This window comes from Anser anser (assembly GCF_964211835.1).
Source record: "Anser anser genome assembly, chromosome: 2".
NCBI lineage: Eukaryota > Metazoa > Chordata > Aves > Anseriformes > Anatidae > Anser > Anser anser.
Window position 1 is genome coordinate 93,411,128 of NC_139721.1, and position 144,179 is coordinate 93,555,306.

The 144,179-nt window shown below is 41.0% G+C and overlaps 1 protein-coding gene and 1 long non-coding RNA gene across 7 annotated transcripts; one reads left to right on the forward strand and one right to left on the reverse strand.

Moving 5' to 3' along the window:
* Window positions 1-4,118: 4,118 nt before the first annotated feature.
* On the forward strand, window positions 4,119-96,469 carry STAC (SH3 and cysteine rich domain). 6 transcript variants are annotated; one of them, XM_083827552.1, is made up of 15 exons: window positions 4,119-4,224; window positions 17,706-17,822; window positions 19,942-20,288; window positions 20,535-20,621; window positions 21,185-21,284; window positions 48,919-49,192; window positions 69,536-69,636; window positions 71,796-71,877; window positions 73,591-73,706; window positions 77,884-77,956; window positions 81,752-81,816; window positions 82,804-82,892; window positions 86,281-86,332; window positions 86,465-86,602; window positions 96,333-96,469. In XM_083827552.1, the coding sequence occupies exons 4-15, from the start codon at window positions 20,611-20,613 to the stop codon at window positions 96,429-96,431; spliced, it is 1,200 nt and encodes a 399-aa protein (XP_083683678.1). In that variant the 5' UTR covers window positions 4,119-4,224; window positions 17,706-17,822; window positions 19,942-20,288; window positions 20,535-20,610; the 3' UTR covers window positions 96,432-96,469. The 6 variants fall into 6 exon arrangements, with proteins under 6 accessions (XP_083683678.1, XP_083683679.1, XP_083683683.1 ...); XM_083827554.1 differs by lacking the exons at window positions 4,119-4,224; window positions 17,706-17,822; window positions 19,942-20,288; window positions 20,535-20,621; window positions 21,185-21,284 and adding exons at window positions 45,163-47,732; window positions 47,841-47,949; window positions 48,036-48,176; XM_083827555.1 differs by lacking the exons at window positions 4,119-4,224; window positions 17,706-17,822; window positions 19,942-20,288; window positions 20,535-20,621; window positions 21,185-21,284 and adding exons at window positions 45,163-47,372; window positions 47,841-47,949; window positions 48,036-48,176.
* On the reverse strand, window positions 49,199-73,590 carry LOC310895848. Its single transcript, XR_014580993.1, has 4 exons — window positions 73,474-73,590; window positions 60,231-60,373; window positions 54,052-54,197; window positions 49,199-53,204 (listed from the first exon to the last, which is right to left on the reverse strand). It is a non-coding gene; the product is annotated as an uncharacterized lncRNA (long non-coding RNA).
* Window positions 96,470-144,179: the final 47,710 nt, after the last annotated feature.

Here is a 144,179-nt window from a genome sequence, read left to right on the forward strand (position 1 = left end):
CAGGCACCTCTACTTCTGACTTCACCAAGGGAGAAACACATCCCAACCGCACACGTCACCTGAGCTTGCTTTGCATCTACCATCCATGAGTAAAGATCTACCCTAATGAGCTCACCACTTGCAATAGCAACTGGCAGCCCTCTGAAGGTCCTTTTTTTCTACAAATGTCTTCGCACCTTTGCCAGGGTTGCTCAGAGATCAAAATCTCATTGTATGACCCCAGGGTGGCAATGGCCATCACTGCATGCCTTTCTGCAAATGTGTTCACATGGTTTAGGTTGTCTTAGGCCTATGCAGCTTCTTTCCATGGCCATGACTGCTGCCATCTCAGCCTTGCATCCCTTCTCATCCTCATCAACAAGCCCCAATCCAGACAGTTTTACTAGTTTCAAATAGCTAAACTTTTACGCAGAAAAAAAAAGCAGAACTGGTACCTATTTGAAACTAGTAAAACCGTCTATTTTAGGGTTGGCGTCATTCTCATGCACTTCCCCTTCGTACAGAAGCAGAGTTGCGCTTGGCATCAGAGGCCAGTGGGGTTCTGGCTGCAGGATGAGGAACAAACTGTGCAAGTGTTGATGTTGGCTGGAAATGATGACTCACTTCTATCCAAACATGATGCACCAGTGTCCAGTACTATTGTGGAGGATTTCTTGAGAGTATCCTTGACTGCAGATTTCCTTGATAGACTTAACTCAGCCACTGCCCATACATCATTGCATGAGAATGACGCCAACCCTAAAATAGAAATAAACACACTTCAATTCAAATTACAGAAGGGAAAGGTTTCAATTTTGCATTGAGAAAATGCACTGTTTCTCCATCAAGCCACTGCTTCTGGCCACACAAATGTCCTGCATGCAGCTGTGGGAGGGAATGAGGACTTGGGAAAGAGGAAACAGGGAAAGTATGGAAAATTGAATCGGAAGACTATAAGACTAGAACCAAGTGCCATTTTGGTCTCTCTGATAATTTAAAGAGAAAAATCTGAAATTCCTTTTTTTTTTTTTTTTTTTCTCCTTTCTCTATTTCTCCTTAACAAGAATAATCAGTTCTCTCACATGCCCAGTTAGGGACTTTGTTCTGTTTCTTTGTAGGTCTTGAACATTCACGATCCTTGCCTTCAAGGATGCAGTACAGCAGCCTTGGAAAAAGTTTTCTAGCAAACCCTGTAGTACAAGGGGATTTGGACAAACAGTTGGTCCCTGTCCTTCAGGCTCTTTGAGATGAGGCAAAAAATATGGCTTTTCATACAGGTATTGTTGTTAAGAGGAAGAGCCAGAGACTAGAGCCCACTTACCTGGCAGGGTACCTGACAAGCTCACTCTGAATGCAAGGAGGGAGAACTGATTATCAAGAGTAGGGTGGCAGACACTTTCACAGTGATCTTGACATCACCAAGAGAGGTGTGTCAGCCCCTGAACTTCTCACTACTTGGTGATGAAAAGAACAAAAGTGCCAACAAATTTTGAAAGCATCCAGAACCTAAAGAAACACATTTTGTGTAGGTGTTTGCCCAAATGTGAGACATGTTGGGTGGGGTGTAATGGGATAGCACTGGGGTTCAAAAGAAATGTGTAAAATAAGGCTCCTCCTTTCCTAATGACTGATGCAGATGAGTTTCATTTTTCTTGAAGCAGACACTGCTTTCCATAATCCATGATGCTCTTTTAGGCTGCGGATTCTTAGGGCTGTTTCTTTCTCTTTCTACAACTTCTGCAGTCATCAGATGAAAAGCATAGCTGCTGTGAGCTTGAAAGTGAAGCTTCCCTTACCTTAAAAGTACTATTTCTCACTCCCCATAGCCTTGCTTTGAATCACTGTGACAAACAAAAAACTGTTAACCTTAACTTTCCTCTTTCTAATCAGGCAACAGCATTAAAACTCTTTATTAATGCCACCCCTCCCGGGTGGTTGCAGATATATATGTTTTCACAGAGTAATTGCTTCCTGGCCCTCATTTTCATTGCAGTCAGAGGGGGGTTGTGGAATTCCGCTGCCTTCATCTCCCACCGGCTTGTTGTGCTGTACTGGGTCTGGCTGGGATGTTAACTTTCCTTGCAGCAGCCCATACAATGCTGTGCTCTGCACTCGTAGCTAGAACATAAGTGGTATGACACCAGTGTTGTGTCTGCTGCTGAGCAGTGCTGGCACAGCATCAGGACTCTCTCTAACCCTCCTAGGGGGTGGGCAAAAAAGTGAGAAAGGAACATCACCAGGGCAGCTGACCTAAAACAACCAAAGAGATATTTCAGATATTCCATACCATATGATGTCACACTCAGCAATAAAAGGTAGGAAAAGGAAGAAGAGGGGAGGGATGGGCTCTTGTTGTGAAAATGTCTGTCCTCCCAAACACCGGCTACGTGTGTTGAGGCCCTGCTTCAAGGACGTGGTCAAGCATCACTCATTTGTGGGAAGTAGAGAGTAATTTCTTTCCTCTGCACATCCACACAGCCTTTACTTTTTTTTTTTTCCCTTTCCCCCTCCCTTTTCCCCTTTCCCTTTTTTCTCTTTAGTTGAATTGTTAAATTAATAACAATCTTTCCTTAATAATTATTTTTTTCCCTTTAATTAAATTATCCTTATCTCAACCCATGAGTTGTTCTTTCCTTTACTTCCCCTCTTCTAAGGAGGGGGAGTGAGAGCGCAGTTGTGGTGGAGTTCAGCTGCCTAGCACGGTAAAACCACCACATGTGCCTACGACAAAAATTCAGAAATGGGGAACTACTTTCCAGATCTGCATCTGAAAGAATGTGCAAGGGAGGAAAACAAACAAACAAATAAATAAAATAACCACCAAGATGTAACAGGAATTAGATTGAGAGAAAACAAAGTCTTTCACTTTGGCTCCTTCTTTCACTGTTTTCTGGCTTTTGTCTAATGTGGTACAGCTTTTAACTAGGTTAACCAGATCCTGAAGGAACTTAAAGACTGTTTGAGGGTAAGCTTAAATGTTAGTTAAGGTTATATCCATTTTGCAGGGATGACCCTCAGTTTTCTGGGTCCTTGGAGTCTCAGGCAAGGTGAGTAGGGAGAGGTAACATTGTGGCAGAAGGGAAATATACATGACTTTATAGACCCAAGAAAAAAGGAATTGCTTCTCCCAGTTGAGATTTTGGCAACTTTAGATTTAGAAAAATGTTTTCATTTTATTGAAGTTCATATTTCACTGGAAATGGATCCTTTTTTTTAGAAGAGGAAAGAAACCATTTGCCAGAAGAAAACATTTTTGTCAAAGAAACTCCAACAAACCAGCAGGTTGGATGGAGAATAGCTGGTCATACTGAATTACACAAAAGATAGTCAGGGTTTTTTGTCGCTTGAGAGAGAATGTAAGCCTCTGAGACATGTGCTTTAGCTATATATTTCAAATGAAATTAAGAGTAGTGAAATGGTAACAGTATTGTTATTATCAGTCTTCAGAGTTAATATATGTTAAGGTGAATGAAGTAATTCATACCCATCCAAGCTATTGTTTCAGACGGTGACTGCAGATACTTCTACTCTTTATAGTGTTCCCATTAATGTTTTCTAAATTACAGTCACAGTCATAAGGACTAGGAACTATAATTACTCAAAAAACTGTACAGATACAGCAGTATGGAAAGAAATTGTCTCTTATTTCAACATTTTAAAATAAGTTTTGTTCAGTTCTTTCTGTATTAAAGCAGAAATAACTTCATAAAGCTGCAGCAATATGATTGCCTTTTTTTAAAAACATTTCATAACTTTGACATTTTTTAATTAATTCTGCTAGAATGTACATCAATCCTTCAGTCTTCTTTATATCTTTTCTTGGAGAACCTAGCTACTAGAGCACAGTTTCATGAGAGGCTTAAAATTCCCCAGTACCATATACGCAGCTACACAACTCTCTGCACCTGGGTGTCATTCGGTGGTAATCACCGTGCTAATGCGTTGCTTCTTTCAGAGCTCTCTGATAAAGGGCTGATTATTGTTGCCAGCTCCATGCACAGTTGGGTGTTTCTAGAGAGGACAGTTGCTCCTCATCATGTCTGCCTAATTAGGCTGATCGGTTCACAGCACTAAGCCAACCTGATTGAGAAACATGTTTGGCTCAGTGTCCTGATTTCTGTTTTTGCCTTTCCTTAAAGGAACCTTTGCTGAGGTCCCTCATGAGCTGCTTTTCCAGACAGAATTGAGGCTGAATGGCCAACGTAATAGCAAAGAAGTAAAGCCTGTCCTGCTGACATGCTGTGGGTAAGCTATATCACAAATATACAGAGGTCATAATTTTAGGTTGGGGCTGTTTTGAGGGAAAAAGTGGCTGGAGAATTTGCAGGTTAAGGACTTGGAGAGACTCACAAAATATCAATCAGTACGTGGAGATTAGGGCATGCTGTTTAAACTGGCTTGTCGTTTAAAGGTAGCTGGGCCATCTCAAATTGCTTTAAATCTGCATATAAGGTATGCCTGTGTGGACTGTGTTTGTTTCAGAGACTGAGAGAGGCCATGTCAGATGCAGTTTTGGACCCCAGTTCTTGCAGATGTTTCATAATTCAGTGCTTCCATTCAACTCTATTCTAGTGACTGAGACACTTGCCTAAGACCACTGACCCTAGAAGTGCAGCTTCCAGTGTTGCATAAGATATAGAATTTGTAGTATCATCAATGTGAAAACATGTGAAGAGGCTACATTTGGTGAGTTGCACTGGAGCAGAGAGAAGGATGCGATAGGGTTGTGACTGAGATGAATTGTCTGATTAATGGGCTGCAAAATCAAATGGGAAGCAGAGGGGAGAAAGCTGCACTGTGTGAAGCACAATTTAGATGTATGTTTGTCTTTTTAAATTCCAAACTTTGAGATGTTTAGACTGGTGAGACTTATTCACTCTGTAGTTGTGATCCAGGAGCTAATTTTATGTTTGCTGTAATTCTTGTGATCAAAACAATTAGTACAGCACACCATGCCTTTGCAGCATTCATATGTATATATTTGAATGTTTAATGCTCTCCTAAATGTGGGAGTGCCCTACTAACAAAGAAAATGTAGGTCTTACAATGCAGCCTTTAAATTATTTGCTGACTATGACAAGCAGTTACACAGCATTCATGTGATAATATTAAATTTAGTATGGGCAAATGTTTTTTTTGTTGACCCTTATAAGGGAAATGGTTCTAAGAGTCTGGAAACCTAGATCTATCAGGTCCTCTACTGTGTTCAAGTTTTGTTAAGGCTAAGGCACTCCTAATATCAAGTACATCAAAGTTTGCTGAAGTCACTTTCCTTTGAAATAGATGAACCACCTGACAGATTGACATCAAAATCACAGACATATTTTGCAGTTTCATTTGATTGTATGTGAAAGTGTGTCATAATAAGATACTCTGCTGTGAAAGTTTCAAGTGCTGCCATCAGCTTTGAAAACACTGCAGTGAATTCCACCATTCACGTATCTGACCCAGCAAAACTAAACCCAAACCCTACATTCCAGCCAAGATAGGAATTCTTAAGGATAAGTAAGGGTAAAAGAGCAAGATTGTAAGGGATTTAAATATATATATATATATATATATCAAATTGTACAAATTTGGGACACAAGAAGCTCATACAGCCGCAGCACTCTGCTCCATTTGATGCATTTTCCATTTCAGGTATGCATCGGTATGTAGACCTCACATCCAGTAAGAATTTTGCATTCAGAATGAAAAGCTCATTTGAACGCAGTATACCCAGTGAATTCCCTCCTTTTATAGAAAGACCGTTGCTCATGAGTATTTGCCTAGAAAAAGGTTTATGTGAAGTACAACAGGTAAGCAAGCAAAGCATTTCTACAAGCACGCTTCGTGTTGTTCTTACGTGAGCTCACATAGTTTGATCGAGGTCTAATGACTCACAGATTTGAAAGGCTTTAGCCACGCCATAAATGATAAACGCTGTACAGATTTTTCTGAGGAGACAGGAGAAATTATGCACAGCTATTCCAACGAAAGGCTAAGGTATACTGTGGGTGGGAGAGAGTAGTTTACATTGGTCTAAGAGTGGGGGAATTAGGAGACATGTTTGGTGATTCAATAACTAGATATTATAGGTATTAGTCTTTAGAGTATATTGCCTAATGTCTTCATGCCAACATGACTGAAGCTTTACAATGGAAAAGGTGGGCTTAGAAAAGGCTTAATAGACATTGATATGATACTTAAGATACTTTTCATTGTTGATTTAGAAATTTAGGAGTAAACAAAAAAACATTCCTTTTCAGTTTAAACAACAGACCTTCATGCTAGCATCAAGACACAGTGACCAGTGAGTCTATGGTGGGTAGGCATTCATTTCTGATAAATAGTGGGCAGTTTTTCCTCTCAGCTCAGTAGAAAAATACATCCAAGGAGGCAGCAAATCAATGACCAAACCCTACCTTTCTCCCCAACGTGTTGTGAAACCTGCCTGCATCCCACTCCCAAGTCCACATGGTGTGAACACAGGCGCACAGATTTTGTGTAGACTAATCACTCTCTAACTCCACATTTTCCTTCCCCACCTGGGGAAGAATGGAAGATCCTCTGGCTGCAGCTCAAATGGGCATGCTCAGATACTTTCAGACCTGTCCCCCAGAAGCCTTACTGTTGGTGGCTCCCTACCAGGTCTGCAAGGGGACTTCAATAAATGTCAAGACACCAGAAGTGCTCTCACTGAGCAACAACTCACCTCCTTCATGTTGGGAAAACCTACCTAGCTGGTTACAACACCGCCTCATCTGACAAGCATTGCGTTTCTGCATCTGGCAATAAATCCTAATAGAGATTAGAATGTAGTGGTATTCTTAGAATAAAACAATAATATATTAAATTTGTTGGAGAGCCCTGACGATCTGTTTGTTAGATCAGTCCCCCAATATCAAAGCTAGCCCTGTAAGGAATATATAAATCATTTACTTGTCCAGGAATGATAATAGAATATGAGTTGATAATGAAGGTGACTAGTTAAAACAGAAAATCTCTGTTTCTTGAACTAACATGTAACATTTGTAAGGGATTAATAGGAGCCCTTGAGGCAGAAATAAGGACATGGCTTTTAAACTGTGCTGAAATTCACTGGGATAGTTACACATCTTTATGAGACAGATTAAAAGAAAATCTACAGAAAAACAGGAAAGGACAATTCCTAAAACCAGGAATTGTCCTTTTTGAGTATGGATGTCTGACACCTAAGACGAATTGGTTTGGTTTTGTCGTTTAAAATAGTAACTGATATTTTGTCAAGTTGCTCCCACATGGGTAGACTTACAAAATGAGAGCAATGATTCCATTAACACATGTCTCTTCTGTGGTCCTAGGAGATATAGTTTAATATAGTTTCTGTAATGCCAAGATAATACTTATTCTTCCTTTTGGTGTATTCTTCTGTAAATTTGCCTTCAGCTCATATTATACCCTCTGGCAGTAGTGAAGTTGAAGGTTGAGAATGAGGGTTTTAGGTTTGATCTAAAAACAAAGTTTAAGAGCTATCAAAATATAACTTCTAAATGTGTCTTCAGATGCAACTTGAGTTTCCAGCTTATCCTGTTTTCTGGTCTTTTATTTCATTTCTAATGCTACTTCATTTCTAGTGCTACTTATTTGTATAAATTAGCATAGATCCCTAAAGCCAGTTGAGCTATGTCTGTTTAAACCCATCTGAACACCAACCAATATCTGGCCACAACCAATACCAATACTTGAACTTTTCACAGAAATTTCGCTCTTGTTGCATTCAGGTTTGTATTCACTACCCCTGCCCGCCCGCCATCCCCTTTTTTTCCCTTGAGTGCTGTTTTTAAAGGAAAACACTATGAAGAGCATGGTCCCATAGCATCTTGATTCATAGGTATTTCAGTAGACATAAATGAAATCCCCTTTCCATAGATGGAAAGAGGTCTAGATATTGGCCATCAGATGATCTTTTTTTTAATCTTTTTTTTTTTTTTGAGCAGGGGTGTTATGTGAAATAGGCTACAAACTGTATATGTATTCAGAGAAAACTGTTACATTTTCAGGAAGGAATTTCACTCCATTAATTTCTGTTTTACATAATGATCACAACTGATGAGATTAAATAGTTAACAAAGTAGCTACTGGTATACTTCATGGCTCTAGGAATTTGTGACCAGTCTCCTCAAAGGTGAAATGAATACTGGTGTAAAACTGTATTTTCCAAAGTAAGTTTTTGTTTACAGGGATCCTTCTCTCTCAGTGACAGAAAAAGAGAAATAATCAGGGCAATTCAGTATAGTCAAGTGGTACAAGAAGTGCTGGAAGGCAGTAAATATTTGGAAGTTATATATACAGAACTTTTTTTTTTTCTTTTTTCATACTATTTGAAGGGAAAAAATAAAAAGGTTAAAGCGTAGTCAAAATTGATGCTGATCTCTGAGCTAAGATTGTCATGAGTGAAAACTTCAGGGATGTTTGGCTGTATTCCATTTTTTCAGTTCTCTGCTCTTTTAGGAATTTTAATTTTTTCTTGGATAATTAGATCTCTGATATTAGATGCATATAATTAACAGGGAAAATGGTTTGCCTGCTGACTATAATAGCACTGTCTGATCTGTTTGCCAGATAACTGTTATGGCCTGTTTTTTCAGAATCATTTTATTCCCACAGATATCTCGCCAGACATCCTTATCTGGAACCATCTGTATTTGGTTGCAGGGATGAAATCCTGGGACCATTTACTGATTTCAGTGGTCCCAGCATTTTGCATGCATCCTCAAAATTCCCCGTTAAGACAATTCTCTTTAAAAATATTTACTCTTTCAGAAGTTGAATGTGAATGTCTTCCCCTTGTCAGTAGTATAATATGACTGAAACTTCATGTGCAAAGCTATGTTGCTCAGGGATGGTGTTTTATCGAATTGGCACAGAAGCTTTTACTGTAATTCTCAAAGTGCCTCCCTGGGTGGGAAGGAGATATGTTCTCTTTATACTGAGAGAATTCTCTCTAAAAAGTTAGCTTTATCTGTCTTTGGTTAACCAAAGTTTGATGCCCTGGTGTCATTCATGTCTTTTGGAAAACTCTCCCCACGTCTTTTTTGATAGCCTATTTACCAGCTGCTAAGCAAATAACATCTGACAATAAAGGACTTGGAAAAAAATGGTTACAGCTGCATTGTTATCATGTATTTTATTCTACTTTCAACTTCCTTCTTACATTTAGATTAGATAAAATTCAGGTTCAGTGGAATAAAGCTTTCAATCATGACTTTTTTTAAAAAATACGGACATAAGGTGAGTGAATCCAGAACCAGATTATTTTTATTTTTTTTCCTGAGCATATGGTCCAGACATAATTTCTAGGTGACTAATAGTAAGAGAAATAGTAACAAGTAAAATATATCTAGACCTTTCTGTACAAACGTAGTGGTAGGGATTTCAGCTAACTGCTCAGTTATGGTCCAACTGTTTTGTCTGGGTCAAAGGAAGGCAGTTTTCACATCTCTGGAAGAAGATAAAGCCCCATGATGCATTTTTGAAAATCCCACCCATGGAGACTTGAGGACGGAGTATTTCAGTTAATGGAGAAACTGCTTTTAAGATGTATTGCAAGTATCCTTATAAATCCACTAGCTGCAACAGGATTAAAAATACACCTCTATAAAGTCAAAAGCTTTACCAACAATCTGCAGTTAAAACATGTCATTCACATTTCTGCACATTCTTTTCTTCTCTGTGTGGAAGACAGAAATAGATTTGCTACACAAAGCTCATATTAGGGGGTCACACAAATACACAGCAGCCATTTTGTTTCCAAATTGGATCTTTCTCTATACCGTTTCTTTTGATGTATGGAGTCCTTGCTGCAGTGATCTTTTCCCCACCTTTCCTGAGCATTACTGCCTAGTGTTGTCTATCACTCAATGTTTCTGCAATATGTGAAGCCATTATTGGGCTACGTATGCAGCATAAAAACATATATATAAAAATATCTAGTGTTTAGCTTCTACTTTCTTATTTTGATGTCTTTTTTTTTTTTAATGTTTTGGTCTTGAAAATATGACTGTGGGTTTTTTTTTCATTGCTAAAATGCTTGAATACCTTCTCCTCTAGTTTCTGATGGTCAGTGCATAAAAGCAGGATTTTGTTTATCACAGCAAATTGGGAGTGTGCGGGAGAAGGGAAAACAAAAGGAAAATTTTGATGATAAGGTCTTTGAACACAGCCAAATATTTCAGAAGTTAGATTTACAGTGCTCCTGGGATTGAGCAGACACGCATCCACTATTTTAAATGATTATTTGTTTGTTTTACTGTAATACCCAAGACAAGCCAGAAAGCAAGGAAGATCCTAGGTGCTGTACAAACTCAAAATAGCAGGACTGAAGAATAGAGCCTGAAGAGCTCACAGTTCAGGTATAAACTTTGTGTGTTCGTATGAGTTCATGTTTGAGGGCTGGTCACATTCACTTGGAAAGAGAATCTATTCTGTTGTATTGCAGCTTGGTTGATAGTACTTTCCTTTTCATATTATCTTATGAATCAAAATCCTTGTCTGACTGATGTTATATCTTCCTAGTGTCTGTGCCTCTTGAATGTTCTGATCATTTGGATTACCACATCCACGGGATTTCCTTCTCTCTGAGATCTCAGAAGAATGCCCCAGTTTGAAACAATCCCTTGCATTATGTGATGATGGCTGCTTCTTCTGCTATAAATGCCTTCTTTCTTTAGTTGTTAGTCCCCTGCATTTCTAAAAGTCAAACCACTTGCACCTTGCTGTTAGTTCTGCTTTTGGCTAACTTAAAGCATGCTAAATATTAGTCCTTCCTAGGAAACTGGATTAACTTGCTTTTCCTCTAGGTTTCAGCTATCCTCATGCTCTCTGCTTGTTAGTCTTTTCTTTCCTCATGGTCCAGTTAAAAAAAAAAAAAAAAAAAAGTAATAAGACCGTATATGGACTACAAAATGAAAATAGAATTTTAAAATGATACATAAACATATTAGCTAAATCATCACTTGTGTAATATAATTGGCTGAATAATCTTGCTAAAATCAATTTGACCAATCATACGAATAAATCTACAACATAATTCAGTATCCTGCATTCAGCTCTGGGGACTCCAGCACAAGAAGGACGTGGAAGTATTAGAATGAGTCCAAAGGAGGGCGACAAAGATCAAGGGGCTGAAGCACCTGTCCTATGCAGACAGGCTGAGGGAGTTGGGTTTGTTCAGCCTGAAGAAGAGACAGCTTCAAGAAGAGCTTATAGCTGCCTTCCAGTACCTAAAGGGGGCCTGCAGGAAAGCTGGGGAGGGACTCTTTGTCAGGGAATGTGGTGATAGGATTAGGGGTAATGGCTTTAAACTAAAAGAGAGGAGGCTGAGTTTAGGTATAAGGAAGAAATTCTTTACTCAGAGGGCAGTGAGACACTGGTACAGGTTGCCCAGAGAAGCTGTGGATGCCCCAGCCCCAGAGGTGTTCAAGGCCAGGCTGGATGGGGCTTTGGGCAACCTGGTCTGGTGGGAGGTGTCCATGCCCATGGCAGGGTGTTGGAACTGGGTGGTCGTTAAGGTCCCTTCCAGTCCAAATCATTCTGTGATCCTGCTTACTCAGTCTAAAACCACCGAGGTCAGTTATTGTGCATTTGAATTTGAGGTAACCCATTCTGTGGAAAGCTCTTCACTGGGTCTAGTGTGCAATCCTTTTCTGCCTGAACAGCCACTCTGAGACATTAGAATTATATGTATGGCATGATGTTACAGCAGGCAGTATAACTAACAAAATAAAACCTTAATTGTTTTTTTTTTTTGGCCTTTTTTTTTTTTTGCTTTTGTCTTTCTTTTATCCAAGAAAGAATAGAAATAATTAGAAATTTGGAAAGTAAAGTCATTCATACTTTTCCACTTTTTTATTTCTCTTCTTTTCTGATGTTTGTACTTCTAAAAATCTTGACTGCCTTTCCGCATGAAATTCTTTGCTGTTGCAGCTGGGCTTGACCTCTTTGGATAATGAGGCAATGATATGTACCTATAAAAGGAGCAGTGACTCCAAAAAGCTCTGTGTTGAGATTTCAAACGGCAACAAGTGATCATATTCTTTCCTGTTGCTTCAAGCAACAAAATACAACTATTGTATGAACTGGAGTGCTTCAAAAAATGATGGTATAACCATGGAGAGATCTGGTTGGAAAGGTTCTCAACTAAAATGCTTAGTGGTTTTTTAACTGCTTCTAGACATAATAGTGAGACCTGATTTTTTTTCCTCTGTAAATTGACCTTCTAAACTGACTTCACAGCCCTTCTAAAAAGGTACTGATTATATTTGATAGAATCATAGTGATCATATCTACCCTCCTACTATCATTTTGCACTGGATTATAAGAGTTTTTGTTACTTTAAAATAATACAAAATATTACAGATAACCTCTTGCAGTGTTTTTAAGATTTACCTTTTTTTTTTTTTGAAACTTAATTATTACATTTTACTTCACATTTTAATTTTCAACATTTTAATTTTGGTAACTATGTGGAGAAAGCACAGCCCATCTTCCATCAATATCTTTCAAGTTTTGCATCTTATCAAGATTCAAGAAACAAAAACAATATATTTGGGTTGTAAGATATTCACTTTCCAATTCAATATATAATAGGCTGAACACTTTATTTATTCTTGTTTAAGAACTGTAATAGATCATTATAATAACTTATATAACAGTGGGCAAAACTCATCATACATACTCCTATTCCATTTGACACATGCACTAATCAGATAGAGTGGGACGTTAATCTTGATGATGATAATTTCTGATATTTCTGTGAAACATTTCATCCTACCAGGTCCAAAGGCACTTAAAGATTTGCTGTGTGTAACTGAGTTCTGACACTCTGTAGAAAAGTCCTGCTTTTCTGACAGAGGTCATTGGCACGTTAAGAAATCCTGTTTTCTTTCAATGCAAAATATGATAGCACAACTGTTGCAGGTTTTCAGTAAACAGGGAGGTTTATTTTGCATTCAGCATACATGTTTGTGCCTAAATATTACAGTGATAGGCACGCTATAACTACCTAAGACAGGAAATTCTGTGCATGCACAGCCTTTTAAAAATTGGTGTGTAGCCATAAGATATCTGTAGGAGAAAAAAAAATGTGTGTGTGTGTATATATATATATCCTTGTGTTCACCACTAGCTATGCTGGGAATGTTTGGCAAATCTTGTTTTGGATTCTATTTACATTCTAAACAAAACTTTGCTGTAAGTGCATTTTCACTGGCATTAGTTAAGAACTAGCTCATTATAATACACTCTTCAATACCAGAGTGATGGAACAAGACAAATCCGGTAAAGCCCTGTGAGCTGTAATACTCAACTCATACCTGAAAAGGATGACAATTGGACAAGGAAATTTCAGTGAGAATTCAGGTTGGAGGAAATTTAGGAAAGAAAGATGACTGAAAGCTCCCTCCTACTGAAAGCTATTCAGAAAAGAAGAAAAAAAAAAAGGCCCAAGATCCAGGATGGTGACCCTGTTGGGGTTTCCTCCCACCCCACCCTGGAAACAGCTGAGAAGAAAATGAAGTAGGTAGAGCTGGCTGGGTTTATATAAGAGTCTTCCGAGTTGTACTGACAGTAATCAGGTAGAGTCTTACTTTCTATGAGGCTTTTCATCCTGGGGAACAGAAGTAAGGTTAAAGCAGAGTCCAGAAAAAGGGGGGGAGATAGTATTAATTATCATAACTTTGTTACCTCTTTAAATATTTGGAGCACAGATACCATGAAAGGATTTAGTACATTGTGCTTGCATAGCTGAATCACCACCACAGCAACCCTTTGAACTGGGTGAGGGCATTCCCGCTACAGTCATGTTGGACCGAGTCAGTAGATGGCTATTAAATGGCAGGAATTTCTACAAGTATCTGTGAGTTGCAGGAAGTGGTGCTACTGATTCCACAGGCCTCTTTTTATATCACATTCCTATAAAAAGAGAGAAGGAATCACACTGCTAGCAAAGATGTAAAATCAGGTTGGGATTGTTGCTAGTTATTTAAAGGTACCTCACTGCTTTTTGTAAGACTGAACATATTACATGCTGTATCTTGGCTAAATTCCATCTTTTATAATTACATCCTCTTCTCCCCTTCTCAAACATTTCTTGCTGTCACAAGAGGATGCAGCATTGTTCATTTTCTTGAACTAGATGATGGGGTAGCAGTATTTCAATCTCATCATAATTTCTCTGAAAGATAGGTTCAAGTTGCCCAAGCTGCATTGTGGTCTCTGCATCACTCCCTGTAGTATTACCATGGATGGAGAGAGAGATGGGTTTTGAAATTAATGGTCAGGCAGAGGTTCTATTTATCTCACGCTTAAGTACAAGCACAAATCTGTTGGTTTGGCTTCCTCTACCTTTACTCCCTTGTTACAGTATAAGCACTCCTGGAAGCAGTGGGAGGCTTACTACTTGAACTCCAAAAAGTACTTTGAGATTTTTACAGAATCACAGAATCGTCTAGGTTGGAAGAGACCTCCAAGATCATCTAGTCCAACCTCTGTCCTAACACCAACGAGATCTCCACTAAACCATATCACTAAGGGCTACATCTAAACGTATTTTAAAGACCTCCAGGGATGGCGACTCAACCACTTCCCTGGGCAGCCCATTCCAGTGCCTAACAACCCTTTCAGTAAAGAAGTTCTTCCTAACATCCAACCTAAACCTCCCCTGGTGCAACTTTAGCCCATTCCCCCTCATCCTGTCACCAGGCACATGGGAGAATAGACCAACCCCCACCTCTCTACAGCCTCCTTTAAGGTACCTATAGAGAGTGATGAGGTCTCCCCTGAGCCTCCTCTTCTCCAGGCTGAACAACCCCGGCTCCCCCAGCCGATCCTCGTAAGACTTGTTCTCCAGACCCCTCACCAGCTTCGCTGCCCTTCTCTGGACTCTCTCGAGTACCTCCATGTCCTTCTTGTAGCAACAGGTCCAAAAACTGAACACAGTACTCGAGGTGTGGCCTCACCAGAGTCGAGTACAGGGGGACAATCACCTCCCTAGACCTGCTGGCCACACTGCTTCTTATACAAGCCAGGATGCTGTTGGCCTTCTTGGCCACCTGAGCACACTGCTGGCTCATATTCAGCCGACTATCAACCAATACTCCCAGGTCCTTCTCTGCCAGGCAGCTTTCCAGCCACTCATCTCCCAGCCTGTAGCGCTGCCCCAGGCACAGGACCTGGCACTTGGCCTTGTTGAACCTCATACAGTTGGCCTCAGCCCATCGGTCCAGCCTATCCAGATCCTCCTGCAGAGCCTTCCTTCCCTCGAGCAGATTGACACACGCACCTAACTTGGTGTCATCTGCAAACTTACTGAGGGTGCACTCGATCCCCTCATCCAGGTCATGGATAAAGATATTAAAGAGAACTGGCCCCAGCACTGAGCCCTGGGGGACCCCACTAGTAACTGGCCTCCAACTGGATTTGGCTCCATTCACCACGACTCTTTGGGCTCGGCCATCCAGCCAGTTTTTAACCCAGCAAAGCATACGCCAGTCCAAGCCAAGAGCAGCCACTTTCTTGAGGAGAATGCTGTGGGAAACGGTGTCAAAAGCCTTACTGAAGTCAAGGTAGATCACATCCACAGCCTTTCCCTCATCCAGTAAGCGTGTCACTTTGTCATAGAAGGAGATCAGGTTTGTCAAGTAGGATCTGCCTTTCATAAACCCATGCTGACTGGGCCTGATCTCCTGCTTGCCCTGCACGTGCCACGTGATGGCACTCAAGATAATCTGCTCCATGAACTTCCCTGGCACTGAAGTCAAACTAACAGGCCTATAGTTCCCCAGGTCTACCCTCCAGCCCTTCTTGTAGATGGGCGTCACATTTGCTAGCCGCCAGTCGACTGGGACCTCCCCATAGCCAAGACAGCTGATAAATGATGGAAAGCGGCTTGGCCAGCTCCTCTGCCAGTTCGCTCAGTACCCTCGGGTGGATCCCATCTGGCCCCATCGACTTGCGTACATACAAGTGCTGTAGCAGGTCGCCAACCATTTCCTCATGGATAGTGAGGGCCACATCCTGTTCCCCATCCCCTTCCACCAGCTCAGGGTACCAGGTATCCAGAGAACAACCGGTCCTGCCGCTACAGACTGAGGCAAAGAAGGCATTGACCACCTCAGCCTTTTCCTCATCTTTTGTAACTAATTTTCCCCCCACATCCTGTAAAGGATGGAGATTCTCCTTAGTCCTCCTTTTTGTGTTGATGTATTTGTAAAAACGTTTTTTGTTATCTTTAACGGCAGTAGCCAGATTGAGTTCCAGATGAGCTTTGGCCTTTCTAATTTTGTCCCTGCACAGCCTCGCAACATCCTTATAGTCCTCCTGAGTGGCCCACCCTCTTTTCCAAAGATTATAAACACTCTTTTTTCTCCTAAGCTCGCACAACTCTCTGTTCAGCCAGGCCGGTCTAGTTGCATGCCGGCTCGTCTTTGGGCACGTGGGGACAGACCGCTCCTGAGCCATTAAGATTTCCTTCTTGAAGAGTGCCCAGCCTTCCTGGACTCCTCTGCCCTTCAGAACCTCCTCCCAAGGGACTCTGCCAACCAGTGTCCTGAACAGCTCAAAGTCTGCCCTCCGGAAGTCCAAGACAGCGGTTTTACTCGTCCCCTTCCTGACTTCGCCAAGAATAGAGAACTGAATTTTAGTTAACTGTATTTTAGTCAAAATACAAGTCACCATTATCCCACTAGTACTGTGAATGCTTTCAGAGCATTGACTGGCTTCTGCTTCCAGCTTGATGAGCTGGTGACTGTAGCCCTTGGATGCCATTTTGATAAGTGAAATCCTGGGGTGTGGGAAGGGTTGTTGCTATGTTAGCTGCTTGATGAACTGCCAAGATTCTACCGATAGCAAACAAGGGGTATGTGGCTACAAACAAAACAAAATAACAAGGAAAAAAAAAACAGCCACCTGATGCTATTTTAATACTGTTTTCTCTGCGGCTACAATGTTTTCTGGCGGAGAAGTGCCCACAAGCCTGTTACTTGGAAACACAGGCAAATTCTCTGCTAAAGCAATGGTCCGGTCTTTGCAGTCTAGTAGCCAGCTGTGGGCAATAGTGGATGTTTGAGAGTACAGCCTAGTGAACATGTCTGCTGATACGTCTGGCCAAATGCACTATGCCAAAAGTAAAATTCCCATCGCAAATGGTACTAGATGGGTATCCTGTTGCCTGTTTCCACAAAGACAAAATTGGATGGAGTAAGAAATGAAGCTACAACTTCTCACCTGGAACATTCCCAAATTGAACTGAGTGACTTAGAGAGAGGATGATAAAGTTGCACTGCAAGTACCAGAATGACATCCTTTTTCCATGTCTAATGGTTTACTGTAGCACTCAGTCTGCAACCACTTGGACTCTCAGTAGACTGCAATCCTCTTCCCTTTTAGGGCTGTGCTTTGGTGGCAGACATCCTGATTCCTCCCTGTTTTGTCTATTCCTAGAGGGCGGAACATAGTGGTTTAAAAGTGTTGTTCATCGGTATTGTCTCTATAAGCAACCTTATATCCATTTTGCTCAGGACTATGAGCTGGTTTATGCACCAGGCAGTAAATAATGATACCTGTAGCTCCCTCTCTCCTTTATACTTAGTATTTTTCTCTAGTAAATGCCTGGGGTGTCTAATCAGGTATAACATCTTTTGATAAGTGCTGACTTCCTAATTTTCCTCTTAGAGAAATCCAGCTGTGCTCATGTAACTCTTTTGCAGAAAGGTGCCTAAATATATCAGGGGAATGTCTGCACCAGAAGAAGAATGTGAAAGAACATGGCATGGGCCAAAACACCTACATCAACTTAATCTTGCCACTGTGGAGCTCTACAGCAGGTAGGACTTGGCAGTACAGCCGTGTGTATTAATAATCAGAGTATGTATTCCTGGTGCCAGGAGCCTTTTGGATGCTCTGATTGAGCGGGCTGCAGACAGTGCTCAAGAAGAACAGCTGGAGCCCCAGCACAGAGGAGAGCTCTGCATCATGCCCTGTCACCTTCATGTGTGTGGCCCGGAGACAGGAGGGAGGATGAAACATAGCATCTATGCACTCAGTTTTGCACCACCCAACAAGAGAGTGCTTGGTGGTGACTCCAGGCAGCATTCAAGTGCCTTTACACAGTGCAACAACTTCAGCTGGGGGCTGAGAATCCATTCTCATATTTTGTTCATCCAAATTTCCTTTCTCCACTTCAGAAATCTACACTCATCTCTTCACTAGAGAATCTGTTCAATTTCCTCTTGTTTAGCACTGTGCTGCAGTGCTTACATTTCCGCCGAGTACCTTCACTTAGAGACTGATTGGCACTAATCATAAGTCCAACTTCTCAAGAGTGAAGCATGGGAGAGAGTGGGAGTTGTAGGCTCATCTAATTTGATCAGTCTGTTTTGTTATACTGAATATTTGATTTTCAGTAGCCAGCTTATGTGGAAGGAAATAAAAATGTAAGAAATCCAGCTTCTTTCCCTTTTTGCTTTTTTGGTAAGATTTTAGGTTTGACTCATCTTTCCCAGGCTAATTGTCAAGAAACTGACAGATCAGTCGTGGTTGACAAGTGAGTAATTGGAAGAAGCGAGGGAGTGCAGCAGGTGTCAGTACTAATTTGGTAAAACAAAAAAAAAAGGGGGGGGGGTGAGTAGAGAGTGGTATGACGGTCACTTACATAGTCATGACGTTACAAGCTTTTCATACAAAATGTGTGCAGGATTTCATAACACTTAGAGCATTAACTATTAACCAGCCACTGCAGGCCTATTTCAGATGTGGCCTATAAGTTCACTATAAGAAGATGCTTTTGAGCATCTTGACAGAAAAGACTGTTTCTTGGCACTGCTGGGGGCATGAATGAAAAATAGTTTTGTGATTCTCACCTGTTCCACTGCTGGACACACAGAGCAAACCTTGCAGCAGGCAGACCCCACGCCCTTGCCCTGTCTGGGCTGGACCATCAGGGAAGGACACCACTGCCAGAGCTGGAGTGTTCATTTGCTGTCGCCCTGCCAAGATCTCTGTTGCCTGCAGCTACCCTAATTCTCCCAAATTGTAACTCTGCCCGGTCCCTCCTCATTGCTAGGAGGCTGAATGTACAGCAGCACCTAAATCTCACTTAGTGGGTGGAAGATGTGAGCTTTGTGCCTGGAGAATTCCTCTGGCTCTAAAGAGAACAGTCTAAGACTTTGCTGTATTTTAGAAATCAAACCCTTGGAAATAAATTCCTTCACTTACCTGCCAAATCTGCCCCTCCAAGCTCTGTGTTTCCTTGCTTCAATCTCAGTTGTCACTGAAGCTGCATCAACAGCAGCCTGTGTTCTCATTTTGATCCCTATAATGGTGTTAGCGACTACAGGCCAAATAATGGGTTTTGCTGGCAGACTCCTAAGATGAGCTTTTGCTCTGAAGTGGTGGTACAAATAGCATTGCGGTATTTCATGTTTATTGTCTACTAAAGATTTCAGTATCTTATATGTTCTATTTCAAAGAAAAAGGCTTTTTTCCTCATTTAACTGCCAGTCCTAAAAATTCACCAGAGCTTCAAAGAAAGTCTTTTTTGTCTTTTTTTTTTTCCCCCCTGGCTTCTGCATAGTTATAAAGAATACAGAGTCTGCAGGGCACTTTCTGCTCAGGCTTTCATCTGTACAATCCCTGTCTTGATAAACTGCTTCACTTTCACCCATGGATCATTTGGGGGCAGAGAAGGCCTGCAAGGCGGCCCCAGGTAGCAACTATATTTCTAAGGGATGGGACCAGAAGGGAATCTGGTACCCTCTCCCAGAGCTGACAAGGTCCTGAAACTCCTGTCTGGCTCAGATGTCAGCAAATCATCTCCAAACATGTTTACCTGTATCTCCAGGAAAAAATCTACTTAGCAAGATTTTTTTTTCCTTCTCACTTTAAGGGATATAAGCACTGCTTATTGAAAACATGTTTGGGTTGCTTTTTCTTTTTTCTTCAAAGGAAACATAAAGAGGCATCTCCAGCAGCCATACAGAGTGGCTCCTGCTCTGCAGAACATACATCTGGTGGGGAGCAAATCCATTTAACCTTTCACCACGCAGACCTTAAGTCAGCGGGGAAGAGAGCTGACAGGCATCTTTGCAGCTGATTCAAATCCAAGACAAGAGCTGAGCCAGCCAGCAAAGTCGTGCTGACCTTCTGCCAGCGCTACTGCAGCCCCCCGAGCGTGACTTTGGGCACCGCATCCTTGGGAAAGACGGCACTGGGGAATGCTGGCAGGCCCTTCCCGACAGCTGCCTCTGCTCCGTTGCAGCCCAATTGAGTGTTATCACTATGACAACCTACAGGTACAGGATTCGTGTGGTGGCAGGAGCTCGAGCTGACCATGGCTGCGTGTGTGTGGCTCAGAGTGGGGCTCCCCTGCCCCAGAGGGGAGCAAAAAGCACGTGGAGCCACAGGTGCCTTTCCCCTGCCCCTCTCCTGTCACTTGCTCAGGGTGTAAGGCAGGGTGGGTGTTTTAGAGACATCAGTGGTTAGGATTCTTAATAATCTTCTCTGGGACAAAGTAAAGGGAGGGTCATTTTTCTTCTCAGTTTCTAGAGCCCTTCTTGGGAAATCACCAGATTTATGAGAATATAAAGCTGCCCTTGAAACTCTGCCTTCTTCAGCATGATTAAAAGGTAAAATGTTGCCAAACCTCATGTACCCTGCCTGCCTGTGTGTGTGTATTGTGTGTGTGTGTGTGCATGCACGCATTACTTTCTTTCACTACTATGACAGCACATGCTCCCCAAAGCTATTCAAAGCATTAGAAATATAACTCCTCCCTCCGGTGCCCTGTGTATGTGCATGGCTGGGGCTTTCTGCTTTGCTTCACTCCCATCTGATCGCGGGGCTGATGGTCACGACTCTGCTCCACACCTCCAGGCTTCACACAGAGGAGAGGAGGATCGGGGAAAGGAGAGAAGCAGGCACACAACTGCCCTATGGAGCCATCGATAACTTACTCCCCTCGCTAGCAGAATTGCATAGAGGAGGGGAGGGAGGGGGAGGAGGATAAGGGAAAAAAGAAAATCCAGAGAATTCTGCTCTTGCAAATGTAGTGAAACTGAGTGGTTGGAGTTCATTTGCTCGAGAAGAGCAGAGAAGAAAGAGGACATTGAATGAAAAAAGCAAGAAAGGTCTGTAGCCCTTTTTCCCGATAGTCGCAGTGTTTTAGAGGCAAAATGATTCCTCCGAGCAGCATGACTGAAGTCAGCGTGGATAGTGTGGAGAAAGAGAATGAAGTGGAGAGAACAGAGCAGCCCCCTTCTCCAGCATCAACCACCAGCCAGGAATCAAAGGTACTTGAAGAATTAGATGTTTTCTTTTCCTTTTTATTTTTCTTAACTCTTCCTTTGTTTTGAAAAGAGATGTGTTGCTTTGATTTTTATTTGCAGCCCTGTGCCAGGATCAGCATTAGAGTGCTGTGAGCCACCTCTGATTGTGGTGCCTGCTCTGACACTCCTACTTCTGACTTCTGAATTCTCCCTGTTACATGGGATGCTCAGGGTTCTGAACTGGGAAACCATTTGCCTTTTGAGATGTTTGTGTCTGGGGAATTTGGTTTGTATTTTTCATCTTCTTATTACTCAAATGACCTGGGGGAGTGATGGGGGTCAGGGTGGGGATCGATGCCAACAGATGATTTTAGTTATTTTCACACTGAGCATCAGATCACTTAAAGGGTTTTGTTCATAGTTGGAAAGGTTGATTTTCTCACAGGTATGGAGAGGAGATTTTTTGGTGGGGGCTTGGGATGTTTCACCTGCCTCATCTAATCTGGCAGACCCATCAGTGAACTTTCACTGTTTAACAAGCCAGCAGTTGAAATGGGATATAAGTGACAGTTTTGGCACAAGAGTCCTTATGTACACTACCTGGAAAATGATTTTTTTCCCCCAGCCTTTTATTTATTGATTAATAAATGTGGTTCAATTTACCTTACTGAAAACCAACATCCAGCTCAAAAGGCATGACCTCTAAATTTTTAATTGACTTGCACATGAAAAGTTTTTCTGTCTGCCAGTATGTGATTTGGAAGATAGAGGGGTAAAGGGAGAAAAGTAGGAACCTTAGATAATGAATGTTCTCTGCAGCTTTTCTGGATAATGGGCTTTTACTTATCCTCTGCTACCTACTTATGATTGATACCATGATAGCACCTGCTAGATCTTCCTGTAGGCTTCCACAGTGATGCTGTGTGCTGGGTAAACATGTACAAATAGGGAGGTCCTTGTCACTAGGAGCTTACAGCTGATTAGAGCCTTAGGAAGCACCATATGAGCAAAACAGCTGCCTGACAGGGAAGGTTCGTGTTGGCCCGTGTTTGAAGGTACTGACTGCCTGGGTCTAATGTAGGAAGGCTGCTCCTACATCCACAGCCTTCTAATGTAGGAAGGCTGTGGAAGGTTATTCCACAGTTACAACTAGGTTTCCAGAGAGCGAGTCACAAGAGCCTCTGTGGGAAGAGTTCTGATGTGGGCTTCGGGATTTTTTTAAGATGCTATACTCCAAGGAGGATAGCTAAGGTATTCCCTATATAAAACAGCCTCTGTAAAAGAAAAGAGCTCTCCCAGCAACAATAGCATTCCCTATTCACACTGTTCACTATACACACTCAGCACTACTGGGACACTGCTGCAGTCTCTCTGGTTAGTGGGAAATGAAAAGTAAATGGATTATTGTTTCAACCCCAGGCTCTAAAAGGATCCATTTGATGGGTACCTAAATCCTTTGCAGAGAGCACTTCCCTAGAACTGCTGAGTTGTTATTTGTCTGGTGGGAAGCTCAGCCTGCCACTGAGGTCCCAGAAATAACAGGAGCCTTCACTGCACTGCCAGCACCAGCTCCTCACATGTGCTGGGCTGTGCCCAGGGCCTGGCAGGCTGCGTGCTCCTTCTGCTCCCAGCTAGAGTCTTCACTCAGTGCCAAGCAAGCGGATATGGAGCTCGAGGTGCTGCTCACATGAGGGACTTTCCCATCGGGTGACAGAGCACTGTGCCCAAAACGAAAGAACAGGCAGGAATCCTAAATCTACAGAAAGACAAGTGCTACATGTATGGATCCTTCTTGCTGCATGTGAATGCACTCTCAAGGATGACAAAAGGAGTTAGGCACGTCTGGCAAGAGAGCAAATAGACTACTAAATGGTTTATAATCAAACATTATCATCATCAGTTTTCCCAGTCTTGTGAGCATTTGAAGTGACACACTGCAATTGGCAAAATCTGTGGCTGTGTAGTTGATGCCATTACTTGCATACAGATATTTTAAGTAAATATATAAACTGTGTATTCACATTTTAGAACTACAAATAAGAAAATGTGTTGTATTATTTCAATAGATGGAGTCAAGAGAGCCCTCAGATCATTAGGAGAATTGCTTTGGTTTTTTGGTCCTAGTAAACAGGAGGATGGAAAAATTCTCAATGATTTCACGAAAACATTATTTTTTTATTATTATTTTATTTTTATTTTTTACCAAGGGAGTTGATATACTTCAGAAGCTAAAGTCTCTGACAAAAACATGTCAGTGTGTGCCAACAGCCTGTGCACAAGTTTTTATCCCATGGTGTCCCCTGCTGAGGGAACTATCCTGTCATTCACAGAGGCCTAAGCTTTCTTGAGTTTTCTCTGTTGCATAGGTTAACAAGTTCTTGTCTTCTGCAGTTACTGCAGAACAGTTTGTGCAGTATCTAATTACCCCACAATGACTTGTTTCTGTGGCAAAACACTATTATGATTCCAAATATAGAAACAGAAACAACACGGATAATACCAACCTTCAAAACGCATTTGAAAACATTTCAGCAGAAAGACAATTTTGAAAAACTAATGTTGAGCTAATGTAGAAAGCTTGCTTCCAGTCTTTTTAAAGTAGATAATGTTGGCAGATAGTCACTTACAGTACCAAAGTCCAATAAAAGGGTTTTATCTAGCATACTCCAGACTGTACTCAGAAGATGATACAGTGGAGATATTGCAATTCCTGACTAGCATGAGTTTGAGAGGCAGAACTTTAGGTTGTTACAAGTAGCTGAAACTGCGAGGAATGACTCTCATGCATTAGTCACACAGCCCTGCCACAGGAAAGCAGCTCACTCTTAATAAACACTGAAACTTCCCACTGCCTTTTCCTATGGATTAGGAGTATATTTACAGGTGAGCACACTCAGATGCTGAAAGCTGAAAGACCAGTGCATGTCCTCCTCGTCATGACCATCTTCACAGCTGAATTTCAGTGCAGCTGCTCAGAATGAGGAAATTCAACTGCACTTTCAGTACACCACATTGCCTGGGCCTTATTTACATGTTCAAAGTATATGTTTGCCTTGTGGTGTAGTAGATACATTGCTGTATTATGTGAATGTGTCTTTGGGATTGTGTGTCCTCAGCTGCGTTACATGTAACACCTCCAGTGTACTCTCTTATTTATATAACTTCAAGCAGATGTCCAAAGGCTAGCAAACACACTGTATCTGGGCCATCCTATAGAACTATATATATTGCTGCTGATCTAAAAACCCTAGAGCTTGAATGGTTAAGAATGCTGCAAAACTAGTAATTAACTTATTAATTTATTGGCTCTTGAAAATACTTGCTTCAGACCTAAGTATGACTTGAGTGGATACTTAAAATGTATTAAGAAAATAACTTTATGAGGTTACCATATAAATGTATATAATTGCTAATACGATTACACGTATGTGTTTGTAGTCATGTCTCCTACCTGTTTGGATCCTTCACATCTGGCTTCCAAGAAGGCAAATGGCCAGTTTGACAAACAATTTTGTAGAATTACAACTTAGTAAGGGAGGAAGTCATTAGCTAATGGATCCTAAGGAAAGATTTCTTCCTGTTGGTAGCAATTAAAGACACTGCACGCTGGTACAATCTCTAAGTTAGCAATAGAGGCAGAAATCTAGTGGCAGTGATCAGATATTTCTAACGTCTCTTACGTGCACAGGTACTTTGGAGTTTAGTAAAGAAAACTAAAATATAGGGACATATGAGTCAAAAGAAAAGATTCATACACCTGGCAATATTTCTATGTTTTGGCATAGTTGGCACACAACTGTTAGCTTTATCCTTTTTATACTTAACTGGCAGTTCTATATGAAGAGGAAAGAGACCATCTGCTGATTTCTCTCTAAGTGTGAGTCAAGGCATTATTGCTGTATTGTGAATAATGGTTGGGGGTATTCATAGACAACGGACTACATCTTAGAAAATGCCCTTCCCATTTTTAAATTTTAAGGGGACCTGAGCACCTGTGATGCTTAAGCTAGTAGCAGCAGGGTTGGTCAGTACTGGACTTCAAACTATTAGTGTTTCATTTAAAATATGTAAAATATCTGTCCAGTTCTTTCATACACCCCAGAAAGGGTATCAAGCCCTGATCCTTGATATTGGACGCATTCTGTCATGTAGAAGTTACTTACTTGTAGATAGCAGTGGATATCTGTGAAGGCCAAATATTCTTTCACAGCTTTGTCCATTTCCATCTAATTTTTATGAACTTCAGCTGCAATCGTGATGTGCTGCAGTAATACATCTTTGGTGTGAATGCTCCACACCATGATTTCATTGTCCTGACAAATTGCTTACACTTGGGTCAGTTAAGTAAGTTGAATAGCTGAAAAATGAAAAAAAAAAATAGAAACTACTCCTCCAACTAAATATGGCATTTGGACTATACGTTTCACAAAATAAATGAATCTATCAGTCTGACACTTCCATACATGGTCTATTCAGCAGCCACTATTCAGGGAAATGCAGGCTATCTTCAAATTCAGGAAAGACAATTCAGGAGATGTAGCACAATTGTACTTTCTAACATGATATATAATACATAAAATGGAAGTTTTTGAAAAGCAGTGAACCAAGTAAAGCCTACAGTGCTGAAGTTCAAGATGTAGACATAATTTATTTATATACCCAAATCAGTCAAGAAGGTTGAACTTACTCTGTCCTGTCCTACTGGTCTAGTGGAGCAGTATTGCTTATGTAAATTTTTAAAACCAGGTGTTAATATTAGATACTGAACTAACATAAACAACTGGAAACTCTTTGAATTTTAATAGGATTGTGTGGGATTTAAATCATGTAGGATTTGTTCTATGCAGTTACGCAGAGATCTTCCCTACTTAAATAGTTAATACTTTATGAGGCTCCATGGATGGTTACTTGACAATGAATATTTAAAAAAGGCAGGGAGTATGGTGTACAGTTAGTGCTTCACCCTCCATACTAGTGATGAATATTCAGTATGTAAACTACTGCTACAGTCTTCAAAGGAACACCAAACAGTTTCAAAAATCTTGTGGAAGCATAAGAAAAAAAGGGTTCTCCTTAATCTTACCCACATGCCTCTGCATAAAACGCTGAGTACATGCTGTGAAGGTAAGACTAAGGGAAAGAAATGAGCTTAAGTATTTTAATGTGTTATTTTTTCATGAAGTGTTAGAACAGATTATGTACAGGAGGATTTCCTTAAGAGAAAGAAAGTAATACTCTGTTCCTATCGATAATTTCTTGAGCAGAGTTCTTATATTTACATTTATTTTGGCCTTTCTCTCTTTCTTAATCTTTCCCTGATTAAAACACTCTGATATTGTTTTTGCTTTGATATATATATGTCAGATCATTTCTTAGGCAAAGACATATCTATCTATGGCAAAACAGAATTGTCATTTTACTCTCTTCTATCCACACTTTCTACTTTGCCAAAATGAAGAAAGTGTCTATTATCTTTCAACAACTACAGATGACTTGACTCAACTCTGAAATGGTTTAAAAAGTAAAAAAAAAAAAAGGATTTACTAAGAAGTGCAAATTTTCACTGAAACAAAACAAGTTGTTTTCAAAGCTGGAAGACAGTTCAGCCCTACCATCACAGCCTGTTACCCTGTACTCTTTTTCAGAAAGTAATGCTATTGAATTCAGGATTTACTGCCACTTCTTTTGAAAGGCTGTCTCAACACCTGGATGCTCTAATGGCTATGAGATGCCCTCTGCTCTCCTCTTCCTTCTAACTGCAGTCTAATTTCATTTCTGTCCAGCTTGTGCGGCACTGTATTTTTGATAATGTTACTTTAGTTCAAACAGTTTTTTCCTTTCTTGGAAAAAAATCTGTGCTTCCATCAATTAGGAGTAGACTTTTGTATCCCTTCTGAGCCTTTTATTTTCTAGACAAAAGAAGGCAGGCTGATATAACATTAACTCTCAATTCTTCATCTCATTCTAGTAGCAGATCTGTGCACCTGTTTCAGTTTTTGAATAATCTTTCTTGAAAAAGGGTGACTGAATTTGTGCACAGTGTTCTGTATATGACCTTGTACAATACTACTAATACTTCACCAACTTTCCCAGGAACCCTGCTTCTGTTGCCTTTTAGGTCTTTCCTGTACCTTGTTTATGTCTCCTAGTCACTCTTTGGTCAACCTGAGGTCACCATTCATTTTCTCCTCTATAATTTCCAGTGAATAGTGTAGATTTGTCCATTCTCATCTGGAGTGGTTTGGAACAGGTCTCAGGTGCCTTGCATTTGTGCTGTTGAGCTTTCATCATATTTCTGTGACTCCATCCCTCAAGCCCCAGGCCTTCTCAGTTTTGACGATGCCTCCAGCCTCATGTCAGAAGGAAATGGACTTATCTAATCTTTGCATCAAATTCAGTAATGAAAATACAGACAGCAAGGCTGGCGCTAAGACAGCCAGTGTTGTACTTTGAAGAACTCCACTAATGACCTTCCTTCAAGTTAGTACTGCTTTCAGCAGTTGCAATCTTCCACTGAACTCACTTTCCTTTCTATCTTACAATATCTCCACTATTTCCCTTCTTATAAAGCTTAGCTAATAGATTCCTATTTGCTAGCATACAGAAAAAATAACAAAATCTGAATAGATGGAATCTACCTCAACCTAACACATTTTCTTTGCCTGGAATATTATTCATCTTGTCCAAGACAACTGGTCTACAAGGGCTTAGGTTTTTTTGTTTGTTTATTTTTTCTGTATTCATTGAGAAGTGCTGAGGTTGGACCTACAAATAATTTGCTGGGATCCCTTTTCCCCTTTCTTGAAACAGGCTGTCGTACCATCTATTTCTGCAAACTCTTTCCTATTATACCTATTATTTTGCCTCAGGATCATTGTTCTGGGAAGAAAGTGAGATGAAGTGTTTTTTAAGTTCTGAGCCCACCTTTTATCCCATCTTTACTGTACCTCAGCCTATTTCTTCTTTACCTTTTCTCAGCTTGCATCAATCCTTTGACATTTCCTTAAATGCCTTTTGCAGGGACTCTCATCTTTTCTTGTCAATTAACATGCTTAAACCTAAGCAACTCAGCTTGAAAGATCTGACTTTATTTGCATAATATATTTGTTTGCAATTTTCTTTTTTTCTCTTTTTCTTTCTCTTGCTCCCCTCTCCACCATTATTTGTAGACTTTTCCTAATTTCCTTTTTGAGGTAACTATTTTTACGTAGTTTGCCGGGAACATACATCCACAGAATATTTTTATTTCCTTTCATTTCATGTTCCGATAGTATTAACATATTTGCTTTGAAGAAATCCTACACCTCTTACAAGTGCATCCAATATCTGACTGTTTCTCTTCAGTCTTCTCTACCAGTGAAGCACATCTCTAATCTGATACCTCATGGCTAGCAAAGGCCAAAGCTATTGCACAACCAATGGCCATGTAGGTTCATCAGCTCTTAGTACTTGCTGAAAGCCAGCACTCATTAGCAGAGATGCAGTGACTGCTTACATTGCTATGCTGCTTTCTAGTCCACTGCTAAGACCTTCATACATCTTTTGGTGGACGTTAGTTCAGACGTATTCTAGCTTGTATCCTTCTGTGTCACATTCCAGAGTGTTACGTGGTGTAAAATAAATCCCTAGGGAGTTGAAAGTAGTGAAGGCTTTGAATTTCTTCAAGGAAATGTAGCACATCAAAGGCTATCCTCCTGAACTACCAAACATTGCTTAGAGGTTCATTTTTTCCTTACAGTTTATTTGATTTAAATGGAAGTAAATCATTAAAACCTGATTCCAAACTGTTGTTTATATGTCCTTCCATGACAAGTATTTTTCCTTTTGCCTACCTGAGCCATTGATGTATACTCATGATGGGTAGAAGATTGTATCAGACTCATATTTGACAATTTTTCCCCATGTTTGTCAGGCAGAAGACTAATCTCTTAGTAGTGAATGCATGAATTGAATATTCTTGACTCTGTATTCAGTTCTGCATAACTTGCAGCTGCATAGGCAAGTGGCCAATCAATGTTAAATGCACTGCCTTTTCCAAGCGAGTATCTATATTCTAACTGAAGCTTAAGCAAACATTGTATGTTCATTAGTAAAGATGACCAGCTGTGAAAATTATAAATCTATGTGTGAATGACTGAAATAACTTGATCTTGTTTTCCTTTGACATGTGCTCCTTCTTCAAGAAACTCCCTTGCTTAGACAGACCATCTGATACACTACATGCTTCTTGACAGGGAAGCTTGCAAAACGTATCTACAATGGCAGTCTGAAAAGCAGACTTCTTAAGTCTTTGACATCACCAGTTAAATATGTTAAATGATTTGCATATCTTCTTATTTCTTTAAAAAATGTGTTGCATGTCTGTACTGACACGAATGTGCTAGGCACTCATAGAAGTTTCCTCATTGCCCAGTGCATTTCTTAGCTGACCTGTTTTCAACTGTTGAGAGTAGTTTGCTAAGCATTGTCCCATATAAGTGTTACAGTTTAAGGGCTGCAGTTATGAAGCTGTTACCCAGCACTACCCCAGCATTAATAATTATTAGAGTAGGGTGTTTCCCAGCAGTAGGAGGCTGCAAGTTCAATACAGAATTGCAGACAAGAGTCCTTTAGGTGAGTAACAGTGACAAATTCAATGCTTTTCTTTTCTTGAGACATAATATGCTCCATTTCTGAGTGCCATTTAAAAGCTTTATTAAAATGCCATACATGCACCGCTTTATTAATAAAGATCACTTTAGCAGTCTAGTGTTTTGAATGGAAAAGCAAAATGCACCTGACCTACAGTAACCGATGATTAGACTTAATTAGTAAGGAGAAAAATACTAGAAACTGCTATTCACAAAACTATTAAAATCATCATTTAGGATTTTTTTTCTTAGCTTATTTTTCAGAGTAAGACAAAGAAATATAGGCTACAGAGACACAGCTCAGGTGAGCGAGAAAATTCAACCTGACAGGTTGCTATAGTAAATGCCGTTAAATATGGTTTTAGAGCTGGACTCACATTTCCGTTACCCCAATATTTAACTTCATTTGAATTTTACAAAAATTACTCATGCATAGTGAAGGGAAGCACAGCTTTTGTAGGCCAAAAGTCAGATTTCTGACCTGATGCATATAAGTCAATTCCTCACATACCACACATATATGTGTACTATTCCCTATTGGTTTGCTAGTGTTTCTCCTGCCAGCTTAAACAGTGTGGTAATGATTCTGAAAACAAAAATATATTAGGACTGAACAGAGAGACTGACAATCCTGTCCTCTCCGCACTTGCCCCTGTGTATACACAGGTTGAGCAATAGCCTTGGACTGGGCACATCAGTCACAGAATGACCTAGGTTGGAAGAGACCTCCAAGATCACCTAGTCCAACCTCTGACCTAACACTAACAAGTCCTCCACTAAACCACTAAACCACACCACTAAGCTCTACATCTAAACGTCTTTTAAAGACCTCCAGGGATGGCGACTCAACCACTTCCCTAGGCAGCCCATTCCAATGCCTAACAACCCTTTCAGTAAAGAAGTTCTTCCTAATATCCAACCTAAACCTCCCCCAGTGCAACATTAGCCCATTCCCCCTCGTCCTGTCACCAGACACGTGGGAGAATAGACCAACCCCCACCTCGCTACAGCCTCCTTTAAGGTACCTGTAGAGTGCGATAAGGTCTCCCCTGAGCCTCCTCTTCTCCAGGCTGAACAACGCCAGCTGCCTCAGCTGCTCCTCGTAAGACTTGCTCTCCAGACCCCTCACCAGCTTCATTGCCCTTCTCTGGACTCTCTCGAGCACCTCCATGTCCTTCTCGTAGTGAGGGGCCCAAAACTGAACACAGTACTCAAGGTGCAGCCTCACCAGAGGGGGACAATCTCTTCCCTAGATCTGCTGGCCACACTGTTTCTTATACAAGCCAGGATGCTGTTGGCCTTCTTGGCCACCTGAGCACACTGCTGGCTCATATGCAGCCAACTATCAACCAATACTCCCAGGTCCTTCTCTGCCAGGCAGCTTTCCAACCACTCATCTCCCAGCCTGTAGCACTGCTTGGGGTTGTTGTGCCCCAGGCACAGGACCTGGCGCTTGGCCTTGTTGAACCTCATACAGTTGGCCTCAGCCCATCGGTCCAGCCTATCCAGATCCTCCTGCAGAGCCTTCCTACCCTCGAGTAGATCGACACACGCACCTAACTTGGTGTCCTCTGCAAACTTACTGAGGGTGCACTCGATCCCCTCATCCAGATCATTGATAAAGATATTAAAGAGAACTGGCCCCAGTACTGAGCCCTGGGGGACCCCACTAGTGACCAGCCTCCAACTGGATTTGGCTCCATTCACCATGACTCTTTGGGTTCAGCTATCCAGCCCGTTTCTAACCCAGCAAAGCATACGCCAGTCCAAGCCAAGAGCAGCCACTTTCTTGAGGAGAATGCTGTGGGAAACGGTGTCAAAAGCCTTACTGAAGTCAAGGTAGACCACATCCACAGCCTTTCCCTCATCCACCAAGCGCTTCGCTTTGTCATAGAAGGAGATCAGGTTCATCAAGTAGGACCTGCCTTTCATAAACCCATGCTGACTAGGCCTGATCACCTGCTTGCCCTGCACGTGCCACGTGATGGCACTCAAGATAATCTGCTCCGTGAGCTTCCCTGGCACTGAAGTCAAACTAACAGGCCTATAGTTTCTTGGGTCTACCTTCCAGCCCTTCTTGTAGATGGGCGTCACATTTGCTAGCCGCCAGTCGACTGGGACCTCCCCCAATAGCCAGGACTGTTGATAAATGATGGAAAGCGGTTTGGCCAGCTCCTCTGCCAGTTCGCTCAATACCCTCGGGTGGATCCCATCCGGCCCCATCAACTTGCGTACATCCAAGTGCTGTAGCAGGTCGCCAACCATTTCCTCATCTCTCATCACTAAGTTTCCCCCCGCATCCAGTAGAAGATGGAGATTCTCCTTAGTCCTCCTTTTCGTGTTAATGTATTTATAAAAATACTTTGTTATTTTTAACAGCAGTAACCAGATTGAGCTCCAGATGAGCTTTGGCCTTTCTAATTTTGTCCCTGCACAGCCTCGCAACATCCTTATAGTCCTCCTGAGTGGCCTGCCCTCTTTTCCAAAGATCATAAACACTCTTTTTTTTTCCTAAGCTCGAGCCACAACTCTCTGTTCAGCCAGGTCGGCCTTCTTCTGTGCCCACTTGTCTTTGGGCACATGGGGACAGACCGCTCCTGAGCCGTTAAGATTTCCTTCTTGAAGAGTGCCCAGCCTTCCTGGACTCCTCTGCCCTTCAGAACTGCCTCCCAAGGGACTCTGCCAACCAGTGTCCTGAACAGCTCAAAGTCTGCCCTCTGGAAGTCCAAGACAGCGGTTTTACTGAACCCCCTCCTTACTTTGCCAAGAATAGAGAACTCTACCATTTCCTGGTCACTCTGCCCAAGACAGCTCCCGACCACCACATCTCCCACCAGTCCTTCTCTGTTTGTGAACAGAAAGTCTAGCGGGGCACCTCCCCTGGTAGGCTCACTAACCAGCTGTGTCAGGACGCTTCTTCTTCCACGCTCTCCAGAAACCTCCTAGACTGCTTCCTCTGAGCTGTATTGCATGTCCAGGATATGTCTGGGAAGTTGAAGTCCCCCACAAGAACAAGTGCTGTTGATTTCGCAACTTCTGCCAGCTGCCTGTAGAGCTCCTCATCTGTCTCCTCATCCTGGTTTGGCGGTCCGTAAGAGACACCCCACCAGGATGCTTGCCTTGTTGGCCTTCCCACCGATCCTAACCCACAGGGACTTAACTTTATCGTTCCCAGTCTTGAGTTCCACAACATCAAAACACTCTCTAATATAGAGAGCCACACCACCACCCCTTCTGTGCTGCCTGTCCCTTCTGAAGAGCCTATAGCCAGTCATTGCAGCTCTGCAGTCATGGGAGTGGTCCCACTACGTTTCCATGATGGTGACCAAGTCATAGCTAGCCTGCTGCACGATGGCTTCCAGCTCCTCCTTTTTGTTGCCCATGCTGTGTGCATTAGTGTAGACACACTTCAGCTGGGCCATTGCTTTCTCCCCCAGCCCTGGCATTGTTCCCCCTGGTACACCTCTAATAAGCCTTATTGAATCCCTGTTTCCCTTCTTACTTAGTTTAAAGCCTTCTCAATGAGCCCTGCCAGCTCCTAGGCTAGTATCCACTTTCCCCTAAGAGACAGGTGGAACCCATCTGAAGTTATCAGGCTGGGAGCCGAGTAAAGTGCCCCATGGTCAAAAAAAAACCACAAAATTCCTGTGTTGGACCCAGCCTCTGAGCCATGAGTTTATCAGGTGGGCTTTCCGTGTCCTCCCTGCACCCCTCCCTGCCACTGTAGGGATGGTGGAAAACATGACCTGTACTCCCGCTCCATCTACTAATCATCCCTGTCCCCTAAAGTCCCGTTTCATAGCCTTCAGGGTTCTCTTCAATATCATCACTTCCAGCCTGGACTATCAAAAGAGGATAGTAGTCAGAGGGGTGAACCAGGTTAGGAAGTTTTCTGGCTATGGCCCTGACCCTGGCCCCAGGGAGGCAGCAGACTTCCCTACGGGTAGGGTTAGGTCGACATATAGTGCCCCCTGTTCCCCTGAGAAGGGAGTCACCTACAACGATTACCCTTCTGTCTTTCTTGGTGGAGGCAGTCTTGAGGCGTAGAGTCAACTTCCTCACCCTAGGCATCCTCCTGGGTAGACTTTTCACCTCATCCTCACCCACCGGTCTCTCAAGCTCCAGGACCTCAAACCTGTTGTGTAAGGGCACCTGGGAAGGCGGGGCCAGTAGGGAGGGGGGTTGCCTGCGACGCTGAGCAGGGACCTGCTTCCATTCCTCCTCATCTCCTAGGTTCCGTACCTCTACTCGACAGGGACAGGGCAGGGGGTCCACCACTGTTTGCAGTGTCTCACCCCAGTGCCTTTCCTTCAGGCCTTGCAGGGAGTTGCTCCACCAGTCTATCTCCCACTCGCACTTCCTGATGGCCCTGAACCTCTCCACCTCCTCCTTGAGCTCTGCCACCAGGCTGATCACATCTCACACACACGGTGTCTCTGCCGCCCTCAGATGGCAGCAACAGGCTCAGGCACTCTGTGCATCCAGAGACCTGAACTGCTGCATTTTTGAGCGGGCACTCAGTCTGGGTGGCCACAGACCTTCTAGAAAGAGCTTTCTGCCTACTGGAGACCATGGCGGTTTAGCTATAGGTAGACAGCCGGTAGATAAGTTGTTCTTTTGAGCGGGGAGGGACGCTCTGCCCTGCCTGAGCTAACTGCTGCCTCATGCCCTGTTTGCCCATCCTGTACACCGTGCTCCCTAGGGGCTGCTTTTGAACGTCAGGGGAGGGGGCGCTGCTGGCTCCGCCTACTCCTCGTCAGCCTCCCTCGCGAGGGCTGCCAAGTCCTGGTGGCTCGCACGGCTGCTTCGAGTGGCCTCGATGCTGAAAAAAAGCTCTGCCCGCCTCGATCCTCCGCTCCGCTGCAGAACGCGTCTGCCCCGGAGCCAATCCACACATGTAAACAAAATGCAGTAGGCAAAATTCATCAGGGCAAACTTGGAAGAGTGCCACTGATTTCTGTGCTGTTAAATTGAAGACCCAGTTGTTAAGACCTTCAGATCCATGTGGATTTTTAAAGTGCACCTACCATTACATTTTCAACCGGTATCAATCAACTTAAGGACCCAGTATATACAATTTTTCTGTTTTAAGAGCACCTCTTAGTATACTTAGCATATATTGTTCATAATTGCATGCAGCTTGTTTCTCACTTTTGTTCACACGTCCTCTGTTAATTCAACTCTCATTAAGGAATTATTTACAAATAAACATAATGTGACTTGTAATGGTATGCCAAACATTTCTAGTAATGAACATTTCAATCAAATACGTGCCTGTCAAGTGCTCTTTTTTTAAGGTCAAAACCTGTGCTTTTGTGGAAGTATTCATATTTCTTGATTGTGTAAACCATATTCAGAAAGCCTTCCCTCTTTACAGATGAAATTTCTAGTCAAAAAAGGAGAAGAAACATCGGTTAAGTGATACAGTCCCACCTGTAATTAGAGACCAACTTTAGGCTGTTAAGTTCAGTCTCTCTGTGTTACAGACACAGACTGAAATTGTTTCATCAAAGGTGATTTAGAGCAAATTCTGTGCTTATGTGCTCATGTGCTCTGAATTAGCCTCTTTGAGAGGAAATCACTTTCCATTGGCCATAGTAGACAGCTACAGCTGAATTAAGAGCTTGAATGTAAGTAAGGTGAACACCACTTTGAGTCTATCAGAGCAAGGTCTTAAACCTTGCAGACAAAAACCAACAGGTCATTTCCTCTCCTGGAAGTTTACTCTTCTGCCAATAGTACTCAAAGATGTTTTGGAAGGTTGCAGTTGTTTTTTATGTCAACATGGAATGAAATCATTCAAACTTTGAAAACTTTTGTTAAGTGGAATTGTTGTTTTCCAGCCAGGCCAATAATGGAATGTACCTATGACAAAAAGAGAGAAAAATGTGAGCCTATCCAGTCTTCAAGATGTGAAGTGCTGCTATTAAACTGTAGCTACAAGATGAATCATGTACCAGTTTCGTGAAGTATGGGCACAGAGAAGTCTTTGGCAGGTGCACAGCAGTTAGATCTATCTTCTCTAGTTAGTTGTAATGACAAATGGACTTCATTCTCATAGCCATCCAAAAGATCCAGATGAACGCTTAACTTCTTTTTTGCTAGCTTGCTTGCTCACTCTCTGCCTTTCAGTGCTTCTCTCTCTCTCTCTGTTCCTGTTCTCACCCAGATGCTTTAATCATGGGTCAAGCTCTCCAGTACAATAAGCCAATGCAAGATAAGTCTTTACAGGCAAAACTTCCAGGTTTCCAAGCTTAGCCAAGTTTAAAGATGCCTGTTAAGAAAATTAATGGAGGTTCTTCTGTTAGGAGGAGGGATTTTTTTTATAAACACTGTGTGGATACTGGCACTCATGTTGTAAGTACTCTTGGAAAAAAAGCAAACCTTACAGTTTGCACATTCTTTTGGATCTATATCCAGGCTGTGCTTGCTTTATTCACAAATAAATGTTGTAAGTTGCATTTTAGTTTCCTAGTATTGTGTGGCATTATACTGTCTGTTCCCTACATGTGAATGCCTATTTCTTTATCTTTTAATGTAACATCATGGGTTTTGGAAGTATTTGCAGGAAACTATACATAAATCTAGAACCCAAGCAATGAGGTAATAGAAAACATTCCTGATCTGGAAGATATGAAACCCTCTTAGTCTCTCTTTGTCTTAGTCTGTCCTAGTCTCCTCTCTGGGTAGGTAGGTGAAGAGTAATGTAACTAAGGATGATCCCTTTTCAATGTTGCTGCCCGTGAAGGGCTTTTGAGCTCCTGCTTCTCTAGTGATGTAGGTTCTACATACATCCTTGGATTTCTATGCTGCCCTTCAACAGCACTTTTTTTTAAGACATTCCTACGGGGCATCTAAGAGAAATGCTCTCAATAAATGATTCCCTGGATATTATCAAAGATAAGATGAATGTCAGCAGCTGTAGTAGACCTGCTTAAGTGTAGATAAATTAAAAGAATTTCACAAAGATTCAAAAAAATGACAGCCATGCCTAAAACAAAAATTTTAACAGCCTGATATGCCTCTGAGGAGAATTCAGCTGTGACTAGATGATGGCCACAAGAAGTAACCACTCAGTCAAGACAAGAAAAAGTCAGACCTTTTTTAAACAAGATGAGAAAACCAACCTAATTTTTCTGACACTGTAGGGAATGCACTGCAATAAATACAATATTCCTGAAGTAGCAAATGAGGTAACATCATTTCGTCTTTACTACCAGCTGTTGAAGTTCAGAAAAAATATCTGCTTTCCTTGAGTTATCATCCCTCCAGCACAGTCATAGTCATAGCCACCACTGAATATATATATATATATATATATGAAATCAGTCAGTAGGAGAAAACATAAATCTCAGAAATTAGCAACGTGCTTGCTTTTCAGTTCAACAGTGGTCAGTTGGTCCATACTCTGATTTCTGCGGTAATATGCTACACTCCTTATAAATCAGTGCCACTCTGCTGATACCAAGAATTTTAGCTACTCTGACAGTAGACTAGATGAAGTGAGATACTTCATGGAAATACCCAGTTTTACACACGATTCATGTTCATATTCTTCAAAATGCATTCTGTCCTACCTTGACTTTCCTTTCCTCTTCTTTCTTCTGTACCACTGTTCCCCTGCCTGCCTGAATCCCTCATGCAACCCCATGCCACATACTGCTCCCACTGAAGTCTTCCATTATTTCTGTCAGACAGGGCTTCACAGTGTTTTACTGGGTCAAGTTCCCTTGCTTTCCTGCAGAAAAGTTTTAACAGCAACTCCTGTTAAATATGTTGGCATCTTATGTCAATACCAACAACTCTTTTCTCTCTCAACACCAAAAATATGAAGTTTGAATATGCTTCATTTATTAGGTGAGTACAAACTCATGCAGCCTTACAAGTCTTTATTTATTTATTAATGCTTACTTCTTTGTGTGCAAGCTTTCAGTAGTAACAGGTTCACTTTAGAATATTCTGAGGGATTTAAAATAATCTCTTTTTACATTGAGTAAAAATTGCAGTATTTCAGAAAGTGTTATAGTCTTAAACTCTCTGTCTTTCTGTTTGTGGTACTCTGTACATAAGTTTTTACAAGAAGCTAGCTGTCTCATAAAAACACATTTTTGCAGCGCAGTCAGTCATTCTAATCTTGAAACTTTGATAGAGGTAATTTGAGGAGGAAAGTTGTGCAGCTGGTGAGGATAAAAATAAAATGTTTTTGTTTTGCAGGGTTGATCTTGAAACAATAGCTGGCTGAAGATGTTCAGATGTTCAGGTTTAGGAAAAAATGCAAAAGAAATGGATTAGCCTGAGGTAAAAGGAGTAAAAAATGTATGATAAATATTATGCATAACTTTTGCCAATTAACATCTCCAAATATATGTGTTTACGCTATCAACTTGATGCAGTGTTCAGGCCTTCAAACCTCTCCATAAAGTGCCAAGTAATTGTGTGTCATATATATGATGATATCATCAACAAATTATACTCCCTTCATGTGGAGAATTGACTTATTCTTTATGTAGGATACTAAATGCAGCTTTTGCTGGGCATTACTAACTTGTGATAATCATATGACAAAAGACAGACTTAAATGGAAACTTACTGTACTACTAACAGGTTCTTTGGAAACTGGGTACTGCAGGAGTAATTTTTCTTCAAATCATTTGTAAGTACTTTTTGAAAATTAGAAAATGAATGGAGTAGATGTGTTGAAAGGGATAGATGCATGCCATAAGATGCATTTGGAGAAGACCTGTAACCAGAAAAATGTGCCAGATCTGGACTGGATCTGGAAATAGATTTCTGCCATGGTGGGCAGTAAGATAATTGGATGCAGAGAAAACAAGGAAGATGTTACCAAGGTGGGAAAAGATTTTAATTGACACAGCATTTGTCTTCTATCTGGTAGCTGCTGTAGGATTTTAGAACCAGAAATATGAGATGAAAGAAACTCAATGGGCCCCCAGGTGGAACAAGGAGAAGCCCAGAGGAATCAAGCTCAACTAGTGCTGTGACACTCCCCACAAAACCACGGGTGCTGGTCAGAGTGGTGCCAGGGCAGTGACGTGGCTCCGCACCAGGACAGTGTGGGTCCTGCTGGGTGTCAGAATGGCATTGCCAAAGTGACCACATGTCCTGGCCTCCAGAGAAGCTGCAAGAAGCAGCTTTTATATGGTAGTGCAGTGTCAGTCTTTAGGAGAGAAACAAAGCAGATGGAAGGCAGAAAATTTGCTACCAAGTTGTAAAAATAAGCACATGAAGGGGACTGTGAAAAAGAAAACTGGAAGTGAGTCAGCAAACATTGCTAATATTTTGTTAAGGTAAAAGTTCCAACTCAATCTTTCCACTGAGAAGAGTTTGAAATCGAAAGATGGGAACAAGTTGTATAATCTGGATCTGAATCTCCATTTCTGGATTGACAGCAAGAAACAGGGAGCAGAAACCAGTGGGATCAAATAAGCCAAAAGCAAACCTGTGGATCAAATAAGCCATCTTTTTGTTTGTTTGTTTTTTAAACTAATAGGCCACAAAGCACACAAATTCTTGCATTGTAGTTCTGTTGTTTCTTTGATCAGAAAATGAGGTAACACCATGTCAGAGTAAAGGCATAGTAGTTAAGCAAGAAGTGTGGACAGAATTAAGTCACATTTGGTACAAATTTGAAACAAATATCTAGGAAAGACAAAAGAAGCAGGAGGCATATATGTCCCCTGGATTTTTTTACATTTGGTTGTAGAGAAGCAGTAATAGGGTTTAAAAAAGAGGGGAGAATTGAGAAGGGATGAAAAAAGTCACTCAGATAACAGGATCCCACATGTGGCCAGGTGGTTATTCATGCTGCATGCACAAATCCTTTGCTTTTAATGCACAGTCTAAAACAGTTTAAAAAAAAAAAAGTTTCATGTCAAAACAAACAAAATTATAGTCCAGCCAAACCCCAAGCCTTTACTCAGGAATCATTCTCACTGAAGTCAGCAGGAATTAGCAGCAAGCAAAGACCTTAGGATTTGGCCCAGTGACAACAACTTTGTTGTAGAGCTGAGCACTTACATGCTGTCATCATGAAGCAATTTTAACAGCCTAAGTTTGGAACCCCAGAAGGAGGAGTGGAAACACTGACAGAATATTAACTATAACAACTCCCTGTAGATCTCAGTCCTCCTTTTTCTTTTAAGACAATACAAATGTGATTATACTGTATGTGGGATCTGGTGCTGATGTTAATTTGCCCTCGGTTAGTATCAGCCTCCCTGCCAGATGTATTTCCATATTTGCTTCAAGAGACATAGTACCATTTAAAGTCTTATAAAACAGCTCTATTAAAAAAAAAAAAAAAGAGGAGCAAAATAAATTAATGGAAATTATTAGTAGAAGTAGAACAGCACTTCTTAGCAGAAGTCATGCTTTTTAAAAGGTCTGAGTGGTTCTTATTGAGCTTTAATTTCTCGTAAGAACAATAGTGGAAAATTATGACGTACACTTCATAGATGGACAGACAAAAGATACAATCAAGGATGATTAATCTTACATTTGCAATAATGTTCACCACAGATTATTTAGGAGAAGGGAAAGAAGCAAAACTCAGGCCCTATTATTTTTATTCTTGAAGACTCTCAGCAGGTATATACAGTGTAGCTTCACCTCAGCAGGGCTGCCTGGATTTACATTATTCTGAAATCCAGTCTTTTAATCTCCAAAATTTGTTGTGCCACTTCTACTGGAGCAAAGATTACTAAATGAGCACATCAGGAGTTACCAAAGGGAAATCACTGTTCCATTTAGAAGGTAAAATGGAAAAGAGATATCCAAATGGGGCAGCAAAATGCAGGATTCCCAGAAGGGACCTCAGAGATAACAGCCCAAAATTCCTTCTGTGTCAAGAGGCAGGAGATAACCACGAGTGTGCATCATTCTAATGGGCACAAAGTATGGAGATGACCAGCTGCTTAGCGACCAGATGCCTGAGGTGAAACCCAAAGTAGAAACCAAGATGTTGTAAACGTATCCATTTTGAATATGAATGTTAGAAGGAGATTTTAAAGAAATGGAAGGACTGTTCCTAACCATCTCTTGCTTCCTTTTTGAGCTTGCCTGTTGGCTTCAGGAGAAAAGACTGGAAATTATTCAATTGCCCGACCACACAAGAGTCACATGGAGGTTTGTAGCCAGCTATTCCACCAGCCACTTTTCATAACCTGAATTATAAGAGATCTCTTGCAGCTGGTGCCACCTATGTTGGAACGGCTGTTTGGGGTAAAAGGAAATATAATCCTGGATTTAAACGCAGGATTTACAGCCATTCCCTCTGGTCTGGAGAAGAGCAGCTCTTCTTTGCTAGGTGAGGCAGGAGAAGAAATAGAAGGGAGAAAGCCTTTTCCACCCCCCCACCCCAAAACAAAACAAACAAAAAAAAAAACACCAAGCAATAGGCTTTGGTCATGGATGAAGTGTTGCTTAGGTTGATCTGTAACATGTTTTGAGTTATGCACATGTTCACAGAGGAGGAAGAATTGATGACTGCTGAGGTAAATACACTGAAACCAATATATCTTAGTTTGGGACTATTCGTCTGATTTTCATGATTTGGATGATAAACTTGGGAAAGCTGATGGTAAGCTTCTCTGAAAGATATTCTTGTGAGTCATTAGTTTGAAATGCTGCAAATTTGAGAAAGATGCACTGTTTTTCCTCTCTGCTAGACACAGGCTTAATACAAGCTATGTCTGAGCAACACATATACAATGATAGAACATGTCCACTCTTCCAAAAGCATTTTCCCCAAACTTGAATCAAACATGTTATGAAATTTGAAGAAATACTCATAGAGACTAGATCTCTCAGAAACAGAAATATAGCATACGGTCTTTTCTTTCTAGATCATTGTTTCTAGTAGAGCTAGATTAAAAGAATACAGATGAATACTTCAAAATAAGGCTGTTTGAAAATGTGATAGAAAACTTGACAGTTTTAGCTAAATAAATAAAGGTATTTAATGTAGTTGTTTTGGGGGGAGAATGATTTGCTTAGTTTTTGTTTAAAAAAAACGTTCTGGTTTTCAAATGCCTACAAATATTGTTAGATTTATTTTGCATATGTTGCCTCCTTTTTACAAGCTGTTTTAAAATGTTTAAATGACAGTGAGTCTTTTGAAGCTAATACAAAAATATATTTGGCAGTGAAGAAGAAACAAATTCAGGGTAAGTCACAATTGCAGAATATCTAACACAGAGTTTAATCTTTTTATACCTCAAGACTAAGTACACTATTCTGAACATAATGGAAACAAAAAAGGATTTCCTTGAAATTTGATGGCAATTGCTGTAGTTAATAAATTATTCTTCAAATAACCCCTCAAACCTGCCACTCCCTGGACTTCAGTACTTTGTTTTGCCACACCTTATGCTGAATTTTGAGTCTATATAAAGGAATTTGGAGTGCAAGGCAGACTTTTTCATATTTTTCAGACATTGTATTTCACATTTGTTTCACGTATTTGCTAGTTCTGATTCCTTGCAATATTAGAAGATGTACCCCAAACTGTAAGTTTTCAGACCAACAGCAGGAGGAATTGTTGAGAACTAGAAAAAGTTTTCAGCTTGGTTTAAACCAGACAAGAGAGTTGAACAGAATGGACAAATCTGCTAAGCAAACACACTTTGGGTACATGTGCAGACCGTACCTCTTGATAATTTAGAGGTCTGCCAATTAGATATGCAAACACACAGCTGCCAAGGATGTATTACATCAGTAGAGGGCTGATAACATGTGATTCACAGTGACATTTGTGGGAGAGGTGACAACTGAGCATCTCTTCAGATTTCGTGCTTTGAAACCCTGAGGCTCATTCAGGGATTTTTGCTTCTATGCTCTGATGTGCCAATCAGAGTGTTTCATTGTAGTTAGGACTCTACATGTGAAACAAAATCACAGAAAGAGCCCTGCTTGGAAAGGCTTACACCCTAATTGGGTTTGAGGATCACTGGATAGGTTTCAGAAACAGTGGAGGGCATGGAGGGTAATGTAAGGATGCAGCAAGAGCCAACCAGAGTAGCTGGAGGTACCCAATAAATCAATAACATTATTGTTAGGTATTATGGAAAAGGTCTCCCCTTTGACTAGTCTGATACACTATTCAAGTAGACAGATTTATTTATTTTTTTACAGCAATAACAAACATATTTGTTCCAATGCCAGCTATGCAATCTATTTGGGAAAATACACAAATATAATATGTAGCAGATTCTGCAGTAACAAACATTCCCATTTTGTCTGTAGTGGATTAAAAAGACACAGGTTCCAGGAAAGCTGGCTAGGGCAGACACAAATACACAATAGAGCTAGATTCTCAGACTGTATAAATAAACAGCAATTGAAGTAGTTTAGCCATTTCAGTTTGTACTAGCATTGTATTTGTTCTATTTCTTATTTAGAAAGCAGAAGGTAGAAAAGGGATCAGCTTTTCTTACAGATGTTATCATGGATGCCTTGCCAGTAAACAATACTAACCCCTTAAGTGTTTGAAATATCATTTTATTTTGTTAATGCTATAAGACATGGTGCTTCTCTCATCAGCAAACACATGTAATATTTATGAAATTGCATACTTGTTGGGCATGTCATAATATTATTTTTGCTCATTAAAATGCCAAAGCAGTGCATTTTAAATCCAAACTAGGAAAAAGAAAAAAAAAAGAGAGAGAAAAATAAATAAATAAAACCTACCACCCTCGCCTGTGCTCAAAAATCCCTTACTTTTGTGTCCCCCAGTTTTAACAAGAAAATAACCAACCTCCATGCCCACAAAAGCAAGCACTTTTGTTTGAACATGTTCTTTGTTTGCTCTTAATCAGTGTAGCTAGCTGAAGCCCAACAGTGCTGCCAGGCTAGCTGACACACTGGTAACATCCAGCCCTTCAATAAATCTAGTTAACATCTGAAGTATGTTCAAGGGGTTGGTAGTACAAATTGAATGCTTCTTGACCCAGAAAATGGACTGTACTTGGTAGAATAGATTCCATTTGTCAACACTGTTGCCCTTTCCCTTTTTTGAAAGGGTTTTGGTCTGAGTCCCTTTTGGTAAATGTCTTGTATACCTGACGTGATCTCTAGTGAATCTACACAACAACCCTGCATGTTGAAGTCTGTCTTTTATAACAACATGAGAGTCAAATAATTTGAAAAGTTACTCTAAGAAACTGAAATAAAGTAGAAATAATTCCTAACAGAAGGTGGATGTTTATCTCACAGTGATGAGTGAAAACCACTGACAGAGCAACTTAGTCTCTATAGCTAATAAAATAAGTATGTTTTATAAGAACTGCAGGAATCAAACTGGCTTGATGGCTCATTCCAACTCTGTTAATGCCCTGCATTACTTGTAATCCATTTAATGATATTGATAATGCTAGTGTAAAGAAAGGGATAGAAAAGAGCAAGCAATATTATCATTTTTTGGTAGAACAGTAGCACAGCTGATGTCTTAAAATGAGAGTTTAGTTATACAGTCTGTCAGTAAAGGACAGTCGATAAGCCTGTTTCATTTGCTGTTTTCTTGTGAAAGGTAGTTAAGTGCAGAAATGTATAAAAACAATCTTGTTGTCGTCCCTGTGCCACACAGGAGCCTCTGACGCTGCCAAGGATGGTTAGCCACGGCTGAGAAGGGAGCAAGACTAAGCGTATTGAGAACTAAGCTGACTTGAGCAGACTCCACAAGAGTTGCTCTGAATGCCAAAGCTGATGGTCCAAGCAAACACAATATAATAGAACAGCTTGTCTTCCCAGTTAACCGTTGCTCACTCTGAGATCACTAAGCAGAGAGCTTCAGAAAGGGGAATGAAACATTCATGTGGAGGGATAGGGGGGCTTTCTCTGAGCTTTGAATGATGAGGTGTGATGGAGAAGTTGTGCTAGAGAAACGGTGGTGACAGGTAGGGCACCTATCTTAACATTTTAGTTTGATTTGGGAGTGCAGTTTCAAAGCAAACCTCCTATTTGTTGATCACCCCTCTTTGGTCCATGTGGCACAGCCTTGCTGAGCACAGGCTGCATCTCTTGGGGTTATATCCTGCTCATGCTCCAGGTGTGCAGCAATTGCACACCAGGGCTGCTGGGCTAGGCTGGTTCAGAGTACTCTGTGGCCTGAAATGTATACAGTATGTACGCTGGGTCCTCAGCACCCATTTCATTCTGCAGATCTGCTCTTACTAAGCCACAATGTCTGCTACTATAGACAGAGCCAGAGAGGCAGGGGAAAAAAGTTTGTAGATATCAGGGAAGCAGTTAGGAGCCTGAATAAATTATTCTTTGCAGGGTGGATGACTGGAAATATGTTTTATCTTTCCTAATTGCAAAGCTAGTGATTATAAAACACTTCAAATCACTGATATCTTCCTAAATTCCACAGGAAATTCTTAAAACATAATTGTAGAAAAGAGTTGTATATTTTCAGTGTTTGACTAAAATAAAGTCTTAGTGAGGGCAGGTACAATTCCCATTCAAATCAATATCAGTGGCAACTGTTAACTCTAGGAATGAATTTCAGTAGCTGTCCTCTCACTGCCTGCTGTTTTCTGGTTATAGCAGCTAAAGAGTTATAGTATAGGGAAATTAGGAAACAGAGGAGGTGTTGATAAGCTGTGGTTCATCAGAGCTTCCCAGTCCCTTGAAGCATGAGCATTCAGTAATTCTGAAGAAGATGGAGAATGTGCTGGATGTTACTGAAGAAAAGGTTAATCAAGCTCAGTGTTTAGCTATTTCACTTATCTTTTCCTTGCCTATAGGCTCAGTACGTTCAGTCATGTGACTGATAAAATGTGTTTGACTAGAGACAAACTTTTTTCCCTGTCTAATTTAAAACCACCAGAACATCCTAAATTTTGTAGCAAGGGTTCAGGTTTCTGAGACGTCAGTGTTGTGAAGTATTGTGATGCTATCACAATTCTAGAAAAGCTCTTGTGCTTGTGGGAATTTTATTTTGATTTAATTTATTTGTTTAAATGAAAGATAATTTGTAAGCTTCTCCTCTTCCTTGCAAAGGAGAAAATATGAAAGGCCCAGGAGAATTCTCAGATGTGTTTCTTAAAGTCTTTTCATGATTGGTTTAGGGTTTTGTTCAGTCCTAATAGATGAGTTTTTCACTGAAGTGTTGAAGTACTGTCAATTGCAGAGCATCCCTAGTCTCACCTTTTTCCAAAGTTCAGCAGTGTTTCATTCTATGATTTAACTTTGGACTCATTAATTCTGCAGAAAGAAATTAATAATACTCAAATTTGCATACTTCCCTCTCTCTACTGATAGAGCTGATTCCTGCCTAAGGTGAGCATCTCTATTAGGAGTGGCATCACAAGTATTTTAAATCAGTTTATGTCAGATCAAAATCAGGCAAATTATATGCCTATGTTAACATTTAAAATCTTCTAGTTAAGGAGTGGGCCCAGTCCATAGCAAACTGCAAAATGAGGATCTGCATTTGAGTAGCAACAAGGATGCCCACCTGGTCTGGAAAACGATTTAACAACTTTAGCACAGGACAGAGCTCAAGAGATCTCAGGGTTTTTAACTTGTGCAGAGATGTTTGCTAGGTCTATAGATGTAACTTAGTCAACTTGTTCTTGAATATCTGTGTTCTGGTCTGAACACTGTGGCTGTAGATGCATGTAATATGCACTACTGCACGCTCACCTGAGTGCACGTGTGGACATGAATAGCCTGAGTGCTGTACTCTTTGGAAAATTACTGACTTTTCTGCCTAGGTGAGGAAAGGGTGCTGGTACATCCCTAGACTGGCAAATGATTTTGCACAGGAGAATGCAATAAAGGTAGAAAATGCAGAGCTCCTTAAAACATTCTGTATTGCTGAGCTAGCAAGACACTTGTTTCATGATAAAACAAATACTGTACTGCACAGATTAATCTTCTTTCTGTGGCAGAAGCAGTTTTTTGAAATTTAATAAACTTCATGTGGCACTGTAGAAATGGATGGCAAATCAATAATGAATGCCATTTCAGTCACCTTGTGATGTTGTAATTCTCTGTGTTTTGCAGCACTAATTAGGTCTGACTTCAGTGGAAAGCATTTCAAGAGCAAGGAACAAATTATTACTGAGTCTCTGGTCATCACTGGGGACATGAAGTAATTTCAGTGCTTAATGACCTCAGTGATTTTGGGTGCCATTGACCTAACATCAAAGCAGGAGAAGGAGGTTCTCACATTTCGTTGGTGCTGTTGTAAGGTGGTTTTGGGGCTCAGCAAGTCCACAACTTATCCTTCAGCTGAAAGAGCTTCAGAAACCAGAAACTGTTCTTGCCTCACAGTTGGCATTTAATGACTTAATTGCTCTTATTTACACATTTCCCCACCAGCTGGGCCTTTCTCGCAAACAGGTGGGTATTTCCTTCCTTTGGATCTGGGGCTCCTCCTGTGAGCGCAGAGAGAGCTGTGGCTGCAAGGGGCATGGGACAGGCCCCTGGCTCTGATCCCTCCCAGCTTCCCAAAGTAGGGAAACAGCTCAGGGAGCAGAAGCTTTCTCCAGCAGGGTGCTGCAAAACCCTCTGTGCAGCAAACACAAACACTGTTAACCAGAGGCAACCCTTTGCCCATTTATTGGACTTAGGTTATTTTGGTGTTGTACAACACCAAAAGAGAGCTGGAGCATTCCCCTACTCCAAGAGTGATCTGCCTGCATGTGAAGGTGGGAGAGGGGCTTTCCCACAGGGTGCCTGGAGGCTCCTGTCCCATGGCATGGTTTTGACTGACTCACAAAGACAATAGATGGATCAGAAACAGTAACTGGGAAGAGCAAGTGCTCTGAGGCACTGTCAGTGTGACAGACCAGTGCCATGTTTTTTTGGGAAAGTATATGAACCCCTTCCCTTTATATTAGTGTGAATTATGATTCCCGATCATCATTGTTTCTAACATAAACGGTTTCTAATATAAACCATTCATGCTGGTTTACCACAGACAGTCTGTACGGCATGGAAATTTTCAGTTGTTACATCACATTTGCCCAGAGAGCTGCAGCAGTGATTGAAATGGTTTTGTGATGGTTGAAAGAATGCTGAGGTAAAAGGTGAGATGGAGATATTACACTTCAGAGTTAACAAACATGAAGTAGATGCAAAGCTGGCTTTCCCACAATGTTTTTCTTTTACCCAGACTCTATTTGTGGGCTGTCAGGGTTGATAAAACTGCAGACTTGTCTATTAGATGTGCTGATAGCTTCTGTGGCTCACCTAGTGCCCATCTCAGCCTTGTATAAAACTTTTTTGCGGGAAGGATAAAAGGAGCTCTGATAAGGTATGAGAAAGCTAATGGTTAAAGAATCATAATATAAATTTGAGTTAATGATGCCCTATTGTGATGCTTAATATTCTGACAAGGAATACACAATGCAATGTATAAGAAAATAAGTGAATATCTCTATTAACTAGTATTAATTAATGTCTTAACTACTAGGTGACTAGTTAACTATATGGCTACTGCTCCTTAGACTTTTTTCCTTAAGAAAATTATCAATAATAATAAAAAAATTCTCAGTCAAAACTTCATGTAGTTTCTGTTTCTGTCAAATTCAAGCTATATAACCACATCAAATTTATTTACTGAATTCATTCTTCTTGTAATGTCATATAATGTCTGTCCTTGAAATGGCTTTATAGACTGCTGAAGGACCATGCAATGCTCTAATTTCTCTCATGCTTGGATACAAAGGATATATTCTTCAAATGACTATGTGCACAACTCTCTGCAGTATTTTTTTGCTGTTATACCTGAAAGAAAGAACAAATATAAGCATTTATTATCTATCAGAAAGCATATGTAGAGTGGGTTATTTCCTAATAGGAATCTGTTTGCCTTGCTTTGAAATTGCTAGTTAAATTCTAGAGTCAGTTTTATTATTTTGGTGGTTCAAGGTTTGCTGATGGCTCTTAGGTGCTATAGGTGGGTTCGCTTAGCAATAGCACACACCAAAACCAACAGCCTTGCCTTGCTTCTGTAGATGAAGAGGCACTAATTATAGTTTGGTTATTTGTTGCAGCTGCAGAAGCTGAAACGGTCACTCTCCTTCAAGACCAAAAGCTTGCGGAGTAAAAGTGCAGACAATTTCTTCCAGAGGACTAACAGTGACGTGAAACTGCAAGTGGACTTGATGCCTGAGGTGAGCACGAGCACAGGGCAGCTCCCCAGCTCAGAGAGCCAGGCATCTTCCCCCACCAGAGCCCAGCAGCTGTCAGAAAACAAGGCTCACATCTTCCAGGAGCACATCTTCAAAAAACCCACCTTCTGTGATGTCTGCAACCACATGATTGTTGGTAAGAAACAATTTTTGAACTCTGTGTGGGCATCCATGTTAGAACATGCAAGGTGACCTTCCATAATGTGTGATCTCAGATGTCTAGTTGAGAGTATGCACACAAAAAGGATCTGTGTTCATGTCACACCTGCTCTAAACTAATATAAACTCTACATTCACTCACAGTTCTCTTTCTGCTACAGTTAAAGTCTACAGGTTTCTGCTACAGTTAAATTCTATGCTCATCCAGGTTACACTGAGCACATAGCCCAAGCCTTGTTGCACTTTATACTAGAAACAGCAGAAACTGATCTTGCAAATTTGTATCCAATATCCTTACTCTTTTCTGCAGCAGTAATTGTAACTCTCTTGCTCTTTGTGACTGTCCCCGGCCCTGCAGTGCCCCCAGTTCCCATTTACTGTGGTGACAGTAGCATCTGCAGGGTGGTAGGCTCCAAGCTACTTGTGTTTATGTGTTGGCTCTCTAGGACACGTGTTTTAGCAGACCAGGTCAACAGATAAATAACAGTTGAATTCACACTGCAGAATTCCTTGAGATTGTTGATTTAAGTTTCTCTCTTCTACCTGTCCCTGGTACTCAAAAAGCCTCATACAAACTCTGTACCTTTAAAGGTTCTCCCTTTCTCTTCTCTGAAACTGCCCATGGAACTATACAGGAAGAGGTCAGGAAAGAAGGTGGTGACAAGTGGCTAGAGGTGTAGAATGTGCATGGTGACCACTGTGGGAAGCTGCAGGAGCTGCTATTCAGAAGTGTGGTCCTACAAATGCACATCTCTGTGGCTAGCTTGGTATGCACATGATTTGGTCTTCTTGCTGTTTATCATCTAATTGTCCCAGCACAGTAGATAGAAATAAATTCAGTGGTAGTGTACCAGTGTAAGAGTGATAAAATTCCGATGTTTTTAGGCAGTAAATGGAGTGGAACACTTGAAACACTGGTTTAGCTTCATGTAGAGGTAGTACAAATCTTTGAGTACAATCTATTGCCTGTAATTTTTCTAGCTTACTGTAAGAAGCTAAACTAGCTTACTGTAAGAAGCTGTCTCTTGATGTGGAAGTCACTGCCTTTCTTATAAAAGTATGGTTAAGTTCTTGAAAGATGCTGATAGGATTGCTTGACCTTTCTCAAAGAATGGGGCATTCTTTTCCACGTGACAGTGCTCGGTGTCATCTCCCCCTACACACATACACACTTGTGTGGGCAGCTATTATTCTTTGGAAAAGGCAGCTGTCTGCAGAGTGGTAATTCCAAAGCAAGACAATACTGCTTCTGAAAATTACAGGATTAAATGCATGAGTCTTGATTTCATCCTCTCTGTACCACAACTCTACTGAATCCAGGGAAATAGAGGAGTTTTGATTCCATATACATGGTCTTATTTTCCAGCCTCTTAAGGTTACTTGTACTTTAAGGGGTAGAACAAGTCAAAGAGGAAAGGAGAAAAGTAGTATTAAGGAATTTTGTAGTCCAGAGGTTGAAAGGAAGTCTGGAAGACAGGCAGATGAGATAACTTCTTGTATGGAAGCAGGCCCAGAACTTGTCTCTTTTTGTAATGTGGATGGATGTTTTATTGTAGCTCAGTTTCACAGATGTATACTGCAAATATAAGTGCTCATTTCTGGCATCTTCTCATAAAAGTTGTATGGAGATTAGTATGATCACAAATCTGTACGAGTCAGCAATACTATTCCAAAACACTGCTGCTCAAGACAGATTATTACTGGCAGCAAACTTTACAGAGAGCAACTCTAGTTCATAAACATCCGTGCCCTTCTCCCTTGCTAGGCTGCATCCTGCCTGGGATAGGAAAGTCCTGAAGTATGACTATAAGCTTCAAAACATCAGCTTTAACCCCACCTGCCTTCTGAATTTTTCCTTTTCTTTTATATCTTCGGAGGGCTTTCCTTTTCTATTCTGTATCATAGCCTCTTAATTAGAAAAAGAAACCTTTCATAATTGCTGAAGAAGCTAATGCAACCTATTTTTGTCTGGCAACAGGCTGAGTCAGGCGAATTGCTCTGACCTCCTCCAGCACATCTTCAGTTGAAGGTATAGCAGACCAGAAAAGTTGTTAAGAATTTTACATTATAATGCACTAGTCTGGGTGCCCTTATTCTCATAGACAAAAGTCTACTCTATTAACGTGATCCTCTGTCTTTGACCCTTACCACAGTGCATGTTTTCACTGTATGGTATTTTAAGCAGCATGGAAGATCTGGGTGTTACTGTTTGTAGCTCAATTAATCCACGTAAATTGTGCAACTGTTGGTCATGGGGATGGTGAAGCAAAGCAGGCAGCTTTTCAGGAAATCATGTCAAGCCTGCTCCCAAGGCAGACTGAGAAAAAAAAAAAAAAAACCATTTCTGTGCAGGGGCTCTGAATTTATGCTTGCAACTTGGAGCCTATTTGTTCCATTTATTTGCATTTTTATGGGCAGTGACAGTTGAGAGTAATGAGTCTATGGCTCTAAATTCCTTATTGATGAGAGTAAAGGCAACGGCTAGATACATGTTTTGAAGACTGGGGGAAAGAGTCCAGGAAAATCCCAGCTTGACTTTAGATGGTTTCAATTTTACCACCAAGAATGATTCCAGGTTCACCTTAAATGGCTCTCCAATCTATGAAATGAGCAGCTCTGTTTGGTACGGGGCAGCATGATGAACTGTGCATAGCATGAGCATGCAGTACGCACTTCGGTCTCTGGCCTGGCAGAGCCTGTCTGTAGCTTCAGCATGAACAGAACACTGGGAGTGGAGGCAGCAGGATCCCTGTGTTGCTCTTTTCAGTGACAGCAAAATTAAAGCAAAGGAGCATGAAACATTATCTTCCTACAAAAAATATGTGCATCATCTCTCCTTGATCGTTAAGCACCATGAGCCAAATTTTGCCTTTGGGATGCAGCATGTACACCTGTTTGTTCATTTGACAGAAGTACAGTCATAAGATAAAAGCCAAATGCATATAATTGGTTTCAGCATTCAGAGAAAAGTGTTTACGAGGATGACTATAATGCAAATTTACTCATTCAAAAGCTCTTCATGCAACCCAGAGCGTATAGCAACATATTCAAAATAAACTCTTGTCTATTGGTTTACTTTCAATGAAGAAAAAACAATATTAATAGTGTATTTATACCTCACATTGAAGATGGGAGTCACTGTGTTCCTACTAACTGTACTAAACTGGGGCTAAAACTCCAGCTCTGTAAACAGAAGGAAAATTTGACATAGAAGCAGTAATTTTCTGCCTAATGAAATATGGGAGACTACTTCAGATACAAGGCAGCTCTGTAAAGTGCATGGAACATCCATTTGAAGTTAATGGGGCCTTTGTGCAGCATCAAATACCATGATAAAATCTTCACTTTTAATACCGAAGTCAACAGTAATACTTTATATAATTTCAGAGCAAATCAATAGTGTGTTGGAGCAGGGCTCTGTACTCTGTTCCGCCTCTCACTCTTTTACCACTCTGAATTCACCCTCTTCTGCCACTGTGAGCTCCAGGTGCTGTTTGGTTTAGGAATGGGGATTCAGCTCCATGATGGGTTACATATTTTCCTACTCATGAACATTCTCTCACAGTACAACTCTTAGAAACTGTTTGATTTGCTGTTCTTGCTCTTAGTTTTAATTACTGTTATTGCTATTTTAATATCTAAGCTCAACAAGGGAAAATTTTGAAAACCAAAGTATCTAAGGTAAAGTATTGCTCAATCATCATTTAGAAGATGCTGGTTTGTTTATTTTAGATTACCAAAAAGAAAATGAAGGAAACTCAGAGATGTTTTGGCTTGGTGTTATCTACAATCTTCTGTGCTTAGCAAAAATGTGGTAAGCTTTGGCAATGTCCAATACAGGAAGGCAAAGCTGTCTGGCACTAGCAAAGAGAGAAACTGTTAAATTAATGTTGCATCAGATTACAGGCTTTAACTATGCTGATCAGAAGGAAGTTCTTGCTCTTCTTCAGTCTCTGGTGTGTCTTCAGTCATCTCTGTGGTACTTTGCTCTGTAAGAAAACGTGATGTCAGTACTCTAGTCTTGAAAAACATTGTGTATTTAAAAAAATCTCCAGATTTCTCAACATTTTACTCATTTGCAGTTCATTTCCTGTGCTGACTCATATGGAAAAAAAATTATTTCCCACACATTCAAAGCATATTACATGCAATTAATGTACTTCCATCCAAGTTAAATATAAGTAGTGTAGCAAAAAAAAGTAAATCACTTTGCCTTCAAAAATAGGTGACTTGAAAGTTGATTTTTTTTTTTAAACTCTGTTTTAAGGGAATAGGTACTCATTTATAACATTACTCTGTTTCTTTGTGTTTCTGAGTTGTACCTAGCATTTTTCATTGCATGCTTGACCTCAACTGTGACACACAATTTTGACCAACTACCTGTTTTACTGGAATACATGCAGGGGTATCTTTGCCTGGAAAGACATGGTAGATGGCCACAAGCATTCAGAATGACCAAAACAAAACTGTGGTCTGCAACGTCCAACAATAATTAAAAACATGTCCTTTTGGATTGTACCACTGCCATGCTGCCCTTGGATATTCTGTAATATTTATTCTACCAGCAACAACAAGACTACAAATTCAGGGACAAAATGTGTTTTCATTAAATCTTTACATATAGGCAATGTTTTTTGGACGGGTATCTGTTCACCTTTCAAAAAAAGGTGTGTTGCCATGATTGCCCACAATCTGTAGACAATATAAGGTTGAAAACCTTATATTATAAGGTTTATATATATATATAAATATATATATTTATATATATATATATTTTATATATAAATATATATATTATAAACTTCAACAGGACAGTCAAGCCTGTGGCCTAGGTACCTGAGATATATGCATTTATAGTTGGTCTCAAGGCAATCACGTTTCTGGTATGGATGCAGGTCCTCCAGACCTTTGCAGTCCTTTTGCAGGTAAATTGTTCAGTACCTCCTCTCTCACAGAACTAGTTCAGTTGCAGACAGAGAAACCTGTAAAAATATATATATATATATATAAAAATTAATAATAAGTCCAAAAAACTAGCACAGCTTACTTTAGTCTACTAATAGTAAACTTTGTGCACTTAAACAGTGAAATTGTGCTGTCTCTTCAGTACTGATTCACTCCTACCACCGTCTGTTCTGGTTTATCCAGTGTTTTTGGAACTCCAGCCAGCCATCCAAGTGCCATGAATAATTCCTTCTGGCCATATCTTTTAAAAACAGACTGTGTTTCTTTAATCCACTGTGCTGCTGTGGCTTTTGGAACTTTCAGCTATCTTCTCCCCTCAACGTGGTAATGCAACTTCCTCCATAAAGCAGGGCTCAACACTGATAAAGTGACCCCAGCTTTTCAAATGCAAGAGATTTAAAAAAAAAAAAAAAAAAAGTTCTAGTTTGCAGCTATGGTCCCCTATATTTTTATCGCTACATCTGTACCTCTTCTTCCAGTCTATCAGTAACTGCAACTAATAAGTGATGGAAAGACTCCATAGTTTGAGAAAGTGTTTATCTAACCTTAATTTATGTGTTGTGTTTTATTATTATTATTATTAAATATAGCAGAATTTCACAGAAACTTTCAGTCAGTGCTTTCTGCCTCCAGTCTGACCAGCTCCTTCATAAAGAGTATTCTTGACATTTTATTTTAAGCTTGCTGACTCACTGCTTCAAGTAGATACTCTGGTTTGATCCAAGCCTGCATTTATGCAGCTTTATGCAGGTAGACAATGATGCTATAAACAGTCACAGGTTGATCACCACTGTTTGACATCTACACAAAATGAAACTGCGTTTTCAAGCAATGATAGTTTGGAAAGCTCCCCCAGAACTTTTTTTTTTTTTTCTTTAAAGGTAATTTTATTTTCTGAAAATTTTCTTGCAGGCTAAAGGAAAAAATGTTATTCATTCAGTTCATTCTTCCCTCCCCTCCTCCCAGTCCCTCTGACACCTGCCAGCCCAGATGAACTCAGGAAGATAGATGCATGTTGCCACTGCAACAACACAAGAGTTGTCCCCTATGGAGAAGGGTGAAGAGCTGTCAGTGAGGAGGAGGTGCCTCTGGAGCAGCTTGTGAATGAAGCTTTGTGACCACCTCTCCAATGGGCTTGTGCAGTCACAGCTGAGCCTTCCCAGGTCCATTTTCCAGATGATAGTGTGTTATGGTATAGTATTGTGTCTTTGATTATAGTTTATTATTAATGCAAGTGGGCAACAGGTTTCCCTATGGAAAGAGGTTTTCAAAAAAATCTGAATCCAGCCTCTTTTGGTTTTGATTGTGAGGGAAAGGAGTAGTTGTGTAACCTTGTCAATGTCTGCTACCAGGTGTCAACCCATATGTTATTTAAATGGCCTAAAGTCATTGTCTCTTCTCCTTCCCTCCAGTAAAGCTAGTCCTGGATTTAGGAGAATTAGCTTCTCACTTCAGTTGACTCAGAATGGATCTGGGCACCTAAATCCTCTAGTACTTTTGAGCATCACTGTGCAAGTGAGGATTAGTTCAGTCCCCTCTGACCTGCTGTGCAAGAGTTTAAAAGAAACATTGTGTTGTTTTTTTTAACACACGTTTGAAAAAAAAATATGCAAAATAATGATCTTAACATATCTACTAGCTTAATACTCAGCCAAGCTTCTCCTATGATTTCTTTCTTGAGTTAATAATTCTCCATAAGCGTAGATCTTCCCAGGAAGAGCCTTCTAACAAGAGCTAAACAAAAGCCTGCTGGAAATAGGAAGTTAAGTGCTACATGAATCAATTTATGCAGCATGCAGTTAACTGCTAGTTATAGACTAGTCAAGTATAGACAATGTCATCTGGACTCTGTAAAATTTCCAGAAAATGGATAGTTTGTATAGCAAAATAAATAGAGTGTGGATGAAAAGGTGGAAAGAAAAGTAGACATGCATACAGTATACGTAGTATAGATATGTTCCATGGGTACCTCTCCTATTTCTTCTAAATGTGACAAAAAATATCCTATTTGTGCAGTCCCACATTTGTGAAGTAGGTACAGAGGGCCAGACATTATACATGTGTTAAATTAGTATTTTTCTTTGGTAATAAATAGTTAAACATACTTTAAAGCAAATACTGAAAAGGAAATATTTAGCCTGTTTATCCTCTGGGAGGGCTTCCTCCTCTGAGATGAGGCAGGAATGTTATCAGTAAATTGGATAATCAGGAACAGCTTAGCTGAGAAAAGAGGGTGGAAATATATTTTAAAATCACATTTGTCCTTGAACAGCATCAAGCATGTTTCACATTTGTTCCTAGATAATTTCCAAGCTCACTGTAATTTTTGTAAAATTGCTATTAATACGAAATTGCAGTTAATGCTTAGTGAAAAGAGACATTAAAGATGTTGGCGAACATTTGCTGACTAACTAGATGGAAAACAAAAACATTTCCAGTACATCTACAATCAGTATTTCAGTGATGTTAGCATAGATGATTATGACCCAAAACTACATTGAAAAACACCAATGTAGCTGAAGTAATGCTAATCTTAGGTCCCTGTGACTGCTCGGTACTGGCCATTACTCCTGAGATCAGCCCTAGAGAGGAACGTAATGGTAAGCTTAATTTTTTTAAAGACCCAGGAATGAAGAAGAATACAAACTTTTTAATGTCCTTCTATGTACTTTTTCTGAGCTCATTTGGGACATCAGGTGTTTTCAGATAAGAAAATTAGATACATCTTCTTTGAAACCAACCTTCTGTCGACCAAAGTATCACTATTATGTGGATAACACGTTGTCATATAGCTGAAAAAAGCATCATCTAGAAGGGAAATTATTAAGCACTCCACCTTACTAGAAGTTGCAAAAACCATAAAATGAGGCAATTGTCAGAAATGTTTTTTCAAGTAGGGCATTGCCATCATGTAGAGTAAAATGCCTGCTCACCATTGTTTGTTGCTGTCCTTAATACGTCTCAGAGAGCAGTGATTCTTGTGGCTCATATGAAGCATTGATTGCTGAGACTTATCACTTCTCCCAGACTCTTTCTGCTTTTGTAATATGAATGCAAGTAAATGCAAGTTAAGTAGTTATCTACTCTAAATTGCATAAAGTTTAATTTTCCAGGTTATACAGAATCAGTAACTTTTCCTCTTTGACATAAGTCTATCTTATGTGATGAAGGGTGCTGCACATACATGGATCCCCTCCTTTTCTTCAAATTCTGAAGACACGTTCTGCGCTTGGAAACTGTGGTTACGTTATAGTTTCCTTTAAAACATGCAAGCAATGATTTTGAAAATCTTGAAATATTTGTTCTTAATAAAAGGGATGGAAGCATGCGTCTTCCTCCCTTGAAAACAATTCCACTTTCCCAGCCAAGAGTGGAAATGGGTTATGGCTGGCATAACCTCTGAGTTGTTGTGAACTACAAAGCCATAGTCAGTATTTCCCTGATTGACTTCATTGGTGTAGTGTTATACATTAACGGGGGTTGTGTACTGATGAGAGAATGAGTATTTGCAATGCTAATATAGCTTGCCTTTCAAGCTGCAACTCTCAGAAGTGTATCAGGCTTTACAATCCCTGTGGCATATGAAACTCTCTAGGCAGACTCAGTGCTTCCCCAGGTCTTCTTCTGAAACGTGGGGACAAAGTAGTGTCATAAAGTGACACCTTGTCTACCTCTCTAAACGCAGGCACAACACATTGGCATCATCAGGGGCTCATCTGCACATCTGTTTACAGCTGCATGTTAAGATGTTGTCTGTCTTGTAATGTTTGTTATAGCTAATAAACATGGAGAAGTTACACCAAAGATGTTTTTCTAAACCTAGTCCCTCAACTCAGCTGAGCATACAAATCCGTTTTCCATTAATAATCTCTGGATAGGACAAATGACCTCTGAGTACAACAAATCTTAAATATCACTAGAAGGGAGGACACAGGATGGTTTCTCTTGAAGAGCAGCAGATGAGCAACAACCTCTGACAAGCAGTTTTTTCCATAACAAGCTGATGAAATGCTCTGGCAGACTGTACTGCTTAGTGGTGTTCTCTGAGGGCAACAAAATCTTTGTTAGCTGAAACAGATTTTTCTGAAGAGCAACAGAAAATTCAGCACTTAGGACTGATGGAATTTGGGTGCATCTCTCACAGATGCTCTTTCAAAATGCCTCATCTGTAAAATTGAGCCTGTTGCTTAATGAAAGAATCAGAAATAATGCTGACCTCTTATAGGCAAGGCAGCATAAATGCCAACATAGAGAGGACACTGGGTTATACTGAAGAACCATGTTCATTCCTGCGGTGATGCTGCTTACACTTAGTAATCTTGAGCACCCCTGGCCAAGGTCCATGGACCTTCCCCAACATTGATCTCCATGTCTGCCTCATCTCCAAGACACTTCCCTACTATCAGGATCTTCTCTCTGACCAGAGTCTTCACTTTGTTCTCTCTAAGACCGCTTTTTTTCAGAAATCCATCTTCTAGTACCAGCTCTTCTGGAAACCAAGCCTACCGTTTCTCCAGTGTAAGTAGACTGTGCAGAAAGAAGAACAGAGTATGATTAGCCTCTTAATTGAGGGGTCTGTCTCATGTCTTTTTATTAGCTGGAGGATTTGAGATGTGTCACTTCTGTTTAGTCCAAGTGTTATAAAAATTTCCAAGCAGCCATACCGCTTGCAAGCAGCAGGCTCCTTCTTTAGGGTTCAGGAATTCAGTTTTGGATGTTCACACGTGCATACACACAGTTATCTGCTGCCAATTAGTGTTCACAATTTCAGCTATTTTTTGCTTATGACAGCTCCATCTCCTAAATCTGAATACATGTATTGACCCAGATGCCTGTTAGTAAAATCCATCTGTGCCAGTGCAATCTGACATAACAATCTTCCCTCCTCCCAGCCGCCCCCCACCCCCAATAAATAAATAAATAAATAAACACCATGGCTTCAGAGGCATCCCACCAACAAACAGCTCCTCTTGCACTGGAAATCATTTTGCTAAAAGCAAAGTTATTTGATGGAATTTACTGGATTTCTTTTTTTTTACAGGTTATATCAGTGTACAGGCCAGACAGTTGTAGCTACCTAGACTGTTTATGCCTATAGTTTTCCTTATCTCTGATAGCAGTAACATAATTATGTGGTCAATACTTTAAATCAGGCTTTTGGACAACAAATGACATTATCATGCTGATGCAAGCTGCGCATGTAGATGAGAAAAGTTATGACCTGAATCAGTTTGGTTTATTCCTACTTAAATCTAGGGTGAATTGAGATAATGCAAATCTTTGTTAACCCTGGAGAGTTTCAGTGATGCGTTGAAGCTGTTCCTGGGGATAGGTAAAATCTTAGAAAGCAGTTTGGCAATTTTGGTTTAATTTAATCAAGTAAAATTTCAGCTAAGTGTCCTTTTTGGTTTTCTTTGCTTCCCAGATTGACCCCAAGGCAGGTAACACTATTTTGCATTGCTGAGCTGCAGAAACTTGAATATAATCATTCGACAGAAGTTTTTCTTTTTCTTTTAAACAATAATTGATGCCACATAGAGGTGCACTTGTAAGTGTGCTTTAAGCCAGCACTGCAATGAGTCAGGGTCTAAATTTGGTCTCAGGTTGTAACAGTGAAGGCTGAGATTGCCTCTCTGAGCAGATGACAGAAATAGTCAAAAGCGGTTTTATGCCTGACTTCTGTCATTTCGCTGAAATCAGTAACCTTTTCTTGAAATGTGTTAGTTTAAGTTTGTTTTGAAAAAGATTTTTCTGAAAACTTGCACGTGGGTTGAAAAGGTTCATTTGAATGTTTTTCCACATCTAGCATTTCACTTTTTTGCTTTCATAATTGCTGTGAAAAAGGAACTGAAACACCTCATTATACAATATGGTTGTAAAACTCTGTAAAGAAGCAGCATGCTGTGATTAACAGTAAAAATAATTCCCTGAAAACTGATCCCAGCAAAATGGTTATACCTGCCCAGTTACCTACAGCAGTGCCCTGAGTCATCTCTGATCTCACCACATCCTCCTGTCACTTACACCTGCAGCTTCTGATGAAGTCTTACCCAGCTGTGTGTGCATCCAAGGGCAGAAATAGCTTTGGAGCAGAAGCCTGTTTCTGGCCGCATCCTGACCATGCAATAGGTGTTAGGCAGAGATGAGTGTAGTTATCCTCTGTCACTCCACTTTCCAGCTTCGTTGCCAGCTACTGTGAAATGGATAAAAGAGGGGGAGGGAGGAGAATCATGGCCATGGTAAACCACATGTCATGTGAGGCCCTTTGCTGCAGGCGCTGCTAGTCTGTCTGCGCTAACAAAGAACAGGAACAAGGAGGGAGGTTGCGCTGATGACGGAGTATTCATGCTGCACCACAGAAGAGCCAAAACCCTCAATAAGTCTGAAAGAGCAGAAGGCCAGAGAGCAGCTGTCTGTTTACATATCAGTTTGTTTTTTTTTTTTAACTAAACATTTTATAGTCAGATTGCCCTCATCTTCTAGCACACAGCAGTCTCTCATTTCAAGCCCATTGATGATGGAGCTCTGTAACCAACAAGAAATGTTAAAAATCCATTAGCAGAGCAGAGAGGATATTAAATCCCTTTGCTAAGGGCAGGCTGTTCTTTTGTTCTATAATTCTTTTCCCACATTTTCAGCAATCCTAGAGACACACTCTTAATTTTGCAGCATAGTCTTTGTTCACATACTATTTTTCTTGTTTTCAACTCCTCGATAATGGTATAAGCCTGAAGGGATGCACGACACAGACTCCTGATGGCTCTCGAATCGGAGACGTTTATTGCCCTTTTTTCACTACTACGTATACTTTTCCTGTAGCCCCACGCGCTGTCCACGCGCCCGAATCTGTCATACAATTGGTTAGAGACTCTCAGACATGCGCCTCGAGCCAGCCAGCAATTGGCCACTGCCCAAAGCTCATCTTTAACACTGTAGCCAATTTACTTTATCTCGACCTTGCTCAAGTTTTTGTTTCTACCGCTTGGTTCCTCATTATCTCTAATTCAGGGACACGTAAAATAGCACAAAGCCACCTGCAAATTCCTTTCCCACATAAGCCCTTCAAAAAAATCAAGATTTCAGCATATATAAGTAATTCTAAAATATTCATGTGCTTTTTCAAAGCATCTCAAAACAGAAGGAAAAAAAGTTGCAACTGGACAGCTCTTCATTTCAGCATATGCAAGAACAGAGGTACAAATGAACTGAGCTTGCCAACATGGGGACCTTGTTTGAAATCTGACTTTAATCATTTTCATCTCAATGAGAGTTACTGTCCATGCTGTATTTGCTAATATTACTAAGACCAAGATCAACCACCAGTCAGCCATCTAGTCTTTCTTTGGGCCGCCATACCAGGTTTAATTTCTCCATATCACCTTGTCCTTCTCAGCGCTGGTACAATCATCTCTAGTGTAGTTCAGTATCAACCTCCATAGACAAGTCCATGCCTATCACATTGGAGCTATTTTCCTTCTCAGAAAAATAACCCAGTGCAAAGATCTACAAAGAAGTCTGGGAGTGCTAATGATTGTCTACAGTAGTTGTTATTGAGATATCAGTGTCAGTTTATTTAGAGCAAAGAACATTAGAGACATTGATTATGTTTGGGTTTTAGAGGACGGGATTTTTTCTTTCGATAATACAGTTAGCTGTTAGTTTATTTATCATGGTGTTCCTGCATCTTAACTAACATTTAGATGATCAAAAACATAAGACAATATTTTAAGAAATATGGAGGTGGATATTTCCTTTCAGGGGAAGACATTTATAGCAAAGCTGCTGAATATGTGAAAAGTGCATTGCCAAAAGAAACCCTTGCAGCCAATTTTTTCAGTACAGGGCAGTGAATTTCATCCTCTTCTGATCATTAAGCATCAACAATGAGAATCTCTTTTGGACCAGGAGACAGGAAAAGCCTATTTGCCTTTTAAGTAAATCTCATTGCTCCTGTACCACAGTATAAAAGGGCTGTCAGCATTGGAAGTTCTTTGCAAAGAAGTTATGAAGTTGGTTTGCAGGAGAAATAAAGGCATTTCCTCTTGCTGTTATGTATGATTTAAAACCATGAATTTAGAAAGAACTTTATTTTAGCATGGATATTTTTCTTTTCTGTAACAGCCCTTGAAGGAAAACTTGCCTATTACTGCCTCATTTTTTTCTCAGCACATCGTTTCTAAAGAAAACTATGTCACTAGGAAGTCGGTTCTAATTTTATGCACTGTTTTGTAGCCTGCCTACATACAAGGCAACTTTTTGTGCTATTTAAACATTGTATATTGCTAGAGGGACACTGAATGAGGTAGGCACTCAAATAGATCCGGTCCTCTCAGGGACACATAATCTAAAAATTATTAATTGTACAGGACAGGTACTGTGGCTGGAAATCAAGTTCTGCTCTACAAAATACAAACATACAAGTCACTGCTTGTCCCAGCACCCAATTCAGTTTAGACTGGCACAAAATAAACTCAGGAAAAGGGGATGCTCACTCCAACCGGTTGAGGTGTCAGGTCCGGACCTGGCAACTTGGGTGCAAATAGAGAGGTTCCTCTTCTAGATCATACCTGGTGTTGGACTTCTCTGTATAGTATTCCCCTTCCAGAAGAACTATAGGTTTAGCCTACCTGTAACTCAGCATGTTTTGAACTGAATAGATATATAGAATATAGAATATAAAAAGAATATAGAAAAAATACCAGCCAGAAGGTAAAACTTTTGAAGTCAATCCCATGCTGCTTTTACTCATGAAAACTTGCCTAAAAAAGATTTTTGCCTGCTTTTCTCTATATGCTTTGATCTCTTCATCCTACCTGTATGGTATTCATGCATGGAGTGTTTTTGCCAGTGTTCAAATGAGTGTAGACAATTTAGGCAAGTCAAAAGGGAAGGCTACCTATCAAGTGTGATTTTTTTCTCCTCAAAAAGGAAGATAGATCCTTTTGAATTGACAAAATGGAAATGCCAAGAGCTGCTGTAATCCATTTATCTGTGAACAGTCTAAGAACATTTCCTCTCCTTATTGCTTTTTTTGAATAATCCATTTGGTCCGGTATTTAACAGTAGAAAGTGCAATGGGTCAATTGCTAGTGGCACTGGTAGTTTTATGGAAGAGGAATATTTGTGTATCAGTCAATACACCTGGCAACGTTGCATCCAACAGTATCACACGGGATTGATATTCAGTGGCTGGTCATCTAGGATGTCTAGGAAGCATGGGTTTGGACTCCAATCTGTAGGCCAGCTGGGATTCCGTGTGTCAGCTGGGCAAGTGATGGGATCCCTGTGTCATTTAAGATGAAGCAAGAGGGTGTTGTCTAGGGCAGATAAAGGGGCAATTCCTGAGGTCAGCCAAGGCAAAGTGATGAAGACCAAGGAAGGATGAGCAAAATGATGCCTAGCTTATCCTTGTTAACCTAATGATTTGGGGGAATCAAGATTTTTAAATTAAAAGGGGTAAGTATCCTGCACAGAAAATGTCATTCTCTGTTTTATCTGCAGCTCTTGTGGTCTGAGGCAGAGTGAGGACAAAGGAAGAGAGTGAGCATTTGTCTCCAGTGGCAGCCGGATGTGGGGAAAGGAAGTAGCCATAGAGGAATTTTTTAAAAATAGTCTCCATCCTTTCGGTGTCAAAGCTTTTACGCAAAAACAATTAATTAAAAAAAATGAAGAAGGGGGCAGGGGAGGACATTGCGCAAAGACTAAGAGATGGATATAGAGTCACCAGTGCTATTTCAGGGACTTCTCTTTCTCCTTCTAAGGTGACATCCCAAACCCCTCACTGCTACAGTACTGGCCCAGCTTGCTTTAAATTCTCCATTTCCCATAAATTCTGGCACAGAGACAGATTTCTGGTGACAATTCCAAATGTGCTCAGGGAGAAAGGGGGCAAGGCACTCATTATTTTTATCAGCCTCCCACAGCAGAAGTTGAAGTTCTGTGGAAAATAAGTAATTTTAAATGTATTTATTTATGAAAGCTTTAAATCAAAACGATTTCTGATTGGCACGTTCATCTCAGCTGGAACAACAAAAAATAGTGGTTGGGTCACAGCTGGGCTAGCTGGAGGTGCCAGCCTGTGTCTTTGCCCTTCTTAGTTTTCTCTGTCTCTTACTGATAGAGACCTGAATCTTTTTACCCTTTCTTCTTCTTCTTTTTTTTTTTCTCACTTTAGCATAAGTGCCTAATATGGTTATCTTTATATACTCAGCATGATGTCATGTTGTTACCAACATCTGAAATTTTCTTTCAGATTTCTTCAGGCTGTAGAGCTCATTCTCACTTACTAGCTATTAATCTTACGTTAAGTCTAGAAACAACAGGCAAAAAGCATCATCCAACAGTGCTGCAGCCATAGCTGTGCTGGCCAAGAGGATGATAAAGGTTCTGTTTGCAAGCATGTGACAAATGCAATTCTCATTTGCATTCCCTAGAACAAATGTCACTTTCCTGAAATGAAGAGTAGTTACTAAATTACTTTCATTGGAGAGACGGGCATAAAGCCTTGGAATTGAATTCTGCCCTTTCCATCTCCTCTCTCTCTCTCTGCCTTCGAATGTTTCCATTCACCTGAATTGAGGTGTTCTGATCCCATTAGGACTTCCTCCAGAAAAGGCTTAGATTTATGAAATTGATGTCCTTTTGGTAGTATTTAGGGTCACATTATCAGAACAGTTTAAGATTGAATTTTCCATGGCTGTACCAAAAAACCTAGCCCCTGGTTTAGATATTCAGATGGGAGCTGACCCAGTTGTAGAGTATTTCTAGCAAGGTGTTATTAAATATGACCTGCTTCTCAAAACAAAGTGTCCTTCTAGTGTTAGGTGTCTGCATGCATTAACTGGTATCTGAAGAAAACAACTGTGACAGAACCTCATTTGTAAGTTTAAGAGCCACTCAAGTATCCTGACATGAGTTTTCCTCATTTGCTTCCAGTGAAACACTGTTTCTTTTGGCAGTTTTGGCTTTTTCATTTGCAAAACTATACCAGACTTTACTGACCATGATAAAATGAATAGATGTGTTAATAAACAGGACACCAGACATGTGCACGTGCATTTGTGAGTGTTGTCTTCCTATATGAATTTTGTGACTACATTGACAGGTATGTTTATGTGCACTACAAGTCAACTAAACATGTCTAGTACTTTCCATTCTAAACCACAGTTCTAACAGCTTGCAATTTTCACAACTTAAACACCATCATCTGGGCCAAGTAGTGCCTTATCAGAGACACCTCTTCCCCTTTTACCTATTAGTCCCTCAGATAGGAGCCATGGCATCCTAGTTTTGGCAAACATGTTCATATTGCAAGGCATAAAGAGGCAAAGACAGTGGGACCACAGGAAAGCTAATGATGCTACTAATCATCTTCTATTTGGAAATATGCAGATGACGTAAAAGAACACACACTGACCGATGAAGGTAAAAAAGAAGTATTAAATAAAGGTGCCCATTCGTTGAACACTGTCCACTCTGTTCACTGAATGAAGTACTCTGCATTGAATAAAAATAATCTCAAGACTGCAAACAAAAAGGGACTGAGCAGGACCTTTGTTCTGATATGCTCAGCATTTAATAATTTAAGCAACCACAATAAGGTTCTTCAGAGAAGGGAATAGGGATGATTACTTATTTAAAATAATGATAAAGAGTCCATCAAAGCTGTTCATCTCCTCCTCCTTTGAGAGAAAACTGAAGCAAATTGTAGGTAGGGTCCTCAAAGTTCAGCTTAATTGCAAAGCCTTTAGTCCCTCTATTTCTGATCCACCACAGATGGAGATGACTGGTATGTTTGGGATGGCTAAAGGCATTTCAGTGAGTATGTTATACCAGTAGCTTCCAGCTGTGCATTAAGGTTGGCATAGAGGAATATCTGCTATTGGGAATAAATTGTAGGCTGCAGTCATGCTGCCAGATATTTAGGGGGCAGGAAGCAAAGAGCAATGACCAGGCTTGCTGTTCGCCAGAGCAATATGCCCAGCAGAAATCCCTGAGAACAGCATTTTTAGTGTCCCAAACTTCACAGGTTCTGCAGGAATAGTGCCCCTTCCAGAAACTGCTTTGGCCATCTCAAATGTTAACTCTTTCCTCATTTTCTCCCTTCCCCACATTTCAGCTTGTGGAAAGACTAACCCAGTGGGAATAAGCCCACCACAGAGAGGCTTTCAACTTCAAACACACCCTGGTGTCCTATGAGAGATAAGTGAACCTACCCAAGTTCCCTCAAATAGTCTGCCCCAGTATGTTGTTATTATTATTACCATCATTATTACATTATTTCTTTTTTACTTTTAGTGATTAATGCCACTTATTTTCTACTATTGAATGTATGTTCAGTCCAAATTCCTTGCTTTCTCATGCTCTCTGGGGGAATTTATTTTCAAATAATGTTTCTAGACATTGCTATATCCTATGCTACTACTTTAGGCATCATGAAATACCTCTTTCATACTGGTGTGACTGTCAACAAGTTCAGTCAGCTTTATGTAAATTGCTTGCAACACCCATGTTCGGCCTGCTTTTTCCCAGTTTCAAACTATAGGGATGCCTTCCAAAACCAGCAAAGCCAAACAAAGCCCCTGCAAAGTCAACAAGCTTGCTTAGATGTTAGCCCAAAAATTGACCCCACTGGTCAAACCCTGGTCTTATTTACACCTGTACCACATGTGGACCAGTTCTTCTTCACAGCGTGAGCTGTGACTGTACCTCAGTGCTGAATCTCAGGAGTTTTGGGGGCAGATGCACTGCCGGTATGTATTTGTCTAACTTCTGGCATGCAGTTTTGAAATAGCTTAGCCATGATCCTCTGAGGAGGTTTGAGTTAGTGTGATGGAGAAAAGAAACTGGAGAAGAAAGATTTATCCTGGGGGAAAATTAAAATGTTTCCTGTAGAAATGCCTTTTTCAGAGCTTGAGGTATGATGGGTAAGTGTAAATACAGAATAAATTCTTCTTCTTTAAGCCCTCAGAGGGAGGCTGGGAGATATTTGCAAATTACTTCCAAGCTGCCTAGTCCCAAAGTAAACCAAGTAGTTAAAAGTGACAATGAATTGATGATTGAAGCTTTTGGTAGTTGAAGGCAATTTCATTTTTATTAAAAAAAAAAAAAAAAACCCTTATTGTAGACTCAAATATGTGAAATACTTTTCCTCTCTTGGAAGCAACTATTTACCTGTCCATATGTAACAAATAGCATTCAGTAATAGAAACGTAAAGTATTACTCTTTTGTAACTTACTGCATTACACTGATCACGGCTTATTTCTACATGCCCACAGATTTCTCTTCTGAATAAGTTGTTTGATTTTGAAAGTAGCACGTCTACTTTGCATTCATTTTGCACATCATTTGAATGCTCAGTTACATCAACAAATGTGTATCTTCTGTGGTCACACAGTTATACCATGTAACATTAACATTAAAATGGCTGGAATAGCATAACAGCCAGCAGAAAGGACTGTGACGCTGTCTGCCCTTTTAGCTGAATCTCAGGAATGATTTGGTAAAGCAGGTAAGAGTTTCACCGTTACAGACCAGCCTGAGAAGAGAGCTAGACCCAGTGTAAACACTGATGCTAAATACCTGTTTTGTAGGCAAAGATGTCATTTTCCTTTCTTTTTCCATCCAGTAGATCTAATAAAGCAACGTGGAGGAAGTCCCAGTTTCTCACAGCTGTCTGTGTTGGTCATTGACCATCAGGAGGGATGAAAAAGAGTCCTCACAGCACACTAATCCAGGTGCAACCACACAGAAAAACAAACAAACAAAACAGCAGGGATATATTCCAGTGAATTTTGTGCTTACTAGAAAAAAAGGCCCTATGAGTGAGGCTAGGAATCTGCAGGTACCTGAGCAGTGAGTCTCCATGCATCAGCTCAGCTGAGAAGGGCCAGATAGGCAGCACATGGGAGGCCCCCAGAGTGCACCCCAAAATGCCCAGTTCCATTCACTCCTTGTCTCTCCAATGGTCTTGGCAGCAAGGCAGTGAAGATGCTGGTTCCCTGCCCTACAAACAGCACACAAATGAAATGCCTGGGCCTTGCTCAGCGAAGCCACCCCAGCTCCTCCAGCCTGCCTATGCCTGGCATGGAAGTGGCCACTTCAGGGACATCCTCCCCTGAAAGCAGTCCTATTAAGGCTCATTTTTTTGGCACCAATTTGGTGCATCTTTCCCTGAAATGCTTCTTTCAGAAGCAGCATTTAACTGAGTGAAGTCAGCAGCGTGTACATGGTGCTGACTACTCGAATAACCAAGAGCTACATGAGTACTTTCAGATGTGGGATCTTCTGACTCCTCTGACTAATATTCCTATCATAGCTGACTAATGAGGGCTGGTTAAAATGTCAAGAATTTTTTTTGGTTTGTTTCAGTTTTTTTTTTTTGTTTTTGTTTTTACTACATCATTCACTCTCACAGTAGATGATAATGAACTGACATAGTTTACTCATCCTACTTATACAGTCCCATGGCAGGAGGAAAAGAGTTGCTGCAGCCTAACTGATACTGCACAGTTTGGAAAGTCTTACAGGTGTATGAATAAGAGTGACTGCTCCTACCTGGAAGCACAGATTCAGCTCTGATATTTAAGAATAGGTCCACATTGAAGATAATGCAGAACAACTATTGCCCAACAAGGAGAAGTCTGCTTCGGTACAGCAAAATTTCTGCTGGAGCTCCCCAAACTGTGGGACTAGATTTTTTCACTGTCAGTGAAAGAGAGCAAGGAAAGGTCCATGACATCCTTGCTGCCCAGCTCAGGGCTATGCAAGGGGCAGGGAGCAATTCCTGCATGTCCCTGAGCACTGGCCTGGGGAAGCAAGAGCTGCAGCCCCTAGGTGGATGGGAAGGTAACACTAAGCAAGATGTCTCAGCCCCTTTCTTGCACATCTGGAGCTACCTCTTACCCATGAAACCTGTCCCTCTGCTGATGGCTTGGCTCCCGAGGACAGCTTCAGAGCCTGGATGGTCCTCTGGTGGCTCCCTCAGCCATGCACTGCTCCCATGCCAAACCCTTATGAAACAGCAAAGGAATTTTGCTTGATGTTCATAAGGATGAGACATCACTAACAGAACTATCACACAATAGGGCATAATTCAATATATATCTGAAGGCAGCACTAGCTTGAGAAAGAGCCTAGGGAAGAAATGCCTAATTTGAAGAGGATGTAAAGAAAATGCATGTATATATGCATACAAAAAAAATAAGCAAGGTAAAGTTTGCCATCAGTATTTACACTACTACAACTGACCTACACATCAGCTCTTTCAGGTCATTCGTTAAATGCATGGAAATTTGTTTAGTGCATGGAAACTATTGATTTTGTCTAATTAAATTATTTCCTTGCATTTCACAGGGACAAACACTAAACATGGACTGCGCTGTAAAGCTTGTAAGATGAGCATCCACCACAAGTGTGCAGACAGTACTGGACAACAGCGTTGCATGGGCAAGCTGGTAAGTGAGCAGCCCAGGGCAGCAAGGGTGCCAGGGGCGGGGGGGGGGGGGGGGGTGGTGCTGAGGGTAGGACACGACATACCTTGCTTTGTATGCCAGACCCCCAGGCTAGCATTTATTTGAAAATACAATTACATAATCCCCCAGGCTAGCATTTACTTGAAAATACAATTACATAATCCAAACCTAGCTACATATCAGAATTAATTCCTATGATTTAAACCATACTTGCTGTAGTTGAAATCTCTACAGGAAAAGCTACATATTAGTCAAAATATTTTGGCGGAGTTTAACAAAAGAAAAAGCCTTCAAATTATGTTTTATTGTTTTTTTTCTACTGTTAGGGCTTGAAGAAAAAACAATAATTCATCTTTAAAAAAAAAAAAAAAAGACTGAAGGAGATTTCACAGTGAGACAGTACAGAGCTTTAAGCAATCTCTCAGTAGGACAGGAGACCTGCCCTGTATGGACACAGCACCTTAGTACCTGGGTCACCTTCTGAGCAGCAGGTTCTCATTACTGGCGAAGGCCAGTAAAAAAGGCCAAAAAACACTTGGGAAAATGACTATTTGGAATATGGAAAATGGGTATAAATACTCCTGTTTCAGATGTTTTCAGTTCTGTTGCAAACGTGCCAACTGAAGGCACTTAAGACAAATCTAAGCTAAAAAAAAAAAGAGCCTCATATATTATATGAGGAAAAAAAGCAAGCATTGACTTCAAAAGGGCCAGAAAACCCACCTCTCCCTGGAAAGATCTTTTCTCTCCAAGTATATTTAGTGAATGCTATCATTGTTTGTACTCCTGAAGCAAATCTTGATACATTTAAAGCATAATCATAGCCCTAGTGTGAGTCTTTCTGGTACAGGAAGTTGAAGAGCTGAATTACCCTCTTGCAGGCCTGGGGCAAGCCAAATATTAAGTCACACTAATTGTTTCACATGTTGCTTGATCCCAGCCTCAACTGTTGTGGTCACTAGTTTAAAAAAACAGAAAACAAGAGGCAAAATTTATAGCAGAAAGAAGTCCAGCAAAGTCATGGGAGTTTTACGAGTTCATGCGGTGTCTGAATTTGGTTTGTTTGGGGCCAAACTGAGGCTGGGGAATTGGAATTTATTCTTGTAAAAAACCACATATATCAGTCCCCTCATTCCTTCTTAATCCATATTGCAGCTCATTAGTGAAAGAACTAGTCCTGTATCTTTTTTTTTTTTTTTAATGTATATTGAATATAGGGTACAGAAAATATGCATATCCTCATGAGGCTTTTCCACTTCTCAGTGTGGCTAGAGGTTCTAAAGGCCTGCAAAGATCAGAGGTCTGAAAATCCTTTTGTGAATCTCTAATGCCTCGAAAGGTATTTCCAAAGACTTAGGTGTTAGCACTTTCATTTTGGGTACTCAGCCTTTACCTGAGATACTTCCAACCTGAGATGGTAGATAGAAAATTAACAGAAAATATTTAATCTTCTAAGGATGGTCTTTAGAGTGATACAGGACACCTTTATTGACAATACTGTGGTATTCTTTAATGGTATAGCCTGAGTTGTTATAGTGCATTTCTCTACAAACAGACATTTAGGGTACATCTGGTGTTGACTTGGGGAATTTTTTGACCTTGCTAGACAAAAAAAGCAGTGGAAGCTGTGGTCAGTCAGCAGCAAGCTTTAAAAAAATACGTAGAATTGTTCTATGTTTCTTGGGTTTCACAACTTTTTTACTTGAGAACATGGAAATTTGGAGACAGGGTGGGGAAGGATAGATGCTTGTTTAGCAAATGAAAATCAATGCAAATTCACATAAGAAGAAAGGGAGAGGTGAACATAGAGCTCCCCAGAACATCTAATGATTCAGCACTTCTGCTGCAATTAATTAGTGCTACTTTTGTGTAAGACAAAAGAAAAGAGGAGGCTGGAAATGAGCCCCTCCTTCTACATAAATATGGGAAATTAGTTTTTTCCAGGAGAAAAAAATCAAATAAATCCCTGATCTCTGCACCCTGCAGTGACTCAACAACAAGAGGCAAATTTCCATCTTTGCCACACTTCACAGAAGAAAAATCCTCTCTCTTATGCCACTAGCCAAAGAGCTGAGTTTATTTCTACTACGTCAATCATGGCAGCAACGCACTTCATATGTTTTTGCTTTCTCTCCCTCCAGCCAAAGGGATTTCGACGGTACTACAGCTCACCACTACTCATTCATGAACAGTTTGGCTGCATCAAAGAAGTGATGCCTATTGGTAGGTTTTGATTGCTTTTCCATTCAGTCTCCCTTTGGCAGTGCTCTGCAACAGCAGCAACAGACTTCCAGCCATGGTATTTGCCCTCAGCAGCCTTCCAGCTCCTTTCAGTGACTGTATGTCCTTTTGCCATCTCAGGAAAGGACCACTTCAAAGATACAAAGCTGGAAGAGGAGAGGGTGTGTTTATTGTGCATTTCACTCAAAACCCACTACACAATAACCTCTTAGCAATAATCTTGTTTATAATAATAGCCACCTGATCTCAAGGTAGAAACTTAGAAGAAAGGTGACAGTAGAATACTGAGGTGAAGGTCTGAGCTGGGAAGAACAAGGTAAGAGACAGACATCAAAACAGTGAGAGGCATTCACATCACTGGTCTGGCTCTTGAGGGACTTGCTAGGTTCCTGTTCTTTCTCACCCACCTTTCTTACTTTATTTTTTTTCCTTATTGAATGTTTCTACACTTTCCCCAGGTGTTTAAAAGACCAGATTTTTCTCATTGTAATAATTGAAAGGGAAATTTTTGAAATGGAGAAGCTGAATTGGTTCTGGATAATACTCCTTTCCACAAGTACTATGACCAAGCAAGCCTGGCAGTATAAAAAGATGAATGCCAAAAATAAGAGCCTGTTAAAAAGGGCATTTTTTTTTAATGATTAAAAAAAAAAAAAGTCAGTTAAGTGAATTTCATTTACATTTCTCTTTCTAAAAAACATCTGTCATTTTTGTCAAAAATAGTTGAAACATTTTGAGAAAATGACTTTTTTTGACTAAAAAATGAGGTGTGCTTTTTTCTCATCAAAAATCAAAATTCCATGTATTTTTTCAGTACTTTGCCAAAATTTTCTTCCTTTTATACAGTGCTGCTAAGGTACTGTATGCTAAATGTTTACTGCCTTGTATAACAAAGGAGGCTGAGGTCTAATAATGCAGTAAGTATAAAAGGGTTTCATCTGGATCCCTTCATGCCAATTGAAGACACCCATTTCTCTGCCATAGGAGACTATTTCAGGACTAGCTAAGAGGGAGAGTGGGAGTGAGAAATGATCAGACCCACCAGTGGGAGTGGTGGCCTTTCTGGCTACCCCTAGACTGTGCTGAGCAACCTGGAGCAAATTCCTAACTGTGAGTACTTTCTGATGACTGCCCCCAGACCCCAGTTTGTCCCACACTGGGGATATCAACATTTCTCCAGGAAGATCCAGGTCATCTTGCTTTTCCATGTTATCGCAGTAGCAGTGTTATGAGGGTTAATGGCATAAAGGTGATGGCCCACGCACACCACCCAGGTGCTCTGTCATGGTTTTTCCCATCAAATAGCCAGTGTTGAAAGTGATCCCAGAACAGGCAGGAAACATGGATTAAAGTCTCTTGGTATATTGTCTCCTTTACATTGACATAGGCAGTATCAGTGGTGAGTAGGGAAGGAGGGTTGCAGGTGAAGTGAGATGAGGGAATGACAGGGATTCAAAGAACCTGTATGAGGGAAGGATGATCTTTATGTGAGCAGAAAGGCAGCAAAACAATTGCTAGCAAAAGCCAATTCCACTAAGTTATTCAACTGCTTTTTATCAGGATAGTCTCTCAACTTACTTTTCTAAACATACATCCCAACATGTTGGTACAAGCAGATGTTTCTCCAAGTGGAGCAGGAACACAGCCAGAAATACCTTTCAGGGATTGATGTGTGTTTTGCTCCTTCTGTTGCAGCCTGTGGCAATAAAGTTGATCCTGTGTACGAAACTCTCCGCTTTGGGACTTCCTTAGCTCAGAAAACTAAGAAGGGCAGTTCTGGCAGTGGGTCTGACTCTCCCAATAGGAATTCTGTAAGTATCCATTTGTTCCATTTTCTCTGTAGAGGAGCAACACACATTGATTCACAGGAACTGGTACTGGAGTTCACAAAACTTTCATTTCAAGCTGAAAAAATAATAATAATAATAATAAATAAATAAAAGCTCATTCCCAGCTCCTGAAATGAGATGGGAAAACACTTTATTTTTATAAACTCAGGTTTTAAGTATCTTTTCAATGACTCTTGAGAAAAAGAGTAAAATACAAATTAAGTGAATAATGTTCTCTTATCAGATTGGAAAAGGTAATTATATTCTTTATTTTTGCGTATCTGTGGAAAAGCAGAACAGAAATATTTAACTGTGATCCCAGAGTGAACACATCCTGCCTGTTGCTGGTAGTGGACATTTACCCTTCACACAAACGACAGTGTTGGGATTGAAGTCCTCAGACCCTAGATTTAGAAGTACACCTTCTTCCTTCTCCATTGTATTCTCAAGGGGAGCATCACAGGGTTGGGCTCCTCTCTCCAAATCCCAAATGCTGGCAGGTGTTTTCAGTTTGTTATATCCCAACAAAGAGATTTTCACCTTAATGTTAATCTTTGTCATTCATTCTCCCTCGTCATGAAAGTCACTTTCTTCAGGACTATGGCAAGAGGGTGGAGAAGGAGGACAAGGGAAAAGAGAGTTCCCTTAGTCCTGACTGTGCTAAATCCTTACCTAGTTCAGTAATACCACTTAAGCATTTGTGTAAGGTAATGTCTTGTAATGTCTTTTCTTTTCCCAAGAGATTCTCCTCACCCCTCAAAAAGCAATCACAACTGAAGGCACTGCAGACTGAAGCTGACTGTCATGTCTAAAAATTAGACCGTTGCCATCTGACAATCTTTCCTGCACTCACCTCAGAAAAAAAAAATGGCATGCACAGAGGCACCATGAGAGTTGGTCTGCAGGCCTCAGAATGAATACTTAGATGTTTAATTTAAACTTGTGCTAAATTCTATTTATGTTTGGTAAAATGTTTTCCTACGACTTAAACATATGCTCACTCACATGACTGAACTGTAATTTCAGACAGTATAGGTGACCTCTAAACAGACTTGCAATTGTCTCAGATGGGAAAGAAGGCAGACAAATTTACACAAGAACCAAGTGTAATCTGCAAGGGGGTTATTGAAGGATATGTCCTTCGTATGCTCTTGTATGTGCCTTAAAAGGAACTTGGTAATTTTCACTCTTTAAAAAAAAAAAATATGACTCCACCACCTGTCATATTGTGGTTACAGTTCTTTCTTTCAATTATTTCATTTACTTTGAAACAGAAGTTCTACAAATGTAATTATTGCCTTCTAAATCAATAAAGCATTGAATTACGAATGACTACTCATGCATAGAAATCATTAATGCTGTGTCAGCTTTCCCTAGAGAGCTGATCATAACTAGGTGGGGTGTGGGTGTAGAATGAGGAACGCGGGTTCATTGTGGGAATTTCTCCAGGGTATTGAGGCTGAAAGAGAATATAAAACGTGTCAGCATACAGAAAATAGAGAACACTAGAGAACTGAATAAACAGACATGTGAAACCATACATTCTGCCAGTGCAAGCCTGTAGATTAAGTCAAGGATAAAAACCAGGGGTAGACCCAATCCTATTCAAAATGATGGGGCCATAGAGCTTCACAGCCTTTATGTGTCACCAAGGAGCAGGCACTGACCAGTATCCAGAGCAGAGAGTGACACAGAGCCCTTAGTGCCCAGGTAAAAAAGTACTGGAGTATACATGCTAACTGTGCAGTTAACAACACATAGGGACTAAAATCCTTCCCCAGTGCTTCCTCAACTCTGTGCTGCTCTACTCCTCTGAAAACAGAAGCAGCAATGCAGCTGTGAGGCTCACAGCATCACTGGGGCTTTGCACTCATCCGTGCCTCCTGGGAGCTGGGGACTGCTTTGGGGTTCTGCTGTGGGACCAAACCATGGACACCAGGGATATGGTGACACCTGGGAGCCTACTGCACCTTGCAGGTGTGTCCAAACCATCAAAAGGCTAGCTCCGGGTCAGAGCAGCATAGCTGCACCTGCCAAGGCTAGTTAAAAGGCCAGGAGCTGGGATTTGCCTCTTCAGCTTCCAGGACTGCAGCTCATGCCTGTGCAGTGTAGAGATACTGTCTTGTTCTGAATTAGCCAAGGTATTTTTAACACGACTAAGCAGTGTGGATGCACCCAGTATGATTTTCAGCCCAGATTCTGCATTTCCCGTAAAAGAAAGTAGCCATATGCTCCAGATTTACTACCTACTGCTTCCTTCAGAATGTGTTTCTGCAACCCACATTTATACAGAAAGTCACTTGAGGTGATGTAAATGTGATTCCAGTTCTTGTTAGTGTTTGGGGGATCAGCTCCTCTCAAAAGCAGCTTTGTACCTCTGTGATTTCTATTAGACTCTTTGTCATATAACTCTTAACTGAGTTAGTCCTTAAGCATGCCTGAGGTTTCAGATGAGATATATGTTGAAAAGACAGACACTGCACATCCCACATGCAGTAGTACCCAACAAAGTATGAAGCTAATTAACAATTTTGATGCTAGTCTATGAAGACTGAGAAACATGCCATAGCAATGAGCTGAAAAGTAGCCGGTACTTACTGTTTCAACAAAACCAGTCTTTCCCTTCCCCACACATTGATTAGAAATCCCTAGATATGTTCTACATTGACTCCTAGTTATCATTTCTATTGCAGTGCCTTCTTATCCAGGGGTGACCCATTTGTGCAAGGTGCAAGACAAGCATGGCCTGTTCCAAAAGGTTGAGTCTAAAAACAATGCTTAACAGAGCAGTAAAATATAAGGGTGTGAAAACAGCAAGGGAAACAAGATAATCACAGGATGCCTGTGGCATAAATCTACTCTTAACTCCTTCATTCATCAGTATACTTGGGTTGAGAAGTAGCTAGGAAAGTACTTAATACTGGAAATAAATTTACCAGGAAATATACTAAATAGCTAAAGTATTTTCTAAAAAAAAAAAAATTGTTGTCAGCATTAATGAAAGGAAAACATAATATCAAAAGCTGCAAAGCAATTCTGATTTTTCTCCCTGAACAAAGGCAATGAATGTTTCTCATTTGGCTTTTCTTCCTGAAATTCAGGCAAAGGTCTACAAATCACTGGATAGAGTTGTGTATACAGTGTAATTCTAGAGTGTCATAGAATAATTGAGTTAAATCCTTCTACGTGTCTTAAAATCCTGTTTACAAGGAATAAATAAAGCTTAGGAGCATATAAGGACTTGCAGTTTTTCGTACTGGAAATATTGTCTCATTCTTCAGTGTAAAGTTTTGTTTGTTTGTTTGTATAGTTATAAAAGATGTTTTACCCAAAAGAAGTCATGGGAGTAGAGTTCAGAAACTGAAGATCTGTAAGGTCAGATTTGGAGAGTTGTTTGGAGTAGCTCGTGGTTCCTCTCAGGCTATACATGGAGAAGCCAAGGCTTGGGATTTTGTCATCCCATATTTCCCTATATCCTAAAACAATGGGTCCCTAATAGCAATTAACATTAATATTGTACACATCAGAAATCATAGTAATTCTAACAATAATATTTGGGTTTAATTTGTCTCTAACTATACCAATCATATGACTATATAAAAAGAAATTGAGGACAGATATTTCAAAACTGACTTCACCAACTCCAGCACACTCCAGCTCCTTCTTTCAAAGCATGTTAACAGAATTAAAATCACAGTTATGCCACAGTTATTTTACTGAAAAAAATATTTAAGGTTAATAATTAGATAGTCAATAGTTTCAATTAATGGCCAGTTTCTTCTGTAGACAGCTTTTCAGAAAACCTGTATCATCTACAAATTCCACAAAATCCCTTCTATTATATAAAGACAACTACATTTTTTAACGTATAGTCATTTTTTCCTTAACTTTCACTTCACTTTTCACTGCAAAAGTTTTTTACGCCAGGCTGGAAATCTGTTCTGGAGTTCTTTCTGGGCTTTTACTGCTCCCTGTGGAGTAGGGTATTTGTTGTGTACCACCAGATAAAATGTTTTCTGCAATCCCATCAGGCTGGCTTGCTCTGCTCTGATAGCACCCAAATGCTGCATTCCCCAAAGGCTCATGTGTGGTCCTATTTCACCTTGTCACTTGCTTTTTCTGGCTTTTCCCATCTCATTTGCTCTTTCTGTCTCTGCAGACAGCTGACCTGGCAGAAGTTCCTGAGGAAGCAGACAGCAGCCTTGACATAACCAGGAAACGCAGCAACAGTGGTGAGTGCTGCCAGGCCAGGATCATAGAATCATAGAATATCCCGAGTTGGAAGGGTCCCATAAGGATCATCAAGTCCAACTCCTGGATAGCATCTTCAGATGTATTGGCCTTATGCTAGGCATGTGTGCAACCTATTTTGGATGTTTTTTTATAGAATGTCTATGTTTCAGCAGTATTCTGGGTTTAGAAGGGGGAGGTGGGTGGCACGAGTAGTTGGTGAAAGAATTTCAGTGATTTTTTTTTTAAATGTCAGATGAGACCCAAGCCATTGGTTTTCTTAATTTGTTGTGCCCTGACATGGGACAAGGTTCAGGTCCATTCCCTATCTCCTGTGCTTCATGAACATTGCTGTAATCACTTTAAAAGCTTCAGTTCCACATTGGTAAAGGGGAACAAAAATAAACCTTATTTTTTTCTTTTTCTATGTCTAACTTGTCTACATATCTCTATATACCATAATCTTATTGGCATAGGAAATGAATCGTATAATATCCATATGTCTGTAAAATATCTGTCACAATGAATCCTGATTATAATTGCAGCTTCTCAGTACAACTACAGTATGTGCCTCAGTAATATTAGTAGCCAATTCCTTTGTCTACTTTGCAGCGTGAGAGTAATGTTTTTACAGAGTTGGTGTGATGGGATTTTTAAGACCAGAGTTAGGGGTGAGATCTCAGCCACTGCAGGATAGTGTTCGTGACCCTCTTCTTGAATGGTGAGGTGCATGATGAGGGAAGCAATAAGTACAAACAGGTTTGTACTTACTTCTAGCAAATCTTTTCTAATAGCACAATGAGTGTACTTTGCTGAATCTCACATGAGATGTACGCTACAAAAATAAATCACAGTGAGCGTAGGTTTCTTCTGTTAGACCCCCATGATCCTTACGTACAGCAGGTAATATATGTAGGTGAAATGCCAGCTTTAGCTGTCTATTCCCCTTTATGCTACCGCCTCCTCATTCCTTTCCTTTCCACATGGTGCCATCACTTCTCCTCACTGTGTTCAGTCATTTCCTTCCTTTCATTTTGTAAACATCCCATCTACATTATCTTTTCTCTTCTGACAATTTATTTAGCTTTTCCATCTCACAAGTGTAAGTTGTCCTGACCTGGTTAAAGATAAAGAATTCATACTGCTCACACTTTGTAATCCTGCCCACCTGAGATTAATTTGGCCCTGTCTGAGTTTCCAGATAACTTTTTTTTCATTGTTGAACAGGAGTTTCATTTCTGAAATCCAAAGATACTTTTTACTGTGAGATCTGCCTTCACTGAATGCACTAAGAGGCATTCAAGGAACTTACTCGAAGAGGTTAGTTTAAAAACCAAGCATGTGTCAAACCTCCAAATAACTTCCACGGCACATTAACAATTCCTTTGATCACTACTGGCTTTTTTACAGTCCATCCTTCAGAGGCTTAGGGTATAAATTATGCATAAGTCACTCCAAAAATTTCCCCTTGGTAGATTTTTAATAAACTGCCCGCACTATTTGCACAAACTATGGAAACTGTAAAATCATTTTCAGACTGTCAAAATCCCTCTTTTTTCTTGTTTGCTTTTTTTTTTTTTCAAGTGCCTCCTAGTAATATCCAGAGACCATGAGCTAAACAGAGATTAAAAATTTAACAAAGTAAATTCAGAATATTGCTACAGGGTGATTCACCACTCCTTTTTCCTCAGTTGTCCACTGCCTCTTTAGCAGGTGGTTCCACAGTAATGCCTTGATGAATCAGGTCCATTCCACTTCTTTTCTTTCCAAAAAAAAAAAAAAAAAAGCTGACTTCTGGAAATCAGATTTTAGGAATATGCACATTTGAGCCTCTTTGTTTAATGGCAACAATGGGGACAGCAAACAGCAGAAAGAACTCAGCACATGGATGGCAATGTAATCAATCCTATAGACATATGACAGTAACTTCAAGGGAAGATGGTGTCTTTCAGGCCCTGGCACACGAACTATATAGCAAAGCTACCTAGTTTACAACTGTAAGATGGCATACTTAATTTCCAGCCCTTCAGCCTCCTCTAAGCCAGTTACACTCCATCATTACTGTGAATTATCATCTGTAACAGAAGTCCCACAGGCTAAAATGTACTTTAAATGGTATGTATGAGCCTGTTATCAACAGGGATTTCAGGAAATATGGGACTTCTTCCTGGCAAAGCCAGGTCTGGTGGGCACTTCTCTGCATACACAAGGATATGGTCCATGACCCCTCCCCACCATCTGGGTCAGCACCACCGCTCACAAGACATGTTAGTAACCAGGCTTTATTTTCTGTCACTGAGCAGAAATTACCCTGAACATGCTGCTTTGCTGCAGTACTTCCACTTCCGCTGGTGAAAGACTTTCTGCAAGTCCAAAGTGCTCCCGGTTACTCAACTCATTTACCAGGACTTGTTCAATTTGCTTCCCTATCTCCTTTTCCTCTACCAATAATAATAATAATAATAATAATAATAATAATAATAATAATAATAATAATTAAAAGAAAGACATAGAAATTTGAGTAGGATTTAAACATTGCTAGAGCACTTTATACCCCTTTGTACACATGCCAGATACCTGTATACCTCTCTCTGTTAGAATATTTTGCAAAGTGTTTTTTTTTTCTTAAGGTTTTCCCTTCTGGTGCTGGTGACAGTGTGCAGGGTCAGTGTCCCTCTGTGACAAGACCTGGTGAAGTGAACAGTGAGGCCTCCAGGTCAGCCACAGTCACACCACCTGGAGACAGCATAAGGCATTTTTGGGGTTAAAAGCTGTAGGTGTCAGCTCACATGCAGCCTTCACATTCACCGTTTGGACTTTATGACTTCAAAATTGTCTTACATTTTATAGGAGTATATGTGCTTTTGTGTGTATGAAGTCTTTTCGTATGAAGTCTTTCTCATGCATGCTGTCTGCCATTTTATCTATCTTTCCCCTTTTACAGGACCACTACATTTTTTCAAGATCTAAATACAACTGTCTATTCTAAAGGATCCTTACTATTTAACTCCTAAAACTTCTTCAAAGACTCTTTACTTGGTCATTGGCAATTTAGAATAGCCACAGTAATACATTTTCATGGCAGAATGTTGAGCAAGAGGAGGAATACAGCATAACTGATCAGTATCATGTACTGTTAGATGCTGCCTCTGTGGCTTATTCCATAAGTTTCTGATTTAGTAACTTAGAAGCAAATTTCCAAACTTACAGGCCTGTGCCTCATATAACCCATCTTGACTTAAAGGCACTTCAAGTAGCCCTATGAAATCAGAAGGAGAGGCAGCATATCTAGTGTCCCCAGGCAGGGTCTACTGGAGAGAGAGGGTAATGCCTCTCAAACATTCAGGGACAGAGGGTCCAGAAGCAGGGTTGGCTACAAACTTCTCTCAGTATCACTCATGTGTGGTCATCAGGTTTTGCAGTTGCTTTTAAATGGAAATCCTGCTGGTCCTAAACATGAAAATGCAGCATTGAGTATGAAGAAAAGGCTGCAGGGCTTTAAGTAGCAATGAAATTGGGGGACTTAGGTTCTATGCTGTACCTATGCATATTCATCTGATAAAAATGGCTTATTTATTATGATTGTAAATTGTTCAGGACAGAGATTGTTTCGAGCCATGGGCCAAGGTTAGTGGGATACCTGGTTTTGTTGGGGGTATAAAAAGGTTCAGAGGAGAGCACAGGGGATCAAAGAAAGTAAGGGGGGGAAAGGCAGAGTTTAACAAAATTAAGCTGGTTCTGATGAGGTCAAGAGCCTTAACCTATTCCTAAAATGTCATGTGTTTGCTTTATTTCAGTGTTTACATATTCTGAAAATGGCACAGAACACTTTGGAGAAGAACCAAAAAATATACATTCCCTGGTATGGGCATTTTTTTCTGAGAATGCAATGGGAATGGGAAGACATATATAAAGCTTATTTTTACAGACAGCTGTGAATTTACCTTAGGCTGTGGAATTGTAGTGCGACTTCTGGGGCACTATTATCGGGAAGCATCAGTATCTGACTATCACATAATTATACCATTTCTGGGCCACTGACCACAGTTGGAAGCAGTATACTGGATTGGATGCCTCTTTGGTTGACCCATTATGGAGCCTTTTGTGTTCTTTCTTCTGTTTATTACAAATTGACATTGTGAACACAAAAAATCCACTGTGGAGGCCATGTCATTACAACAGAACTGCAGTAACATAAAAATCACAGGCCTGACACAATCTGAAAAATTACCTGGGGTTTGTTTTAGGTGCTTTTTATTTTGCTCCAGATTTCCAGTGGAGAAGAGGAGGTGAGAGAGTCTTCTCCATGGGAAGCTCAGTGCAAACAGCTTTCTGTTTAAGAAAGTGATTTTCCTTCTGTGCTCACTGGAGCTATGCATTGCACAGCTCTAGCTCATCCATAAAGAGGACTGTATAATAGACACATCATATAATGCCAGTAATATATTACTGGACTTGCAACATTCATACTTTAACAGAGAGCAAAAGACAGACTCATTTTTAAGAGCTTGCCCAAAAGACCAACTTGTGCAGATTTCTGCTTGTCTCCTCTGGAAGCCTGAAATTGGATTTTGGTGTTCAAAGAATCTTGTGTCATATACATGAAGACATTTACTGCCTTAGTGGCTCACAGTGTTTCTGGGTGACAGTCCTCCAAGATGTGAAAGCAGTGAGATTCTGGCTCATCTCTTGGAAGACCAGGCTCTGGTTCCTCACTGTGACAAAGTCAACCAAATTCCTGAGTTTTCCTACACGTCAATAAGCACCAGATATCGGTACATGTTACACCTCATTTCTAACTCTGTGAAGGACAGATATTTACATTTTCTCTTTATCTTTTTTCTTAAAGGGACCATTTTATAAAAGCACGCTACAAATGAACACTTATGTTGCCTTGTACAAATTTGTACCACAAGAAAATGAAGACTTAGAGATGAGGTAAAGTCCCAAAATATTTATTAGTTGATTTGACCCAAGCAAACTGAGGCTCATATGGCTACATATGACTTAGGGAGGTGATAGGGGAGAGAGGGTGTTTGGAAGAAGGGAGAATTTATTCTGACATTTGCTCTAGACATTTTTTTAATATAGGTATCCACTCATAGAAACCACTCACAGTCTCATAGAAACAAAACTGGCGACCAATTTTTTGGCAAGGACACAACAGATAAAATGTTTCAAGGACACCTACATCAGGAGGAAGATGACTTTCAGCTAGAAAGCATTCAGTTTTCAGTTACTTTTTTTTTTTTCAAACAGAAGTTTTCAGCTAGGAATTCCTCACCAGCTCTCATGCTAATGCTGAACATTTTAATAGTCCTGTATAATTTTCCCTCATATTCAGATTATATCTGAGAAAAAAAAAAAATGATGTCCAGCTGCTGGATGGCAGTGTTTTCATCAGAAAGATGCGTTCTAAGCTTTGCAAAACAACCTTGTTAATTATAATTTTTAACACTTCTGCCTCAATTCTGCATCAGTTGCTAGCACTGCAAGGTCTAATCCAAACCCACTGAAGTGTAAGGGCATGTTTCCTTCGGGTACAATTAGCTTGACTCGTGCTCCTCACATTTTGCAAGACCTTGCTATAGCTGTTGACTTTAAATGTGTCAACTCTCCTCAAGGAATCCCCTGCATGCAAATAATCATGCACATGCCACAGAATGTAGGGAATTGCTAGAGAAATGTCCCTGTTGTCAGCACCTCCTTCACAGAAAGCCTTTTTGGTGTTCCGAGCTCCAGCTTCTCATTGCTCTGGAAAGAATGGGTGGGATGTAAGGCAGAAATAACAAGCTTCCCTATCAGTCTGCTTTGTTAGCATTTCTTTAGGCATGACAATTCTTCCTCTGAGACACCAGTCACAATTTGGACTTGTGTCACTTGGCTACAGCAATGTTGTTTGTTCCATGGCCATAAATTAGTAATGGATGGATTAACACTATTACATACACATTGCCAATAGCCAATAGCACCAAAATGCTGTTTGGTGGCTGCAGAGCCAGGCAGGATTCAGGTTGTTTGAATGACTTTTCATTTAACATAGTTGAGTTAACCCACATGAGATGGGTTCAGCATAGCAGCATTGTTAAGACTGACATACCCTGTCCTGGGACCCCGAGTCAGGGACCAGTTGGACACTGATCCTGCCTAACAGAATGACAGGAACTAGCAGGGGAAGGAGCTGAGCTGAGATGAAGAGTTAGGGGAGATTTCTGGAAATCTGAGCTCATGTCAGAGGGGATGCAATGGGTGGCAGACTGCTGCAGCTGAGAGGTGCCAGCCCTGATGACATCAGTAATTAGTATTTGACACAGCTGTGATTTCTTTTTCAACAGCAGGAGCAGCCAGCATGGTTTTCCAAAACTGTCGCATAAGCAAAATGGGATATCCCAACAATAATCTTATTCTAGGAGACAGCCTTATTTTACAATGCCTAGAGCAAGTCCTGGAGACATGCACCCCTGTGTTTCAGACTCTGAAGTGATGAGCACCTATCTTGGCACCTACTGAAATCTAGAGCACTGATGTTGAGCAGACAACTTGTCCAGGGCTGTGAAGAAGGATAAGGCCAGAGAGACATTTCAGCCAGCAGTAATCACCAAGCAGGTTGCCTCTTTTCAGGCACTTAGCAGCCTAAGTCTAGGCAGTAAAAGTAATATAGATTCACCTGAGACTTCTATTTGTGAATCCTTTGGGGAGATTAGATACATCTGTTAGTCCTGTACTAAAATAATCAGAAAGTAAACTTTGCAGGTCTCGCATGTAAAATCTCAGTGTTCAGACCACTGACACGGAAAACTTTAGGTTTAGTTGCCCTCTTTCTCTGACAGCCTGAAATGTGTTTGGTTTTTTGTGTTGTCTTTTTTTCTTATTTTTTCTTGTATCCACAAGGTTGGAAGGTGTTTGGAGGATGGAGTTCCCTAAATCCTTCTATTTGAAAATGTTCCCCGTTGCAGTGTAAGGGCACCAGTGACATTACAGCCTATTTGCTTTGAAGTGACAAGTTGGGCTCATTCAAAACCTAAGTATTTTATATTAAATGTTGACTGGAATAAAGGACTTGGATGTCCTTTACCATGGAAGAAATCTTTTACCACAGGGGTACCAAGTCATGCTTTTTCTCTAGCTTCCTTTCTCACTGCAGTAACATTTAATTATTCCAAACACAGTGGAACAGCTTCCTGAGGAAGGATTGAGGAAAATCCCATCCTCTTGCCTATTAATTAACACCTTTCTTTGAAACCAGAACATTCTGGTTCAGATCCCACAGTGTTAGAGGAAAGACTAAATGCCTGTTTAGCCATTCATAAGCAGCAGTGATAACTGTTGGGCAAGTAGACCAGAGGTCCACTGCTACCCCCACCTCCAGCTGGAGAAAACCGTATCTTCTATGTGTACTCTGTGAGAGCCCATTAAATTGGACCCTCTGTTCATCACTTACTTCAGATGTGATGCAAGCTCTTTTGCTGATACCTCAGTGACACAATAATCCTAACACGGTGTGCAAGGAAAGCTGAATAATTAGGGGTCAACCATTTATTTTTTTAAGATCAAAGAGATACCTCTTATCAAGCAGACAGATTTCTGAGGTTAATCCATTTGCAAATGGGCTGCCACTTATTTTCTACAACACAGCACTATTATAATTACATAATAACATTGACGAAGTGCTACCAGTGGGGGGAAGGAGGTCTAATGACTGTTCAACTACCTGTAAAAAATCAGCTCAGTACATTTCACTATTAGCATTTCCAGCCAAATTATTCTCCTAGCTCTGCTTTGGAACTAGTCAGCTGGATGCTGATACTTAGCAATTACAACCCTGCACCATGCATTATAAAGGTAAATATGTCCCATTCAAATCAAAAAGACATTCCTGGGCAGAATTATATTTCCTGCTGACTAATTGCCTTTGTCAGTTAAATAGAACTATTCTCCTGCTGCCTTCCTTCTGCAATCACAGCTTGAAAACACAGATGATAAAGTAGTGTGTCCCAACAGTGGAAAATGTCTTGAAGTAACAAGACAATGCCTGTAACAAATAGAGACTGTATTTTAAACACTTTATTATTAAACATGAAAAAAAAATTCCAGTTCACAGAAGATGTTGTCTCCCAGTAAAGATCTAGCCTCAGTATACGGACTCTTTTCCTACATTACTGAGTCTGATTTAAGAAAACCTTGCTGCCTCATTGAGTCTACCTACAGTAAATGCTCAGATAAAATGACCAAGGAAGGACCACCTTCCTACTAGAAGCTAATTGTGGAAGCTGATGCAGCATAGCTATTGAGTTATCTTAATCCACTTTCCCTCTTCTAAATACAGGCCAGGGGATATGATCACTCTTCTGGAAGACTCCAGTGAAGACTGGTGGAAGGTATGTGCTAATTATTTTGTATCTATCTATCTTGTTTCCAGAGGGAAAAAAAATATGCTATTTTCAATGCTGAACTTTTATTAAAGCTCCAAGTGTTAATAAGGTTCTTCTGTCAATATGTTTTCTCTACAGGGCAAAATTGATGACAGAACTGGATTTTTTCCTGCTAACTTTGTTCAGAGAGTGCAACATGATGAGAAGATTTACAGGTGTATCAGGACATTCATTGGCTGCAAGGAGCAGGGACAGATAACTCTGAAAGAGAACCAGGTAACTGCATGGGGATCCCCTGGGCTGGATCCCCACGAGACTTAAGCATCCAGCAGTCTGATGTGACTGGAGGGAAAGCTGTCTAAACTGAGCACAAGCAGATACTGTTCATTGCAATTTAACTACATATTCAAGCTTTTTTATTGATGTGGTAATAGTCTAGCAACCAGCTAAGAGCAGCACTGGCTTTGTGTGAACACATACTCCCTGCCTATTGTGGCCTAAATTTTCAGTCTCACAGATGTTCATAAAGATGCTTTACATGTCACTCACCTGCTGACCTCAGAAGAACATCTTGAAAACACAGAGTCTTAGAAATAGACCTTGAGGGCCTGACAAATGGTCTGCTTTTCTCCACACAATTAGAGCTAATCTAATAAAATACATTAGCTCCCTCCCCAGACTTTACCTAAATATTTAGCACAGTGTATTGTTTCAGCTTCAGCAGGAGCAGAGTTAAGACAGCACTGAACAAACTTCTGAATCTTAAATGTACCCCTTACTCACTGGTTACAAAATATCCCTAATCATTAATTGCTTGTGATGCCACTTACACATCCTCTCTACAAGTCATAATTTATTCTAAACTACAAGTGCTGCTCTGAATTATAGTACACCACAAACAGAGAAGATTTGCAGGGTCCATTCATCCTGCTGAATTTTCAGCAGCTTCTTCTACTTTGTGCTGTTTCAGTGGGCTCACAACATAAAAGCTATGGCCACCATTTTGTCGTGTGCCTTTGATCTGATTCTAAGTACATTTTTAAAGACAATTTTTACTGGACTTTTAATACATCCAGGTGTCAAGTCTAGTGATGTTGCAATAAATGCTTGCTGGGGTAAAGTGAGAGAAGAATATAGCTCAAAATCTGTAGTAAGGGACAGTCAAGTTTGGGGCATAAGCTCATGTAAATAGGAGGACTGCTGACTAACGGCCATGTACAGCCTAGGTTCTACAACACCTGGATGAAACAGGAAGCTAGCTTTTTCTCACTGTGTCTTGTCAAGTCAAGCTTTCTTCCACTTCATTAGGCATTTCCTTTCCTCAGGTAATTTATGTCACATTACCACGAGGTGGTTGCCTTACAGTGCCTGGAAAGCCACTGATTTTAATACAAGTAGGGCAAAAACCAGAGTGGACTCCAGGCCCATAATTTTTTTCATGCAGAACCTCTGTAATGTTTCACTACAGGGGGAGGTAAGGTTAACTTGTACTTTTGCAGCTGCCTTGTGGCATAGCAAAACGTACAAGTGCTAACAGTTCTTGGGTGTATGCAGCTTTTAAAGGAAGGCATAGCAATACAGTAACCAGAATATATTTTAACTGCTCCTGTGCACTTATTACATTGGGCAGCCCTGAAGTTGCTAGAAAGAGATAAGGTGCCTAATTTTCTTTCTCTCTTTTTTTAACCCAGCTCTTCTTCTGATTGTTTATATATACACACACGCAGAGGGAAAATTATTACCAAAGCAGAACTGTAGGTTTGACACCCTTTGTGCACTAGTATAAACCAAGCACAAAGGCAAAGCTTGGGGAAATGAGAATGTTGAATTGGTGTGCCAGCATGAGGGAATGGTCACAGTCTGAGTCCTTCCTTGTCAGTGGGCGTACCATATTCTCTCCATTAGTGTGGCTGCTTCTGCAGACAGCAAGGGCACAGTTTCTTGCCTCATTTCTCACAAGACCACAGTTTTTAAGTGTGAAGGTCTGGCAGCTGCATCTGAACACAAGGGCTTCAGATTGTCCCTAGTTCTTAATAGGTTTACAAAGGAGCTCACAATCTTGAGTCAATTATTGTCTGTGGTAGGGCTGGAGGTAAAAAGGGGATGAATCCATCCTGTCTGTCTACTCCCTCCTTTTTTTGGCAAACTTATTTAACCCCATCTATCTCAAATCCATAAAAATGCTGAGGGCGAAAGTGAGTGCTAACATGTTCTTGCTCCACATGGGTGAGGCTTCAGAGGAAGAAAAGGAAATAATGTTTGGTGTAAAACAGGGGACAAAGATCAGGCTGCACCAGCATTTGAGTGCAGGGCACTGAGAGAAAAGGAGTGGAGCCAACAAAGCCTGCTCCATCCTCACACAAATTATGCAAAGAGGGGACACTGAAGGAGCTTCAAAGACATTTTGAGTAATTTCTAAGTGATATGAGTTCCAGACAGTCATTTGCCTTCCCCTGTAGCTCCATGAAGGGATTGGGCTCCATAGTAGTCCCTAGTGGGAGCTGGCAGCCTGCACAGGACCAGCGTGCAGCTGCAGCATGGAGGCAGGAGCACAAGGACTCCACGACCCAGCCTGCAGGACATGTTCCTGCCTCAGAGATCACTTCCTTAACGGCACAATTAGTTTGTTTTTTTTTTTTTTTTTTTCAGCAGAACGACTTTTCCTTTGTTGTGGAAAAATAATTCTTGTGGGAAAAAAAAAAAAAAGACAATTTTTACTGGGAATTTTGTACTTTAAAAATTTATGTTATATTTCCAAAGACAATTTTCCTTCCTTCTTTCTTCAGACACTTCTCTTATTTTCTGTCCTTTATTTTCCCATCATTTATTTATCCTGCTCGGAGAGGTGAACAGCATGGAATGCATAGAAAGTTTAAAAAAAAATCATCTGAATAGGACTTCTGGAAAAAAAAAATCACTTTTTTTTTTTTTTAATTCCATTTCCATTTGGGAAATATCTGTGGGATATAAGCAGGCTTTTTAGCTTTCTCTGGGCACAGTGTCCAGAGCCCCGTGAGCACAATATATGTACTATGTGCAAAGCACTGGCTTGTTTCAGATGAGCAAGGAGAGATCACTCATTGCTACCAATTCCTGTCAAGTCTCATTTAAGCTAGAAAAACTCATTAACTCATCTAATAAATTCCCGTAACTATACTCATGGCAGATAACCTTCATTTTATTGTTTTAATTCACTGGGGAAAATTCTGCAGGGCTTTTAGAGGGGGCCAGAGCCATTCATACAATGAAGGCAGGCAAGATATACCAACAGGAAAAAACATTCAGTGACAGTAATATGAATTTTCAGTATATTGCTTGATAACATCCATGGTTTATACTGTAATTCTCTATCATCTCCTCTGTACCTTACATGAATATTCTCAGATTAAGAGTCTAGACTTATAAAGCAAAAGGCAAAAAATGATGGGTATTCTTTACACAAAGGAATATAAGCACATCAACAACACCTAAAAAAAAGCCATTTCAGGCAAGCAGAGCCATTTTCAAAGTTTGAAACACAGTGGGTGAGGCTTTGTCTGGAATCATTTGGCATTTTCATGTCCTGTGAAGAACATGTTGGGTTTCAGCTTCATGCGGACCTTTCTGGCAAAGCCAATACTCCAGGAGAACAGCACTAAGCGAAAAACAAAACAGCACATTTGCACATCTTGTGCAATATGCATGGTTTAGTCTTCACAAAGGATTCCTTGAAAATTTCATTATGGAATATGGAACTCAGCCTGGGGAATAAGAAGTGTACTGCTTCAGAGACACCAGCATCTTGGAGTTTAGGGTTCACTGGCAGACTTGTGGTTCCTGAAACCAATGCAGAAGGTGACTGGACACCACTGGGCTCAATCAGAAATCTGCAAGAGAGAGGCAGACTTAGCCCCTGCTATCAATAAAGCAGGATTCTTAACAGGGAAAACAAAACCGGCCATTTTATGGGTTTTTTTTTGTTTGTTTGTTTTTGATGTTTTTAAGCTGTCCCACACACAATACTGTCTGCATAGTTTCCAGCTGTGATTGCAGCTTCACTTGGACATAAAAAGTTTTCTCCAGCCTGTAACTTTTGCTCTAGTCTGCCTGAATTCATAACCTCATATTATACAAATGTTTCTTTGCATATGTACAGGCTCTGTTTTGACCTCTTTTCACAAAAAAAAAAAAAAAAAAGTCACCATTTTGAAAAGTTATATGTAATGTATCATCAGGGTTTGGAAAAGCATCTCTCTTAAAATGTTTCTAAGATTTTTGGTCATCCTTACTTTTAAAGAAGTCATAATAGTCTATTGTCTAAATGTTTTCACTCCTCTTCTAACATCCTATTTAAATAAAGGAAATAAACTCTTAAAAGCAAAAACAAAAAAAACTACTCTCACCCTTCACTGGCAGCTCTTCTGATGTTTACAGGCTCACAAATATAAACCACTTTAGGGATTAGCTCTTTGTGATTAAATAACACAATTGATCTTAAATTGCACAAGTGCTCTTGTGCAACAGAAATAACCCCAAACCATGCCATTTGTAACAAGATTGCCAATCAGAAACTGCCTTATCCAAATGTGGACTGTGCGTTTACGTAAAGGTCAGTGCAACTTTTTGCAATGGATGGAGTTTTTAAATATTACTGACATAAACTAGCCCCACTGCAGAAAGCATCTCCCAGTCAGGTTCTGCAGTGACTGCAAACAGTTCTCTGCTGTTGTGATGGTCATAGCCTCTAAACCAGAGCTGTCAGCCTTGCTGTCCCCGAGGCATCCCCCAACATCCAGTCACCCAAATTTCAAAAGGCGTAATTTTCAGGTACATGTACATAAGCAGCTATGTGTACGTCTGATCCAGCCACCTGAGGAGAGCCTGGGAATGGACTTAAACACAGGCACAGGCTCCCAACCTTGAGGCTGGGCTCAACAGGGCAGGATTGCAGCCTAGGGGATCCAACAGGCTCAGGTCTTCTTCTGATTAGTCAGGGTGCTTCTTTGGTATCTGGTTTTTCACTTCACTGCCTGGGAATTACTTTAGGTCCCCACACCGTACATCCTGAAGTACTCTAAAAGGAGCTGAATTTCTAAAAGCATGACTCAGCTGCCTTTGAAAATCAGCTGCACTGCTGACACAAACCCAGCTCAGAAAGTGAAGCTGCAGTTATTCTTGTGCTCCCCTGCAATAGATGCTGCTCTTGAGATCTAGGCTTGAAGCAAAAGGGGTCTTTTTTTCCATCTCTTTGATTTGCACTGATGCCAGTCTTTCTCAACAGGGACATTCGTTCAGAGACACTGAGTGGCACACAAATTCTGCAAGGACCTACAACCCGAGCACAGCCCATTATGCATCCACGTCAACTTTAAAACCCTAAATAAATGACATATGTAAAACACGCTGGTGTTCTTGGTCCAAAAGCTTGTGAAGCTGCTGATATAAAACCTGTCATTATCATTTGCACTATGCAAAAATGAGCATGAAACCTGAATTACTTATCATTTCCACCCACAGAGCTCACTTAGACAAGGACGTCAGTGCACAGACAGCAGCAGATGTAGAAATTCATGGTGTCCCTGTCATTCCTAGAGACAAACAGAAGACCTCTTGACCTGGTGTACTGGGTCTGGCTGGGATGTTAACTTTCCTTGCAGCAGCCCATACAATGCTGTGCTCTGCACTTGTAGCTAGAACATAAGTGGTATGACACCAGTGTTGTGTCTGCTGCTGAGCAGTGCTGGCACAGCATCAGGACTCTCTCTAACCCTCCTAGGGGGTGGGCAAAAATGTGAGAAAGGAACATCACCAGGGCAGCTGACCTAAAACAACCAAAGGGATATTCCATACCATATGATGTCACACTCAGCAATAAAAGGTAGGAAAAGGAAGAAGAGGGGAGGGATGGGCTCTTGTTGCGAAAATGTCTGTCCTCCCAAACACCGGCTACGTGTGTTGAGGCCCTGCTTCAAGGACGTGGTCAAGCATCGCTCATTTGTGGCAAGCAGAGAATAATTTCTTTCCTCTGCACATCCACACAGCCTTTACTTGTTTTGTTTTGTTTTGTTTTCCCTTTCCCCCTCCCGTTTCCCCTTTCCCTTTTTTCCCTTTAGTTAAATTGTTTAATTAATAATAATCTTTCCTTAATAATTATTTTTTCCCTTTAATTAAATTATCCTTATCTCAACCCATGAGTTGTTCTTTCCTTTACTTCTTCCCCTCCTCTTCTAAGGAGGGGGAGTGAGAGTGCAGTTGTGGTGGAGTTCAGCTGCCTAGCATGGTAAAACCACCACAGTCCTTTTTGGCGCCCAACGTGGGGCTGTAAGGGTTGAGATAACAATAGAATTGATTAAAACTCTTACAACTAACACACTTACTTGCTAGTCACCATGTTCAGTGTCCTGTTAATATTTGCTTGTTTGATCATGTGTCATGTAGTCTGTGTCATGTTCTTCTTTCTCCTCTATATCCGATCTGAGAGTGTGCTACAGTCTGTGTTCATTTTTTTTTAATTTGCTGTGCTGCCAAGCACTGGCCTTGAGTTTAATCTGGCATTCAGGCTCTGCACTGTTATCATTTGGGTCTCGTGGAAACTATCTTTTAGAGAATATTCAGAATCACACTGCCTTCCTTTCCTCATCTGGAAGTCAGTTTATGAATAATATCAGGAATGGCACCTCCTCCTTCTTACACAGTGTGCTAATTACAACAGTTTTTGAGTATTTTGAATATCCATGTGTCACTCATATATTGCTATTTCTAATTCTGAATAATGGGTTTCCTCCTCTCTGTAAGATTTATCAACTCTTTAGAAAGCTTACCCGGGAATTTGTCCCGAAACAGTCGGGTGGCAAGGTGTGTGGGAAGATATAGGCAGGTACCTGTCACGGGTGTCTCCTCCAATAGTTTTGAACTTCACCCCTGAACAAGTGCAAAATCCTAAAAACCTGATAGAATGTTTGAGAGTCGTATGCCCTGACCCTGACAACACCGGAGAACGACAGCTTGCAGCACTGTGCTGGGTCCTGGCTTACGCCTATCAAACACTATTTAACGCTGCACAGCACCCTCAAGGGAGGGAGGAGGTCTCTGAATCTGATGACCAGATAACACACGCTGTGGCTGACCCAGAGGACCAACCGACTGTGGTATCAGTCGTCCCCATAGTCAAGTCAAAACAATGGAAACGGAAGTCAGCTCATTTAGTAAGGGAAGAAGCCTCTTCTAAGAAGGAGGGAGAAGGGGAAAAGGCAGGCACCTCTAAAGCGGAGCCATCACAAAAACAGCAGGAAGAAGAGATGGAAATCATAAAGGAAACAGAAACCACCCGATCCCTATCCCTGAGTGAGTTGCGAGAAATACAAAAAGATTATGGTTAACACCCAGGTGAACACATCCTCACCTGGCTGCTTCGATGCTGGGACACCAGGACCAATAGCCAACAATTAGAAGGCAATGAAGCCAAGCAGCTGGGGTCCCTCTCTAGAGAAATGGTAATTGACAAAGGAACTGGGAGAGAGACACAGGTTCTCAGCCTCTGGAGGCAACTCCTGGCAGGTGTGAAAGAAAGGTATCCCCACAAGGAAGATATTGTATATCAAATAGGTAAGTGGACCACTATGGATAAAGGTCTCCGGCATCTGTGGGAATTAGCTGTGCTGGAGATGGTTTATAGTGATTTGGACAATGCCCAGATACCTAAGGATCCCAATGAAGTCCAGTGCACAGCATCAATGTGGCATAAATTTGTGCGAAGTGCACCATCATCACATGCCAGTACGCTGGCAGTATTTAATTGGGATGATGGGATGGGACCAACAGTGTATACTCTGTCCTGCCAGCTTCAAAAATATGAGGACAATCTCTCTGTTCCGCTATGGGCCTGTGTCTCAGCTGTGGAGAAACTCTCCCAAAGGCTTGACCATCTCGTAGAATGAGCATATCCCTCCTCATCCAGACAGAGTGATATTTCAGCCACTAAGAATCAGTATTTTCCTGCTTGAGGGAGAGAGTACCCAAGACGCACACCACATGATACCTTGTGGTTTTATCTGCATGACCACGGGGAAGATATGAGGAAGTGGGAAGGTGAACCTACTTCAACCCTAGCTGCTCGAGTACGTGAACTGCAAGGAAATACAGCAGCAAGAAGAGGGTCTCCTAAGAAAAATGCTGCTCCATTTTCTGTTGGGCAGTACTCCAGAGGCAGTAGAAGGGCTGACGCTATTCTTGACCCTGATGAAGGGACCTTCGTCAGAAGGGACAGAAAATTATAAATGACTGGACAGCTTGAAGGATTGTTTCCTGATTGCTTGTGTCCCCCCATCTGCTCAGGGCTGACTGGTGGATAAAAAATCCTGAGGGCAGATGTTGACAAGTTCAGCCAACAGTGAGGATCTGAGCAATTGTTTGTTTTGTTTTCTTTGTGTGTTTTTTGTTTCTTTCTTTCTTTTTCAGAAACAGAAAAAATAGATGAAAGAATGGGAAGTAACTTTATAATACTAGATCCCAGTTAAGTTATTTCTGAATATATCTTACCTTATCTCTTTCAACCAAAGTGGTTTTTGGATTCTCTGCTGTGCTCAGTCATTCTTATAGTCTGGTGGGTTTTTTTGTAGGCTTCTTCTGTTGTCATTGAAGTTTCCACAGTCTTTCTCAGAGACACAGACCAGTCATTCTGCCCCAGGGATGCAATTCAGTTAGAATTACATAGGTAGCTTAAGTAAGAATATTAAAGAGTACATTTGCTTTCCAAACCCATGTTTGTAGCTACAGAAATGCACCTGACCATTTCCAAATACTGGAGGTGGCAAATATGAAGCAACTTCAGCTCCATCTTAAGACCGCTCATTTCTCATTGACAGCATTAGTATTGCTAGTAAATTTTATATGTGTGACAAAAGGAGGACAATCCAGCCCAGAATTCAGATGTGGTATTTAAGTATCACCATGCAGTCTGTAACAGTCATGCTGAAATTAATTTAGCCAGGAACATTTTAGAGCCATTTTTGTTCATTTCATACTCTCTGAATTATTATAATTAAACACTGTAAATAGCTATCAGACAGAGCATTTGTGATTGTTAGTCCAGACAGAATGCTTAAAAGACCTGGCATCATGAGAAATCAGTGAGTTGGTTTCAATAGCAAAATCAGTTTTCTGTCTATTTTTAGTCATAGTTGATTAATAGGAAATACATACTTCTTTGGAACGGAAGTTTGAAAACAATTCTTAATTCTGTGTGCCTCGATGTTCATGTGCTCAGTACCTCTGCTTTCAAATAGCTCAGATGTTATCAAACATGCCCTAGGATAAGCACTAAAATGGAAATATCTGAGTTCACAAAGGTCTTTAGGAAATGCAAACCTTTACCTTGATGTCGTATTTGTACTATTGTAAAGACCATACGGTTTCCACCATAATTGCCTCCATTAGGAGCATGTGTTGTACAAACACATTTGCAGAGCTGTATTCAGATCACATACTTTGGTATTCAAAACAGACACAGACGCCTGTTGGTGAGAGAGACGAGTAACATAACCCATTGTCCATCTGAGAAGTGCCTGGGCTCTTTAAACATGCCAAAAAGAATATGCCTGCATTCAGATCAGCTACTATGTGTGACACACCTTGGCATCATGTTTATTTTCAACACCAACTGTTGAGGGAGCCAGGTAGCCTGAGGTCTGAATTACCCACACTTCTTATATACAGACAAGTAAATCATGATAGTTAGAGTAGGTTGAAGTCATAATTCAAGCTTCAAAATCTTTGATCTGCTACAAGGTTGTTAATGATTTTGATGTCTCTCATGCATATGTGGCACTTCAGGGAGGCAGGGGGAGAGGTAATGTTCTGAATACATGAGTTCAAGTTTCTTGTCAAAGCAGTGAGAATTAAAAAAAAGATTCTTATGCTTACAGAAATAACTAGCAGAGTGTCTAACCCACCTGATAAATAGCGTGTAATAATTTGTCTCTTGATCATGGCAAAGAGTTTTTTGGTTTTGTACCTTTTTTGCATTCAGATTTGCGTGACTTCAGAAAAGGAACACAACGGCTTTATCAAAGTATACAGTGGGAAGAAGAAAGGTTTTGTCCCCATAGACATCTTAGAAAACATCTGATTTCAACACCCCACTTTGCCCTTTGTTGGCAAAGCCTGTCTGCCTCATCTCACACTGTGTCAACCCAGATGGGCTATCTTGCAGATGTTCAGGGAAAATGTGAGAAAACTGCAACTACAAGAAGAAAAAGATATTTAGACTGGCACAGCAACACTAAGAAATAAGAAAAGTGGAATGATCGGAAGAAAATATAGTCAGAAAACAGCAGGAAAATTAGAGGTCCTTGGAAACTAACAGGAACAAGGTAAGAAAAAGAAGTCTGGGCTGATTTCTAGTGCAAGATGGCTATTACGACCCTGATGGAGAAAGACAGCTGTTCTGAACAACTAAACTCACGTCCTGTTCTTGTGTCATAGGTAACTGTTGGGCAGCTTTCCTTTTTGAGGTGTGTATTTGGGAGGAGGGGGGAAATACCATTCAACCTGTCCTCGTACTTCAGTCCAATGCTTGTAGTAAAGTGTGGCTGTGGTTCTACAGTTCTGTCCCCAGCATCAACTGATCAGTTTAAGCGTTTAATCCTGATTTTTAGTCTCATAACAAAGCAGTTTGGAGTCACCATGTGAAAGTCAGTCCAAGAAATGCACTGTGCCCTGGAGGTCGTCAGCTTTCTCTTTCTGTGCCATCTTACCACACGAAAGAGTAGCGACCCTTGTGTGTCCTTTGTTTTCTCTGTATACAAACAAAATCTCTCAGCCTGCATCAGGTGTGATGGCTGCTCTCATAGCTCACAAAAATAGCTGGTCCTCCAATTCAGAAGCCTGCTTGGAAGCATCCCTCTGTGTTTCCTGAACCTTTATCTGGTGAGGCAGAAAATGGGAAAAAATGCTGGGAGAGAGACACAGACTTGAAATGTTTTATATTTTTCTGTGTTTATTGCACTTAAAAGATTTTATATATTAATCCTATTTGTAAAAAATCAGGCAGCTAACTAACCCCCTGGAAGACTGAAAATGTTAGGAAAGGACAGACTGCACATAGAAGTGAAGTCTGTAATTACCAAAATCCAGAACTCGTGACAGAAAGGCACAAAGTGTCTTAGCATTTTGTTCACCCACCAAAGCCATATTTTTCATTTGCTAAAGCAGAAGTTTTGCAGATTCAGCAGTAAATACACTAACATAAATTCCACCTTGGCATAAACCACCAGGAGCTTCCCATAAATCCTTTCAATCCCAGTGAGACAGTGCAGCCAGGTCTGGTCTGCTGCGTAAGCCTCCGCCTTCAAATATGTTTTGGGCATATGAACATTTTGGTACCCAGAGGGCAGCCCATGGGACCCATGGATCTTCACCAAATTACACAGGTCAGCCGGTGCCAATCCTGTTGTAGATCAGGGGCCTTATGATCTTTCAAGACAGGGAATTTAATTTCCAAGTATTTGGATGTAATTGCACCAAATACATTTAAACTACCTAGCATGTATTATGACATTGAGATTAAATCCTATCCCAAAGCTCTCTGCTGAATTCATGCCTTATTTGACCAGTTTGAGATTGAATGCCAGTCTTTAACACTACTGTAATTGGCCCCTAATGGATGCCCTAAATGCCAGAAAGAAATGCAGAAAGAAATCCAGATGCTGCCAGGTTTGTAAAAACCTTTTTGCAAAGTTGACACAATTTCTAAAAAGATGCTGTCAGTCTGCTTCCGGTTTGAATCTGTGTTGCACAGCCCAAGTCTCATAGTCTGGTTGCCCTAGTTGAACAGCTGATCTTATGCAAAGCCTTAAGAAATCCAGAGCAATGCTACACATGACCAGAAGCTCACTTGGTAGATCAAGCTGTAGCCACTCAGAGACACGTTTTGCAGCTCTTACGTATCACTTAATTGCAGAGGAAGGAGTTGCAGGGCTGTTGACTGCTGAAACTTCGTCCTTTGTAGTGCAAATGGTCTACACCGATAATTCATGTCCTTTTGGCTGATCAAAAGTATCTGATTTCATATCATCCTCTATGAGAATATCAGCAATTTATAAATGGCTTTTCTTCAGGGCAAACAATGAATGTTTGCTCAGCTCATTTTCCGAAGTACCAGTAAACTCAATGGGAGGACAGAGGATTCTGATAAGCCTTAAAGATCAAGAGGAAAGCAGTAGAGACATGTTAATCCACTCTGCTTTATAAGATTTTTTATATATATATATATATATAATATATATATTCACCAGTTCAAAGAAAAAACTCAAGTGTTTGTTAGAATTGAAATATTTGCTATTTTTGATCCGGCCTGTAAAGTAGGCAAAGGAAATCTGTATTAACTTATATATATGTGCTATTGTTTACATGATTGCACCATACTGTGATTCCCTATTTGAGTCTTCTATGATTTCAATTTATCCCTACAATGTGCATCATACTATTCTAAGAATGATATATTACCTACAACTCACAATGGCCTTTAATTAATGTCAGTTTGATTCCTTTTGATACTGAGCAATAAGTAATAAAGTGATTGAGTAAAACAAAGCAAACCTTATGTGGACTGTACTACATCTGAGCAAGCATTGATTCTGAACCAAAACTTTCATGGTTATCTTTTTCTTTGTATATTTTGTTTTGCCTTTTTACTGAGTTTTTGTTGCTGTTTGATGTGGAGACATAATTTATGCCTAATTTAGCAAGAAACACATACATGATTCTTACTTTAAGCATGTGATTCATTGGCTATTTGCATGCTTAAAGTTGAAGCACTTTGGTGAATTAAAGGCATTTTCCTCAAGTTAATTTTGGATGCCTTACTCTGAATCCAGATGAGTATTCCAATATTTTTTCCTTCCATATGCAGTTTGCAATAGGTACTGAATTAACAAGCACTTAAAAGTCAGACAGAAGATGGAATGGAATTTATCTGACATTTGCTCAGAAAATTTGAACGTTAGGAGATGAATGCTGTTCACATTTAATTTAATATTCTGCTTAATAAAGAATACACAATGGTTGGAAGGAGAATAGAAGTGTATGTTTCTTGGTTTCTTTGCATCAACCTCTATCATTTTCAGTTAGCCACCTTCAAGAGCATTTAGTAAAATCATCAGCAACAGACATTACTGAGCATTGCCATTTAAAACTACAGCTCTTGCATTTGCCATATTTAGCAACCCATTTCTAAAGTATTTCTTCTGTAAAGTATGTAGTATGTATAGACTGCATACATAAAGTTTTGTCTTGAAGCCATCCTAAATTTTGTTTCTGGCAGATCAGAACATATTTTAAGCCATTCCACATCTCATCACAGCATAAAACTGGCTACAGAATATTTTCAAAGCGCTAGGGAGACTTGACCAACATGAGTTGAGCATGAGCTGCCTGAGTCATGATTTACTCCCACCCATAAACAACACAGTATCTATCTCAGTGTATTATCATCTTGCTCTACACCCAACCACTTTGACTCGGTGACTTACTTCAGCAACAGATGCTGCAGTACATGCTTAGCTGCAGACTCATTGCACTGGTGAACAAGACACTTACTTATTCCTACAAACACTGTGTGCCTTTAGCATTGCTTACAGACCTTTTTGCTGTAATTATTGGTTGAGGTTCAATTAACTAAGTATAGCACCGTGTGCCATTATAGACTGAGAAGCCTACACAAGAATCATGGAGTCACAGAATCACAAAATGATTTGGGTTGAAAGTGACCTTAAAGACCATCTAAATCCAACCCCCTGCCAAACCAGGTTGCCCAAAGCTCCATCCATCCTGGCCTTGAACACCAAAAGGGATGGGGCATCCACAGCTTCTCTGGGCAACCTGTACCAATGCCTCACAACCCTCTGAGTAAAGAATTCACTCCTAATATCTTATCTAAATCTACCCTTTTTAGCTTAAAGCCATTACTCTTTATTCTATTACTATACTCCCTGACAAAGAGTCCCTCCCCAGCTCTCCTGTAGCCCCCTTTAGGTTCTCGAAGGCTGCTATAATGTCTCTCCAGAGCCTTCTCCAGGCTGAAAAACCCCAACTCCCTCAGCTTGTCTTCATGGGAGAGGTGCTCCAGTCCTCTGATCATCCTAGTGGACTCCTCTGGGTTCACTCTAATACATCCATGTCCTTCTTTTGCTGGAAGCCCCAGAGCTGAATGCAGTGCTCCAGGTGGGGTCTCACAAGAGCAAAGCAGAGGGGGACAATCACCTCCCTCACCCTGCTGGCCATGCTTCTTTTGATGCAGCCCAGGATACAGTTGGCTTTCTGGGCTGCAAGCACACATTGCCCACTCATGTTGAGATTCTTATCAACTGTTCTCCCCATCCAGCCTGTGATTGTGCTTGGGATTGCCTTGGCCCAGACGCAGGACCTTGCACTTGGCCTTGTTGAATTTCATGATGTTCACACAGGCCCAACTCTCAAGCCTATTAAGGTCCCTCTTTTCCCTCCAGCATGCCAACCACACCACACAGCTTAGTGTCATTGGCAAACCTGCTGAGGGTGCACTCAATCCCACTGTCCATTTCACCAAGAAAGACGTTAAACAGCGTTGGTCCCAATACTGACCCCTGAGGAACACCAGTCGTTATTGATCTCCACCTGGAGTCATTGACCACAACTCTTTGAGTGCGACCATCCAGACAATTCCTTACCCACCAAGTGGTCCATCCATCAAATCCATGTCTCTCCAATTTAGAGACAGGGATGTCATGGGGGACAGTGCCAAATACTTCACACAAATCAGGTAGATGATGTAAGTTGCTGTTCCCTTATCTGCCAACACTGTAACCCTTTTTTAGAAGGCCACCAGATTTGTCAGGCATGATCTGCCATTAGAGAAGACTATCAGACAGTGACACGGGGGATTTGGAAGAGCCGTGACCTTTTGAAGAAGCCACTGGAAACCATGTAAATCGTCTAAATGGCACTGGACGGATATATTTAGAGAATGAACCCAACTCGTTTCTTCTAAATGTATGCAGACAAGTCTGATTTATTGAGCACTCAAATTACATCTTTCTTTCCCTAAAGGACACCAAATAAATGCAGCTAACCATATCAGTCTTGTCTCATTTAAAGTCCACTGTAAAAAGAATCTTTGAATTCCACGGGGACTGGAGTTCATCTATTGTCTTGGAAAAGACCGGTCAGTGTTACCATTCTTCCAAAACTCTGTGATGTAATTTATCTGATCTAACTGAAAATGTCTACAAATAAGCTAGTAACTCAATTGTCTTCTCCCCCTTCCCCAGAAAAGAGAGTAATGGACACTTCAATAGTGTGGTTCATCTGACCTACTGAAGCCTTCTGCTTTTTTATGAGCTATATTGTGCCTCACAAGTGCCTGTTTCTATTCATTGACACTCCAGGAAGCCTTGGATAGCTGTATCATATGCAGACCTCTGTAGAGGAAAGGTCTATACTAGGACAGACTTCTTAGCCCCGGTTTCTAGATGTGTAGGTGTGGCACATACATGTGCATAACAAATACATGTGACTACCGTGTGTCTGTTTGTTGCTTTTTACAATGCTTCTGAAGTTGCTAATTATGATTATTATCAGAAATTAGAAAAAAAGAGGTGCATTTTTCCCTGTTTTCTTTCTATAGAATTTCTTTCACTAGCTGGTGGGCAAGGGCAGCTTTCTAAATAGAATATTTTGTATTTAAATAAAAATATAATTTCAATAGAGTATTGAACTAATCCTGAGGACACTTTAGTTTAAGATGTTTTAATTAAAAAAAAAAAATGGAGAATATTAGCCTGGACCCATCCCTGCCTGCAAGACTAGTGTCTGCCCAAAATTCTGACAGCAACAGTAACACACAGGGACCATAGTCCTGGGGAGGTAGACTAGTGTATGGTTCATTTTCCATTAATATTTCACAGTGTATCACAGCACTGAAAACTTCACAGCACAAAAGAAAGTGAACAGGTACAACACAGGTCAGGCCCTGTTTAAAAAAAATAATAAGAGGGGGAAATGTAGATGATATTCCCATGAATACTCCTTTTATATTTTACTGTATTACAAGTAGGGTCAGAACAACACAAGAGTTTCATTTCTTATTTCAGACATTTCAGAAAAATGTAGACTCAAATTATCATCCAGAATGTGTGCACTACATTTCGTAAAGCAGGGTGAATAAATACTTTCCCCAGTGGGAATATATGTCATCACAATGTTGAGATTTCCATGGGGAAAAAAAAAAAAAAAAAAAAAAAGCATCTGAATCTAAGAGGTACATCAGTGTTATTTTTAAAACCATTCTTTATATAGAAAATTGTCATGGGCCCAGGGAATGAACACTTGGATGACTCAACATAAAGAGGCCCAGAAAAACTACATTAGGGCTGCTTCAGTTCTGAATGTATGTCCTTTTCCTGAATGGTTCAAAGAACTCTATTCAACACCTACTCAAATTAACATCACTTGTTCTATCAAATAAGCTGACATTCTTTTCTTGTTTTGCATATATGCATACAGACAGTGCACGAACATATAGATAGATATGAATATCTATATATAATTATTTATTACATTCAGTAACATCATTCAGTAACATCAAGCCAAAGGCAAGAGGACATTTGTCCTGGTTTCAGCTAGGACAGAGTTAATTTTCCTCCTAGTAGCTGGTAGGGTGCTATGTTTTGGATTTAGGATGAGAATAGCATTGATAACACACTGATGTTTTAATTGTTGCAGAGCAGTTCTTACACTAAGCCAAGGACTTTTCAGCTTCTCGCTCTGTCCTGCCAGAGGGCAGGCTGGGGGTGCAGCGGGAGCTGGGAGAGGACAAACCCTGGACAGCTGACCCAAAGTGGCCAAAGGGGTATTCCATACCATCTGACGTCATGCTAAACAATATATAGGGGTGGCTAGCCGGGGTGAGGGGACCAGCTGCTCAGGGATCGGTCATCGGTCAGCAGGTGGTGAGCAATTGCATTGTGTATCACTTGTTTTGTATACATTATTAGTAGAAGTACTATTATCATTATTATTATTTTCCTTTTCTTTTCTGTTCTAATAAACTGTCTCTATCTCAACCCACAGGCTTCATTTTTCCTGATTCTGTCCCCCATCCCGGAGAGGGAGGGGGGAGGGTGAGCAAACAGCTGTGTGGTGCTGAGCTGCCAGTCGGGTTAAACCACAACACCATTCCCTTAAAAATCTGTCTCAGCTGATTTCTTCCTTATCTTAACATGCTTAGCACCTGGTTAGGACAGTAATTGGTGCCCTACATGTACTGAGACAGACAGCTATATGGACAGAGAAGTGTAGCCCTGACAAGTTTTATCTGTGTTAGACAAAGCATATAACATATAAACCCAGAGTTGCAGGCAGTTGAACTGCAAATATGCAATACATTGAACACAGTCAAGATACTCACTGATCTGTAATGCATGTCATCCATCAAGCAAAGTTAGGACTGTATGCTGCATACAAACAGGCAGCCTGAAAACATTGTCATAGCAACATGTAAATCATACCTCTTTGACCTGTCTGCCTCACAATAATGAGATATTGAAAATAAAGAATAACTTCTCCTTGGAGGCCTGAAGGAGAGGAAGAAACAGGGAGCATTCCTGTGGGCTTCAAATTAACAAAAAAAAGGGCTAGTCAGTCACATACGCACACCATGAAGAGGGCACATAAATTTACCTTCGTTAGAATAAAGTAAATCATCATCTGAGTAATTACTATGCTACTGACTTGCGGAAAACAGACCTTAAAACTAAAGTTGTAAATATGTAAATATGTAAGTAGGTATATTTATTCGGTGCTGCGCACACACGTTGGACACAAGGGGGATAGCTCCACCTAACTTGCGCACCAACGGTTACTGGTAGCGTGCTTATATTAGTGGGACAAATACATATTCATTTCATTTCCCGTATGTCTCTTGTATGTTCATCAGGTCTCCGAAGAATCATTAACGTAGGCTCCGTCTCTATTTGTATGCATACTGGAGTCCTTGGGTGGTCGGCCATCTGGAATACTCTGGTGGTCTTTTGTTGAAGGCCAGAAGTCTTCCTTGCTGCTTATCTTCTGGCCTTTCCTGTCTTTGACAGACTTCAGCAGTCAAGCCAGTTCTTGCTGGTTCCATTATCTATGCATAGAGTCTTTTGTTCCCTTATCTTTGAGTCATTAACATACAATTGTGGTAGCTAAGACCTAGGAATCACCATCCTTTATCTTGTTCCTTGTCTCACTACCAGAGGTTTGCCAGCTGGTATGGTCAGAGGTTGACAACACAAAACTGAAAGACTTTGAGAGTTATTTCAGCATTGAATCACGAAGAGGAAAAAGAGAGAGAGAAGCAGCTGAGGGTAAAATCTGACTTTTAAAGGAAATGGTCCTGTTGCAGCACTGAAGCAATCCCTTCAAAGTGCTCTGGCTCTTCCCTGCAGCACTCTCCCTAGTGCAGCCAGTCCAGGTGGTGGTTGCAGCGGCTCCCACCCCATGCCCTTGCCCCAGAGCAGCACTGTGTGTGGGACAGGACAACCACAGAGCAGAGCCCCAGGCTCTTCCCGGCGTGCCCAGCCCATGTTGGCAGAGCCTCTTCCCACTGCTTTCCTTCCAGGGATCACCTCTCTTCTTGTTGGCTGGTCACCGCTTGCCCTTGCGTCTGGCAGAAGAAGAAAGCTGAAATTATCCCTAGCGAACAGAGACAGAACCAAAGCAGCCAAAGCAGCAATACCCCCCAAAACCTTGGGGGTCCGTCTTTATTGCACGTGTTGCAAACTGTGCCACAGAAAATAGCCGCTCTTGCTGCCTCCCTGCCAGGAGTCACTCCCCTCCACCACTCATGGTCTTCCTCTGGCTGGGCGGGCTGCAGCATCTTTCTTACCAGCACAGTGGCCTCGCTCCCTGTCCTGCTAGGAAAAACCTTTCAGGGTCACCTATTGTGTCTCCTCCATTAAATGCCTGCTGTCTGTCCTAAGTCAAACAGCTTTCCTACATGTCACCTCCTACAAACTAGCTGGAAGCCCTCACTCGAGGGCTGCTGTGAGACACAGCCCCTCCAGCACTGGGGATGGAGAGGGTCCACTGCTATGTGACCGAGGATGGAAGGAGAAAACCAGATGCTACCTTATTTTGACTCTTTGGGAGAAGTCTGGTCCCTAAGGCCCAAGTGTTACATGAGTCATACTAAATACAGGGGGAAAACCTTCAGTGACCAGCCCATTCACATGGTTTAGTACTCTGTGTCAGCGTATTTTGCCTCAAGAAATGCAACATGAATGCAAATGTCTTTTATTCTCTTTTGCACTCACTGCACATCCTAATCAGCCACTTCCTTGTGTCCTTGTGCTCAGCCTCGCAAAGAGTTCCCCTCTCTGTCTTTTCTCCTCCTGCCAAAGGCAATTCTTCTTGCAGAGATTATCCAAGTGGCAGTGAGACATTCCTCTGCAGGATGCTAGGGCTAGGCTTTTCTGTGTTGACAGTGTCCCATAGCAGTTCTCCTGCAGACACAGTTCACACCATGGACACTGATGCCCAAGCAGAAGGAAGGGAGGGAGCGCAATGATCTTCACTAGGGCTTTTGTTTTCTGGGCAGTGCCTGGAGCAACTGGAATTCAAAATGCCTGATCTGCAGCTGGGCAGCATCTGGACCCACTGAAAGACCTGTTCCACAGTTGGGTCTGAAATGGCCAGTGCAGCAACCTGATTTGCAATTCACTCCTCTCGCAAGGAGGTGTAGGGTCAAGATTTTTTTTTTATATATTTTTTTTAAACCACCGTACACACCTTAACCAGAAGCCACTAGACGCCAAATGGGCACTGGGAAGGAGAATTATTTGACTGATGGGAAGAAATCAGGCTCCTAATCACACACAGCAGACTTGCTTGCCACTTCTTCACACTTGCATCCAGGCCTGAAGTACATCCTCCTATGTTAGCAGGCATAGGGGACACTAAGCTGACAGTACCTGAGAAACGTCTCCCTGAAGCACTGCTATCTGCAGCACCAAGCATTGCCTGCACTGACTGAACAACCTGGGGCTCAGTCCTGCCAGGAACAATCTGTCAGCAGCACTGGGAAGAAGCACGCCCAGACTGTTATGGTCCAAAGAGAAGGTTACCCCATAAAAATAGTACCTAGACTCCATGTGTTCAGTTTCTTGCTTAACCATGGAGAAGGCACTTCATCCAACAGTACGGGAGTTAATGCTGTGGTGGAACAGCCTAGAAAAGCATACCAGAGCAGGTATATGCTTTTCTGTGTTTATCCAGTTTGCATCATTTTACCATGCTATATTACACTTAAATAGCCCAAGATAAAATTATTCTCTGGCTTCTACCCTTCATCTTAAACATGCAGCTCTTAAACTGTCTGCTGTAGATTGACTTCCTGTAGAGATGTGTACAGTCCTGTGGCCTCGAGAGGCTACTGTAATATGAATCATTAGTACAAATGGAAGGCAAATCTGCTTTACTGACATCCTGAAAAGAACTCCCAGGTGCTTTATTGAAGGAAGGAAGAATCAGTTTAATTCCTGTACTGGGCAGTAAATGATGTTTTCTCCAGCCTTTCTTAGAAGGGCAAAAAGTCCCATGTACCTGGACTGGAAGAGACAGGTTTCTTCGTGAAGACCACAGTTCCAAGACTATCACTATTCTCCACATGGCTTGCAAAGCTCTGCTCTGTAAGCACCTCAAAGACACCATGAAGACACTGTGCTGGCCTCCCATCAGAAAACCAAGAGTGCAACAGGACATGCAAACCTGCATGCAATCCTAAGTGGGACAATCTTTGTATCCTGTGCTTTTGTAATGTAATGAAGCCTTGGTTGTGGGCTCAGTCTCAGCTTCCCTGCAGCACTGCTGGTGCACAGGCTAGATTTTTGCTGCATAAAAGCATTACTTTGTTGTTTGCATTCAGGCGACACCACTGTGCAGCAGCGCTCTGCCTGGTGTGGACCGCATATTTTTTTCCTAGGTCACAGTGCTCTAGCTTGGTTTGTCCAAAATCTCAGTGGCCTTTATTTTGGCTTATGTGACATTAGTAAGGGTTGTGAAGGTACAGTTTGCCTCTCTCTACAATCCCACCCAACACCCCCAGAAAATAAACAAACAAACAAAACCACACATGAAGCCAGTTAACATAATGTATCAGTTGAGAGATCAGGTGCTGGAGCAGACTTGTGGTCCTCCCTCTAACAGCACTGTGCTTACCCCCTCATCTTCCATTACACAAAAGCTGCTAATTGAAAAGGAAGCTTCATAATGTCTTGAGTTTTAAGAGTTCTTCAAGAAGTCATGCTGCCTCAGTGCCCCAATTAACTCCTTCATAGAATCAGTATGCTTGTCACATTTAATGCATTTAATGCCAGCAATTAATGAAACAGTCTGCAGCAAGCCAGAGGCATCAAAGCAGCCTCCTGTCTGCAGTGCAGCCTCTGCGAAAGAGCTCCTCTGCTTGCCAGATACATGCAGCCAGGGGTGGCGGACGTAACAGGAATGGTAATTTTTGTTCTCACTCTTGTAGGGTGCTTCTCCCCCAGGACTAAGCCAGGTCATCCCCTGCTCCAAAGAGTCTAAGGAGTTTTTTGTTTGTTTGTTTGTTTGTTTGTTTTTTAAGGCAAGCATCACTGGTTAGATCTCTTTGTGTCTTCTCACTTAAAAAGCAGACCTGCCAACACGAGCCAGACCTTCCTCCCACAGGGGGAAAACCCCTTGGCTCTTCAGAGTAATGCCACTTTCATAGCCAGCTTCTTTTAATGATCCCAGCTTCTTTTAAGTAGTACCACTGCCACTGTGGTTTTGGTCTCAGACCAGCCAGGGAAGGACCTGATGGGTAGAGGGAGCAGCATCTCAGGTGCTGTTGTAGCCTCTGAGTCTCTTCACACAAGATGAAGGTTCACCATATGCTTAGTGGAAATCCAAACACAGATGGGATAAGTGCCTACTCCCACTGTCTTGGGGGCAAGAGAAGGAAGAGCTGTCAGTGCTAATGAGGTACAGAGCAGGTGATGCAAGTATTATCTGAGAGCATGAACAGGATGAGACAGATGTTGCTTTCAGGGTTCATTGCTTTATTAGAGATATCTGCTAGCCAGTTTGCACGATACCCCCCAGCCACACCAGATGCAGCCTGATATAAAACGAGCTGGTATGAGTTAAACCAAAACCCTCTAGGCAATATCAAACCCATTCTCAAGGCTGCCCTTAAACAGAGGGAGTCCCAGCAGGAATTGAAAATGAGGCCATAAATCACTCTTAAATAAGGTAAATACACTTGCATCCTGAGACTGTCTCCAAGCTTGAACATCGCCACAAGTCCTCCTTCCCAGCCCTGTGCCCCTGTCTTTGCAGCAATTCCAGTATCTCTGCAGCCCATGCCTGGCCCAGCCCCTCTGGATGTGATGCTGGATTTCAGACTTTCTGCATGGCCAGGGTTGGATGCAAGCGGTGCCCAGCAGCACACGTGGGGATGAAAAGAAGCAGTCACTGGTCGGGACATGGGGACAATCTCTGTCACTGTTGGTGAATGTTTAAGGCAGGGACTCAGCTTTGCATGGAGCTGCAGAGGAACAGTGACTCCATGCTGAGCCGCAGGCTGAGTGATATGCTAGTAAACCACGGGCTTGAGGCTGCCGTAAGAAGGGTTGATGCTTGGGTTGATGCTCAGCTGATGCTTGCCTGCTCAGATCAAAGTAGTGCTTGTGAACTGCAGTGGAAATGGTATAGGGAGACTTGGGTATGTTAAATCCACAGCTGTGTGTCACAGTCAGGTACCAGTAATAAAACCTTAGAAGAGAGATCATCACTCAAGAAGGCAAGACAAGTTTGGGAACCCAATTTTGGCTTAAGGAGGATGAATAGAATCAGAAAGACCTTGTAGGTCAAATAAAACTTGTAGGGCCCAAGCACAGGAACAACTTGACATCATTTGATGCTTGGATTCATGTTCATTCGTGCTACTGGGGGCTGAGAACAAATGGGCAGGAGTGATAAAAATACATTAGAGAGAATTAGAGCTGCAAAGCACATCAAGAATGTTGTACCCAAGCTAGTGCTGGAGTCCAAAGCATTATTGCAACACAGACATCTGGCAGTAGCAATTGGTGCTCAGTAAATCACTGCAGACTGAATTAGTTTAACTCCAAGGCCATACACAGGCAGGCCTGAAATCACACCCATGAAATGTATCACGTCTGCTCTTAGGCTTGGCTGGGTTGTGGGGGGTAATGTAGGACCTTCCTCAAAGGGAGAGAATGTTAACAGTGTCAGCAGACATAAAGGGAATCTATTTTTTTTGCCACCAGTCCAACTTGGCAAGAGAAAAGGACTTTTCCTTTTCAGTTTTTTTCATTCATTTAAATATTTTTCAGGTAATTAACACTGGGCACCATCAGAGCTGGTGTTGCTTGAAGAAGAGCGAAACATTTATTACTCTTCTTGCCTTCCTTCCTGAAATGATTGAGGTGAAAGGAAGGTTAGAAGAAGAGTCTTTTCTGGGTTGTCTTATTTCTCTTCTGTCTTTCACATTGGTTCACGGAATGGAAAGTCATTAATCACCTATCAAGACGGCAGATAAGAGTTGCTTTGGGGTTAGCACAGATTGGAAAAGATCATTTAAGCATGGCAATTAATTGAAATGAGTAAGATGGGGACAAGCTACTTATTCAAACTAGTAGCAGGTGAGAGTTAACAGATTTGGATTGTTATTGAGAAAAACTGAGTGAGAAATCTTAGCTGACAAGAAGAAAAGAAAAAAAATGAGTTATAAGGTAAAAAGAAAAAAAAAAAATAAAGGAATCGAGAAAGATATTTATGGCGATGAGTATATTTACAGATTTAAATTATTCATCTGGCAACCTCTGACTCTGCCTTTCCTCCTAATTATGTTAGCCATGTTGGCACTACACAGACAAAGCAGTAGGAGCTGAAAGTCAGCTGCCTTTGAGGCTCCCGAAGAAGTATGCTTCAGACAGTGATTGCATTATGCATCTCTGTGACAAAGTTTTCTCTCCTAGCTAGGCTTTGTAGTCACCGCAGATATATGCCCTAGACTGCTGCAGCTGCAGGGTTGGATGAGCTCTCATTGTATATATATATTTACTGGTTTTGTGCATCCTGTCTCCCTATCACACCCCAAAATAATGCTTGCATGGTATTTCCTTTCTGCTTATCCCTTTTGATGTGAAAATCCACTATCTGAATGAATAAACTTGTTGCCACCCATTTTTTGATCTTTCAGGGATGCCACCCTTTTGATGAAGCATGTTTGCATTAAGGGCATACTGTGTATGACAGAGAGTAATAGAGACTCCACTGCCTTACTGCTAAGCTTTTCCTTTTCCAGCAACATGCTGCTCACATGCAATTCACCCTGGCCTTTTGGCACAGTCACCATCCATGCCACCATCCTCCTCCTCATCACATGAGCCTATGTGTGAAGGAAACCCGAGGAAGCTCCTGCTTCTTCACTCCTCTCACATTTGATGCAGACTCCTAGCACTGATTTACAGAGGCAGATGATGTCACCAAAACACCATCTGGTTTTGACTCCTTTCTAAAGGAGGTCCCAGGAGCTGGGGAAATGGCCTGTTTTTTAGAGCCAACACAACATAACAAAATAATCAGGACAACTGGGAATGTAGCACTGGTGTTTTATGGTGAAAAGCCCATATTCATAGGAGTCTGTGGGAGATATGATGTGTCCAACACATGACCTTTTAACCACAATCAGTTTTCACATGGCTTACTTCTACTTCTCCGTTAAGCTTGATATATCCTCTGCTAAAGAAATTTGATATCACATACCCATGCAAACAATTTCCGTGTGGCATATTCAGAGCTGGAATTTCATCAACGTAAACAAAATCTCAAATCAAATGCTTCAGTATCTACAAATTGCAATTTCTATAAAAGAAATTTCATTAGAAAAATTTTAACCCATTCAACAGGGATGGCAATGAGTGCTGCCTCTCATACTCTGACCTTGTAAAGCTGCAGTAGGGCTGCAGGGTGTCATGGTGCCTATCAGCAGGGCCTGCCATGTTTCACAGTTGAGCCCGTTTGGATTTTCGGCTGAGGTATGCGTGCACACACTGAAATCATTCCAGAGAGCAGGCAGGATCCCAGTTTACCACCTGAGCAGCTGTCAAAACAAGCTTTCATCTCAGAGGAAACCTGAAGAAGGGAAAGTTTTCCAGAAGGAAAAATTAATTAAATTTACTGATAATATCAGGTTGCTACAAATTTTTACTCATTGGGATAAGGGAGGAAACAGGAGTGAAATTACATTTCAGAGACAACCACATGTTCAGAAGTCAAAATTTCTTTTCTGTCTGTTACTGAACAATTCATAGTATTTACACTGGGGCACTGGCACCCAGGATTAGGTTTTCGGCTTCTCTGTGCCCTAGATGCCCATTTCCTAGTGAATCCTCACATCAAACCACAGAAGGCCAGGGCCTTTTGGAAATTACACCTTGGAACAAGCTGCTGTCCTAAAGTGAGGGTTTTCAGATAAATTAGCAGCCTCTCATCATCACTCTGCCTTTCACCTTAATCCAAAACAAACTGGATAAAAAGGATACCCTTTGCTTTGCAATGGCTGGCAAAATAAAAAAGCATTTACCTCCTGGAGCTGACAACTGATCCCCGTGCCACATGTGTGAAGCATCCAGTTATAACTTTTTAATTCCTGCTGAATAAAAGACCAATTTTAATAAATCCTTGATGCCTTCTAATCAAAGTTCAGTATTTGGTGCGATTTTTTATTTTTTTTTTTTTGCATGAATATCCTGTTTTTCTGCCAGCTGGAGCTCACAGAGCCAGGTTGATCTAAGGCATCAATCTTGCAGAAATTGGAAAAGTTCATAAAAAGCTCTGAATTATATTTGCAGTGCAAGATTAACACTATTTCTGCATGGCTTGGCTCAGTCAAAGTCCTGAAAGACCAATAACACCCAGAGCAGCTGTGATTAAAGTTCACACACTGGGCTGTCATTTAGTGGACATTAAACTAATTACAGTCCTTCTGGTTTCAGAGAAGAATGATTCCCCTGTCATAAAAGATACAAAGGTTGTTGTAATGGCATGTATTCAAAATAAATCTCAAAGAAAATAAATGTTCAGGTAGCAACTTTGTTCAGATTGGAAGCTTGAAACTAGCTCTGCTGCAGCAGGGCAGATTCAGCTTTCACAAAAATGATACTTTCTTCAGATATGCTGGCTCTAACAATTTTCTTTGCATGCGCTATTACTGCTCAGTATATGGGGCATGACTCATGATACATCACAACACAACGTGATAGCTAGGGAAAATTGAATCATTGAAAACTGAGATTAAAGGGGGAAAGCCACAGGAATAAATAACACAATAGACAGATAGGGCTGGAACATACAAATGAGATGTCTCAGAGCAAGTTTGGGCCTGTCATGTAGTCTTTGGTAATGGGCAGTGGACACGCTTTATCTTCCTAGCATCCTAAGGGAACAGTGAGATAATTAAAAAAGTGAAGTGCAAGGCTGTCTGTTACCAAATCAAGGTGTGCTGGTACCTGAGGGTCAGAGACTTAGGTGTCTCCCAGCATTGCCTTGTTTTCAGTCCCCTGATAACTCGGGGTAATAATAATGGCAGGCAACAGCACCTCAATAATATAACTTGAGCATGGAGTGCACTTTCCTTTGGCAGTTGCCAAAGGAATACTCTGGGGTGAAATGCTGTAGATGTGCCATGCAGCCCAGAGCATTTAATACATCAGCTGAACCAGGAGTTACAACTGAATCCAGGGCAGACCAAACCAATGCTGTAAGAGAGCGAGAAACTTAGAGAACTTTGCACTAGTTGTACCCACCACTAGATGAGCTGAGTTTGTAATACATACATCTACCAGGACTTTCTCATGCAGGAGGGAACAACCTGGGGCCATCAGCCAGCCCAGCCCTGCCCACCTGCAGCCTGCAAGGACACTTGCAGCACCTCCCCTTTCATCCAGGTCTAAGCAAAGCACATGTACTCCTCATCTTCAGTTGCATCCACATACCTTCTTCCACCTGCTGGAATGAGTTGATGGGCCATGGCAGGAATCACAGCAGTGTTTTCAGGAGATGCCAGCTAGGTTTTTATGGTCCTGTCTGTGCTTTCTCAGCATCATCAGGGCAAAAAGCAATATCCACTGACTCAAACCAGCTTTCCTGCAGGAGCACCACTCCAACAGCAATGTCCACCCGAGCTAAAGCAAACATGTGAGAAACATATGAGAACAGCGCTGGGCCCCTTTGGGGCAGGATGAAATTGTCCCTTATCTGCCACGGGGAGGCCTCTGGATTCTCCTTGAGGGGGCTGCCACTGCAGCCCCCCCAAAACCTTGCCATCAAACCCAATACACTGGGGCAGCTAGGTCATTACTGGCCTGTAAAGTATCAGGGATTAAATTAACTAATGAAACCCTAACAAGTGATGAGGGTGGAAGGGGCTGGGATAACAGTGCAACCTTTGGGGGATACCAAGCTGAGACTAGGGGATAAAATGATCTCTGGGCAATTATTGTATGAACCCAAGGCAGGGACTAACTTGTTGGGAAGGGATTTGATGATGAAACTGGGCATTCAAATAGTAAATTATTAGACTGGAATAACAGTGTCATTAATGGGGTGCTCTCAGGCCCTGAGAGCAAAGATATATTCACCTCTGACTGGAAAGACCCTGAAATGGGGGCAGAAGCAACAACACATATGGACAGTTTTACCTCAGGGTTTTACAGGGCCACCAATTTATTTGGGCAAGTTCTAGAACAGATTTTGGAGCAATTCCAACCTCCGGAGGAGGTATTACTGTTACAAATACGTGGATGATCATTTATTGTCAGGACAGGAGAAAACAGTTGTGAAGGAAGCTACTAACAAGCTATTCAACTTTCTGGGAAAGCAGGGCTTGGGAGTATTGAAAAATAAATTACTATACATAGAAAGAGAAGTCAGGTATTTAAGGCATCTAATGTCTGAGAGAAAACGGAGAATAAATCCAGAGAGGATTCAGGGAATTGTTGAAAACTAAGAAAGAACTAAAAGGTTTTAAGAGAAAGATTTTTTTAAGGAATGAGGAGCCACGAAGTCAGAGGGAAAATGGATACTCCCTGATGGGAGAGAAATGCTGAATAAAGCACCAATGAGGCAAATATGATGTTTTACATCAAGAGAGTCATTGGGAGGTGCAAGCAATGTGTGATGTTGTGCTAAGAAAGTATGTCTGTGTAGGAATATACACTTTAGTGAAGCAAATATGCAGAGGATGTACCATATGTCAAAAGGTAAATAAAAAGGTCATCCGTAACCTACCTAGAGTGGGACGGGAGCCAGGGATTCGACCTTTATAAAGTATACAGGTAGACTTTACTGAGTTATCTAAAGGAGGGAGACTTAAGTTCTTGTTTGTCCTAATTGACCACGTGACTGGATGGGTGTAAGCTTTCCCCTCAGTATCTGCCACTGCAAGCACGGTGGCTAAGGTATCACTGGAGCAAATAGTCCCTAGATATGGGATAGTTGAAAACATTGATTCAGAGCAAGGAAGTCATTTCACTTCACAAGTACTGCAAGGGTTAATGCAGGCCTTAGAGATTGAGTGGGATTTTCACACCCCCTGGCACCCCTCCTCTCCTGGGAAGGTGGAGCGAATGAACCAGACATTAAAGAAGCCATTAACTAAATTAGTGTTGGAAACCCAACTTCCTTGGTAAAATGCTTACCTTTAGCACTCCTACAGGTTCAAACAGCACCAAGAAACGATATAGGAATTTCACCGTATGAGATGCTGTTCGGATTACCCTATCTGGGCAGAAGGGATGAGATACCACAATTCGAAACAAGAGAGTTTTCTTAAGAACTGTTTTCTGGGGTTGTCCTCTTCTTTGTCATCTCTCAGGACCCGTGGGAAATTGGGTCCTGATTCAGACCTGGAAAGGATCAACTCCGCCCTGAATGGGAAGGACACTTCCAAGTACTACTAACCACTGAAACAGCCGTAAGAACTGCGGAAAAAGGTTGGACTCACTATACTCGAGTGAAGGCATCTGTCGACCCTAGTACCTGGGAAGCCGTTCCTACAGAAGACTTGTTGGAAGCTGAAATCGAAGAGAAAAATCTCATAGTGGACTCTGAGCGGGATAAGAGCTTGCAACTGTAAACTAACCTTTTATTTTCACAGGTAACTAATGAGCGTGACTTGTGATTGAGAGAAATGACAGACCTATAGTGAATTGAAATGTTCCAAAGGGGTTTTTGTTATAGTAGTAGTGTATATCTTATTCTTTGTATTGATAATTATTTGGAAACCTGAGGTTTAAAAATAATGACAGGGAAAAATCAATTATTAATTTTGTTTTTAGTGATTGTAGGCCTCAGAGAAAGCCTTGGTCAACTGGCAACTTGGAAAAGGCATGACCACATAATAGTAAGATGGGATACCCCATAAAAATATGGGTGAATGTGACAGAGGGTTATGTACCACAATCTGTCATGTTTGATGCTTGTGAGATGTTAGCTTGTGGAGATTTAAATGCCCAAGGAAAATTGAGCAGAGAGAACAAATAACTGGGAGAGACCCAACAGCCAGATTGAGAATAGCTGTATGGAAACGATCCTCTATTGCCATCAGAGAAAGGGAGAAACTCAAGGAGAAAACAGGAGAGAAAACAGGAAGCCCTCACTGAAATGCGGCAGTTCAAACACTTGAGATTGAAACAGGGTATGGGGATGTGAATGCCTGGATAGAATGGGTCAAATATACTGTCCAGAGTCTCAACCATATCAGTTGCTATGCTTGTGCCTCGGGACGACCGATTGTCTAGATAATGCCTTTCCCATTGGGGTGGACCAAGGATTCCCAGGGGATGCGATGCATGATTGCATTGTACCAAGAAAAGACTGCCTGGGGAAATGAGGCCTGTAAGTCTCTCTCTTTGCTGTTCCCTTCCTTGCATGATAGCAGTATCAGGGTTCCCTCTGTACTCTCCACAGCTATAGGTAACCATACAGCTTGCCTCTCATGGCAGGGTGTGAGTGCTACCCGGCATCTGGGAGAATTTGCCTTGTGCACGAGGACCTTGAATGCTACCGAGGACTTGATGGGAAACAGCTCAAGACCTGAGATCCCCAGGGCAGATCTCTGGTGGTACTGTGGAGGGAAGATCTTACGGTCCGCCCTACCAGCTAACTGGGGAGGCACTTGTGCACTTGTTCAATTAGCTATACCCTTCACCCTGGCATTTGAAAGAGAAACATCACAAATATCCAGAAGAAGTAAAAGAAGCTTAGGAGTATCATTTGATGATAGAGTGTACATACATTCTATTGGGGTGCCTGGAGGAGTTCCTGATGAACAGGAAGCCAGGAATCAAATTGCTGCAGGGTTTGAGTCACTGTTCTGGTGGGTAGCAATCAATAAGAATGTGGATTGGATTACTTATTTTTATTATAATCAGCAGAGATTCATAAATTATACAAGGGATGCAATAAGAGGAATCGCTGAACAACTAGATGCCACCAGCAAAATGGCTTAGGAAAACAGAATAGCATTAGATATGATGCTTGCGGAAAAAGGAGGTGTGTGTGTGTGATACTGAGCAAGCATTGTTCCACTTTTATACCCAACAATACTGCCCCGAATGGCATAGTAACTAGAGCATTGCAAGGGTTTACCACCCTTGCCAGTGAACTGGCAGAAAAATTAGGCATATTTACATCCTTGATCGCAATAGCAGGAGTTTTGACAGCCGTTGGTTGTTGCATTATCCCCTGCGTAAGAGGACTAGTACAGTGGTTAACTGAAACTGCACTATTGAAACAAATGACCATGGAGCCACCACCTTACTCAGATAAGGTGATGATATTAGAACCATAGAATCATAGAATATCCCAAGTTGGAAGGGACCCATAAGGATCATCAAGTCCAACTCCTAGCACCGCACAGGTCTGCCCAAAAGTTTAGACCATGTGACTAAGTGCACAGTCCAATCTCTTCTTAAATTCAGACAGACTTGGTGTAGTGACTACTTCACTGGGGAGCCTGTTCCAGTGTGCGACCCACCCTCTAAGTGAAGAACCTCTTTGTGACGTCCAGTCCAGCGTAAACTTCCCCTGCCTCAGCTTCACACCGTTCCCACGGGTCCTGTCACTGGTGATAACACAGAATAGGTCATCTGCCTCTCCACTCCCTCTTGCGAGGAAGTTGTAGACTGCGATGAGGTCCCCCCTCAGCCTCCTCTTCTCCAGACTGAACAGGCCCAGAGGAGATATTAGAGGAGATGGAAAGCAAAGAAGGTGAAGAAGAAATCTACCAAATTACACCTTGGAGAAAAGTTTTGCAAAAATCAACAATTTATAAAAAAAGAAAAGGGGGGAATTGTGGGAATAAAAATGTTGTTTTTGCAGAGTTACATTGTTTAAAGGTAAGGAATGGGGTATTGAGACATGCTTGCAGTGATAAGAAAACTTAGCAGGCGACCTTGTAAAATGCAGACAACCAGACTCCTTAGAACAATTAGGTGAAAATCACGGTGTCAAGTCAAGTCAGATAAATCAAGAAACATTACCACTTCAAACAGTAAATAGTCAAAAGAAATTTGAAATTTAACACTGAGAAGCCACAAGAGCTGGAAAAGGGAAGTGCTTGCACAGGGAGCAAGGGTTTGCACAGAGACAAGCACTTGCACAGAGACAAGGGTTCCAGCTTCTGGTGCTGCCCTGCCAGTGAGGAGGCTGGGGGTGCACCAGGAGCTGGGAGGGGACGCAGCCAGGACAGCTGGCCTAAACTGCCCACAGGGATGCCCCACACCTTATGGGGTCATGCTGAAGAATAAGATGGGTGCGGTGGTGGTGCTGCTTGGGGATGCAATGAACATCAGTCAGTGGATAGTGAGCAATTGCATTGTGCATCACTTGCTTTGTATATTCTTTTATTATTTTCTTTTATTATTTTCCCTTCCATTTCTGTCCAATTGAATTGTCTTTATCTCAACCCATGAGCTTTTAGCTTTTTTTCCCCCCGATTCTCTCCCCATCCCACTGAGGGGGAGGGAGAGAAGTGAGTGAATGGCTGTGTCATGCTTAGCTGCCTGCTGGGTCAAACCACAACAGTCTCTTGCCATTGTCCATGCATTTTTCTTGGTATTCCCTTCCTTCTACTCTTCTTAGTATCTCTTTTGCATGGTGTCTCCCTTCCTTTCCATACTTCTGTTTCTTTTTCTGAGACTTGCCTTATGGTTATTGTAATGGTAGGAGACCTGCCTCCCTTGTTTATTGTAAGACAATGGACTAACAGCAATTATTATACATCTAGACATACTGACTTGATTAATAAATATGTTAATAGAAATTATTGAATACACAGAACATGCTGCTAAGTCAGCTCCACATCTTGTAACACAACCTTAATTATGTAAATAATTCACACACAAATAGTCCCATTGGGTTAATAGGGGTACATGAGTAAGTGAGGATTTCTTATTAGGCATTCAAAATTGAGCCCAATGTACAATATAATGAGCCTATATTATGATAATTCTAATAGGTAAAAATAGTAGATGGTAGAGGTAAAAAAAGTAGATGGTAGAGGAAAAAAAAAAAAAAAGATGAGTATTTACCTTATTAACAGTTTGAACTAGTTTGAGTCTTAAAATGAGGCCAGGGAGAGACAGCATTTTCTGGCAGTTTTAAAAAACACTGTACATCCTTTGCCTTGGGGGATCACCTTTAAGTTGTTGTTGTTGGTTTGGTTTTTTTTTTGGTCATTAATTCAAATAGCAATATATTTGCTTCTATTATGGATAATGCCACATGAATACTTACTGTATAGGTTCCTATTTTCAGTTCAGTTCCTCTGATCATATCTCTATTCCAATTCCATGTAATTTTTTCTATAAAAGAAAAATAGTACAGGCAGTACTAGAAAGAAAAACTGTACAGTCCCCCATTAAGATGCTAGCAGAATAGCTATTGCTCCTGAAAATTCAATTTTATTGATAGTGATCTCTATCTGTAGCCCCCTTCTTAGGCCAAATCATTTTGGGAGGTAGGGTTGAACTAGAGAACAACAACTCTGAAGAGGGTTTTAACTTTAATGTCTCATCGAAAAGAGGATTGTGAAGTTATGTGAGCCTCAGTTAATTTGCTGGGTTTGCTAGTGTTACTCTGAGTAATGTGGTCTGTCATCTGTCCAATGTAATAGCCCTATGTTCAGGGAATGAATGAGGAACTTTGAAATCCAAGCTCTAAGTAGAGTGCAGGATCAGTGTGAAAAGGGGCGGTGGGGATATATTATTTCATTGACTGTGTTACTTCAAACAGTATTGAATAAATAGACTGATGGGAGAGGAATGCAAAACTGAAAACGTGGCAGCCTCATGGTATCCAGAGCTTGACACAGCAGAGCCAGGGTCTGGCCTTGTTTTCTTCCACATCTTCCAGATCATTCAGTTCTTCTTGTCAGATTAAATTCTGGTACTCCTTTTAAAGTGAGTCTTGTCCATCCCTGTGGTTATCAAAGCAATGCATTGCCTTGTGCTGCAAAACAAAGGAGGTTTTCTCTCTTCTGGTTTCTGCTCACCATTTCTGCAGGTCAGCTCTTCCCTTCTGGCAAGCCAAGGGACTGTGGCAGAATATAACTCAGTCCCAGGCAAAGCAAGTTTCCTCTTCCTATCAGTCTTGCTTGGCTTCCTCCAGCATTTGCTTCAGGTTCAGCAGGTGCAAGACCCATTAAACTGAGGAAGTACAACACAGGACAGTGGTTTAAATCCAGTAGCCACAGTGCCTGGGAAGAGCCAGTCTGAAAGCTTTATCAGAATTTCATCTGAGCTAGAGAATATGGAATCAAAAGGGAGAACAGTTAATAGATACTAGAATAGGTACAGAATATATAATAGAATTAGATACAATAATAATTAGAATTATTAGAAACCCCATGCAAAACGATTTAATTCCCACTAGACCAAAGACTGCTTTTTAAACAAACCGTTTTTGAATAATAGGTCAAATATATATCATGAAGCAAAAAGTGTGAATATAATTGTTGTATAAGTACCACAAATAACTTTCAGTTATTGAAAGCTGCCAAGTTTCCTTAAGAGCCAAGTATTTACAGCTTATGGGAAGGAAATAAGTTGTTTTTCCTTTCCTTTCCTTTCCTTTCCTTTCCTTTCCTTTCCTTTCCTTTCCTTTCCTTTCCTTTCCTTTCCTTTCCTTTCCTTTCCTTTCCTTTCCTTTCCTTTCCTTTCCTTTCCTTTCCTTTCCTTTCCTTTCCTTTCCTTTCCTTTCCTTTCCTTTCCTTTCCTTTCCTTTCCTTTCCTTTCCTTTCCTTTCCTTTCCTTTCCTTTCCTTTCCTTTCCTTTCCTTTCCTTTCCTTTCCTTTTTTAAACCCCTTGCTCTGTAAGCCAGATTTTCTTCTCATTTATGCGGGTGGAGGTCAACTGCAGTCAGAGAGACTGTTTTTCATTTAGAAGAGTGTAATAAAATAGTCATTTTAAACACACGATGTTAAATGAAATCTTTTGCCATGCCAGTCTTTTTGCATTAGCTCATACTCTCCTCTCTATGGTGAAATAATTTCTCGACAGCACATAGATATGTTGTAAATATCTAATATATTCAGCACTAGTATATATTGTCTGTGATCTCATCTGTTTCAAAGAACATTTTAAGGGAAAAAAGATACAATTTGACCTACAGTTTGAGTGTGACTGAGTGCCTTAAAGATACCACATTTTAAGTTACCAAGCGTAGTACAAAAAGCATGCAGCCCGTCCGCTCTTAGTTGCTTGTTCCCTGAGCTCTTGCATGTAAAGATTAATCATAGAGCAAATATCTGTGTGTCCTTCATCATTTTAAACCACTGAGTACACAGTGTACTTTCTTTAAAGGAGAAGAAGCCAATAATGTTTTACCCTGTGGTAAGGAATGGAGTTTGGCTCCCTACAAGAGTCCAGGGAACCAGATACTTGGGTAATTCAAGGTGAGTTGCTGGGTTTGAATTTTTTCAGTGTCTTGGTCATTTGGGACATCATTTTATCTCCCTTTAAATTCCTTTGGTCTCCCTCTCTTTCTCTTACATAAAAGCGAAGGAAAAGTGTCACAAAGGGCCACAGCTCAGGTTTTCCATGAGGCAGATTGGAGTAACAGGATAAATGTAATATCCCTTGCCTTGTTCATCTGCTTCATAAACAGCTGAAAACTAAGTCACACACGTTCTTGTTTTTCAATAGCCAAACCTGAAATGATTTCCATCATGCTTGGCTTGTTTACCAGTGCACAGGCCACAAGGCATGGAGGTCACGTTGCAAACAGACTTTGCCTTGAAAGAGACGTGCATCACACACTCACTGCCTCTTTACAGTGGAGAGATGGAAAATCAGTGCCTGCATTGAAGAATGTCTTGCATTTCATGTAACTCTATCCCACAGAGAGACACTTTTCTGTATCTCAACAGGCTGCAGGTCTGCTTATTATTAATGGGGGCTGCCAGGACTATTAAGTGTTTGTGAATGTGTGCCCGCTTGTTGGACTGAAAGAAGAGGGCCGCGCTCAGCTTCCATTATTTCCAGCCCTATTCTCACTGTGACAGGTATGTGCCTGTGATACCTGGAAGAGCAAAGTGGGAGGATGTCAGAGACAGGTCACTGGGCATGGGAAACCATGCTGCTGAGAGGTCCTATGACAAAGTCAAGAAAATGTTAAGATTCAGTCATAGATGCAAATATTTTATAATGCTCCGTGTACATAGAGCAGAATTAATTGAGGACCTAAAGAAAAATCATGTTAATATCCCAAATACAGTATTTACCTACTGTTTGCTAGCATGCAAATTGTGTCATTTCTATGCAAATATACAATAGCATACACCTGTGAAAACACCTGTGGTCATAGTTTGATCGATGGTAGTCTAGCATCTCTAAGTGCCAAGAAGTGAATTTATGGGTGGAAAAGCAGTCATAGTCAGATTTCCTTTCCCTGCTATCAGCACAGCTTCATGGTCTTTGATGTTAATTCTGCTGGCTTCTTGCTGCTAATGTTGTAGTTTACTACAGCTATGTCTGCAGAACAGTGAGGCAATATTTTCACCCCATTTGCACAAATGAAGATAAATTCTAGCTAATACGGAAAGGTAAGTTAATTCCATCTTTTTTTATATTTAGAAATATCTCTCTATATATGAATAACTATAGGTACTACAAACAGCTAATGTGGCAAGGTAGGTAGAAGAAATTATAAGCATGGCAACTCGCAATCATATTTTTTTAGTGATATTTCAAAGATTTCTGCCACTGTGGACCTGAAAGGAAACAGCTATCATTTTAAAGGCTTTGGATAAAGGTCTGGTCATGATGTCAGAAATGCGTGGGCGTTTCAAGGAACCAACACAATCCAAAGGACAGGCATTAAAATACAACGTTTTTAACTATGTGGGACCTGCCTCCCCACTCCCATATGTTTTGTAGATCAATATTAGCTCCTCTACACTCAATAGAGTTCACTGATGTAAAACTGCTGTGTGCATGTTCTTAATGATTCATAGTTTTGAAGCCTGGCCAGTTCTATAATTCAACCCTTGCAAAGGCAAACAGCCTCCTGCCAATCTGCCCTTTATTCTCCCATCCTGTTATTTGTTAGGCATCTGTAGCCCATTAGCTGGCTTACTATGGTATTAATATGTGGTATAATTATTCATAGCCAGACCTGTTGATAAGAAATAGAATGCTCTGGTAAACCGCTTACTGTTGTTTTTTTTTTCCATGACATCAACAACAAAGTCAAATGGGGTACTGGAAAAAGGATAATTTCCAGGATCATGTTAGAAGATTACATAGTTCTGTAGCAAAGGGGAAATCTGTTTTCAAAGCACTCATCAGGAATGTTATCGGTCATTTCCAGCAGACACACACCAGCATGTCTTTGGCTCACACCAGGGACATAAAAATATATATGGCTAATGAGTACATACCAGGCCTGTCCAACTTTAAGAAACAGGTAGGACTTCATGGTGTAATTCTTTAATATTTTTTTCAGTCGTCCCCTGTTCCACCCTCCCCCCCCCCCCCCCCCCCCAAATTTATCTCTGGAAAAATTAGGGCCATACTTCTTCATGCCTGTCTCCTTAAGATAAAAGATTAAGTCTGTGGTAGTTCCTTTAGCATAGATCAGCTTTTCTGTGCGGTCATTTATATTTGGGATTGCAAAATATAACGGCAAAGTTAATATACTGGTACAATCCCAATTTTAGTCTCACTCATGCATGGGTTACTCAGGGCACACGTAATAGCAGTGACAGAAATGTGTGCACACACCTGACCAATGGTGACTCCTATTCCCCTTGTCCCCTGCTGCTGCTGCAGGCCCACATCTACCCGTGTCAGCAGCGGAGTCTGAAATGGTGGCTACGCCTCCAGGGGTAGTCACAGGGCTGGCCATAAAGTGAACCTGCCTATGGAGGAAAAGGGCAATGGAGGAAAATGGTCTTTTCCTCTGTAAAACCAATTCCTGAGGGTACAAGTTGGTACAACAATTGGATTCGTTCCTGGGACTTTACTTACGTGCCACTTTTGCAAGGGCTTGTTGCTGCCTGCCATCTGTGAGAGCTAGTTTTGGGGAAGCCCTTTGCTTACTGCAGAGCTGGCTGAACAGGTGTCTCTCTGCACAGAGGGCTGTTCCTCACTCCTCTTTGCTCATGTGTCAGTCACGTTGGCATGGGTACAATCCCCTGAGGCAGAATATGCCTTCCCATGTGTTTTGCATTATTGTGTTTTGAATTATTGTGACTCCTCTGGCTTCATTAGGGTTGCTTTGCATTGACACCAGTGTGGCATGAAAACTTTCCCCTCCTCCCCTGCCCTTCCCAGTGGCTGGCTGACTAATAACAGGTTTCGAGCTTGAAATTAACTGTGATTAGACAACTGAAAACTCTGACTAATGCTGCAAACACTTGGGCAACACTTTTTGAAAAAGTAAGTGTTGTTTTTAAGGCTTAAAAGCATTTCTGCTCCTTGTTCCTGGACAGCACAATTGCTCCATTTTGTTTCTCTGAAGTGCATTCAATAACTTAGTGCAAGGATATTTATAATTAAAGGTTTCTCAAAGACTTTCAGTGATTCATTCCCACTTTATATTTCAGATTAATAATTATGGTTTTCCAACAGCAGTTCAGGGAGTTTGAGTTCAGTTTCAGAAGCGACCTTTACATCATCACAGATATTTCACCCCTCCCCCCCCCCCCCTTTTTTTTTTTCTCATGGTTTTGCAAGGTTACTTTTATCTTGGGGCTAGTAGCTTTGGTGTTAGATGAAGATAATTTTCTTAGTCATTTCTTTGTCAGATGGAAATTCTGCCATTCTTCTAGTATGTTGTCCATCTGCTCTGATACCCTTGCTCCTCAAAACGTAAGCTTTATTTCTGGTCTGAATTTGTCTAATTCATCTTTGAGTCCATGGTGCTTTTTTTATGTCTGTATGGACTAAAGAACATCTCACTGGCCTTGGCCTTGCTCTCTGAAAGTAATAACAGTAGATGACCAGATTACTCAGAAACTATCCTCCTTTTGACAAGCTTCTGAATGTCTGGGAGTCATTTTTAACATCTCCGGTATCTTTTTTCCCAGTGCCTAAATTGTAGCAACTTCTGTAGCTCATGTTCATCTTATCTGTGTTGCCTGCATGGGTAACACTATCTCCAACACAATCTCCCTTACAGTCAGCCACATAGTCCTTTTTTGTAATGTATCCTGTGACCTTTTTTGTTGTTAAATCCCTATAGCATCCCACTGAAGCTTCTTTTGTGCTGTGTAGAAAACCTGTGTAGTTTAACTCCTTTTTAGTACTTTTCAGGATGCAACTATCCTGACCTGACTGTCTGTGGCTTCCCTGTCTCAGAGGAAAATGTTTCTGTTTATCTGTCTGGGACAGAGCTTGCATCTGCGGGTTCTGGTGCAGATCACGTTCAGATTAGAACAGGGCTGTGCAGCTTCACCAGGAACATTTCTCAAAGGAAGGACTCTCCCCTGGCTGTTGATTTTTCCCAACTACCAGTTTACTGTAGGTTTTATTAGAAACAGACAGTGCTGTTTCTTGGTGGGTAGCACTGTGCCGAATATTTTGTGGAGGCTTTATGTAACTACTGTGCAACAAAGCTTTTGAACCCAACTCATATTCTTTTCCAGGAGTGAAATCAGATCTGCTATCTGACATCCTTTTTTTTTTTTTTTTTTTGGTGGTGGTGGTTGAAAAAGGTTTCATCACTCTTATGTGAGAAGAAGTACCTTTAGCCATGTCTTTCCAAACAGGTGAAAGTGTGTTTGTCCAGTACTGAACTGAAACCTCAGCATCAACATTAGCTGTTTTTAATGCAATTTCTGTTGTTCTGTACATACCCTGAAAACTCCTCTCTCCTAGCACTGACAGTCCTAGATCTTTCCCTGGTATCTTCAGCATAAACTCAATTATTTCATGTGTAGAGGAAAAAAAAACAAAGGGAAAACTAAACACATTTTAAGGAAATATCTAGAATCAACTCTTTATGTATTATGATTTACTCCATATCAACTTCTAATGGTTTCAGTTTCTCTTTCTGGTTTTTAATATCAGCAATTACTGACTTTATCACAAAACCAGGGAGTGCATTTAGCCAAAGGACAGGTTTCGCATCATTGCACTAGACGCCTTCTGTAGATGGTGGTCAGGATACGATGGTGCCAGCATACTTCTGGGCTAGCATTCTTTTGCCCAGAAGATACCCACTCACACAGAAATGACTTGGAAACTCGATACAGCAACATACTCACCCTGGCTGTAGGATCTCCTGAGAGGGGTATACATGCTTTCCATGGGATCCAGTTGTGGGAAACACTCCATAGCCAATAACTTAGGCTCAGGCGAGGATCTCAGTGAAGTAGTAATTTATTCGTGATTGCAATGGCAGGTGTCCCACAAGCAGGAGCGCACCTACTAGTCACACAGCAGGGTTTATATACTTTATTTCTTGATGACCGGGACCCTCCCCTGTTTCCCCACTGAGTGGATAATCCAGGTTCACAACCTATCTGATGCTTCACAGACAATACATGGCCTTCAGTTGCCGGCCTGTTAAATTTCAAATTTCTTTTGACTTTTTTACTGTTTGAAGTGGTATTGTTTCTTCACTTATCTGACTGGACTTGACACCGTGATTTTCACCTAATTGTTCTAAGGAGTCTGGTTGTCTGCATTTTACAAGGTCGCCAGCTAAGTTTTCTTATCACTGCAAGCATGTCTCAATACCCCATTCCTTACCTTTAAACAATGTAACTCTGCAAAAACAACATTTTTATTCCCACATCATCACACTGGGAAAAGTCACTTAGACAAAGAGAACAATGATTCCCAATTTACAGTGATTTGGCACAGCTGGGGAAAACCCATGATGACTCCAAAACAAGAGATGATAAGGCAGATCTGCAGAGAAAGCAGTGTCAGGCTCTGCTCCTGCCAGTGCTCAGAAAATCTTGTGTACATTGGATGGAAAAAAATCCATTTCTGTGCTCTCATGCCTTGTAAGTCAGCAGGGTTTCAGCTGTAGCTGATCAATGAATAACACCACAAGAAATACTCCTCACTGTCTCCTTCCAAACCACCCCACCAGAGGGACAAGGAAAAAAGACAGCAGGAATTAATTCCAGCTTGACTTCAGTGCACTTGTTAAGAGTGCTCTGTGCCTGCCAAACAAAAGCACCATGGTAACAGCTACAAGCAAATTAATGAATTAGAAAACAGTGATCTTTGCAAATTGTAGCTGTAGCCACAAAGCCCCATACAAGGCAGAACCATACAAATTCAGAGGCAGGCAACATGGATCTAATACAACCACACGGCTCCCTTGGCCAGCCAGAGGAAGATGCCAAACCACAGCCGTGTTTGGGAGTCTGAAGTACGGATTTTGGATGAAAGAGTGCTATTTTGTTCACTCAACGTTTTGATTTTATTGCCATTAGACTCTTGCCATGGGAGTCCTTTAGTGGAAGAATTCAATCTATTGTTATTCCAAAGCTAGGTGGATTTATAGTAAAATCTGTTCTCCTTTCCAAATCACACTGCTTTTACAAGTGCCAGTCTCTTGCTCAAATAGCAATACAAGCACATTTCAGAAAAGAAAAAAAAAAATCTAAATACTCTAAGCCTCTGCTTAAGAAAGTAAACATATGTAAAATTATTGATATTTTAGGTATTCATGAAGTGCTTGCTGTTTTGGGGGGGAGGGGATTTTTTTTTTTTTTTTTGGCCTCACATCAAATGAGGGTGTTATTGAGGGATTCAACAAAAGATTAGAGATTAGGGTTTTTTTTGTTGTTTAAGGAGTATCTCCTAAATGTGAAGACATAATTAAAGGACAAGCAGAATCCCTTAAGTGTTCAAAAAATATGAGAAATGGGCAACATACCAAACAGCAGAGCTGCCCCAAAAGAGAGAAAGATTGTTGATTAACATCTAAGAGTTGTGATGAAGGTTGGACAACTGAGTTTTAGCTTTCTTGAACTAGAGCTGAGGATGAAACATCAAGAGGAAATGCCAGACAGGCAGGCTGAGATTTCATTTGGACACGAGCAGATGGGTCTGGAACATTGATTGAATTGAGGCTTGTCCATATAAAGACAGTAGTTAACTTTGTACTTATAGATGAGTCAGGTACACAAGAAGGAAACCACAGGCAGATTGCTCTACAAGACACAAAATATGAGTTAATATTTTCCTTCCCTGTTTTCATGCCCATGTAATAATCTATGCTTTTTTCACATCACTTGCTTCAGTGATTTCTTATTTTAACATAGAAATCAGATTTTCCACAGCTCTAAGCCTTCAGAGGAGCCTTGCAATACAAAAATATGGTACTGACAATAGCACAGATTTTTCAGAAAAAAAAAAAAAGAAAAAAGAAAAAAAAAGATCTATTTCAGTCTTGGAAGTCTAAAGGGCTACTGACATGTTCAAACAACATGAAGTTATGTATTAAATACTGCATTTGAGTGAGAAAAAAATCATATGACACTTGGAAAAGAGAAAAATGAAGTTTCATCACTATGCCTTACTGACAGACCTAGAGACTGAAGCTTGCAATCTTCCTTTTTACTGACCAGATACACCAATGACTCAAAATTGGTCTCTAGCACCTGCCAATATTGCCAAGGGGCTGATTGTGATGACAGAGGATAATTTCTTTCAACACAGAACTTGTGCATAGGGTACAGAGGTTCCTGCAGATGCTCAGGAAATGCTGCATCTATCACAAGATGGGGTCCAGAGCACTCTGTGGTCATCTCATCTTCACAAAAGCAGGTCTGCTTTGACTTGGCTCCCACAAGGACATGAAAGATGTGGGGATGACCCTTCATATTAGCTGTAGGACACCTTGACTGCTACTCAAGCCAAGACCAACAACCTATTCTGTGATGCCTCATCACCCCACACTTGCCTCACTCCATGGTAAAAATCAGTGCTGCAGAAATCCTACTTACTTGGACCACGCCGTGATGAAGACTCTCCTTAGATTACATGTACCATCAGAAATGCAGTCCAGTTACCACTAAAACTCTGCCTTCTCTCAGAAAGAGGCACATCCATGCCAACTGTCACCATTTCATTGCAAGCTTCTGGTTGCTTTGTGTTTTTGCCAAAGCCCTGACACCAACTCACATGGGACTGATTTCAGCAGCTGCAATTCTCAGTAGCCACCATCAAGTCAACACCAACAAATATTCTCATTGCTGTTACCCTTATGCTCACCCCCGTTGGTTCCTCTTCCACCTGCTACACCTTCGGGCAAAGACAAGGTTGCTGCATGGTTTTGGTGCTCAAAGCCCTGTGCAAATGTGCACAGCACCCACGCACTCTTTGTTATCCAGGCTTTGTCTTGACAACTTAATGGCTAAGGGGACAGTAAGGGATATGAAGGTTGCACTGTGGATATAGTTATTGGGGTATGGGTGCACCTATACAGACAGCTTGGAAGAGGTATGTTGTTGCAATTGAATTTTTCAAAGCAGAGTTGTATTTTCTAAATGAATGTCAGTTTTACCAGGTCCAAATTAAACATACACAGTTAATTTAGTTTGCCATTAAGCACATTTTGCAGTAATCTTTATTGGGACATGAAACATTATTAGAGCTCTGTTGGCTAATAAAGCAAGTTTCACTCCAGTACCAGAATTTTCTTCAGTTTCTGTCTCTTTTCTTCTTTTCAGATCATTTGATGATTGACAGTTCAATGCACTGCAAGAACATTGGAGGGTTAGAGATTACTACATGCAGCAGTCAGAAGGTCCATGCTGCATAAAAACGTATTCTCTGCATTATTACCTATTTGAGAAAGATTTAAGTGGGTTTTTCAGCTGAGGCCATGCGTAAAAAGAATACAGATCATTTCCAAAAGACAAATTGCAAAAAGCCTGGGTAATTTGTAGTGAGATGTACTCACCTACATTAAGGAGCTGATGAAAACATACCTTTAGGGTGCACTACTGGTGCTCAACACATCATGGGAAGGAAATTGGAAATAGCAGCCAGCAGTAAAGTTGGATGAAAACTTTAGGAATTAAATATTCTTCCACTGGAAAATGGGATTTGATAGAAGTGGGAAACTGGGAAATATCCAATGTTGGTTTTTTTCTCTGTTTGTTTTACTATTAGCAAAAAAAAAAAAAAAAAAAAAGCATATGTTGTGCCTGCAGCTGTGTAAAAAGGAAAATCTGCTGCTACAGAGCACCGCTGGAGTCATAGTTCATTTCCCCGTTGCTCTCACTTTCCCATGGGTGCTGGACCCCAGCTGGGTCTTTTCCATAGACCCAGCCAACGTGGCACCCACTGCATCACTTCTCCCCAGCAAGGCAGGGCAGCAGCTCAGCCCTGGGGAGAAATCAAGGCATTGGAGGCACCATGAGGCTGCTGCTGTTACCGAGAGCAGGAGACGCAGGGAGGAGGGACAGGGAGCTACAGATCCCACAAGGGCACTTCAGGCAGATGGAGAAACTAATGACAGCTCATAATGTGCAAAGCATTCAGAGAGAGAGACAGCTTTACATTCTTATGTGTTGAACCAGATTATAAGAACCCACATTAATCTTGTATTTAATACATGACTGCTCTGCAGTGCCAGCCATCAGGAGCCTCGTACTCTCCCTGGATTGTCTATACAATCCAAAGATGCTGCTGGTGATCTTTGATGACCTGAATGGCTTAAGAGATGTCAATCCGCAAAGTTGTGTATCAACTCATATTTTACAGAAAAAGTAAAATTTTCCGGGAGGTCCCATAAATTATGGTTGGTGAATGATCAGCTGGCAGAGGCAACAAGAGGCCATCAACAAGCTTTAGCATTCAGGCTGATCCTAGTGGTGCAGACATCTAAGTTCATGGACTCTGTTGGATTGTGTTTAGATAAAAGACACGAAACACAACCTGAAAGTTACGTTAAAAAAAAAAAAAAAAGCCTTTGCAAGGAGCTGCAAAAGGACTGTATTACTTTATCCCACACTTGATTTGCTTTTAGCGTTTGGCTTTGAATAGCACTGAAAATTTGTGTTTTCATCTTTACCATTTCACAACACCAAAACAAAACAAAAAGTAACTACTATAATCAGTATCATAAATAAATGCATAAGAAAATAAGCAATTCCCTCTCTTGCCTAAACAGAGATGATTCCCTTCTAAAAATAATTCCATGAACAAAGTTTCCAGGGTCTCTTCCCTTAGGGATTCTCTGATGCCTGCATAGCACAAGCTTACTGACTGCTGTGAATGCACTGCTCTTCTCCACCCAAACATTTACTTTCATAAGCCCTGTAGGAACTTACAGTCTTTGAGGCAGATATTTCTCTCTCAGATACGACTGATGTTGAAAATGAGTTCAGAAGTTTGTAGGAAGGGAGACACACACACTTTGAGAGTGTGACCACACAGCATCATTTCCACAGGGAGTCAAAATGAAGAGAGCAAACCCTTGGGAAGGAAGGCATTTACAACCAGATTGAGATGCCACTCCATCAGGCTATGTACCTGAAGAAGGTGCAGATGCACCACCTGGAGAACCTACAATATAAGTCATAAAGGGGCAGAAAAAATGCTGAGAAGGCAAAATGAGCAATGGTTTGCTTTGGCAAGTGCAAGGAAATCAACAAACCCTCCTTGTTCACAACACTTGCAGTGCCTGAAGCAACAGAAACTTTGTCTCCTCAACTAACCACCACTCATCTCATGGCATTAAAACAAAACAAAACAGAAACAAAACAAAACAAACAGAAAAAACAACTAAACAAAAAACAGGTAGATTCACTGCCTGGTCCCATACACACAACTTTCCCCATTGTCCTGGGTGGCCAGACCCCATAGAGAAGAGGGGTGGTGGACATTTGTCAGAGGTGACCACTTCTCCCTCTCTCCTTGAAGCACCAGTGACCTTTCCCAACCCCTTCTGAAAAAGTGGAATAGGAACATCTGCTGGAGGACCAATGGCAAGAGCATGACTGGCGCAGCACAATTGCACAGCCTCAGAGCAGCAGGGAGGACTGGTGTGAAGAGCAAGATGGGCTGTCAAAGGGCAGCTGAGCAGCTGGCACTTCCACCTTCTCTGGGGGCGGCACAGGAGGCTCACACACAGCTACCGTCTTTCACATAGCCCTTTGCAAGGGTTTGTCTTGCCTGGGACCTCATGCTCAATAATGTGTAAGAAGTCAGTGCTGTTCATCTCTGGCTTCAGGAAGAAAAGCACACGAAGAAAGAAAGAGATGCATTAGCAGAGAAAGAAGAACATCCCTAGTGCAAAGCAGTCATTGAGTGACCTAGTACTGGGTGTCCTCATCCTAAGAGAGAGGACCCAGTTCAACTCCAAGGAAAGGATTTCATGCTCTGATCACCTTCTTCCAACTCAGCAAGCTACAGGTCTACGTCCTGGTACCAAGAATTTACATCTTGCAGTTTTCAAATACATATCTATCTTGAAATCAAGTCACCAAGAGCTAGATGCATACAGACCTTCTAAAAGTGGTATCCCACAACTCTATGACATAACCACCAAATACCTACAGGATCCACAAAGCAGGTTTGTCATGTTGACCATGTAATTCTGCCTAAAAATGTAATCCTGCCCTGCTTTTTCCCCCTCCCCAAGATGTGCAAATAAACAAAAAAGAAATGGTTGTTTTCCTGGCAGGAGGGTCATCAAATAGCATCAAATTTAAGGCTAACACCTTTCACATACATACCACACTCAACACTTAGTGCTTCCCTGTAGGCTGACCACAAGACAGTAGCACCATCACAATCCTGTCTTCAAGTCCCAGAGTTCAATGAGCGCTTCTAAATGGCTGACACCTATGCAACGGGGCAGCAGCAGACATCCATTTTTTGGAAGTATATTTATCTTTAATTTCAAATTCTCTCTAAAATAAGAGCAATGCAGATTTTACCTTCATCACTCATTACTAGCCAGATAGATTAATAGAGAAGGAGATATATTAATCATAATTCCTGTAACCTCTATGGAGAGCACAGGGTAGGTTTTGCTCCTAGATGCAGGAATCACCGCACCCAACACTGGAAGATCCAAGAAATAGAATAAAACTTCCGTGAGCAGCAGCTACATGACAATTATTTAGACCAAGACATGCAGAGGAAATTGGAGACAGATGAGGCTACAGAGGACATTAAGTGTGGATGGAGAATCTTGGGGGGAAAAACAAACAAAAAAAAGACAAGGTGATATGTCACTGTCTTTAAAAATGCACTGGGTTGAAAGATTCACTGCTACAAGAGAGAGCATACTCCAGCACAATCAGAGACCTGCTGCATTACCTTGTGAAACATAGCTTGACAGTTCTTTGACAGATTTCAGGCAGGACCTACTCATTCTGGAAGAGTTCATTTGTGGAAATCAGACTCTATAACCTCGGAATAGTTATAAAGCAAGTATGTTTATTCGGCGCTGCACACACATGCCAGACACAAGGGGGATAGCTCCACCTAACTTGCGCACCAACGGTTACTGGCAGCGTGCTTATATTAGTGGGACAAATACATATTCATTCCATTTCCCGTAAGTCTCTTGTATGTTCATCAGGTCTCCAAAGAATCATTAACGTAAGTTCTGTCTCTATTTGTATGCATACATTCATTTATTTGTGTTAAACCTGTAGGTAACACTTTCCGTTTACACCTTCAGTTAATTGCTTATCGATCTTAAACTTCATGTTCCAAGGTTCTTGTTAATGTCTGGTTTTCTGTTCCTGGTACTAGTGCCAAAATTTGACTCTCAGATGCCCGTTCTGCCGCCCCTTTGGCTTCTGCGTTAGCCAATCTATTTCCTCTTCTAATATCAGTGTCCCCTGTTTGATGTCCTTTATAATGAGTAATGGCAACTTTAATAGGCAGGTATACCACTTGGAGTAACTTCAGTATCTCTTCTGCATGTTTAATTGAGGATAAGAGTCCTTTCTCCTTCCAAATTGCCCCATGTGCATGCACTACACCAAAGGTATATTGTGAATCAGTCCAAATATTAATTCTTTTCCCTTTTGCCAGCTCAAGAGCTCTTATCAAGACGATGATTTCAGCCTTTTGGGATGATGTTTGTTACCTCATATATTCTGGGGTGAAATCCCTGGCGGATGAAGCTGCTGCCATCTATATGCCCATCCTCTGCATCTTCTAGGGGTGTTTCCTTTAAGTCTGGTCAGCTGGAGTATACCGTGTCCATGGTCTTGATGCAATCATGAATGGGTGATCTGGAAACTTTGAAAGAGGCTGGGTTCACAGTATTAGTGCCAAAAATAATAATAATAATAATAATAATAATAATAATAATAATAATAGTCCATTCTACACATTCCTTTTCTTCTTCAGTGGCTATCAACAGGTCATTTACATGTTGCAACAGTGTCTCCTTTTCCTGAAGGTGTTTTACAAGCTTCAAGATCACAGGCTAGTTGTTTCCCGAATATGGTGGGGTTATTCTTGAACCCTGTTGTAACACAGTGCAAGTAAGCTGAGTTTTTCATCCTCTATTAGGATTTTCCCATTCAAAGGCAAAGAGCTTCTGGCTTTCAGTTGCCACGGGCAGGCAGAAAAAGGCGTCCTTTAAATCTAGTACCATGAACTAAACTTGACAGTTTTCTAATTTTGTCAAAAGGTTATAGGGGTTGGCTACTACAGGGTATAAATCGTTTGTGATCCTATTGATGGCACTTACATCCTGGACTATACGATAGGTTCCATCTGCCTTTCTAACTGGGCCTATATGGAGTATTATATTCTGACTCACATTCTACTAATAGCCCATATTCAAGAAAATTATTGATTATTCCTTCAATTCCCCTTCTGTCTTCCACCTTTAGTGGGTATTGCTTTTGGCATACCTTGAGAGCATTTTCCTTTAAATCAATTTTTTCTTTTCTTTTCCAGGTACTACATTCTTTGCTCTCCCAGGTATTCCGGTAACCCAAACTCCCGGATACTTGGTTCATAATTACATCCATTCAGAGAGTCCTGTCTGGAACTTTCTCTGGACTTGCCAGGGATAATAGGTTGCTTTTATTTCCATTTTCCCTTGTTCATAAGAAATTTTGCATCCAATTTTTCCAGCAAGTCCCTTCCTAATAAGGGCCTTGGCAAATTAGGCAAGTATAAAAATTGATGTATTCTAGTCATTTTTCCCCAATTTAAATTTCCAGCATTGAAAAAAAAACACTTTTTCCTGTTGGCCAGTTGTTCTTATTACATTTACAAACTCAGCACTTTTCCAGAATCAATTTTTGGATTAACTCAGAGAAAGAGGCTCCCGTAAACAACAAAAAATCCAAGCTTCTCTCTTTGTTCTCTAGCTTTATTTCAACCAGTGGACCTGCTCGGGTAGATGCCCCAGGTCCCTGTCATTCCTGCTCTGACTGTTGCAAGTTTATCCTGCAACGTAAGGCAACCTCTTTCTCCCTACCCCCCCCTTTTTTTTTTGTTTTTCTTTTCCTCAATGTCCTTCCTTCTTCTTTCTTTCTGTTCTAGTGCAGCCTCTGTTTGCTGTGGCTATCACCTCAGATAATTTCTGTCCTTCGTGTCTTCCCTATTCCTAAATACTTTCCACGCTGCATTCAATAACCTCTCTGGGTCTCTCAAGTCTTCTCCCTCCAATTTCTGTAATTTCTTTCTGATATCAGAGGCCTATTGCCCTAGAAAGAAGCTAGACAATTGCCTCTGTTTGTAACTACTAACATTCCTACATCCTCTTTCCCTGCTCATTCAATTTCAAACAGCTCTGTCAAATACTACATACCACACTTTTAAGACCTTCAATAACCCTTTTAACATTTCTTTTTATCTTTCTCCAGCCTGTACTTTCACCAAAGGCTCAGTCAGGGGCCAACTTAATTCCATACCTTTTTCTCTCCAGAATGCTGAAACAACATGTATACAATATTTCATCCCATTTTCCTTCTCTCCTCAAGAACAACATTAATTGCAAGATAGTAATATTGTCGATTGATCCATAAAGTGGCCATTTAGCTCCATCCTCAAGCTTATATATTGGCCACCATTGATTGCAATACTTATGAGAGTCCACTTGCTTTCTGTGACCCGAGTTCCAACAATATCCTTCCAATGTGCCAATATGCGGCCAAGGGGGCTTTTCTTTAAAACGTCTTTGTTCTGGGTATTACCCTTTTCCTTGATTTCCTATCCCCTCCCCCCGCCCTTTTTTTTTAAATTACTATTCCTTATTAGTTTACTGTCCCTTGTTTCAATTTCCCTGCAAACCTTTTATTGCAGGTTTTTACCGTCTTTCCCCAGTCTTCTTCCCAAACATCCCAGTTCTCTGGGATTAAACTTTTCTTTCCATATACAAACTTTACTATTTCAGATTCTTGATGGACCCTGTCCCAATCATAAATCCACGGAACTTCAGGAAAACATATGGGACACAGTCTTCCGTCTTCTAGACAAACAATACCACCTTTTTTCACAAGATTTACATTTCAACAAGACCCAAGCCGAGTGCCAGTTCCTCTCACGTCCTTTGTTAGTAAGCCCACAAACAAACCAAGGAATCACTCCTACGTATCCATCAATATGGGGGCATAAAAAGGTATTGGGGATAGGTTGTTCCCAATCTAAGGCCACTTTCTGTCCACCAGGTGTTAAATACACTCCTCCTAAATAAATCTGCTCTCCTCCCCTTCTTACCAAGTTTCCCCCCTCGTTCAAATATTCCCAGGGCTTGAGCCCGAACCACCAAAGAATTGATTCTCTCTGTCTGCCACTTTGATGATGAGTCAGCCTCCTCCTCCCCCCCCATCTTCCTCCCCCCCCCCCATACTTAGGAAACTATCCTAACACCTCAGCAAATAAATGAAAACTTCTAGAATGTTACTTAGATAATGTTTCCGCCTTCCTCCGTGTCACACTCAAAACATTTAAGAACAAAAATAGGATTACAACATACACCACGGGGCCCATATATTGGGCACCACCAGTCAACACTTGGATAAAACAGCAATTCCTTTCAATCTGTCATGTGCTTTTTTCGTCTCCTGACATTCCCCTCGCGGTGAATACGGAACCGCGGATCGGAACTCCGCACTCACTTCGCAGCGGTGCTGCATCTCACTCACACAGCACAATCATGCAATCACACAGAGAGGCCCCTTGAACTTCTCATTCATACCACAAGAATATATCACTTAAAACAATAACCAAACTTGTTTGTATCGTCTCTGGCCATGTTCCTTGTGGAGTAACTCACTTAACAACAATACTTTGTCTCAAACACATACACTTACACAAATGCTTTTAACATGAGCTACCCAGACATTTACAATAAGACATGCAATTATTACCGCTCCAGTTAATATCCCTCTAGCAGCTGCAAATTACCCAGGTAACCTTGTCACAATTGTGAGGGGCCCAGTTACCCTTCTCCTGCCTGGCTCGCCAAACTGACTTGCAGAAAACAGACTCTATAACCTCGGAATAGTTATAAAGCAAGTATGTTTATTCGGTGCTGCGCACACACGCCGGACACAAGGGGGATAGCTCCACCTAACTTGCGCACCAACGGTTACTGGCAGCGTGCTTATATTAGTGGGACAAATACATATTCATTCCATTTCCCGTAAGTCTCTTGTATGTTCATCAGGTCTCCAAAGAATCATTAACGTAAGTTCTGTCTCTATTTGTATGCATACTGGAGTCCTTGGGTGGTCGGTCATCTGGCATACTCTGGTGTTCTTTTGTTGAAGGCCAGAAGTCTTCCTTGCTGCTTATCTTCTGGCCTTTCCTGTCTTTGACAGACTTCAGCAGTCAAGCCAGTTCTTGCTGGTTCCATTATCTATGCATAGAATCTTTTGTTTCCTTATCTTTGAGTCATTAACATACAATTGTGGTAGCTAAGACCTAGGAATCACCATCCTTTATCTTGTTCCCTGTCTCAGAGTGAGACCAAAAAAGGGAGAGAAAGGAAAAAAAAAAAAAAAAAAAAGGAAAGAAAAAAAAAAAACTGGAGAGCTTTTTTAGTGCTTGTTATTTGAGAATAATGACAGATAATTATAGCAAGAACTTTCCTTAGGTGTGACCTCTGCTCACAATGAGTGGTACATTGTTACCAGAGCAATCCAATGAAATAATGATTTAAATCACTCTGTGCAGCTCCTGCCTCTTCGACGAACAGCAGAATCTGGCCCTTAGTTGGCTATGCAACCATCCTGACCCCCAAAATTTCCACTAGAAAGCATTTATTTGCACCTGTAATGGAAGACTCTGCAGCACTGCATCTCTGCATGGGCTATATTTGACCTTTTTGAGCCTAGAAAGCTACAAAAACAACAACAACAAAAAATAACAAATGAGAAGAGATAATTAACAGATGTCTGGTCTTACTTCATGTTACTGTCAGGGATACATTCATGGTTGGGTTTCTGCTAATGCGCTAGTGCTTAAAGAAACATCTGTATTCATGACCTGTGTCCATCCCTATGAATAAATTCATGCCACAGACAACTTGATTAGCTGGCTAGTCACAAGCATCAAAGGAGAACTGAAACTTTGAAAGGGGGGGTGGGGGGTGGCAAGACATCATTACAAAATATGGGCAAGAGATATTTCTCTTGCATCTTTGCTTAATAGTCACGGAAATAAAATTAAAGCATGTCATCTCTTTTCTGGACAGAGGAGGAAAGTGGTTTGTACCTTTCAGTGAGCTAACGAATCAGATCCCTTCTAGCACAATACTGTCTGGGCATTCAAACGCTTCATAGAAGAAACTACTTACAGATCTGAATATATCATTTTGTTTAGAAATAAACTTTAAAGGATATATGGATAATCTGACATATTTTCTTGATTGTTGACCTCTGCTTTTTTTCCCTCTAAGAATCTTCATTGAGCTTCAGGCTTTGCTTTCTTATTCTAAGCCAAAATAATTGAATCTCACTGCAGACCTGTAGCTCTTCTTGAATATGGCAAAAGAATTATGATAAAGTTAAAGCAATTTGAATCCCATGCACAAATTTGAATCCCATGTACATAAAATTACTTTGCTAGCAGAGAGAGGAATTCAAAGACTTTACAAATACAGGCTTTTTTTTTTTACAATTTGTGAAATTGCTAAGAAGTTTTGTGCACATTCATTAACTGTATTCAGTGATAACATGAAAAAATGATGATTCACGCATGTACTTCAAAAATAGTTTCAAGGCTTTGATGGAGCACTTAGTTAAAAGACTTTGTGTGCAGGCAATGCAAAGGGTTAAAAACTCTACCAATTTGACCAAAAAGGGGAACAAGGATTCTTTTGTTCTTATTGTGCTGCACAAAAGAGCAACACATCTTCTCTTCTAAAAAGCCCACGTGGGAATAAAAATGTTGTTTTTGCAGAGTTACATTGTTTAAAGGTAAGGAATGGGGTATTGAGACATGCTTGCAGTGATAAGAAAACTTAGCTGGCGACCTTGTAAAATGCAGACAACCAGACTCCTTAGAACAATTAGGTGAAAATCACGGTGTCAAGTCCAGTCAGATAAGTGAAGAAACATTACCACTTCAAACAGTAAAAAAGTCAAAAGAAATTTGAAATTTAACAGGCCGGCAACTGAAGGCCATGTATTGTCTGTGAAGCATCAGATAGGTTGTGAACCTGGATTATCCACTCAGTGGGGAAACAGGGGAGGGTCCCGGTCATCAAGAAATAAAGTATATAAACCCTGCTGTGTGACTAGTAGGTGCGCTCCTGCTTGTGGGACACCTGCCATTGCAATCACGAATAAATTACTACTTCACTGAGATCCTCGCCTGAGCCTAAGTTATTGGCTACGGAATGTTTCTCACATCCAGGACTAATATGTTCAGAAAATGTTAGCAATACTATCACCCCAAAAGGTTAAGAGAAGGATTTACTTATCTGTTAAGATTTATGGAACTGACAAGACAGTTTAAAAATGTGGCTAGGAAATGCACAGACAGAAAGTCTTAGAGGCAAATCATTGTGTCAGGGCACCAAGCAGACAGATACTTTCTGTAATGAAAGAAGTGTTCCAACTCATAAATCAAGTTTGTCAGGAATAAATAAAAACAGAATCAAAGTTGGTACCTTCTGTCTTTACGTCATACTGAGCAAAAAGGTTCTTTCCCTGGAGCATAACACAAGGAAGCATTATTTGTTGATCTACTCCAACAAGGTACGTCTGAGCAATGTTTTCCATCCTTCATGTGGCATTTGTGCTGTATATTATCAATATTGGCTGCTGAAGCCAAGGTCTCAGTTGTCAGCAAAGCACTCTGCTGTGACTTGAGTTTTAAGCAGCAAATTGTCAATGTCCCTCCGAGAGATGGGCAGAGCAGTAAAACCTGTCATTTGCTTTAATGGCCCAGACATCAGACAGAAGTTTTGTCATGGCAGATGAAGCTGTCTGTTAATTCTCACTCTGCTGCACTGAGAGCAGTGGGATTGCCATGTTTACCCATCTAGCAGAGTTCCTCACATAAGTTAGCCCAAGCAATTTTCCAGACCATAATAAACAAACATTGACCTCCCACTGACATTCCCTGGAGGGCATAGCAGATTAGACGTACACACTAGATTAGACGGACACACTAGTTTGGTTTAGCAAATTTCAGTCCTGGGGCAGGAGCAATACTTGACATGATGCAAGAACTGACCAGAAAACCCAGATCCAGGATAACCATGGTTTGAGTGGTATACGCTATGCTTCTTGCAAACTGTGGCACTGGTACAGCTTAGGTCTTGGACAAATGCTAATTCTTCCCCTACCGTTAAAAAAGATCAGCTGGTAAATGACACAGCAAAAAGGTTTAATGTCTCCTAACTTTTATGACCTAAAATTCAGGCACCTATTTTAAGGTAGTGGTTTGGACCCCCTCCATACCTGACAGAGTCACTTCCTTACAGCAGTTCATCTAACCTGTTTTGGACATTTATCACAGAATGCTCTTCAAATCTATTTCCCTTTCACCTTAAAGGAGGAAAAAAACCAAATTCACCCCCAGTGTTTGAGGTGATTTAGCATAAAAATGCAACTGTGAGCTTGAGCAGCAGACACATTTTGTTTGCCTGAGACTGCTCACTCTAGAAGCTTTCTTCAAACAAGAAGTGCAAAAGATGCTGAAGCTATTCAATGGGTAAGAACAGAGATACTGGGTCAGAACAAAAGCCTAGCTAACACAGCACCCTGAATCTAACAGTGCCCCAAGGAGATGGACAAGGAGATTTATCAAAAAAAAGACGGAGTTTGATATTTCTCTAACTCATTTGCCAACATCTAGCATCAACTTCATCCTCAGTACAACCCTACCTCTCCAGATATCCAGATATACAGAGCCAAATCAGTGAAGTTTTAATTAAAACATCTAATTCATTAACAGTCTAATTTATTGTCTGTACAGGCAGCCTATACCAGACCCTCAGAGTGGCTGAATGTTCAGGTAGGGTTAAATATGACATAGGTGTTTCTAAAGGTCTTTGCTTATGGGGTAGGATTTTATACATCTCCTTTTCCCATTACAAAGCAGAAGTTAAACACACTACCTATACAACAAACTATAGGGTGGTATCACAATCTTCATACATTCAGCATAACCAGCAGTGTGAAAATGGGAAATCAGTCCTGATGGAAAACATTCAAAAATGCAATTACCCTGCAGTAGACCTTGGGTTGGGGCAAACATAGACTCAAATGTGAAGATGTTCTTCATGTAACAGCATCTCAGATGGGCCCACCTATTAGAGGGAATAAAAAAATGAGTTATTCAAAGTGAATCTCAGCTTCCTATTGGAAAAATAATTGCTTTTATGTAAACAGGGTAGAAGCAGGGTTTGAGCCATTGAGAATGGCCCTTTCTTGTAAAACCTATGCCTTGAGTGGACCTGCCATTTCACCTGCCTTTCAAACCATAACTGTGCAGATTTAGGCCTCTTGTTCATGAACTTCCAATGTAAGACAAGACCAAGAAAACTGAGGCAATGTGTGGGAAAGGAATTCGCAGGGAGCTTTACACTGTTTCACATGTCCCTGAATTAGAGATAATGAGGAAAACAGCGGCAGAACCAAAAACCTGATGTGAGAAACACTCCGTAGCCAATAACTTAGGCTCAGGGGAGGATCTCAGTGAAGTAGTAATTTATTCGCGATTGCAATGGCGGGCGCCCCACAAGCAGGAGAGCGCACCTACTAGTTCCAAAAACACAGTTTATATACTTTTTGATGACAGGACCCTCCCCTGTTTCCCCACTGGAGTGGGTAATCCAGGTTCACAATCTATCTGATGCTTCACAGACAATGCCTGGCCTTCAGTTGCCGGCCTGTTTTTGAGATGGTAATGTTTTCTCCCCTTATCTGGCTTGACTTAACATAGTGATTTTCACCTGATTGCTCTAAGGAGTCTGGTTGTCTGCATTTTAGGAGGTCATCTGCTGAGCTTTCTTATCACTGTAAGCATATCTCAATACCACATTCCTTCCTTCTATACAATGTAACACTGCAAAAACAACATTTCTATTCCCACAATTCCCCCCTTTTCTCTTTTTATAATTTGTTGATTTTTGCAAAATTTTTCTCTAAGATGTAATTTGGTAGATGTCTTCCTCTTCTTCACTTTCTTTGCTTTCCATTTCCTCTAATATCATCATCTTATCTGAGTAGGGTGGTGGATCCGTGGTCATTTGTTTCAAAAGTGCAGTTTCAATTAACCGCTGGACAAGTCCCCTTACACAGGGGATAATGCAACAACCAATGGCTGTCAAAACTCCTGCTACTACAATCAAGGATGTAAATATGGACACTACCATCCCTTTCCATTTACCAAACCAAGATTCCAACCATCCTGTGATGGAAGTGTCTGCTCCTGAGTTTTCTGCCAATTCATTGGCAAGGGTGGTAAGCCCTTGCAATGCTCTAGTTACTGTGCCATCCAGGACAGTATTGTTGGGGATAAAAGTGCAACAACGGTTGCCCAGCATCATGCACACAGCACCTCTCTCCGCAAGAATCATATCTAATGCTATTCTGTTTTCCCAAGCCATTTTGCTGGTGGCATCTAGTTGTTCAGCGATTCCTCTTATCGCATCCCTTGTATAATTTATGAATCTCTGCTGATTATAATAAAAATAAGTAATCCAATCCACATTCTTATTGATTGCTACCCACCAGAACAGTGACTCAAACCCTGCAGCAATTTGATTCCTGGCTTCCTGTTCATCGGGAACTCCTCTAGGCACCCCAATAGAATCTACGTACGCTCTATCATCAAATGATACTCCTAAGCTTCTTTTACTTCTTCTGGGTATTTGTGATGTTTCTCTTTCAAATGCCAGGGTGAAGGGTATAGCTAATTGAACAAGTGCACAAGTGCCTCCCCAGTTAGATGGTAGGGCGGACCGTAAGATCTTCCCTTCACAGTACCACCAGAGATCTGCCCTGGGGATCTCAAGTCTTGAATAGTTTCCCACCAAGTCCTCGGTAGCATTCAAGGTCCTCGTGCACAAGGCAAATTCTCCCAGATGCCGGGTAGCACTCACACCCTGCCATGAGAGGCAAGCTGTATGGTTACCTATAGCTGTGGAGAATACAGGGGGAGCCCTGATACTGCTATCATGCAAGGAAGGGAATAGCAAAGAGAGAGACTTACAGGCCTCATTTCCCCAGGCAGTCTTTTCTTGGTACAATGCAATCATACATCGCATTCCCTGGGAATCCTTGGTCCACCCCAATGGGCAGGGCACTATCTGGGCAATCGGTCATCCCGAGGCACGAGCATAGCAATTGCTATGGTTGAGACTCTGGACAGTATATTTGACCCATTCTATCCAGGCATTCACATCCCCATACCCTGTTTCAATCTCAAGTGTTTGAACTGCCGCATTTCAGTGAGGGCTTCCTGTTTTCTCTCCTGTTTTCTCCTTGAGTTTCTCCCTTTCTCTGATGGCAATAGAGGATTGTTTCCATACAGCTATTCTCAATCTGGCTGTTGGGCCTCTCCCAGTTATTTGTTGTCTCTGCTCAGTTGTCATTGGGCATTTAAATCTCCACAAGCTAACATCTCACAAGCATCAAACATGACAGATTGTGGTACATAACCCTCTGTCACATTCACCCATATTTCTATGGGGTATCCCATCTTACTATTATCTGGTCATGCCTTTTCCAAGTTGCCAGTTGACCAAGGCTTTCTCTGAGGCCTACAATCACTAGAAACAAAATTAATAATTGATTTTTCCCTGTCATTATTTTTAAACCTTAGGTTTCTAAATAACTATCAATACAAAGAATAAGATATACACTATTACTATAACAACCCCCCCTTGG

Coding starts and splice junctions, on each gene's coding strand:
- STAC (XM_083827552.1), top strand. Junction 49,193..69,535: donor CTGCAACCACATGATTGTTG/GTAAGAAACAAT, acceptor TGCATTTCACAG/GGACAAACACTAAACATGGA. Junction 86,603..96,332: donor TAACTCTGAAAGAGAACCAG/GTAACTGCATGG, acceptor TTTTGCATTCAG/ATTTGCGTGACTTCAGAAAA.